This window comes from Lepisma saccharinum, chromosome 15 (genome assembly GCF_977018435.1).
Source record: "Lepisma saccharinum chromosome 15, izLepSacc3.1, whole genome shotgun sequence".
NCBI classification, from domain to species: domain Eukaryota; kingdom Metazoa; phylum Arthropoda; class Insecta; order Zygentoma; family Lepismatidae; genus Lepisma; species Lepisma saccharinum.
In genome coordinates, this window is record NC_139243.1 from 16,722,341 (window position 1) to 16,866,136 (window position 143,796).

The 143,796-nt window shown below is 38.9% G+C and overlaps 4 protein-coding genes and 1 long non-coding RNA gene across 5 annotated transcripts in view; 4 read left to right on the forward strand and 1 right to left on the reverse strand.

Annotated features, from left to right (window-relative positions):
• Nucleotides 1-3,632, forward strand: part of LOC145999616 (uncharacterized) — a 120,717-nt gene extending 117,085 nt beyond the window's left edge. The window contains exon 4 of the mRNA XM_083136698.1: nucleotides 2,492-3,632. Coding sequence (XP_082992824.1) covers nucleotides 2,492-3,212 — 721 coding nt within the window. The 3' untranslated portion in view covers nucleotides 3,213-3,632. The remainder of the gene's footprint in view (nucleotides 1-2,491) is intronic.
• A 16,238-nt stretch (nucleotides 3,633-19,870) lies between these two features.
• Nucleotides 19,871-40,016, reverse strand: LOC145999617 (uncharacterized). The gene is made up of 4 exons (XM_083136702.1): nucleotides 39,988-40,016; nucleotides 28,778-28,939; nucleotides 25,736-26,277; nucleotides 19,871-22,377 (listed from the first exon to the last, which is right to left on the reverse strand). Exons 2-4 carry the CDS (start codon nucleotides 28,856-28,858, stop codon nucleotides 20,967-20,969), a joined length of 2,034 nt encoding a protein of 677 aa, XP_082992828.1. The 5' UTR covers nucleotides 28,859-28,939; nucleotides 39,988-40,016; the 3' UTR covers nucleotides 19,871-20,966.
• A 528-nt stretch (nucleotides 40,017-40,544) lies between these two features.
• Nucleotides 40,545-64,696, forward strand: LOC145999615 (uncharacterized). Its single transcript, XM_083136693.1, has 4 exons — nucleotides 40,545-40,769; nucleotides 49,541-49,702; nucleotides 54,378-54,901; nucleotides 61,835-64,696. Exons 1-4 carry the CDS (start codon nucleotides 40,614-40,616, stop codon nucleotides 62,400-62,402), a joined length of 1,410 nt encoding a protein of 469 aa, XP_082992819.1. The 5' UTR covers nucleotides 40,545-40,613; the 3' UTR covers nucleotides 62,403-64,696.
• Nucleotides 64,697-122,139: 57,443 nt separating this feature from the next.
• Nucleotides 122,140-135,169, forward strand: LOC145999618 (uncharacterized). The gene is made up of 3 exons (XR_014443420.1): nucleotides 122,140-122,540; nucleotides 127,801-127,899; nucleotides 135,016-135,169. It is a non-coding gene; the product is annotated as an uncharacterized LOC145999618 (long non-coding RNA).
• A 4,791-nt stretch (nucleotides 135,170-139,960) lies between these two features.
• LOC145999139 (uncharacterized) lies at nucleotides 139,961-140,293 on the forward strand. The gene has a single exon (XM_083136072.1). The coding sequence runs from the start codon at nucleotides 139,961-139,963 to the stop codon at nucleotides 140,291-140,293; it is 333 nt and encodes a 110-aa protein (XP_082992198.1).
• The last annotated feature ends 3,503 nt before the right edge of the window (nucleotides 140,294-143,796 follow it).

The following is a 143,796-nucleotide window of genomic DNA, read 5'->3' on the forward strand; positions in this document are numbered from 1 at the left end:
ATAATAAAGCACTATATGTTAATTTATTATAGTTTTTTGTGGATACATTAAAGGATTATTATGGAAATGCACATTTAAGTATTCACATGTCTCTCTATTGATCTATGATCAATGTAATTTTCATGTTTAACATTCAGGATTAAAGTGATTTTTCTTCACAACATAGAAAATTTAATGACAGATATCAAGAAACTAAAGAGCAGCAACTAAATTTTCATAAATATTCTCAATGCTTTTTGTACATTTTCAGTGTTGCATTTGTCATTTTTAACATATTTGAACTTGTAAGCACAGCTGTCTTTCACATTCAAAAGATGTTACACTTCCTGTGTACATATTTAGGGAATTAGTATTTACTTGTGATTATATATACAGGGTAAGTCAAAATGATGGACCCGATTTTAGACATTTCTTTTGTGAAATATAATAAACAAATGTTATTGTGAGACATGTGCTAAGAAAGGTAAACTGTCAAAGTTTTTTTTCAAACAAATCACATGTGTTCTATGTGAGCACCTCGCGTAACACGGCACACATCAAGCCGATAGTCTATCTCCTGCCAAACCTTGTGTAGCAAGTTGCGGTCAATATCAGCAATGGCTGCTGTGATGCGGGCACGCAGGTCATCCAATGTTGTTGGAAGTGGTGGTACATAAACATGATCCTTGACAAAACCCCACATGAAGAAATCACATGGGGTCAAGTCGGGGGAACGAGGTGGCCAATGAAGGAGAGGTCGATCCTTGGGAGATGCACAGCGTATCCAACGTTGTTCCAATGCCCCATTGAGATGGTCCCGAACGCTGCCATGGTAATGTGCAGGGCACCATCCCAATTGGAGAATTAAATCTGCGCTATCCTCTGCAAGCTGTGGAAGGAGCCATAGTTGCAGCATATCAAGGAAAACAAGTCCTGTCACAGTACGTTCATGGAATAAAAAGGGCCCATAAATCTTTTCATGGGAAATGGCACAAAAGGCATTCACTTTGGGAGAATCGCGTTCTTGTTTCACAAATTCATTGGGGTTAGCAGTCCCAAAATCCTTACGTTGTGTCTATTCACTTTCCCTGAAAGGTGAAAAGTTGCTTCATCACTGTAAATTAACCTCTCAGAGAACCCACCCGTTTCCATTAATGCGAGGAAATCAGCACAGAAGGATGCACACAAAGCATAATCAGTGTCTTTTAAGGCTTCAACTAGTTGCAAGCGGTAGGGTTTCATTTGTAAACGTTTCCGCAGAACCTGCCAGACAGTTTTCTGTGGAAGTTAAAGTTCTCTCGCTGCCCAGTAGGTGGACTTCTGTGGACACCACACGAAACATGTGTGCACTCGTTCCACTGTCTCTTCCCCAGTTGACGGACGGCCAGTCGATTTTCGTTTACAGATGCAGCCCGAATCTCTGAAATGTTCATACCACTTACTAATGCCCTTCCCCGCAGGTGGTTCTCTCCGATATTTGGTACGGAAATGCCATTGCACACTAATGACAGACTTGTTCACATGATAATCAAGCACACAAGAAGATCTCTGTTCTCCAGTCAACGCCATTTTCCTGCTCGCTGCTGACTCCTAGCGGTAGAAAGTGAAAACACTGCATGGAAACTAAACTTTGAAAGTTAACCTTGCGAAGCGCATGTCTCACAATAACATATGTTTATTAGATTTCACAAAATAAATTTCTGTAATCGGGTCCATCATTTTGACTTACCCTGTATATGTCTACATCTTCAGGGAATAAGTATTTACTTGTGGTTATATATATGGGCAGACACACCGATTCTACAATCTTAGTAATGTTGATTTCTAATTTTCCATTAAGTCTGAAGTGAACTATTGACGATCAGTACAGCAAATGCATTGAGAGATTACATTCAAGGTATGATAGTTGCTGGTATGTCATATTGTTGAAGAGACCTCTTAATTAAGAGGTTTCTTTTTTCAGTTGACTATTTCTCAGTTGTTGGTGTACACATTCTTGGACATATTTCAGCCTGTGTAACTAACAGATTTAGTTGACTGCATACAAGAAACAACTTTTTAAATTTTGAAGCACCAACGGTTTGTGCACATGTCACAGTCAAAAAGCTTCATTGTGCCGATTATGAGGAGAACACAAGAGCACACATATTAAGAAACAGGTAATTTCTTGTTAGCACAGAAAAAGAATGAATGCTTCTCATGTAGGCCTAACATGTCATGCAAACAAGGGAATATCAAATATCTTGGATCATTCAAAAAAAAGAAAAGTGTTTGCTCAAATTGCACATTTGGTCAAAGTGGTACAAGAAGTATTAATATTTATTGTTGAATCAGTAATATATTTTTATTTTATGAGTAGGTTCACACCCGACGCCTAAGTGGGCATAAGGGAAAAGAAGAAGAAGAGTAGGTTCACATTAACAGTCTACTATATTTTTCAATGATTTGCACATACCAGTCACTACCTATTTAGAAAGTGAAGCTACATGTGTATCTTTATTATTTTTTCCAGATACCTGAACATGAACTGTATGGAAGGACAGATGCAAGATCTCTCAAGGTCAGTTACACATTTCCTAGTATGTGGAGGAAAGTTAGGTGAACAACAGCAGCCAAAAGATCATCCAGAACATACAGGTGGAGAAGGAAAATTTGAGGATGAAGCTTCATCAGAATCGCTTAAAACCAGAGCATATACTGACTATTTCAAGGGTGGAAAGATGAGAAAGCATTACATCTGTTCCATCTGCAACAAAGTTTTCTCTTACAGAGGAAATTTTGTAACCCACACAAGGATTCATACCAAAGAGAAACCTTTTAATTGTTCAATTTGCAACAAAGTTTTTGGTGCTAGAAGCTGTCTTATTGGTCATATGAGAGTTCACACCAAGGAGAAACCTTTTAAATGTTCAATTTGCAACAAAGGCTTTAGCAAGAAAAGCAACCTTGCTGTGCATATGAGAGTTCACACTAAGGAGAAACCTTTCAATTGTTCAATTTGCAACAAAGATTTTGCCTATAAATGTGGACTCAATTTACATACAATGCTTCACTCTAAAGAGAAGCCTTTCAATTGTTCAATTTGCATCAAAGGGTTTACCGAAAAATGCTATCTTACTGTGCATATGAGAGTTCACACCAAGGTCATGCCTTTTAATTGTTCAATTTGCCACAAAGGTTTTAAGCATAAAGCAAGTCTGAATTTACATATGAGGAGGCTTCACACCAAATAATAGCCTTTCAACTGTTCAATTTGCAACAAAGATAAACTTACTCTACTTGTGAGGAGAACACATCTCAAAGAGAAACCATGTAGGTTTTGTTAACAGAGGAGATAGTGATTTGGCCGTTTAGAATCTGTTGAAGAGTAATGAAAAATCATAATGAAAGGGATAGAAAACCTATATCCTGTAAACCAGTAAGTGACAATAAAATATAATTTTCTTTACACTAATTCTTAGGTTTAAGCACATGAATTTAGGCAAGCTCATCTTTAGTTTTTCTTTAATAATTCTTTAAAAAGAGGTGAATGTATCTGCTTTCATATGTATATAAATTTGTTTTTTGTACACAGTTAAAGGGCTAATGTTGTGACCATATAGATTTAGTTGAGGTGGGAGGGGGCAGGTAGGAACTAGATGCTCTCTTCACCTTTGGCTTCCAAAAGCTAGCATTCTACTTATGTTTGTTCACTACTAGCCTATTATTCCCAGCATCACTCTTGTACATACGGAAGCATGTCTCTCCTGGGGGGGGGGGGGGGGGGGCATGTCAACTCTTCTCTCAAGATTTCTGCCCGTGCATGGGACTGGTGGCCACTCACTATTCTGAGGAAGTTGGTGAAGTACAAATGAGTAGAGTAACCATGAAACCTAAAAATAGCTGCGGGGTTCGTAGTGCTATCATGTCAGCCCATGTCTGGTTGGTGGAATTGAGGCCGGCATGTGGTATTAGCTAGCTAAAAAAGGTAAAGTGCTCCCCTGTGCTATGCACCATGCCATGAAGGCGTATAGGTGTATAGAAGGTGTGGGGTTATGGCCCCACACTTTCTTGATCACGGTTGAAAGTGGGGGTGATGTGATCAGCACCATGCCCCTGACTGCCTTTACCCCCCAGAGTTTCCTCCAAGCACCCACTTTATATGATGCTGGGTGGGTGCCAGAGCTGCTTGAACAGGTGGAAAAAATCCCGGTTCTCCCCCACCGGGTCTCTCGCATGGTAGTCAGATGCCCTAACAACTGAGCTACCATGGCACATTAGCTAGCTAATCTAACTAATTAAAATATGTAAATTTAAAGTTGTGACTTAATAGGATAGGAACAAAAGGCATCAACCATCAAAGACAGCTTGAAAAATATAGGCTCCATGAAATATTCTTGTGGGCTAACTTAATATTCAGTGATGAAAAACTGTCATGTTAAAGGCCAAACTGCCCCCTAAAATATTATTTTTAAGCATTTTTAGCCTCATTACAATGTCATGTGCAAGGTCATACCTGGAACAATTAACACAAAACTCCATATTTCTTCTTAATTTTTAATGAGCAATAATGCTCTCTTCAAATTATTCATGTCCTGTTCGTTTTCATAGGAGTTTGATTTGAGTTGGTATGTTAAGTCCACTTTATGCACAGTAAGGCTAATCGGGACTGGACCTATGGTTTAAAGTGGGATCCCAACCACTGTGCCATGTGCCTCTACCGTGTATTGAACCCGGGACCCCTTGATTACAAGGCGACAACGCAACCACTGTGCCAAATGGGAGGCCCTGTTTTCATAGGAGAGAAGATAATACATATGATTGAGACATCATGGCAGTGCCTTTTCAGTAAATACAGGTGAAATAAAGTGTAAATCACCAACCCTGAGACCTTCTGTAAACAAACCGTCTCACCGATTCGATGTACCACTCCACGTCAGCTGATTCATGACCGCAATCATCTGTTGTTACACTCATAGTTCGCCTCACCTATTCATTTTATATAAGAGCCTCTGAATGTGAGAACCTGCTCTCAAAACATCAGACAAATATGCAGCCACATACATTGTTACTTTTCCGGTCATTCTCTCTTTCATAACCCTTAAAACTGCAGACGCTGACACACCGCTGCACTGGGATACCAACTTAACCACTTCTTTTACTGGTTTCTCAGGATACCACTGACAGAACGTTACATAAATATTGAGTAGAATCTGTTTCTCGTCCCTTTGGTGCTTTGAAAAAAAGCTCGGAGAACACGGAGACCTTACCGCACGCATAGAACTCGCCATGTTATTTTTCTAAGGACAAGTCAGGCAATATTACTAAGTGGCACTACTTCCTTGCTGTTCACATGATTATTTTTAGAAAATAACCAATGTTATACAGAAGGTTGTTTCACGTTGATGGTAACGATTTCGATCACCAGGGAGCAGCACGTAGGCATAGCACAGAGCAGCCAGAGCCAGTAGGGCGAAAATACTGTGTGTTGACTTGCAAAGACGATGGTTGGTGTGTGAGTGAGTGTTTATATGGCACCAAAAATTCCAGTCTTTTGGGAGGGGTACATCTGTGCCCTTTCCGACGTTGGTTATAGTTATAGCCAGATAATTAAACAGTGCCACATGAAAGCATTCCATGTGTCAAAGAAGGGCATCAATGCAGTGTTGAATCTCCATAAAGCTTCCACTGTACCTATTGCTGGAACCAGTAAAGTGGGCCACGGACATATCGGAAGCCCAAGCGTTCCTTCGATGTTGTGCGGAAAGTGAGATCCTTGGTGAGATGTGAAAACCCTGCAACGCAAAGAGTGATTGCACAGGCAGTGCAATATTTCCCTGCAACTGTAAATCGCATCATAGCCCAAGATTTACAACTTGTGCGGAAGCACAAGGCTCAAGTTCATAAGTTGCATGCCTCACATGTCCAGGGGAGGAAGACCAACAGTCGGAAGCTCTACGAACGCCATCTGGCAGGGGACCGCTGGAAGTATGTGGTGTCCCTGGATGAAGCATGGGTGTATCTGTCGGGATGTGGTAAAAAAAAAAAAAAGGGCCATCTACTATCGTCCACTTGATGCAAGAGGTCGATCTGAGTGGGTATGTGATTGTGCTGAAAGTTTTCCACGTGGGTTCATGGTTGTTGGTGGTTAATGCCATAACGGCAAACTTCCACTGCGCAGAGTGGAAATAAATGCAGCCTATTACCAGACGAATATTTTGGAGCCACTTTACAGACATGATATTCCTTCTCTCTATGGCAGCGACACATCTCGTGTTGTCATCTACCTGGACAAGGCTTCCAGTCATACGGCAAAGTCCACGCAGGCATACATGGATCAGATGGCACGTGAAACGGGCATTCATGCAATCCCCTTTACAGACATCCCTGTGAAATCCCCCGATGCCTCTTCCATGGATTTTTGTGGGTTTCCGTTGTTGAAACGAGCCTTGGGAAGCAAATGGCCCCGCACAATTGAGGGTCTTTGGAAAGCTTGTCAGGAGAAATATGATCGTTTGGACCAATGTGTTCTTCAACGCAGTCTCCTCCAATGGAAAATCCGCTGCAGGGCCATTGTTGCAAGACAGGGATATCACGTGGAGCACCACCGCTCGTGGCGTCACAGTTTTTCTTAAGGTGAGGTGGGTTCTAACTTTGTTACCAGGGACGTGAAAAGACCTTCTGTAGAATATCATTATGTACACAAAACTCTAAGCTCATTGAAATTTACAATGCATATTCCTACAAAATGTTCACACTTATCTTGCCTTGACATGTCACCAAGTTATTTTACGAAGTGCACTATATTTGGACTATATTTGGTGGAACAAAAATCGTTATTAGGATGCTTGTCAAAGTTTCCAACCACAATAAATTTACGAACTTTCTTTGTCTTGTTTTGATCATCATCAATATACACTGGTCGACAATTGCTAAGGAACAAACATGTTTTGACCAATAAATTTTGACTACATGATCAGGGTGCAACAAGTGAACAATATATAAGTACAGATATCAGTTAAGGTTTATTGAGAAAAGATGATGGGGATTCCCCATCAACTAAAGAAACAGTACGTCATAAAGCAAAACCAGCATAAACAAAACAAAGTGAGGAAAGCACATGAATCACAATTTGGCATGTGTAGAGTGAGTCCAGAGGAAATCAGTATGACGTGTGGCCACCGTGGACTGCACAGCAAGCTGTCGATGAGAGCGTTCGTGAGCGCGAGAGGTATATTGTCCCATTCTTCCTGAAGTGCAGTTTTCAGCTCATGGAGGGTCCAGGGTGGGGGATTCATTTGTGCAACCTGCCTTCCGCGAGCATCCCACGCATGTTCGATGGGATTGAGATCCGGTGAATATGCAGGCCAGTCCACGTGGGTGATGGTTTCTCTTTCCAGTGTCTCTGTCACTTGGACAGTTGTGTGTGGACACACATTATCATCCATGTAAAGAAACTCAAAGCCCACTGCACCCCAAAAAAAAAAGACCATAACCTTCCAGGATCTCGGTAGAATTCTGTGATCCTGCAGCGAAGATGTGCAGTGGTGTTTTCCCATTTTTCATTATGCCCCCCATACCATGACTCTGGGTCCCCCATACTTGTCACATTCACAGATGTGCTGTGCATGATATCGTGTTCCACGTTCTCTCCATACCATTTGATGTCCAGAATCACTTGTCACACAGTACCGTGATTCATCGGAGAACATCACATTTGCCCATCTGTCTTGGTCCCAAACAATGGCGCACACACCAGTGTAATCTGGCACGACGGTGAGCTGGTTTTAATGGCACACACTTAACTGGCTTCTGGTTATACAACCCACCACTATTCAGTCGTCGTGTAATGGTTTTTGGGGACACACGGACACCTGAAGCACCAACAAGGTCTTGAGGAATTTGGGCTGGAGTGACAGATCGATTCCTTTTTGCCACCTGGACGATGTACCGATCCTAGCGAGCAGTTGTACACCTTCCACGACCTCCACCATGCATACGCAAAACTGTTCCTCTTGTACGACTAGCTTTCTGAAGTTGGGAAATGACACTTTTCGAAACCCCCATAACACGTGCCACTTCAGTGACACATCACCCTGACTCCAGCTGACCAACCACTCTGACCCGTTCGTAATCACTTAAATGTACTCTTCTCGCCATCTTCCTACATGCTTCTTCTGTTGCACACCAGTATTGCACTGCCAACGGCCTCTATCGTGTTTGACTGTCTCCCGTGGGTACCACCTCCTGCCACAGCACTGCAGTCTTTTCCTGATAACGATGCTCCAAGTGCACACGTTCCTTTCTGAATGGGCGCAACGATTCCTTGCTGCCCTCTACTGGTCTCTTTCTGGCAACAAACTGACACGGAGTTGTGTATGAAAAAGATATGGGTCAATATGTGTTTGTTCCGTAGCAGTTGTCGACCAGTGTATTTATTGGACTTACAGCATTACATATGGCTGTTTATGCCCATTATATATTTTATTTACATAAGGTACAATTTACATAGAATCTACAAATAAATTTCAAATACACTCCTATCTATATCAAACCTTAGAAATATACATTACCATGTTATATCATTTTGTCTAAAACAATGCAAGCAGGCACGTATCCAGAGGGGGGGCTTAGGGGGCTCGAGCCCCCCCCCCCCGAAAGTTTTAGGTTTACACTAGATAAAATGAGGTTTTTGGTTTCTTGTGGTGTGAAATAAAATAATGTGACAATAATTTAAGGAGAGAAATAATTATCGAGGAAAGACGGAGAATGTTCCGTAACCCTGTTATTGATAATAGCACGTATCCAAGGTGGGGTTGAGGTGGCTCTAGCCACCCCCAGAATTTTTATTTATTTTTTACTAGATAAAATTAGGTTTTTTGCTTTTTGAATAATGTGACGATGATTTAAGGAGATAGACAATTATCAAGGCAAGACGGAGAATGTGGCCACGGTGGCTCAGTCGGTAACGCGTCTGACTACCATGTTAAAGGTCCCGGGTTCGATCCCCAGCCAGTTCAAATCCGGGAACTTTTCTAATGATGGAAGCGGCCCCGGCACCCACCCAGCGTCGAATAACATGGGTACCTGGGGGAATCCTGGGGGGTAAAGGTGGTCAGGGGCGTGATGCTGATCACATCACCCCACTCACGACCGGATCAAGAAAGTGTGGGGCGTTACCCCCACACCCCCTATATGCCTTCATGGCGTGGTGCTATGCACAGGGGAGCACTTTACCTTTACCTTTTTTTAGACGGAGAATGTTCTATAACCATGTTGTTGATAATATTGCACGTAAACTTTTCTTGCGCTTTCGGTGTTGTCGCAGCGCACTTGAGCACTATGTAGAGACTTGTCAGCATTAGGAAGCTGCACAACAAAGGTAGCGCCGCATGTAGGCGATTCGTTGTAATTTTTAATCTCTGGAAGACGGGAGAGAGTACGTTCTTGAATGAGAGAAGGAGTCAACTACTGGCAATATTAACGAATCGTTTTATCTGAGGAACGTTCTAGAATATAATGAGGATATAAATACGCGGATTCAATTTTTCGATTAGTGATCAGTCAGCGTCCTCTGGTTGCTTTATAAGATATAGTGATTCGGAAAATGAAGACATTGACGACTGCAGAACTTCCAGGACCTCAGTGTAATGCTAGTTCGGGTCGAGGGCTGAAGAGATCAAGCCCCCCCCTCTCTCTCTCTCTCTCTGTGTCTCTCTCTCTCTCTAAAGTGAATATTTCAGCAGTACCGGAAATTGGAGTGGTTTATTAAAACAGAAATAAGCTGCATAGATCAACTGAAAATCAAAGTTTCGAGAGATGATTTAGTTTTGCCAGAACTAAATTTCGTATATGCAGTCCAAGAATTTCATGGTATAAAAAATAATTTTGTTTAAGCCTACTGGGTTCGAAACACATTCAAACACTTAACTACCATAAAGAGACAGCCGAAAATTTTATGAATGTCAAGAAGAGAAAGCAAGAAGATGTTGCATATGTAGACATTTTAGGCAGAAATTGCAGGTTCTACCAGTGCTCTACCAACTGAGCCACCTAGCCATCCTTGACTTCAACCGATTTTTCGTTAAAATGTCTACATACTACATGTCCTGTGTATATCAAATCGTAAGGTGTTGCCTGTATAGTGAACAACCACAGAAAATATAGGAGAGAGAAGAAAACTGAGGAGCATTCCGACCGGTTGAGGAGAATTTTTTTTCTTCTTTGGTCAACAAGAGCTACTATTTCGAGGTGACAATGACAGTGGCTTAATACGGGAGATTTCACACCGTGTCGCCTGAGGATTTCACAATTCGAAATTAGGTTTGTGAGGCCTTTTGTGTCACTATGGTGTGAAACGTTGCTGTTGATTGGCCCATTCCAATGGACATGTATCGCCTTTTCCTTCGGTCTGAAACCTTCCTAAGTCTTCAAAATCGAAGTCACAAGGATGGAAAATTAGGGCCTTGTTAAGGTTAGGTGTGAAGGCAGGCAGACAGCACCGCAAAGAATCATATCCAAAACTGCAGGAAGAACGCATCTTACTTCAATCTCCAATACGGAATGATAAAAACTTCTGGTGAGTTGATTTTTAAAAATTTGTCCGAGATAAAGAATGGCGTGCCCAGGATTTTCGGAAGGGAGAGGGGTTACGCATACTATTTTTGGTGGTCAGTCCTGATTTTGCCAATTTTTTCCTGTCTTTGACATTCTTCTTTTTTTAAAGAAAAGGAATACTGGATCAAATGGGGTTATGACCTCACCAACCCTCCCTTGGGCACGTCACTGGAGATAAATGAATAAGCATTTGATCATACTGGGGGACGAAACATTAGATGTGTTGGGAACGAAAGGTTTCATTGTGCATTGATTGTTTCGTGATCCAGCTGTATTCGAGAAGACTTCCTTTGTTTCGTGCCCATATATGACAAGACAGCGGAAGCTGTGACAGGCATTTTTGAACACTTGTGAATGCTAAGGCCTGAATCTGAACAATTTGGTAGGTTTCGGCTTTTATAAGAGCTGCAAACATTGGAGGACAAGACACATTAGTGGTGTTCAGGCTCGAATCAGAGAGAAATATTCGAGAGCTGTCTGCGTCAGTTGGCAGCCCACAATTTGAATCTCGAGTTGTCGAGTGGATTGCCCCTCCCATGCATGTGTAACAGCTTCGTAAAAAACACTCAAAGACACCATAGATGTTTTTATGGCTGATGAAAAGAAATGGACAAACACACATACTGAGATGGTTCCGGCACACAATGTTAATGCATGGAAACAGAGGAGTCGAGTGGTAAAAAATTGTTCCGATTTCACGTTCTGATTAAAATGACAGCCTTACAGTGGCGGCGATTTAAGGGATAGTTGCTCCCCATTTTTTTGCCTCAATATTATGCCCTGTTAATGTTAAGCCTTGTCTACCAAGAGAAAATAAACTTTCCTTGCACCACCCTCCCCCCCCCCCCGTTTTTGAACCCAATTGCCACCACTGGTCTTAAACATACAATTGTGAGGTTCTTACTATACCCCTTAAAAAAATTGGTGTTGAGCCCCCCCCCCCCCCCCGAAAGGAATTTCTGGATACATGCCTGAATGCAAGTAAAATATATTCAATTTGCATGCAAGAAAGAAGCCAAATTTATGGGAAATGATTACTGGTGCAAAGAGTTAACCATAAAGGTGAAGCAATAAGTATAAAAGAAAGAGCATTGGGTTTAAAGTAAGATGTCATTTGCAGCAGCGAATCCTATACTACAAATTGGCCGTTGTTTTACCTTACGTAATGAATCCTGTAACAGTGCTGGATTTTCGTGTGGATTATTTTACTTCTATGAGTTTCCAATGCTTCACTTCAGAGATCTAGGTTTACATGCATTGTACAGAGAAAAATGGCCAATGCATGTAATGATTTACACCGATGGTTCAAAGAATAACAAAGGTGTAGGATGTGCCTATTACATCCCAGAGAAAAACATTTATCAACAATTACAATTTAGATTACCTATAGATTCATCTATTTTTACTGCAGAAAGTTACGCTCTCTACACAAAGCCTTACAATGTGGAATAGCCGAAGATTTTTAAAAAATTCTTCTCCTTATGGATTCTCTGAGTGTTTTTCAAGCATTATCTACATCTTATCCCAAATTATATCATAAATCATATCTTATTATTTTAATTATTCAACAAGTTCAATTTGCTTGCAAAAGGAACATTGACATACAATTCAGTTATGTTAAAGCACATAATATTAAGTAGGGAATGATTGAGTGGACTTATATGCTAAACAGGCCAGAGAATTTCAACTCATAAGTTTCAATATATTAATGTACACGGATTTATTAACACGAGTGAAAATCAAAATTATGGAACGAATGGTGCAAGGATCAATTTTAGTTTGTGGGCAATACATATAGATGGATTTCAGAATTTAAATCCAAGGTCCCTTGGTTCAATTCATACACACTCCCACGGCAAGTCATAGTTTTTATTAATAGATTAAGAACAGGACATGTATGTACTCCAGCACATTTAGCTAAAATAAATATTAAAACTCAAGAAAATTGTAAATGTGGCAATAATAATCCTGATGCTCAACATTTATTTCTAGAATGTCCAATTTTTTCAGATCAACTAATCACACTGTACAAAGGTTTACAACGTTTAAAAATTCCATTTCCGATATCACTCTTATCCATTCTAACAGATTTATCCCCTTCATTAATATGGATGCTGTATGCATATGCTCGGAAATGTAGACTCGAAATATAGTGATTATTTGCATGCAAGAAAGAAGCCAAATTTATGGGAAATGATTTATATATATATATATATATATATATATATATATATATATATAAAAGGAAAGTTAAAAATTGTACTTACGTATGTGAGTATAGTGCTCTTATTGTAGAACGACGTTTCAGAGATTGACTATCTCTTTCCTCAGGTTCGTATAAAAACTAAGTACTTGGCATAGTACTGCGTCAAAAATGTAATATGAGGATTGTGGTTAAGGGTTGGTTAGGGTACATTTAAAATATTAAGTTTTTGCTATTAGAAGTACGTAAAAACCAAGCCGTTCCCTAATAAAACTTGTATAGTAGACCTATTCACAGGTAAAAAAGTTAAAATTCTAAAAAACCTGCATAAATCACAATGCAACCTGCAGGTTTGGCCTTTCCTACCCAACTGTGCTTATCTATCCACATGAAGGTCAATTCTCAACGAATATTTCCCCTCCCCTTAATTTTCTCGTTTCCCCTTATTACGTCACAAATCCAACGTGAATTCACGTTCCTCTCTTGCAGCTTGCATAACTTCCGGAGTGACGTGGAAACCGATATTGGGTTCAATCTTCCAGGCTTTATCCCATTTTTTGAGGAAATTGATCCACCCTTCTTCCAAATTTCCTTCGTCCCTATTAAGATTACTCTTCCCCCCTCTACAAATACTCGCTGTTTCATACACGTTTCTTCCTAATTTCCTCCCCTCTTTTCTGATTACCTCTTTTTTTGCGATTCTATGCCCACTTTCCAAAATATGTTCTGAGAGACCCGTTTTGGGAACTTTTTCCCTTATGTCCTTTTCATGCTCGCTCCATCTTTTACCCATATTTCGGCCCGTCTGTCCTATGTACTCCTTCCCGCATTGGCATTCTATTCGATAAACCCCCTTCTGTTTTTCCGGTATTTCCCTAGTTGTCTTTCCTTTCTTATAATCGGTGAAGTATTTTTCTACATTCTTTGGTGCTTTCATCCCGCAAACGATTCCAAAATCTCTCGTTATTTTTCCGATTTTTTCCGATACGGATTGATGGTAAGGGATGCCAACGTACTTTACCCTCCTATTTTCAATTTTTTCCCCCTCTTTTTGATCCCCTTCTTTCCTAATAATTTTCCGTGCTCTCTCCGCTATCTTATCCATTTCTCTATTTGTGTATCCATTTTTTAATCCTGTTTTTCTTATCCACCGAATTTCGTTGTCTTTTTCTTTTTCATTATTGCATAGTCTACCGGCCCTAATAAAAAAGTTAAGGAATACGTTTTTCTTTGTTATTTCGGGGTGCGCCGATTCCTTGTTAATATATAAGTTCCCCGATAGGGGTTTATGATGTACTCCTGTTCTAATCCTATTCCCTTCTTTCAAGATACTAAGATCCAGGAAATTGATTTTTCCATCGCTTAAGTTTTCCCTAGTGAAGTTTATTCTTTCGTCTTGTTTTTCTAATTCTTCAAAAACCTTGTTCAGTGCTACCCCCTTTCTTATAATCAAGATATCATCAACGTATCTCCCATAATATTTAATACCCATTCCTGTTTTTTCCAAAGCTGCCTTCTCAATGAAGTGCATAAAAATGCATTCATCAAGGTGGAAAGACTGTTAATTTTTTTATTGTGAACCAAGATTTTTACCCATGAGGAAACTTTTTGTTCATACAACTCATAACAAATATGTAATCTCAGGAAATACAGTATTAAAAAGAAATTCTAAGTATGTAGCAAACGGTAGAAGATGCCTGATCAACTGATGCTAATAATGTATGTACATCTATGCATGTAAATAAGGAAGCAAGGATAGTATGTACAGGGATTATCTATTACAGGATGAGACAGCATATTCTCCATTGGCTTCTGTGAACACTTTTTTAAACCAGAGGAAACTATACCCAGTACAAGCAGAACCATCTGGCGAGGGAAGACAGTGTACTAACAGCGAGGAACTATTGATAAGTATGCATATCAATATTTCAACTTGATTCTAGAGAAGAGAACCGACTTTTTCATTGGAATGTAACAAATAAAAAACAAATATAATTTTAAAATGTTGTGTCTTGTCTTGTGCAAAGGAGATAAGAGGAAAATGTCCCAATTTCGTATGCAATTATGTAATATACTGTATTTACGCATGTATAATGCGCACCCTAGTTTTCGATGGGGAAGAGTGACAAACAATTATATCTAGAATATAATGTGCAGTACAATCCAGGATTTAAAAAAAAATGCTTGGTTGTAGGTCATAAAGCTGTTGCTATTAATGCATTTACACACTCAATATATACCATATTATGTGGCTAGTAATACATTTTAATTATCATTTTCTTTTTCCTTATGTTTTCTTTCATCCAAAGTACCATTAAAATCAGAATGTTCCTTCATTTTCTGTGGAGCTTATTTCAACCACACTGCACATTAGTGTCGCCATCTTCAATGGAATACTGTTGCCAAATTCAGAAACTGCAAAATTTAAACTTTACAATGGTATACAACAAGATAGGGTTCCATAAACGTGAAAAGTCAATGCAAGTGTCACAAAATCTCATGGAATGACCCTGTACAGTTTCATGTTGGCAGTCCAAATTATTCCATGAATAATACGCACCACATTTTTGGGGACAACAATTTTGGGAAAAAGTGTGCATTATATGTGAGTAAATATGGTATACAGGGTGTCCCATGTAACTTGACAAATCGAAATATCGTGAGAAATATGCATCGAACGAAAAAATGTTCCATATGAAAGTATAATAGTATTGTGGGGGCAAGTCACCTACGCTACAATGAACCCACCCAGCCACCCCCATAGGGGTGGGGCAGGAGGGGCAACTTGAAATGTTAAAGGGGAACTCTATTTTTTTTTATTCGATGTCTGAAAATACGTAGGTTTTGTCCGACACATTTTGCTCCATTCGTGATAGATAGATAGTGCTGTAAGCCCAACATGTTGGTCATGTCTCGCAAATGCAATGGCTGGCGAGTGTGTGAGGAGGGATACTGTGGCCTAGAAGCATTGTGCTCGTGCTCCCAGTAGTTAGTGATTGTATGGTCAGTGCAGTGTGACCGCAAAGAGTTCAATGACACATTTAAGTGGGGTTAGTCAACATCATGGATTATCTATCTGTAGAAGAAAAAAATGAAATGATCCTTGCTTATGGTGAATGCAGATGGAACATCGACAATGCTGTGACCCTTTATGCGGAAAGTTTTCCTGACAGGCTACGATTACATTCTTCACTTGTTTGAGTTGTCAAACAGTTTCGTGCTGAAGGAAGTGCACAACCTAAAAAAAGGGGTTCGTAGAGCAACTGCCACTAGAGAGTATAATCAAATTGCAGTCCTAGCCACAGTACACTTCTGCATTGTGTTCAATCATTTGAACAACGGATCAACAAATGTATTGAAGTTTGAGGACATCATTTCGAGCATTGCCAGGAATAATTTCATCTAGCACCCCGATGGTGAGAGGCGAGGGGACTCACCTAAAAGAAGCACCCCAATGGTGAGAGGAAAACAGATGGCGTCATCCTATCACGAATGGTGACTAGGGTGGAAGAATATTCACTGACAAGCCCAGATTTGTTTTTTAATGCCCCCGAACCTTCAAAACATCCTGGTCCACCACAACCTACAAACAACTCCCCCCTGCCCACTAATGCAACTGCCCAAGGTGCAAAACCTGCCCCATATTTGTCACTTGCCGCACCCTTCAGATCCTCACTGCCACTGGCAAATTCACCCTCTGTCCCAAAGGAATCTGCTACAGTTCTAACCTAATTTATATCTTTGCCTGCAATATCTGTGGGAGCTTCTACCTGGGGGAAACATCCACAGCCTTCAACCTTCGCATGAACAACCACTGCTCCACCCAAAACCCAGACTTTGCTGTTGATGTTCACACCAACCACCACAATATTTCCTTCAATGACTGCTTCCGGGTAGCGATCATCCACTTCTTGCCCCAGTCCACCAGCGCCTCAGTATGTAAAAGATGGGAGAGGGCCTACATATCAGCCATGAATGCAACCACATCCCCTGGCCTGAACAAGGCCACCCAGTAATGTCCCCCACCACAATCTAACCCCAGCTGCCTAGTACCAAGCTCTCCAACCTCGACATCAATAGCCTCCCTGCCGACAAAGGGTCCACCACAGTAGTCATAAATTATTCAGACTATGTGGTGGAAGCCTTCGGCCAACACTCTGATCCATCCACCTACAAGCTCACCATGGATGATTCATCCACCACACACCTAAATAAAATCCGTTAATTTGTCCTCTCCCGAAGCCCCCCTGAAGGCCTATCCAACTCCACCATCTCCTGACTCATATCTGACAACCCCCATACCCCCCTTTCTACCTCCCCAAAATTCCCAAACCAAACAACCCTGGGAGACCCATAGTGTCCAGCTTCAATTCACACATAGAATGCATATCAGCCTTCCTAGACTCCAACTCCTCATCCAAGCCCTGCCCTCCTACCTCCATGACACTAACCACTTCCTCTTAACATTCCTTTTGCTTAGAGTGATCAAACTAAACCTGATTCTAGACTCCCTAGAGGATGGCAACTAATTAATAGAAGGGCAACCTAGTGTAATCTTACACGATGCTCTGTCAACGACACATGTAAGAAGTTTTGTAATTAGATGTCTACATAAAACAGAAATACCTAATTTCTAGACCCTTCCGCTTGATATAAGTCATAATACATATTACACAGCACATGCCTTAATTACAAAACTACAACCTTCTGAAATATGCCAGGACTAGCATAAGAGGAATCGCAAATGCTTTAAAATGTTCCACAATAAACGGAAATTTTATTTCAGAAAGTAAACTACAAACACTCAAAAATTAAATGAACTTTTAACAAGAACTCGTTGCTTGGTCCACTGTGTGTTACCACAGGTTAGTCAATATCCAATTTTGAGAGTAGAGAGATACATCACAATCTCCCATGAAAATCGAAAAACTTTACAACAACTTTTTAAAAATCTTTAATTGCTCAAATATGCACAACGTAACACAGTGTCACACAAAATGTAATACAAATATAATACTTCACTTCAGTTTGTATGATCATTTAATGAGTTAAACTTTGGCCATGGACTTATCGCACACCTTGTCAGGACAAATCCTATTAATTGTCCATCATTTTGGAGCTGTTAGTTTCTGTCCAAAGGGTTTGATAGCCCTAGCCACTTCCGTCTCCAACAGATGTGTCATGTAGCAATTTCTGTATCCTGCTAGTGATTTCAGCATTCGTCATGGCTTATGGAAATTTTTATCCTCTTATAGATTATCCTTGGTATGTATACAGGAATTCAATGATGAAATTTTTAAGGAGTATATTGGGGAAGACTAGAAGGGAATAAGGAATGAGGAAATACGACAGACTGTAGGGGTAGTAAAGCTTCAGAACAGAATAGATCAGGCACAGATGAGATGGTTCAGACACATTAAGAGGATGGGTGTAGAAAGACTGCCAGTAAGAGCTTACAATGCACAAGGAGTGGGAGTAAGGCCAAAGGGGAGACCAAGATGTGGGTGGAAAGCTGATACTGGTGAGTGTTAGGAGAAGAGGACAAGATTGTAACACCGTGGAAAAGAGAGGAATGGTGGAAGACCATGAGAAAATGGAGAGGTTTGACTTCTATGCCAATCCAGCTAGAGGCAGGAAATGGTAAAGGATGATGATGATGACACATTGTTTTACATGTATATGAATATGTTTCTGCAAGCATACATATGGTAAGGTTGACTTCTCTCAATCGCTTTTCAGATTATAATTACATATTGGGGCCTCCCTGATGGTGCAGTGGTATTGTCGTCATCTTGTAATCAAGAGGCCCCAAGTTCGATACCTGGTGGAGGCACATAGTGGTACGGATCCCACTTTAAACGGTAGGTCCAGTCACAATTAGCCTTACTATGCATAAAAGTGGACTTAAAAACAAACGCAATCAATAAATATAACTACATACTGTATTTTAATCACATGTCTTCTAAATGTGGGCAAGGGTTAGGTGTTGGAGCAGCGTGTGGCTGAACCTCGCCCCTTGGATAAAGAAATAATATTATTGTAAAATTTTAACAGTCTTTATTAAACAATGAAGTTTGCTATCTTGGCTCCTGTCTGTGCTGTGGAGGACACATGCATTCCTGTTCTGTGTGCATGTGGAGCACAATGGCTTTGGCGTCATGGCAAAACAGCATGGAGATCATGCAAGGTTTGCAGGTATTCCAAGTTTAGTTCCACAAAATAACTTTTCACCATCATCAGGTAGATTTTGAACATCCATGCAACTTACCATTACACGGTAAGTCTTCTGACAGATTAACCAAATAGGTTATCATGGTGTTGGCCTGGATAAAATGTAAGGGATATTGCACAATACCACTACATATACGCCTCTTCACAAAAATCAAAGTCAACATCTGGCATAAGCTCTAGCTCCACATTGGTTTTCTTCAACATTGCTTGCCAAGCCAACCCAGTAGTGGTGTATATGTGGGCCAGGTTGATCCTATAAATCAAGATGCTGTTATTTCTGAAGATCTCGAAGACATGTTAAACTGTCGATATTATTTGAATTGTTCAAATATTTGAAATAATGAAAAGACATTGCAGAACCCTAGTTAGAAATTCTGAAATTCAGGATGAGAATATAATAACGTGCCTCCTTCAAAGAACTTGCCTCTTCTGCTTCAGGTAAATATACTTATTTTAGTAATCCATAGGAATAATTACTTGCACTTTATTTTTTAAGTGCAAATGTCTGTTGCTAAAGTAAAATTGACCTGTAACAAGAAGTTAGAAATGCAAATTTGTTATAATTTATTTTTCGGGTTTATTGGGTAATGTGCTAGGTGTTACTGTGTGAAGTACACTTAGTGCAACTATTACAGCATACAGGTAATCAATACAATAATATTACTCATAGAACTACATCATCAAAATGTAGCACCTGCTTGAAATTCAGCACTAACAGCAAAGAATATGTTGTAATACAAATGGAAAATTTATCTTAATGTTCAGTAAGTCTTCGTCTTAATTCAATATTGTACTACAACAACTAATACAAAAGTACAAAATGATTTATTGATTGATTTTCTTTATTTTACTTTGCTTTTTGTGCCACTTTTGGCTATTTTCGAAGATGGGGATGAGTGATGATATGATGAAATTGATGAATGGACACTCACAAAAATCCATGCCCAGGCCAAGATTCAAACCCAGGACCCCTGGCGTTATAGCACGATGTGCTAACTACTCCACCATGGGGGCCGGCCTCTTCATAGATGAAAATTTATCAACATAATTAAGTATAAAATTTTACTTGCAAGTGTACATGTTGTTGAAATGTGAAGAACATAAAATATTTAACATGATTTGTGCGTATTAATGAAGGAATTGGGGACAAGAAAAAATCAAAATCTCCATTTGTTAATATTGCTCTGAAGCTCGCTGGTTGAACGCTCATTCACCCCCAACTTCTACTGGATGCAAAGCCGAGTAATAAGAAATTTTCACTCAGTTCTGCACAGATAGCAAGGCAACGGCCCTTACCAGCAGTGAGTTCACCTCCACTGTAACTTTTCACCAGCACCAGAGGAATCCTGGTTGAACAGCTGGAGGTTCAAAGTCCACCACGTCATGATAAAATTCTGACGGATAAAAACTCCTGGAGATGGTAAATCGACACCACTTCATCAACGCTGATTAACGAGACCACTCCGAGAGATTGCAACATCAAGATTTTTGTAACACTAGTTTGGGTTTTGACATCTATGGCCTCAGTCATGCTCCAACCAAACATTTTGTGCCCAACTAGCCTATTACATACTGTTGTTTACATCATCTCATGAAAATGTGTTCAGGTTACTAGTGATTCTCTCTAAAAGAAAATTGAAAAGCACTCATGAACGATCGTGTATTAAAATGCCTGCAACACATAACATACGGCTTACAACTATTACTGACTGGTTCACACACTGCCATTCGAAAGCATGGGCAAGACCCTAGTTCGTTAATGAAAAAAATCACACCAGAGTCAAAGACATCCGCAACTGATTTTCACAATCCATAGATCGTGATTTTATTGCAAGTGAGATGTGCACACATTGAAAATTTCCAAATGATGTCCATTTAGAAGCATTTACTGTGGAATGGAATTTCTAAATCCTTAATGAGATCGCTCTCTGCCAAATCATGATTTCTCATGTGAACATTACATGGTTTCTCTGAGGTGTACTTTCCTCACATGTAGAGTAAGTTTATCTTTACGGGCAAAATTTTTGTTGCAAATTGAACAACTGAAAGGCTTCTCTTTTGTATGAACTCTCACATGTAATCTAAGGTCTCCTTTACGAGCAAAATTGTTATTGCAAATTAGACACTTAAAAGGTTTCTCTTTGGTGTGAATCCTCACATGCAAACTGAGACTATTTTTGTGGGCAAAATCTTTGTTGCAAATTGAACAACTGAAAGGCTTCTCTTTGGTGTGGACTCTCATATGTGTATTGACACTGCCTTTGTAGGCAAAATATTTGTTGCAAATTGAACAATTAAAAGGTTTCTCTTTTGTGTGAACTCTCAAATGCAGATTAAGCTGTACTTTATGGGAAAAATCTTTGTTGCAAATTGAACAATTAAAAGGCTTCTCTTTTGTGTGAACTCTCATGTGCACAATGAGGTCTGCTTTACCGGCAAAATCTTTGTTGCAAATTCGACACTTAAAAGGCTTCTCTTTGGTGTGAAGCCTCATGTGAAAAGTGAGATTACTTTTATGGGCAAAATTTTTGTTGCAAATTGAACAATTAAAAGGCTTCTCTTTTGTGTGAACTCTCATGTGCACAATGAGGTCTGCTTTACGGGCAAAATCTTTGTTGCATATTCGACACTTAAAAGGCTTCTCTTTGGTGTGAAGCCTCATGTGAAAAGTGAGATTGCTTTTATGGGCAAAATCTTTGTTGCAAATTGAACAATTAAAAGGCTTCTCTTTTGTGTGAATTCTCTCGTGGATTATAAGGTCTACTTTACGGGCAAAATCTTTGTTGCATAATTGACACTTTAAAAGCTTCTCTTTGGTGTGAAGCCTCATGTGAAAAGTGAAACTACTTTTATGGGCAAAATCTTTGTTGCAAATTGAACAAGTGAAAGGCTTCTCCTTGCTGTGAATCCTCATATGTACCTTGAGACTCCCTTTTTGGCTATAGCCTTTGTTGCAAATTGAACATCTGAAAGGCTTCTCCTTGCTGTGAATTCTCATATGTACACTAAGATTGTCTTTACGGGCATAATCTTTGTTGCAAAACCCACAATGAAAAGGTTTCTCTTTGGTGTGAACCCTTGTATGAATAATCAATTTTGCTTTGCGTGGGAAAACTTTGTTGCAGATATCACATATATATTGCTTTCTCCTCTTTTCACCTTTGGCTTGGTCAATATCAGCGCTGATTTTAAAGGATTTTGGTAAAGTTTCAGCCTCAATTTGTTCTTCCCCACTGATATGTTCTGTATTATCTTTTGGCTGCTCTTGTTCACCTAACTTTGCTGCCTTTCCTGCAGATATTAGCAAATACGTAACTGAACTTGGGACATCTTGGATCTGCCCTTCCACATAATTCTTGTTTAGGTATCTAAAAATAGAATAACAAACAAATGTAGCTCATGTCCTAAGTAAGTAATAACTGATATGTGCTCATAATTGAAAAGATAAGATAACATAATAGACTGTTAATGGGGACATACTCATAAAAATGACAATATGTTATTGATTCAATAATAAATATGAATATTTTTTTTACCAATTAGACAAAATGTATAATTTCAGTGAACATCATAATTTGTTTGAAAAAGTGATCCAAATTTGTTATATTTCTTTGCTTGCAATGACATGTTAGATCTTCAGTACCACAAGACATAACATGAATAGTATTCATCCATTTTCTGTGCTAAGAAAAGAATAACCTGTCCTTTAATATGCGTTCCATAGTTCTCACATCATAAATCAGTAGAACGAAATTTCCAGGGTGTGACATGTGCACAAAATATTGGTGCTTCAAAATTTGAGGACATTTTAATAATGTCTTGTTTCTTGCATGTAGTTAATGAAATTTGATAGTTACCCAGGCTGCACTGTATCCAAAAATGCACAGGAACAAATGAAAGAAGGTCAGTTGAGAAAACTGGTGGCAGCCAAGGTAGCTCTTTTCTCGCTGGGCTGCCTGGTGAAAGCAGAATAAAAGACGGATGGGAACCAACCCTTTCAGAGTTCATTGCCCAGCTGTACCTGCACGGTACATTTAAACCAATGACAGTTACAATAATAGTAAGAAAAGCAGTATTGGATGTGAAATTATGTAGATAAAGGAACTGTAATTCATGAACTGTAATTTTATGATGTGAGCAGCTGCACACAATATGTGGATCTCAAGTACATCAAGTCCATCACTCATTTTTGATCTCGCTGAAAGCTTAGCTGGAGCTTTGGCTAACCCCAGGGTGGGTTTATTTTTTTTCGAATTTTCCTCTCCTTTTGAAAAACCGTTATGGGGTCTTTCCATGCCAAATCAACTGGGGTCAGAACCTTGACATCTCAGAATTTGATAATTTTTGGTGCAGTGGTAGTACCAGTAAAGTTGACGAAAACTGCAAATTTCAGATTTTTTGGGCTCATAGTTTTTGAGTTATTGACTTTCAAAAAAGCAAAAATCTCAAAATTTGACAATATTTTGAAACATTTAAACAACTGTAGATAAAAAAACTATTTAACCTAAAGAGCTCAAATTGGTGTCATTGTCTTCTGCTTTTCCTGGGCTTTAATTTGAAATGCAACTTGACTGTGGTATTTGAATCTTGAATTTTAAGAAACTTAAAAAAATGTTTTGAAGACATGAATTGACTATTTGTGTGCAAAATTTCATAATGGGACGGTAATGGGTTCCTATGAAAATTAAATTTTTGTATTGTAATGTGTGTGATCTAAATTTGTTGACTTCCATGTTATTACCTCAACTATATGCTGAGTGGTTGATGTTGAAGTCTTCATATTAGTCTATTTGATAATTTTTGTAGTACAAATAACATGAAAATACATATTTATTACTTTTAATATCATGTAAACAAATTGAAAAATGTACGAGGGGAAGTCATTAAATAACATGAATTCTAAACTTCATACAGATTTATGCACAACAAAAATTTGTATTTCGGCACTCAAAGAGCTTCCTTAGCAACATGCCATAAAGGTGTCGTGACAATCAAGCAGTATGCACCTGCGCAGGAGTTCGTACAGCATGGCCGCTCCACTGTTAACTTGCACCGTAGAAGAGCAACGAAGTGTTATTCGTTTTTTGTAGTCAGAGGGAGTGAAACCTTCTGAAATCCATAGGCATGCGCACGGGAGGGCAAGAGGGAGCAATTGTCCCCTCCAATACTCTTGCTTAGGAATTTAGTGCAAAGGAATCTTATCACTGTTATTAAACGATATTATGCTCTTTACATAATTAAGTATTTTCCAGTCAACGAAAGTTCCAAGCAACTATGGAAGGGGCATTATTTCCTGCGTAATTGAACTATCCAACTTCGTTTTCTAGCAAATTTCTTGTTATTAACACTCGCATACAGTTTATTCGTTACCTATAAGTTTGCAAGATAAATTACATATACATTAGAAATCGGTAGCAGAGATTGTGTGACAAAAGTGGGGAGGGGGCAAGGACAGTTTACTTTTCTTTGTAAATAAGGCTTAGCATTAAAAGGCTATAGTTTAGGGACAAAAAGTGAGGGAACAACCGCCCCCCTTAATGGCCATCACTGTTGGAAATGAACAATATTATGTGCAGTTGTTTTGAATCTGCTGTATGAAACCATGTTTTTATGTAAATTAGGGGGGAATAATGGGGGGGGGGGCAAAGAACATTGGTGCCACGGAAGTTTGTATTCTTCTAATACAGTTATTTTCAGTGGTTGTGAGATGAAATGAGAAGGGGGGATATTTTTGAAAATCAGAAACATTACAAAATTTCAATTTTTCCAATTTCTCTCCACTTTTGCTCCTAAATAAAATGTATTTTTTGCTAATTCCCATGAAATGGTATTGTGCTTCTTTTGAATAAAAAAATCTTGATTTCTTTTAATTTCTTTGTGGCATAACTTTAGAGGATTCCAACAGCGTACAGGTTAGCCCAATGCAAGTGGTAGATAAACCTGATGGCGGTGTAAGACCCGTATTAGATCTAAGGGAATTGAACAAACATGTCTTACTTCCGAGAAATCAAGTGGAAAGAATAAATGAGCTGCTCCATACATTAGCTGGAAGTAGATACTTCATGTCGTTCGATCTGACTTTAGGATATTTCCAGGTTGAAATAGAAAGAGAATCAAGGAAATACACTGCTTTTAGATACAGGTCTCGGCTATTCCAATTCAAAACTCCCATACGGATTGAATTTGTCAGTGTCGGCCTTTATGACTGCTCTAAACAGAATATTCAGCCTAGAGACGAGGGATTGGCTTGCTATATATGTAGATGATATGTGTGTCCACACAAAGGACTGGGAAACACATATAGCGACGATAGACTGGATACTGAGCAAACTGGCAGAAGCCAGATTAACAGTTAAATTGGGAAAGTGCTCTTTTGCGTTAGGAGAAATGAAAATTTTAGGTTATATAGTGTCTGGTGGTGAGATAAAGATGAGTCAAGGCAAGAATGATGCCATAAAGAATTTCCGAAGACCTATCACTAGAAAGCAGCTTCAAAGATTCCTTGGAGTATGTAACTGGTGGGCCAAATTCATCCATAATTTCTCAAGTAAAGCAAAACCATTGTACGACCTACTGCGAAAACATGTGAAGTGGAAATGGGAAGAAGAATGAAGAGGGAACTAGGTGGAATTTGAATCACTTCAAAAGGAAAAGAACCTGGGGCAATTGTCACAAGGTACTGCCATGCTCATTTGTAATCCTTGTTCTAAAATTTTCTTCACCTACCTTTCTGCAGGATCTGCCACTTCTCCTTCCACCTCATCAGGATTCTCTACACTATACTTCATGTCATCATCATCACTTAAAATTAAGGCGTCACTGTCCTCAGCTGGCATTTTTTCAACAAATTGTTCATAATCATAAGGATAAAATCCTTCACTTTTAGGAACATATTGTCCCCTAGAATCCTCCTGAGTTGTGCCTTCAAATTGCATCGAGTTATCATGATTCACACTTTCAACTTTACAAAATGTAGTTTCTTCCACATACTGACTGGATATATTGCTGTCAACAGAAGTGTCTTGTATGCACTGATGAGGTGGTTTGATGTCAACACAATTGTCAACAACAGGAGGCACAAGGGATGATGCAGTTTCAGTCTTAACATAATGTTGATTCGGAGACAACATATTTTCCGGAGAAGTTTGTTCACAAACTAATGGATCATCACTTTCCACTTCAGCCATTGTGAGCACTTCCAGAGGAGAGAAACCTGCACCAGACGCTGGAGCAGCCACAGTTTCTTGAGACCAGGATGCAGATGATTTCTGAAATACAATCATAAGGTAAATAAATTCGTAAGGTAAATAAATTTTATGGTACACTCTTTGCCTTTTTTAAAACCACCCTTCCCTCTTCATACAGAAACTAATGTCCTAATTGTGTAGAGTAACATGCAAGTTTTCATATGTTCATAATTTCACTGCTAACGTGGTTTTCGTTTGCGGTTCACAACAGGAAGCATTCGAGTCGCTATGGAGTGCAATGAAATGACTTAATGTAATTTTATATAATATAATATAATTTTATGTGTATGGTTGAGTGGAAGAAAAGGCCTTAATGCCGCCATTTAAATCAAGGTGTTAATAAATAAATAAATTGGTCACCACTGCCCACGTGCCCTCTATACCCTTCTCAGGAGTAAGGTCAATAAGGACAGGAAACTGTGGTTACTGTGTTGGTTACTTGATCATGGCCATAAGGAACACCACCCAATATGAGACTTCCTGGGATTAACGCAAGGCAACAAAAATGAACCTTGCATGTAGCATCTAAGGCCACCCCCAAAGTATATAGACCCTAATCGCAAGACTAGAGGGGTGGAAGTCAACTAATAGACTTGATGAGTGGCAGGAGGTGCTGTGCGTGCAGTCTCTGACCCAAGATGACTACCCACCCAGCCATGTCTAGGCTATCTGCAAGCACCTAGAAGATGGACATGGTCTATCTTTAACAACTGCGTAAGCATACTCAGTAACTTGATCCTTCTTTACAAGTTGCTCCCTTACCTTTCATTATCTTTAGAGTAAAAGTAAAGTGCTCCCCTGTGCTTTGAACCATGCTATGAAGGCATATAGGGGGTGTGGAGTTAGGGCCCCACACTTTCTTGATTACAACCAAAAGTGTGGGTGATGTGATGAGCACCACATCCCTGGCTGCCTTTACCCCCCATAGTTTCCTCCAGGTACCCACTTTATACGATGCTGGGTGGGTGCTGGAGCCGCTTGAATAGGTGGAAAAAATCCTGGTTTTCCCCCACCGGGGATCAAACCTGGGTCTCTCACATCGTAGTCAGATGCTCTAATGATTGAACTCCCATGGCTTTTACTTTGACTTGACAATCGAGAATAGTGACAAGATGTAGCAACACTTCAAATATTAATTGCAACATGCACTCTGTTTTCTACAAAAAGATGGATTGGGCATAGGCCTGAAAAGGTAGTCAGAACAATTGAAATAATTATATAGTAAACAGCAAGCATTTTGCAAGTACAATACAATACTGTTATATCAAGTGATATAACAGTATTGCTGTCTCCACGAAAACAGTCCAGTCAAGATCGGAGCTTCCCCTTGCCTCCATTACACTCCTAGCCTCCAGGGTTGCCACACTTCTTCTAAGATGCTCAGTCGACACTTTGCACTTTGTACATATACGATTGATTGCATCAGTTGAAATTGTTGCTTATTGGCAACAATGTAGGTGAGCAGCGTGATCTTCACTGGACTGTTTTCATGACTTTAGCTTTAGTTGCCAACTTCTTTGGTTCATTCTGTACCTGGTTTACATGAATTCTTCATTGTGTTGCAAGTCAGATAATGCATAACAATTGCATTTAGTGTGTCACCTAGATTATATATTTCTGAGTGTATTTTTGTAGGTCAGAGGGTGTGGTTGCAGGAATCGTTGATATGTGCAACTTCTCCCAGTGTTTTCATACTGAAGTGTTGGTGAATTCAGGTAAAAGGTAGATGATTACTACCTGGAAGTAGCAGTTGAAAGGAGGTATTATTACTGTTGATGCAGATGGCACCAGTGAAATTCAGGTTTCAATAGAGGAGTGGTGGTTGTTGATCCTAATGTTGAGGATGTGGATGTTTTCATCAGGTAAAGGCTAGTATTGGGTGATATATCATCACGATATTTGGGCGATATATCGTCACAATATTTTGGTGATATATATCGTGGTGGCAATATTTTTGTAATGATATTTTAGCGATATATATATCGTGTCAGTGATACATCAAGATATTTTAGCGATATATATATTGTGTCAGCAATATCGTATCGTCGGTGACGATATATCACGATATCAAATTTCCAATATCGTCCATCCCTAGCAGAGGTCACTACAGATGTTGCACGTGAGGAGGATGTATACAATGTTCAAAAGTGTGGCAAAGTACTTTCGAGTGGATGATAAAATTGCCTGTTGGGATATGAATCTGGAGAGTAGGAGAGATGATGAAAATTGGCATGTACTGCAAATAGTGTTGGTTGTGACAGTACTGTGGACCAAGGAATACCAAGCATAGGGTAATAAGAAATACAATTTTGTACACATGAGACTTGATACATACATATCCTTTACTCTCTGGACCTTCATGAGAAGAGAAAGAATATGTGATTCCATTCTTATTAATAGCAGGAGCAAAAATAAAAGTTTCAATTTTTTTTAATGCATCCATTACCATGCCATGTGAAAATAAAGCTTGACTTTCTTTTCTCATATGTTATCATTTATCCAAGTGAAAAATTAACTTTACCTCAAAACTTGACTTCCTTCTGTGCTTCTCTCCTGTAGATGACAGGTATTCATTGAAAAGTTTCTCTGATTCACGACACATGCTGCGGAAATCCTGGAAACACTCTAACTTGTCTATGCACGGATAGTGCACAGATTTTGGCAAACTGTCATCCTTTGTAACCTGGAATGCAGAAAATTAAGTCATAAGAAGGGTTGGAAGATGGGTACTTCCATCATATCAAATTCTTTTTATGCACATAAATTGTCTTTGATAGTTTTGTAACTGTTAGAAACATCATCTTTCAATTACAGTAAAGTCAAGGGGTCCCAGGTTCAATACCTGGTGGAGGCACATTGAACAGTGGTTTGGATCTCCTTTTAAACTGTAGGTAAGGTTCTGATTAGCCGAAATGTGTATAAAGTGGACTTAAAACAACAATTCAAAATAAACAGTGAAAGTAAAGAGCTGAAATTGGTAATTTTGAAATTTTACCACTTGGAATATAAGGTGGACTTGTCCTAATTTATGGTTGTAACTTGCAGATATGTAGGTACTATGGAGTAAACCTGACGGGGGGGTTGCAGGGTGGTACTGATCACATCACCTCTGCCAATGGCCAAGATCATGTATGTGTGCACCCTGGACTGCATTTTGCAGAGTAACGATGCTCTGACGTCTGGACCCATGGCCAATATAATCTTCCATGCGACTTTGCGTGTGTTGTCCATATATGTTTGTGATTGTCTCTTCATCTCTCATCTTATGGCCATTCATCCTCATCTTCACGATCAGCTAAAATTGACAGAAAAGCGAAGTCAAATAAACTAAATCACTCAATCAATCATTCAACTCTACTACTCTTTGTCTGAGACAAAGGCCCTGGTTCATCATTTACCGAACATAGCAACCCTATAAAAGTCAAACAACAAGTGTTAAGCCTATCATTTTTAATAGTCATTACTGGATGACTGCTTATGATGTCAATGGCTATGACTATCATATGTTGTGATGTTATGACTTATCCTCTTGTGCAATTTTCTTATTGAATACACATTATTTAGTAATATAATTAAGCTTTGTTTCCATATTAAAAACACTAAGTTGCTGACCATGGCAGTTTATTAAGATAAAAACACTTAACAGGTAACGTTTCAACCCTGTATCAGGGTCTTCCTCAGTTCTTCGTCTGAGGAAGACTCTGATACAGGGTTGAAACGTTACCTGTTAAGTGTTTTTATCTTAATAAACTGCCTTGGTCAGCAACTTAGTGTTTTTACATTATTTAGGTTACACAATACAGTCAATTTGTATCTCCAAAGCAATAAATATTATTCTTTTCAAGGGCCCCTGCTGGTGATTTTGCTTATGAATCGGGAACAATGCATGAATTAACATAATTGCAAAATATATCTACATTTAACACGATGTAATGAGAAAAAGTATGGTTACAGGATACATTCTATATAAATTCACATTATTGCATTTAAACACTTCGATGGTTCCGAATGTTTACTGACTCTTTGCAAGTATTAGGAAGTGTTGTAGAATACTGGAAATAATTGTGTAAGTTCAAAGCTTGGAAAACTACTTATCACAGTTCAAAGTTTCACTAATTTTTTTCATCAGAAATTTACAATGAGCAGTCATTGTTGGGTTACGGTCATCTCGGGAACGGAGTTGTTCCAAATTTGTATGCAAGGGTTGAAGGGAGTTTCATGCTTCAGACCAGATGCTACCAGGAACTGAAATCATTTAGATACATTATTAAGTTTAGTTTAGTTTAGTTTATTTGCATCCAAGGAATAAAGGTGTGTACAAATAACAGTACATGGTAATATAGGACATGTCAATACTTACATTACAATACAATACTACATAAATAGATTTTACACATACAAATACAAAATACAAAGCCAAAAATTGGGTCATATTCTGGTATTTTATCAAAATCACAAAAAAAAAACATAACATGACAAGACATAGAACACTACAGCCTACTCGTAGGTGATACTAATTATCCACCTTCATTTGACATTAAAATTTACAAGGAGAATATGTGATTAAATTATACTACATTATATACATTTTGTCTTATGTAAAAGTCACTTCCATGTATTCAACTACAGAATAAAAAACATGCTTCAGAAGCATAGATTTTATCTTGTGCTTGAATATCATCAATTTTGGTTCTTTCCTCACATCTTGTGGTAGTTTATTGTAGAGATCTATGGAAGAGTTTAAGGGATCTTTCTTACATAAGTTAAGGTGGCAGTGTTTTATGTGAAATTTGTCTTATTTCTTGTGTTTAGGCCATGTATTTCCTTATTTGTGGCAAAGTTGGAAATATTTTGCTTAACATAAATTAAGCATTCATAAATGTATATGCAGGGGAGAGTTAAAACATTATGTTTACGGAAAAGAGTTCTACATGAATAAGTTTTCTTTACTCCAGCTATGATTCTTATAGCTCTTTTTTGAAGCATAAAAAGGAGATTGGAGTGGCCCTCGTTACCCCAAACCATAATCCCGTATCTTAGTAAAGCATCAAAGTTTGCCATATAAGGCCTCTCCGATGGCGCAGTGGTAGCGTCCTCACCATGTAATCAAGGGGTCCCGGGTTCAATACCTGGTGGAAGGACATAGTGGTTCGGATCCCACTTTAAACTGTAGGTCCAGTCCCGATTAGCCTTACTGTGCATAAAGTGGACTTAAAACACCAAATCAATCCAATCAATCCAATTTGCCATATAAAAGAATTTTACAGTTTGGGTGCTTCGGATGTCTACCATTTCTCGAAGGGCATAGCACACACTACTTAATTTTGATTGTAGCGTGTTTATGTGTTCTGTATAGCTAAGGTGTTCATCCAGAAGGATACCCAGAAATTTTGAATTTTTTGGAGGCTCTAGTTGTGTATTCCCATATATTAGATTGGACTTATTTAGTTTCTGGTTTGGATTGTAGAAAATGTAATGTAATATTATTTTTTTGCTGTTGAGGAGTAGATTATTATTGAAAAACCAGTCATCTAATTTGTTTAATACGTTATTAGCCTTAGATTGTAGAGCATCTTTGGAAGTGTCTGTTACTATAATATTTGTATCAGCAAATAATATTGCATTTGTCACAGGTATAACATTTGGTAAATCATTTATGTACATAAGAAACAAAAGAGGACCAAGAATACTTCTGAGGCACCCCAAATGTTACGCTTTCCATGGTGGAGTGTTGATGTGTTATGCAGGGGTGGTCCGTGACTTTTACAGCAAGGGAAGCACATAAAATGTCGTAAGACATTTTAAAAAGCATTATTATTATTATTATTATTATTAATGCCTTCTTTATGAATTCATCTATCACTAGATTGTAGAATTCATCTTCTGTATTTTCATTTCAGTTTTAGCAGCTTGTCAATTACTGTCCTTGGGTATTTCTTAGAGGTGTGCGGGATCCCGAAAAGTCGGGACCGGGAAAAAAATTTCCCGGCCCGATCCCAACTTTGGGAAATGATTTCCCGACTTTTCGGAATCCCGAGCATTTGGGAAATATTGAATGGTCAATTTAAAAACTAGTTAATTCTCGACGTTTTCTTCATTGTACGTTTCTGGAACTTATCTGAAATTGTTAGTTTTTAATTCAGAAATGCAAAAACAACAATCAAGTAAAATGAAAATGACATTTAGAATTCGAGATTTCCAGAGCTTCGGAAAATTTGGAACATTTCCCATCCCAAAGATTTCCCAAGTTTGCAGTGAAATTGCGAATTTTTCCCGTCCCAAATGTCGGGATTTAAAAAATTTCCCATCCTGACCCGAAAAATTCTGTCCCACACACCCCTAGTATTTCTACATTAACTGTGAAATGATGAAAAGATCGTGTAGCACTAGCACTACACACGAGAATTGTTTAAACCAACTTAACTTGAACAATTCAAAAAACTTTCCTTCAAGTAAAACAAAGGTTTTTGTTCTCCCATCGAGATATATTAATCTGAGGAATAAGCGACACTTAGTTCACTTCTGTGACGAGCCATGTCAAATGTTGATCACAACTTAATTTCAAAGAATAGAAAATGTCTTCAGGAAAACTTTTTTGCATTCTTTTTATCAACTAATTGTAGAAACTTAATTTATTTTTTTGATTCATTATTTCCAGTTAGGGATGTTGATCTTTTTGCAAGTTTATTCTCTGCAAATGTTGTCAGGAGAATTTCAGCATGAATTTGAATTTGACGATGACGCTGTGATGTTTAAGTAAATTGTTCATATAATCGACACGAACTGCTCCACACACCCTTTTCACTTGAAAATAGGTCCTCCCAGATGGTAGAGTTGTAACGTTGTCACCTTGAAATGAAGAGATACAGAGTTTGATACCCGGTGGAGGCACATAGAGGTTCAGATCCAAATTTAAACTGTAGGTCCAGCCCCGATTAGCCTGTCTACGCATGAAGTGGGCTTAGGAGCAGAACTCATTTGAAAATTGGACCCAAAACCAACAGTAGAGTTTTAAATGCTCTTCTGCAACCACATATTATTCCACATTACTCTGGATTAAAATGTCGAACACTTTTCTCCTCTATTACACCAGGTAGAGTTTAAATCGGACATTGATCTACCACTAGAAATAACCCCTCTCTTCTCTTCAAAAGTTCTTGACTCAAGCCCTGGACGAAAAGTGTTTCCGGCACCCACCTACTCTCTCCCCCGCACCATTAGCTAGCTGCCGCACGACCCGGAATGAGTTCTGTGGTGGATTCATTCCCTTTGAGTCAATTGAATTGCACTGATTTGGTCAACTATTAAGTATGATTTTTAAACCTATGTTTTTCATACAAATTCCAGAAATAACGCACATGGAATTTACTGGGATAACTGACAACACAAAATTTGCTGTAAATGAAGAGAAAATATTGCAAGATAATTTATTTTAGGCAGATTTAGTTCGAAAAAAACTGTGAGTCTGGAATGAGTGGCTGTCATGCGTTCCCTATGCCGAAGATCTACAAAGAATGCTGAATGCTCCCTTCCCTTTGCCGAGGGTGAGCGACACGGACACTGATGGTCATCTGCTACGACGAGGAGTCACGTCTCGCGGTTTTTACAATAGCCCTTAGAAATAGATATAACTACATAAGAATAGTTTGAATGAAACTAAAAATAAATTGACGACATGAACGCAGTGAAGACTTCTACTTTGTGAGGGAATGACTCATTCCCTTCATTCTATGGAATAACTGCCCATGGTGTTACGTATCCTTTTGCTGTGGTATGGGGGATTTCTGCAATTTGCTTTCTGTTGGTAAAGTAAGATTGAAACCACTTTTGTGTTAGTCCACGGATACAAAGTCTTTGAAGATTCCACAGCAGTATCTCGTGATTTACGGAATTGAAAGCTTTTGATAGGTTACAAAAGACTCCTACCGTGTGATTACAATTATTCAGCAACTGTGTGACACATTCTACTACGACTGCTAATGCTGTTTTCGTGCTTCGTTCAGACCTAAAACCAAGCTGCGACAAGCTTAAGATTGAGTGTTTACTACAGAAATTTTCTACTCTCATCATTAATGCATGGTCAATAAATTTTGAGAAGACTGAGAGTTGTGAAATGGGCCTGTAATTTAATAAATCTTTTGGGTCATTTTTCTTCAGTAACGGTTTAACAACAGCTACTTTTAGCCTGTCTGGGAAAATAATTTGTTCAATGGAATTGTTTATTATATGCAGAAATGGTTGTAATGCTAAGAGCACTACATCTGACACACCTGTAATATTGTAAGCATTTAGTGACATAATACCTCATCGTACCCATGTAGGCTACATGAAGTAGACGGCGCAGCAGTCTAAAATGAAGATGACAATAAACAAATGGCTGTTCGTGAACAAAGACACATGTAGGATAGGGTGACCAGACATCCTAATTTTCACAGGACAGTCCGTTCGTTGAGGGCCACTTCAATGCTGCGATGCTAGTCCAAAAAAAAAAGTATGTGCCATTTTTTGATACTTTCCTGTGAAATGTCCTGCAAAACATCTAGACGAATTGTTTACCTCTGAGAAACTGTTAGTGTCTTTTAAATTAATAGTATTGTTAGTTTGCAATGAAAAACTTTTAGATCTAAAAATTTTAACGCTCGCTTCACTCGCGACCTTATTCTTACTCTAAAGCTTATATTTATTGCTTAGAAGCAGATATTGCATGCAATCTGTTCATGATGTGATATGCAAGGTACAAAGTGATGACTAAAAGTATACTAATGTCCAAAATTAAAGCAACAAACGGAAATTCTTTCCCGTGTGTCCATTTGACCACATAATACAATCAAGTGATAGTAATATATATGATGTCATAGACAACTGGTTTAACATAGAAAATAAACTAACCTTAATGTGCCAGGATTCAAAGGTACCCATCCCCCCAAAATCATGTCATGCGTTTCCCCCATATCATTCGCGCCCTTAAACCATATCGTAATCCCAACAAAATATTTAATTACGACACCGTGTCTACCGAAAGTAACATTTTTCTTATCTTTACTGAACATTATAATTGATCTGCCCCTCCTCCCTAAACAGGGGTGCCATCACTCAAGACCACTCCTAAAATAGTTCATCATAATCGAGAATATTGCATGGATCCCACTTTAAACTGTAGGTTCATTCCCAATTAGCCTCAGAGTGCATAAAGTGGACTTAAAAAACCAAATCAATCAATCGAGAATATTGCTTGTCTTATAATGAAGCTTTAGTACAAAAACTTCATATCCATCTCATTAAAATGCCAAACACACATCGTTGCTAGAAAATATTGCGAGCAAGAAATTTTTTACATCCATTTCTTTGCAGGCTTTGAAGAATATTAATTTAATGGTGTGTCAATACTTTCTTAAGATCCAGAGATATTTAGTACTTTCCTTTTCCAGCTTTTCCTTTGGCACATTCGGGGTCGAAAACGTGTAGATGCCTTATCGCTAAATACAGTCTCCAGAATGTAATGTTCAAACTCTCTCTCCACTACAGAAATCCCTTGACAATCTAAGATTTAACACTTTATCAAGAGCTTTCTATCTCCCCCATTAAATTTCATACTCAATCCTACCACTTACTGTTGATATTGAAGAGTAGATATTGCCCCCTCCAAAAAATTAATTCTCAGTCTCTACACCAGAATTTCCGCAACAGTAAGACAATAGTAATACACAAGAATTGGATATACCCTTCAATTTAATGCTCAATCTCCCTCTACCTAAAGTGCTTGCCTTAATCTAAGACCTAGAGTTGGATACTGTCCCCCCCCCCCCCAAAGTTTAATTCAGAATCCCCCTCAGAACCCACGTGTCAATTAAGGCCTAATATATAGGAGTTCGATACCCCCCCTTCGATAATGCCCTAAACACTTTCATTTCTTCATCTAATGGATTCAATATGGTGCATTTAAGATGTAAAATTTTTACATATATTTTGGAAAAGATATAAATGTTGAATTTTATATTATTTGAAGGGAAAAAATCACCCCCAAAAATCTCGATGGCGCAACCTGCGCTATAAAATCCCCCTGTGGGCACCCCTGCCAGGATTTATGAACAAAAAAAAACACGATAGCAACAGGTTAAACTTGGCAAATTTATCAACAAAAAAAATCACACGAGGAAAGGATTTCTCTTTGTTGCTTTAATTTTGGACACTAGTGTATATTCAGAGAAATTTTAAAAATTGAAAATAGCCCAATTCTGGGGATTGTATGTTTGATGCATTGATGAAATGATTACTACAGCTGCGGCAAGAGACAAATTTATTCTCAGTATTGATTAATATTTTAATATTATTTCACAATATATTTATGTTGAATGATAAGAAAGTAAGCTGAAACAAACAAACACAAAAACACACACACACACACACACACAAAACGTAGCAATAAAAGAGATAGGAAGGTTAATCTGTAAAATTAAAAAGACAAGCAAGAGGAGGAACGAAAAAGAGAGAAATGGAAAGGGAAATACCTAGTCTTACCATAAATACTGTCCCAAAGTTTCAGGGTGGCTGTACTTCCACCCGTACAAGCGAGAGACGGCAAGAGCGGTATCGTGAAGCGTGAGTCATTGCTTGTTGAGCTGCTCAAGTGGAAAGGTGTCTGTTGTAAGTGTTGAAGATGGAATGGGGTGAGTACGAAAATCGTGTGGCCATGGTAGCGTTTCACAAGGTAGGCAAATCACCAGGGGAGATTTTCAAAACCCTCCAGAAGCTGAAAATCTCCAAGAAATTTGTGTACCGCACTATCCAGCGCTTTGTTGAGACTGGTACTGTTAAAGATCGCCCACGGCAAGGAAGACCACGCACAGTACGAACACCAGAGCTTGTGAAAGCAGTGGCAGCACGAGTGCAACGAAATACTGTACAGAAACAGTCAGTGATGGCTCGTGAGCTAAAGATTTAAAAAATGTTGATGTCTCGTACGTTACGCAGTGACTCCATGCCTGCAAACGACGCAAAGGACATGTCTTGACAAGTGAACTGAAGCTCCAAAGGCTCCGGAAATCAAAACGTTTACTTCAGCTTTTCACTGATGAAAAAATGTTGTGTTGAGGAGACTTTCAATGCCCAAAATGACAGGGTGTATGCCACATCCTGTCGGGAAGCTGCTGACAAGGCCCCCAGGATACAGAGGGGTCACCATCCTGCATCAGTCATGGTGTGGTGGGAGCTACGAGGGCACAACAGATCTCCATTTTTGTGAAAAGGGAGTCAAAACTCCAGCCAAAGTGTACCAGCAGACAGTGCTTGAGAAACTATGCAAGAATCTTACCGACACCATCTTCCATGGAGAGAACTGGAGCTTCCAGCAGGACTCAGCCCCAGCACACAAAGCATGCACCACCCAGCACTGGTTGGAGGCAAATGTTCCTGACTTCATTTCCACGTCAGATTGGCCCTCTGCCCGTCCAGACTTAAACCCTTTGGACTACAAATTGTGGTCCAAGCTTCAGGAGATGGCTTGCAAGAAGAGACATCCCAATATTGACAGTTTAAAGCGGTCTCTTCAGAAGGCAGCTGCGGAGTTTCCATTTGATGTGTTGCGTAATTCCATTGATGAGTGGCCACGAAGACTTCAGAAGTGTGTCAATGCTAAAGGTGGCCATATCGAATAATTATTTGTGATTTTGGTTCATAATGCATCCATGCACCTCATTTTATTCTGATATTAAAATATCTCTCACCATTTTGTGTCTATTTACTTACAACTTTGGGACAGTATTTATGGTAAGACTAGGTATATGAGAAAAGAAGACCTCCGTGGTGGAGTGGTTGAAAGCTAGAACACCAGGGGTCCTGGGATCGAATCACAGCCGTGCGAGTGTCCAATCATCAATTTATTAATATCATTACTCATATTCATTGATGCAGTTAGCCTAAAATGATGGGAAGGCGACATTATATAATATAAATCAAATCAAGAAGAAAACAGAGTAAAGAGACTTGCGTAATATTTCAGGAAACATGGAAGCAGCATGACTTTTCCTTTTTGTGAAGTAATTTGGGTTCCAGTATTTCACAAAATTCCACACAAGCAAAGAATTTTCACACTGAAATATATACCACGTTTTGTTGTAGTAAATCCCATCCCCTTTTCCACTGGTTTACTCATTTTGAAATGCTTGTGGACATTTTAGTGCTTTGGTACTAGTGCAGCAAACATTGTACAGGGTAAACGAAATTTGTAATATGTTGTGTTTTATACAGCGTATATAGATACAAAAGGTAGATTGAATGTTACTTCTGCAAATATCCTGTATAAAGAAAAAAATGCTGAATTACCAATTGAGGTGAATGTACAATAACGCACAATGTCATAGGCAATAGGGTATGAAAAATAAAAATTAGAATTGCTAGCACAGAGCAATAATTTTATATTACGCGCTACCGAAAAGCTTGAATACTTTTTCTTTTTAGTTGCAAGTCGACAATTTATTTATTTATTTACATTTTACTTGGGATTACCGCTAAGCAGTTTTTCCCATATCTATATATGTACTGTACATAAACTTACATTTTTTAGTACATTATTATTAAAATACACTATCAATAAAAGTTTTTTCGGTAACGGTTCCGATTGTTTTATGATTTTTCGTAGCACAAAGACTAATTATCGTAGAATTTTGGAAATCATAGTCACACGAAATTTGAATCCTCCTTAAAGTAATGAGCGCTGTTTGGACTCGGAAAAAAGGCTATTTATGTTGAAAGAAAAACTAGAAAATTACCTTACGCACTTCCCATGGACAAGATATTCTCCGTCGGCAACGGACAGTAAATATCGTAGAAGTGTGGGAAGTAAAGTAAAAGTAGAAGTAAATCAGAACCTTAGTAGAATGCATTTAGGGACTTTATTTTAATGCTAAGGGAACCAAACCTAACCTGCCTTATCTAACCACGATAGCATATATTGAATAAAATATGAAGTGATCGCTAAAACTCCGCAGTATGTGTTAACAGACATAAATCGAAATCGAACCATGTAAAAATTGCATTCGTATCTTGATGAAATCGCAATAAAACAAAAGGAACTTGGGCCTCCAATATCATATGGTGTATATCTTCCTTGTTGCCACATGCACAGTTTGGGTTTTGTAGAATCCGAATCTTTCGTAAATGACTTTTAGTAGTTGTATGGGTAAAACTTCGATAGCGTCCCAACGGATTTCTTCATTTTTACACAAGAAACTACTTACCGAAATGAGTTTCTGTAGCATTTAGAAGTTCGTTGGTATTTTCTTTCATCGAGAAAAACCGATGTTGTAAGTATATGTTAATTGAACGAAAGGAGTGCTAATGGAACCTAACCTAACAGGCCTAACCTAACCTCGTAGGCATACCTCGTCCCTGTGATGGTTCGTGGGGTTATCGTGAATTTTTGGGGCTAACGTCAATGGTTTGTGGGGCTACCCGTGGATGGTTTTTGGGGCTAACGTCAATGGTTTAATAATTACTCTTTGTCAAAAATTGAACTTTGTTCATGAAAAAAGCAAAATGACACCTTGAAGAATCTTTCACAATGCAGAATAAGAGAATAAGAGAGGTTTTGGGACGCTATCGAAGTTTTACCGTTTTGTCCTGACCTAATACGATTTAGTAATACTATCACATTTCTCGTACCTAAACTTTTGTAAACCAAGGCCTGATTCTATTGAAATTAGCTATCCTAGCTGCCTGCATTTTGAAATTCACCTTTGCTACTCCTTGAATTTTGTAAAGTTTTTACAGTTTATAATTTATTTATTTACATTTTTCTTCGGACTACCGCTAAGCAGTTTTCCAAAATCTAACACAGTTTATATACATCTTTTCTTTGTGCCCTTCTTCTTCCTAGTTTCTTCAGCTGGCCAGAAACAGAACATTTAGGTCGCTCGTTTTCATGCGAAAGCCTACTGATCGGCAGAAAATTCGCGGCTTAACCTTGAGCTCAGATCGAAAGGACAAGTTTAGCTCAACAACAAGACAAGATCAGAGTTTAGCGTGACTGCAGGTCAATTATACTGGCTTTTAGGATCAACTGTTCTGTGCATTGCCCTACTCCTCACAACGATGACCCTTGGCTGGAAATCGCTTGTAGATACTGGTTTGCGTTTGAGCCGTACCACAGATAAGCGTAAGCGTACTATAATACGTTTATCTGTGACCATACAAAGAAGACGAAGACGACGGTTGTCAGCTGTATAATCTGTGGCTGCTTAGCGGAAATCCACGGAAATCCCAAGGAAAATGTAAATAAATAAAATAATCTGTGGCTGTCAACTGTTACAAACCATAACAACAACCTAACCTTGGTATGTTGGTTGCTGTAATTTTGTAAAATGATGGAATTGCATCGGCACACACAAATCGGAGAAGATTATCATAATCTGTGCAGACTTTGTTTGACGAAGTCTAGTTTGAAACTTAACATGTGCCTAGAGGAAGGACAAATAAGAGATATTCAAGGAAAGATGTTACATTGTTTATCCCTAATCGTGAGTATACATACTTTTTATTTGTTACAATAATCATAGTGCACAGGCATTTTTTACGTGGTTCGATTTCTAATCATGTTTGTTAACTTATACTTCAGAGTGTAAGTGCTAACTTACTGCATGTTTTCTGGAGAACGAATTTTCCTTTCCGCATTCTCCAATACGATTCTTTGTTCGCGAGCAGCCATTTGTTGGTAACTCTTCTGATTGTTTTATGGGCCCAAGTTCCTTTTGTTTTATTGCGTTTTCATCATGCTACGAATGCAATTTTAACATGGTTTGATTTTTATTTACTTCTGTTAACACATACTGCGGAGTTTTAGCGGGTAAATGTCTGTTATATCGGAGACACATTTCCATCGGATATTTTCAGTTTTAAATTATTCGTACTTAACAATTGTGTATTGCGGAACATAGTTGAAGGTGCCATTATGCTTTTTACACGAAAGTAACTTCGATTTTTCACATTACGAGTAATTCTTTTGGTTCCTTTCTTCCTTTGCGGAACATACAATATGGCGCGCACAGCTGTGGATCATCGCGTGTCATGCTTGTGTTTTGGGTAACAGTTTCATGCATCGGAGACACATTTCTTCAATTTTACACAAGAAACTACTTACGGAAATGAGTTTCTCCAAGGTTTACAACCTTCGTCGATATATATTCTTCCTGAAACTTCATCCTACAATGCAGCAGAACAATAAATAATCACTTTTCATGTAATAATATTGCGCATTTTGTGAAAATCGACAACATCATGCCGTTGTTTCCAAGGTGCACCTGCAGATGGCTCTAGCGTCGGAAGTCACGCGATCTCGCTAGTGGAATAAGGGTTTCCAAACGCGCGTTTTTTTTTCTTCGAGAAATGCGCGGTTTTTTTGTCGAGAAAGAAAAATGGTTTTTCGATTAATTTAGGGGTGAAATGGGTGCTAATGAAACCTAACCTAACAGGCCTAACCTAACCTCATGTGAATGGTTTGTGGGGCTACCCGTGGATGGTTTTTGGGGCTAACATCAATGGTTTGTGGGGATACCCGTGGATGGTTTTTGGGGCTAACGTCAATGGTTTGTGGGGCTACCCATGGATGGTTTTTGGGGCTAACGTCAATGGTTTGTGGGGCTACCCGTGGATGGTTTTTGGGGCTAACGTCAATAGTTTGTGGGGCTAACGAACAATGTTTTTGATCGAAATGTACAATTTCCAGACGTGATCCCCGGTTTTTTACAACTTTCATGCACAATAGAGTTGGAAACATTGATATTCGAAAACAAAAGAAGTGTTACAATTCGCAAAGCAAGCGATATCGCACCGTGACGTGCTTTCCGTAGCATTAAGGAAAATGGTTTATTTTAGCAGAGAAAGTGTTTGTTTTCGTGCAAAAAGCATATTTGCACCTTCCACTATGTTCCGCAATACATAATTGGTAAGTACAAAGCACGAGAAAGACAAAATATCCGATTTAAATGTGTCTCCAATGCATGAGACTGTTAATGTGTTTTGTTGATTTGGAGTGGATATGCAGTATTGCAACCTTCTTGACCGAAAAATACCTACTTTCGTGTTCATTATGTCATCACAAATCATTGACGGATAGCCCCAAAAACCATTCCCGATAGCCCCCAAAACCATTGACAGATAGCCCCAAAAACCATTCACGATAGCCCCACGAACCATTTACGGCAAGGTTAGGTTAGGTAAGCATAGTTAAAAAAATAAAATTCTGGTTAAAAAAAGGCACGTTTGGAAACACTAGCGAGACCGTGTGTCTTTCGACGCTCGCGCCACCTGCAGGTACATAATGGAAACAACGGCATAATGTTGTCAATTTGCACAAAATGCAAGTTTATTGTGTCAAAAGTGCTTATTTCTTGTGCAGCATTCTACGGTGAGAAAATACCTCCACAAACTTTCAAAGTACTACAGAAACTCATTTCCGTAAGTAGTTTCTTCTGTAAAAATGAAGAAATGTGTCTCCGATATAACAGGCATTTAACCTAATTATTGTTCCTTGGTTTTTAGGTTGCGTTACACACAATATGGTGGGCAAATCTTGACTAGCGTTGTCTATGATCAGTGGGTGTGCAGTGTTTCCAACCTTCTTCACCGAAAAATACCTACTTTCATGTTACTGATTTTGTACTTTTTTCCGGGTTCGAAAAACCTACGAACCATGCACGTATAGCCACACAAACCGTTCTATTTATTTTATTTACTCAGAGTTTCAGATACAGTCTTATTTGAAACTCTGAGTAAATAAAATAAATAGAATGGTTTGTGTGGCTATACGTGCATGGTTCGTGGGTTTTTCGAACCCGGAAAAAAGTAAATAGCCTCCTGAACCCTTCATGGCCTAAGTTCCTTTTGTTTTATTGCAATTTCATCATGCTACGAATACAATTTTTACATGGTTCGATTTATATCTGTTAACACATACTGCGGAGTTTAAGCGATCACTTCATATTTTATTCAATATATGCTATCGTGGTTAGATAAGGCAGGTTAGGTTTGGTTCCCTTAGCATTAAAATAAAGTCCCTAAATGCATTCTACTAAGGTTCCGATTTATTTCTACATTCATCCCACACTTCTACGATATTTACTGTCGCTTGTTGACAGAGAATATCTTGTGCACAAGAATTGCGTAAGGTAATTTTCAAGTTTTTTTTTTTTTTTCAACATAAATAACTTTTTTTCGAGTCCAAACAGCTCTCATTACTTTAAGGAAGGTTCAAATTTCGTGTGACAATGATTTCCAAAATTCTACAATAATTAGTCTTTGTGCTGCTAGAAATCATAAAACAATCGGAACCGTTCCCGGAGAGACATACATGATTTACCGGCGAAATAAATGAAGCGATGGGAAAAAAACACTTCCACAACCGTTCAAAAGTGAGTTCGTTAAGTACTTTATCCTGTAAATTGAAAAAATACGTTTTGCGGATATCAAAATTTTACCTATGCTTTTGTAGTTAGGTTAGGCAGGCCAGGTTTGGTTCTCTTAGCATTAAAATAAAGGGTAACAGTTTCCGATCGGAATAACAGATTTCTTCACTTTTACGCAAGAAAGTTCTTACTGGAATGAGATTTTTTTGGCATTTGGATACTTCGTGGATGTATTTTCTGTCATCGTAGAATCTGCTGGAGCGGAAAATCATGTGTTTTTCACAAAAAATATCTCTCTGACGCACAAATGCCGTTGCTGTTCCTTGCTTGCTCAACGTGAACCGGATGTTCATGACATAACCTCCTGTCAGTGTTTCCAACGATGCAGTGTATTGCAAGAAGATGAAAAAATGAAATATACATTCCCGATATTACAACTACCCCAAATTTTAAATATGTTTGCCTAACCTTACCGTGAATGGTTTTTGGGGCTATCCGTGAATGGTTCGTGGGGCATTTTTTGGTTCAGAATGTTGGAAACACTGTATACCCACTGATCATCAACGCTACTGAAGCTGTACCTGCCATATTGGGTCTTAAGGAAGCGAAAAAAGGACGAACAATAATTACTGTTATTGACATTATTTTCGAGAGAAAAGCAAAATTACACCTTGAAGAAAGTTTTGCAATGCACAATAGGTAAGTGTGAATGTAAAAAGTGACGAAATAAACGAGTGAGAGGTTTTCGGCCGATCGGAAACAGTTAATAAATGAAGTTCCTGATAGCATTCTACTAAGGTTTTGATTTACTTCTAAATTAATTCCCACTAGTCTATGATACTTACACTCACTTGTCAACGGAAAATACATTATCTATAGGAAGCACTCATGCTTGCGTAAGGTAATTTTTAAGTTTTTTTGTTTTCAACATAAGTAATTTTTTTCAAAATCCAAACAGTGCTCATTACTTTAAGGAAGGTTCAAATTTCGTGTGACAATGATTGCCAAAATTCTATGATAATTAGTCTTCCTGCTAGGAAAATTTGAAGAAAAAATCATAAAACAATTGGAACCATTACCGTTTTATCATTTTTTTTAAAAAATTCTTAATACGAAAACTTATTATCGTAGAATTTTGCCAATCATTGTTACACGAAATGTGAACCTTCCTTAAATTAATGAGCACTGTTCAGAGTTCGAAATTTTTGTTGATAAGCGACTGTAATTATCGTAGAGTAGTGGAAATGAATGTAGAAGTAAATCGGATCCTTAGTAGGATGCATTTAGGGACTTTTTTTTTAATGCTAAGAGAACCAAACCGGGTCTGCCTAACCTAACTATGAATGCATTGAACAAAATCTTAAGTAATCGCTAAAACTCGACAGTATGTGTTAACAGAAGTAAATCAAAATAGATCTGTGTCAAAATTGTATTCATTGCATGATGAAATCGCAATAAAACAGAAGGAACTTGGGCTCATTTGTTTACTGACATTTCCTATACTTTACATGCATGAGTGCAAGCAGGTAGGGTAGAGTGGGGTAATAAGAAACTATTTTTTCTTTTCTTTATTTTTGAAAGTAAAAATTTGAAGGAAAAAATTCAAAAATTGTCTATCACTAAAAAAAATAATCAAGAAGATTGTGGTTATGTTAAAGATTATTGCATCATTTGTTTATGCTTGTGTGAAATTTTTCCATGGGAAAGTAGTGTTTTCACACAAATATTATTTTCTATAGTAAATACAGAGTATACATTCTTGATATTTTTTACGTGATTATGTGGACAAATGATATGACTTTCTGGTGTATTTTGTTAATTTTCTGTCACAAAAATAAAGAGTGGTTATTGTCATGTATCTTATTACCCCAAATATGAAAAGCAAATGTTGCACTTTGCAATAAGCTACTTTTCAAATCAAAATTTCTCCAGTTAGTGAAACTTTTAAACGTGCTCCATGTTTCTTCCTGCTTTGAACTTAATTCAAAAATCATTTCCAGCATTCTAACACTTCCTAATATTCCTACAAAACTTGCAAGAAGTTGTTAAACATTTGCCACTGTACCCCCTCGAGAATCATGATTTTTTTTTTGTAAATCGACAAGAGATTGATGTTTTACGTAATATAAAATTGGTTCCACTACACAGAAAACAAATAATGGTGATGTTTGATCCAAACCTTTGGCTCACATAAGTAAAAACCTGCCGTCTCGGAATACTTTTGTCACTTTTTATTTGTACAAATCTTTTGTATGCAGACTAAAATAGTGAAAGAAAACGTATGAATTTGCAAGCAGCTCCAAACCTAATACTCTTAACGAGAGCTGAGCCAATATTAAGCGATAATGTTTTGCCATTTTGGTCTTCCACAAGCTCCACAAAAATGCCTCTCGAGTCTCTTGCGGAGTCTAATTATCCTGGAAATTATGCAAAATTAGAAGTTTCTCTTTGCAGCAATTTTGTGTGAAAAACTTAATTTTTTGATGACATAACAAGTAAAATCAATATTCTAATGTAATTTTTGTGCTTTTTAAGGGGGAGAGGGACAATTTACCCTAGGTCCTTCTCTCTTCACCAGCTGCTGATCACTGTTGCCAGCTTCACTCTTTTAGAGCCAGATGTGTCTGTCTCTTTCGTGCACTAGTTGGCTGTGAACTATGGCACCCACACCCTGCCTCACTATGATGCAATCACTTGCTCCAGCTTACATAGACAACTTCTGTTATAAGTATACATTTTGCACGTGACGTGATATTGTTAAATTGGCTGCGACACCCCACCCCTCTTACATGCCCAGCTAGTTTTCTTTATAGTTCCTTGTCTGGCGTGAAGAGGGCGAAATATTGTTATCCGGGAAGACTTTATTTTGGATTTTGTACCACCAAACATTTCATCAAACGTTTAATATAATTATAAAAGCAGAGCCTGGTGAAGACACCAATTGCATTGCCAATTAGAAAGATTTAGAGAGCAAGCAAGAGGTGCCCTTTTTGATATAGTCAAACCCGTTAATTAACATGTTACTTGGAAATTTTTAAATTTGATTGTTTCCACTGGCACACAATGTATCGGCTGCTATCGGTAGATGAATTCCAATCGATACTTTCTGATACCGATACATCAAAATCGGTATCAGCTCAGTTATATTTTTTGCCAAATGGCCCTAAAACATTCACAAATTACCATTAATATGAATAGAAATAAAGTTGGTAGAAATGTTGAATACATTGGAGAAGCCTTAATATGATGGTTATCCTCTTTTAGCTCACAGAAATTGTATGAAGGAAAGTATCGGTTAATAAATTCCAACTAAATACTTTCTGATACCGATACCACTGGTATCAGCCGATACCGTTACATCGGTATCGGCTCACCCCTAGTTTTCTGTTTATTAATTTGCTCTTTAATAACCACATGTCAGCTCTATTGTCCATGTACAGTGAAACCCTGATCTTCCTGGATTTTACATTTTCCCGTGTTATATATTCAGTCTTGATGGTCGCAACATAACAAAATGTTATAAAATTTTTCTCGGTTTTACATTTTCCCGCATTTTAAGTTTTTTCAGTTTGGTACCCTGAAAAATGTCATATCGAGGTTGCAGTGTATATCCTTTCCTTTTTCATGCTGCCTTTTTGTTGTCGTTCAATTATAATCAAACCTTGGCATTGAGCTGACTCTTTCACATTCCTCCCCATTCATTTTTATCTTATCTCTTCTGTACACTGGAATTTTGATTTTACGTTTTTCAGGGGACAAAACTGAAAAACTTAAAATGCAGGAAAATGTAAAATCGAAGAAAATTTCATAGTATTTTGTTATGTTTGGACCTTCAAGGTTGCATGTAAAATCTAGGAACATAAACTTGGGGTTTCACTGTACTTACCTGGTTTTTGTGCAATAGTAATGTATTTTGTTTTGTTGGCATTCGTTTCTAATCCTAACTTGTTTGCAACCTCTTCCAGCCTTTGATACATTTTCTTCAAACCAGGGTTACCCTATGGTAAAGTGGGATGCAAGTATATCCAAACAAATTTTCCAGTACCATGTTTATACTATGTGTTTTCACAGTCAGAGCTTCAAAAATTTCAACAAAATGCCAATCAAGCTGCTGACAACCTATGCACCAGCATATGTTAAAATCCAGTACACAGAGGAGTGTAATGAAAATGATCATGGACAATTTGCCAGCACTGAAAGATGACATTTCTAACAGTTGCAAGGCTCAAAGACAATTTACATGTAAAAAAAAAAGTAGTGCTGAGCCGATACCACTTTGAACCGATGCCGATACTCTTACCGATTCATACCGATACTTGAAATATAATAAACAAATATTATTGTGAGACATGTGCTAAGAAAGGTAAACTCTCAAAGTTTTTTTCAAACAATTCACAAGTGTTCTATGTGAGCACCTCATGTAACACTGCACACATCAAGTCGATAGTCTGTCTCCTGCCAAACCTTGTGTAGCGTGTTGTGGTCAATATCAGTAAGGGTACTGTGATGTGGGCATGCAGGTCATCCAATGTTGTTGGAAGTGGTGGTACATAAACATGATCCTTGACAAAACTCCACATGAAGAAATGACATGGGGTCAAGTCGGGGGAACGAGGTGGCCAATGAAGGAGAGGTCGATCCTTGGGAGATGCACAGCGTATCCAACGTTGTTCCAATGCCCCATTGAGATGGTCCCGAACGCTGCGATGGTAATGCGTAGGGGCACCATCTAATTGGAGAATGAAATCTGCGCCATCCTCTGCAAGCTGTGGAAGGAGCCATAGTTGCAGCATATCAAGGAAAACAATTCCTGTCACAGTACGTTCATGGAAGAAAAAGGGCTCATAAATCTTTTCATGGGAAATGGCACAAAAGGCATTCACTTTGGGAGAATCGCGTTCGTGTTCCACAAATTCATGGAGGTAAACAGTTCCTCAAATACTTACGTTATGTCTATTCACTTTCCCTGAAAGGTGAAAAGTTGCTTCATGACTGTAAATTAACCTCTCAGAGAACAACCATTTCCATTAATATGAGGAAATCAGCACAGAAGGACGCACGCAAAGCATAATCAGTGTATTTTAAGGCTTGAACTATTTGCATGCGGTAGGGTTTCATTTGTAAACTTTTCCGCAGAACCCGCCAGACAGTTTTCTGTGGAAGTTGAAGTTCTCTCGCTACCCGGTAGGTGTACTTGTGCGGACTCCGCATGAAACATGTGCGCACTCGTTCTACTGTCTCTTCCCCAGTCGATTTTTGTTTACAGATGCAGCCCGAATCTTTGAAATGTTCATACCCCTTACGAATGGCCTTCCCCGTATGTGGTTCCCTCGGATATTTGGTACGGAAATGCCGTTGCAGACTAATTACAGACTTGTTCACATAGTAATCAAACACACAGAAAGATCTCTGTACTTCAGTGAACACCATTTTCCTGCTCGCTGCTGACTCCTAGCGGTAGAAAGTTTGAAACACTACGTGGAAACTAAACTTTGAAAGTTAACCTTTCGAAGTGCATGACTCACAATAACATATGTTTATTAGATTTCACAGAATAAATTTCTGTAATCGGGTCCTTCCTTTTGACTTACCCTGTAGATGTTATGTAATATAAAGTTAGTTTTTATGCAAAATAAAAAAGTTTTGAATTTTGCATAATTTCCAGGATAATTAGGCTCCGTGATAATGTCACATGGCATTTTCGTGGCCCTGTGGAAGGTCATTATGCCGGAAATGTATCGGCTGCTATCGGTAGATGAATTCCAATCGGTACTTTCTGATACCGATACATCAACATCGGTATCAGCTCAGCCCTAAAAAAAAGTATTTGACATGCTCAAATACCCACATTTGAACCCTGCTTAGGACCTAAATTTTCTGCATTTCAGGTTACAGAGGATGACAGTTTGCCGAAGTTTGTGTGCTATTCGTGTGTACACAAGCTAGAGGATTTCCAGAACTTCCACGACATGTGTCATAAATCGGAAAAACTTCTCCAGGAGTACCTATCATCTGCAGGCGAGAATCGCAGAAGGAAGTCAAGTTTTGAGGTAAAGTTAATGTTTTACTTGAATATATGATGGCAGTCAAGGTTGTTTACGTATGGCATGGTAATAAGCTTTGAATAATTTAATAAGAATATATTCTTGTGAAGGCCCACGGTGAAAGGGATATGCATTCATCAGCTGTCTCATGTGCATAAGATTGTATTTATCACCCTATTCATGGCAATTTTTATTCTGGTGCACAATACTTCCACAACCAACACCCTATGCAACACCTGCCCAATTCTCGTCACCTCTAGTACTCTCCAGATTCACTTCACCACAGGCAGCTTTATCAGCCACTCAAAAGGAACCTGCCACACTCCACTACTTGTGTACATCCCTCTCATGTGAAACATCTGTAGTGAATTCTACCTGGAAAGAATCATCCAGTCAACAACCACCACTCCTCCACTGCAACCTGAATTTCACCCTCACCCTCCCCACCCCCACCCTACAGTAATAGTATAACAGTACCTCCCTCGGTGACTTCTTCCAGGTAGCAGTCATCTACCCCTTACTTCAATCCACCAACACCTCAGTATGAAATGTCGGGAGAGGGCTTACGTATCAACCATGAGTGCAACCACATCATCTGATGTTAACAAGACCACTCAGGCTTGTATAATCTAGGTTACACTGTAAATGCTGTTATAATGAGAAGATATAAAGGGGGGAGTTTGCAACATGTCAAGTCAAAGAATGGAGTTTTTTCTTGAACATTTTGCCTATAATACTGTTTCTTGCATAATTTTTAATTTCACCGCAAATAGCTTAAGGCGAAGGAATCTTGGTAACATTTTTTTTTATGGAATGTAGAGAAATTTCAAAGCCATATGTCAATTTAACTCTAATTCTATATATATATGTTTATCTGTCGAGCACAACAGGCTACTACCAAGGCCACGGAAATGTCCAATCTATTCAAAATTCTTAAACTTTAGTCTCCTGTTTTGCAGCAATTTTGAGGTCTTCAGAAAAAAAATGCAGATGTTCTTAGTGTTAACAAATACACCAAGTGGCTATAAAATGAGTATCAGCATGTGTCATTGTGAAATTTTGCTCTGTGATTTGATGTGGAATAAGTCGTGCCTTACTGAATATCTGAACAGCTAGAGACAGATTTCTGTTAACATATCCAGTACCATGAAAACAGTCTCACAACTTGATGGCTGGCTACCAGGAAGCAGTTAATCAGATTCCTTGCAGAATGGATACACATCCAAGGAGATAATTTGGTGTTCCAATTGACTATTCAATATTTGTCTACTATAAATGTGGAAGTAGGGTGAATCATATTAGGAATAAAAGTTAACCCATTCTCCACCACTGCTTGAAGGATACTGATTTTTAGGTTGGTAGTATATAAATACGGAGCAACTAGTACTCACTTTATCCACGAAACTGTTTTTTCTTTTCGTTCGATTAATTTCAGTGGCCACTGCCACCATCCTCATTGGAACTTGCTTTACTGTTGCTTGGCGTGCGTCTTTTGTTTGTAGTTCTCTAGGTGCGCTGTTGTTAACTGTATGTCTGGGCGATAACTGGTGTATAGTGAAACCACAAGCAAAACAACCTGCACAGACCCACGACTCCTGTGCACCATACTCCTGTGAGGAGACGAGGAGGAGAGTGGACCATGCTTCCTTATGGCCCGAGCTGATCGGAAGAAGGGAAAGCTGCGCGGGGACTTTTCGTCCAAGGTTTTTTTCTTTGTGGTTGCTCTATAGTAGGGGAATCCAAGTGTGGTGCATCTGTCCGCTATCAATGTTTAGCTCATGCGGGAAGTGCATTATGGCAGGCGTTTCCTTGATTTTGGTGTCTACGAGGGTGTGGGCAGTGTGTTTGACTTGTACCTTTTGAATTTTATGGCTATTGTATTTGATGTGTTTAGCAAGACCAGTAGTGTGTTGGGCTTTTTTCACATCTGTTAGGTGCTGTTGGATTCTTTCATTGACAGATCTGATAGACCTGTGGTGTAATGTGCCTTGCATTCGCACTCTGCATCGTATACACCTGGGTTATCAAGGGAGTACCGTTTATGTTTGTTTAGTTTATCAGCTATTTTGGAATTGGGTTTGTGCACTAGTTTGATGCCATATGGGAGAAGGGGTTTGGATATGCGGTTGGATGTGGTGGGATGGAAGGGGAGGGCAAACCATTTATATTGGCCGCTGGAGTTCCATTGTGGGTGGGTTGCTTGCGGATGGGTTGATTGTAGTTGGTTATGGTGTCTGACCTGTATTTCCGCTTTACTGCACCAAGTGGAAAGTTGTGCTTCTGTGTAACCATGTTTTAGGGCTATTTCAGTGATGGTGGCTATCTCTTCTCGTAGATCCTCTTCTCTGCAACAGTAGGAGAAGGCTCTTCGATAAACGTTCGGCCACACATTAGCTTTTTGTTTGGGGGGGATGGCTAGAGAGAGCGTGTATGTACTGGTTGCCTGCATCCGATTTTCTGTAGACAGTGGTTGTGAATTTGTTAAGTGCACGGTTGATGGTGATGTCCAGAAAGTTGATCTTACCATGTTTCTCTTCTTCTGCTGTGAAGTTGAGCCTGGAGTTGATGCTACTTAGCTTGTTCACTAGAAGGTTGAGTTCTTCTGCCTCTTTGTATACAACTATTGTGTCATACACGTACCTTCCATGTCGGATTTATTGTAGTTCTGGAGTGTGGAGTATCTCTTTTTCAGCCAGGTGCATGTTGATATTGGTTTATTTAACTCAATTTTGAATTAAAGAAGAAATATTTATTAGAAACCTTAAAATTTTTATTATTACAGCTTTATAGTTGTGCTTGTTCTCCCATTGCCATGATATAGTGCTCATGGTAGATTTGAAAGTTTGCAAAGTATTTACAGAGATTTGATTAAAAGAAAAATACTACATGTAAAGTTTACAATGCAGTTTAGTTGACAAATAAATAAATAAAAACATGTTCCATAATGGGAATATTGGCAACTATGGTGGAACCCACAAGCAAAAAAACCTGTGCAGACCCACGACTTATATGCACCGAACTGCCACATAAAAAGGAGTGGCAGAGTGGAGCATGCTTTCTTATGGCCCGAGCTGAATGGAAGAAGGAAAGGTGTGCGGAGACTTTTCGTCAAAGGTTATTTTCCTTGTGGTCGGTCTATAGTGGGTTAAATTTCTTGTCCATCGTAACTAACAGGACTACGAGGGTGTACCAGCAACCAGATTTTTTTTAACAGCCATGTATATATATATATATATTTTTTACAAAACAACCGTATCACCTTCAAAGTACTCTCCATGACACTTAATACATTTGTCCAATCTGTGATTCCATTCTTGGAAACATTTTTTAAACTCGTCTGTTTTGATGGCTGACAGCTTCTTCCTCGTTTTTCCTTCACCTCTTCTGCGTCGTCAAATCGCTGTCTCTTTATGTCCCTCTTCATTCGGGGAAACAAAAAAAAGTCGCATGGAGCAAGGTCAGGTGAGTAAGGAGCGTGGGGCAAGAGAGTCATGCTGTTTTTTGCCAAAAACTTGCACAGTGAGGCATTCTTTTTGCTGGTCACTCAGATTCCGAGGCACAAATTTCGCAGCGACCCTTCTCATACCCAGATCTTCCATTAGAATTCGCTGAACCGAGCTCCAAGATAGTCTAGATAACTTCCCCAGCTCTTCAATGGTCCGTCGTCGGTCTTCTAGCACAAGTTCACGGATTTTATCAACATTTTCGTCCATTCTGGAAGTTGACGAACATCCAGAACGGGGTTTGTCATCAATTAACATGTCACCTTTCTTGAAGCGAGAAAACCACTCCTACACTTGAGTTTTCTCCATAGCGCTGTCCTTGTAAGCTATGTTGAACATCACAACCATTTCTGCGACATTTTTCCCAAGCAGGAAACAAAATTTCACAGCCACACGCTTTTCTCTTACATCGGCCATCACAAAAAACAAGCTCGCGAAACTGCTTTTATGAAAAAAATCGCTGTGACCAGAGACAACCTTCCCCGGTGAAGCCACTGGGTGCACTGAACTCACAACGAGTTGCTCGATGCTTGCCTGCTGGGAAAAATTCGTACTACGGAAGCTCCGCCCAGCGCAGCGTTATTCCAGTTTTTTTGGGTACCCCCTCATATTTTACTTGCATCCACCTGTCTGGCTATTATCAATATGTATGTAATATTCTCAAAAATTAATTTGCCACCTATTTGACTTGTGTAGTGACTTGTGTAGTTCACACAAAAACTGCTCTAGGCCATAGACTCAAAGCCTTCATTCCCAGTAAATAGTACCCAATAAACAATGTTGATGTGATTGATAATATGTGATGCCAATTGCAGCATACTGGATGGTAAAGGTTGGTTGGTTGATTTGTTGTTTTAAGTCCACTTTATGCACCTACAGTTTAAAGTGGGATCCGAACCACTTGTGCCTCCACTGGGTATCGAACCCGCGACCCCTTGATTACAAGGCGACGATGCTACCACTGTGCCATCGGGGAGGCCCAGGATGGTAAAGGTGTTTATGCTCATACTCAGTTATAAGATTAAAGATATGGTGCTTGGAAACTCAGAGGCAGCCCTGATTTGTTGGTGCATCTAAACTGCACAATTAGAATATTTGTTTTTATAGGAAGAGGAAAGGGTTGTTTTAAAAAGGCATAAAGTACTGTAAAGTTTATGTACCGTACGATTATATTTCAGAAGCCTTCTGCATCCCAGTCTTATGGTAGTGAAGAAACTGTGGCTGCTGGAGTGTCTGATACGGGTTACTATCCTCTGGAAGTGCTCATAAAGTCTGAAGCAGAAAGTCCTGATCCATTAGTTTGTGAACATACACCTCTAGAAAATATGTGGCCTCAGGATAAACATTTTGTCAAGGCTGAAACCAAATCATCCCTTGTGCCTCCTTATGTTGACACCTTTGTTGACAAACCATCTAATGAGTGCATACAGGATGATTCTATTGACAGCAAACTATCTAATGAGTGCATACAGGACGCTTCTAGTGAGTACATGGAGGAAACTTCAGTTTGTAAAGTGGAAAGTGTGAGTGTTGATAGTTGGATGCACTTTGAAGGCACAACTCAGGAAGTTCCTGTTGGACAAAATGTTCCTGCTGAGGATAGTGACAATGATGCTTTAATTTTAAATGGTAATGAAGAGGAGAGAAATAGTGTAACAAATCCTGATGAGGTGGAAGGCGAAGTGACAGATCGTGTAGAAAGGTAGGTGAAGAAAAGTTTGGTCTGTGGATTGAAAATGAACATGGCAGTATCTTTCTACAAAGATGTATATGGATCAAACACAGATAAAGTTACCACTCAATTTTCCATGAAGCTGCTTTTTTCGTTGTTCTATGAAGTAAGTTCCTTTGTGTATATTTACTACTGTTTGTCTCATTTCCAAAAATTTCTTGTTCAAATTCTGTAAAATCTCCAAGTACTAGCTCAGCGGGAATTACTAAATAGTTTTTTATATTATCCTTTCAACAGAGACAACCCAGGAAGACAATTTTTTTAAAAAATTCTACACTAACAGTCATTTACCATTTCTAAGTTAGCAGAGCTTTCTGGAATATAAAGCAAAACTAAATTCTTGCCATGGTCATTTTTATTCTGACATTTGAGGATTCTTATGTTGATTTTTGTATTTGTTTGATGTGTCGGACTTGAGAGGGAGAAAATAGGATTTCCTACACCTGAGGTGTGGCTTCAGTGCAGGTTTTTCTCTATTTGGCTATTTTTGACCTACCTATTTCACCTTTGTGTGCATGTGTTGTCTATGTTCATCCATCGGGCCTCCCCGATGGCGCAGTGGTAGCATCATCGTCTTGTAATCAAGGGGTCCGAGGTTCGATTACCGGTGGAGGCACATAGTGGTTCGGATCCCACTTTAAACTGTAGGTCCAGTCCCGATTAGCCTTACTGTGCATAAAGTGGACTTAAAACACCAAATCAATCAATCAATCAATGTGTTCATCCATCCTCTTCTCTTGAAGGCATTCCGAATGCAAGCAGCACATGCAAAGTTGAAAAAGATACATCGAAAATAGCCAAATATGCATGGAATGAATCACATAGAATTCAGTAGAACTACTAACATTACTACACCTAGAACCAAATCTAAGGACACTCAAAGAAGCAGCCTTCATAGCAGTTGCCTGAAACCCTATAAATCATCCCAATGGAGAATTCAAGCAAGTATGGTCTCCTTTCTTTAAAAATTAGAAATAGTGGCATATGTGGGGCAAAAGTTAGTACAGAATTCCCAGGGTACATTGGATTTGTAGTCAAATCCCAAGTGTGTCATAGATTTGATTCCCACCACCTGTAATAGACATTTGTTTACCTGAAGACGAGAGAAGAGATGCTCTATCGAAATGTAGCGTAAGAATAATTATAGTAAGAGCTGTGGTAGCTCAGTCATTAGGGCATCTGACTACCATGCGAGAGATCCCTGTGATGGGGGAGAACCAGGATTTTTTCCACCTGCTCATGCGGCTCCGGCACTTGCCCAGTGTCCTATATAAACTTGGGGGGTAAAGGCAGCCCCCTGGTGTTGATCACATCACCCCGCTATACGCCTTCATGGTGTGATGCAAAGCACAGATGAGCACTATACTTTAAAAATGAGTATAGTTAAGGTAAAAAGTGTTCCCCTGTGCTTAGCACCACACCATGAAGGCGTATAGGGGGTGTGGGGATAACGCCCCACACTTTCTTGATCCAGTCATGAATGGGGGTGATGTGATCAGCACCATGACCCTGACTGCCTTTACCCCCCCCCCTCCAGGGTTTCCCACAGGTACCCATGTTATTCGACGCTGGGTGGGCGCCGGGGCCGCTTCCAACCATAGAAAATTTCCCGGATTTGAACCGGCCGGGGATCGAACCTGGGACCTTTAGCATGGTAGTCAGACGCATAACCGACTGAGCCACTGCGGCCACAAGGCATGGCATGTTTTGAGATATTCAAGGGCAGTAGAGTCATTCCATGCCAAATCAACATAGATATGTGCAATTTCCAACCTGACCATCTCCGATTTTCATGAAATTTGGGAAGTTGAAACTATGCATGGAACTTAGTAACTATGAAAATTTTTAGTCTCGTGCATCTTGTAATTGTTAAATTATTCAAGGTCAAAGTTAGCAGAAATTGCCCTTTTTGAGCCCGCTTAGCTATACTAAATGTGCTGTAACTCTGCCACTATTTCGCCTAGAAAGCTCAAATCAAGCTTATTGTACGGGGAATTGAGCAAGCTTTCCAGTGATATATAACAAGCCCACCTTTCGATAAAAATATAATTTTGTCACGTGACCTTGACTTTTGACCTTGAATGTCTCAAAACATGTCATCACCAAAACTCGTGAAAAAAATATATTTGGTCCCTCATGCCATACTCTAAAACATATCAAAAAATCATTCTGGGACTGCAATGGGATCAGAAGATACAAAATAATATGTTTAACTATGTGACTGATAAAAGCCTCATTACATGAACTATGACGAGTCAAAAGTCCTTTAACACCCCCTACAAAATGTAAAGAAGTTATCCTGGTTGTGAAAGAAATATGTTAGGCACAGGGAGATCTCTAGCTGTGTGTGTCAAGCGCAGGTCCGACATATTGTTGACCGCCATATTGAATTCAACGCAAACATTTCAAAGGAAAGTGGGTGATGTGATATATCAAATCAGGCTAGAATTTCACGAGAAATGAAGCAGCGAAGGTTTTTCCAATTTATTTTTAGGCAGCAAAACGTTATAGGCTACGCATATCTTTCACTTAAGATACATGCACATTATAGTGTTGTCAATATTTCTGTGGTCTCTCACACTCACATAGAACATTTGGAAATGTAGGAGGTGCAACATCATCGCAAGCAGCAACTATGCCTTCTCTCAGATAGTCAATATCAGGGACTTTTAGTGCATGCACCATTCTCTTCAAATGTTTCTGAAGGTAAAAATCTTCCTAAGATGTTAGATCTGGGGAATGTGCAGGCCTTTTAATAGATCCCCATCTGCCCATCAATCTACCTAGAAATTTGCCATGAAGAATGTTCACATAGTGTGGTCACACACTGTCCTGTTTCAAAACTCTGGAAAAGTGCCATATCCCGTAAGGAAGGATGAAAAACCTGTTCACTTAACACATCCAAGAAGCCCTCACAATTTAAGGTTCCATTGTTGAATATGGACCAACCATTCCTGTTCTCCATATACTATACCACACACATCATTAGCTTACCAGCAACAACCATTCGGCTGGGATCTGTCTACTGTAGATTATCAAATCACAGGTATTGCGTATAAGTTTTATTAACTCTACCGGGAACATACAAATTAGCATCTTCACTGAAGAATTTTTCATTCCAAAGGAAGTGTCACGTAATTGTTTGAGATACTTTTCCCAATATTCTCCACTATTCAAGTATTTGGTGAATGTTGCTGATTAAAATCATATGCAATGGTGCGTATACTTCTTTCTGTCCCAAGATGTCATCGTGATCTCGATGAGTTCCTAACACGTTAGGAGCATTCTTAATACTTTGTTTTTAACACCTCGAAAAGCATAAAATGATTACAAGCATGCAGTAATAATTTTTTGCTGGTTAAATATACTTTGGAAAAACCTTCGCCGCTTCATTTCTCGTGGAATTCTAACCTGATTTGATATTTCACATCACCCACTTTCCTTTGAAATGTTTGCGTTGAATTCAATATGGCGGTCAACAATATGTCGGACCTGCGCTTGACACACACATCTAGAGATCTCCCTGTGCCTAACATATTTCTTTCGTGACCAGGATAAATATATTTTTTTCACAAGTTTTGGTGATGACATGTTTTGAGATATTCAAGGTCAAAAGTCAAGGTCACGTGACAAAATTATATTTTTATCGAAAGGTGGGCTTGTTATATATCACTGGAAAGCTTGCTCAATTCCCTGTACAATAAGCTTGATTTGAGCTTTCTAGGCGAAATAGTGGCAGAGTTACAGCACATTTAGTATAGCTAAGCAGGCTCAAAAAGGGCAATTTCTGCTAACTTTGACCTTGAATAATTTAACAATTACAAGACGCACGAGACTAAAAATTTTCATAGTTACTAAGTTCCATGCATAGTTTCAACTCCCCAAATTTCATGAAAATCGGAGATGGTCAGGTTGGAGGCTGTGTTGATTTCGCATGGAATGACTCAGTAGTAAATTAATAATGTCCAATTATTGCATGTTAATGCATTAAAATAGTTGTATTTGACATTGCTTTTTTGTTTGTTTTTGCACTTTGTTATGAAGATGTATCAGTAATGCTGTGTCAAATGTAGTAATGAGATAGGAGAAATATGTACATGGTTAATGTACATATGTTTAAAAGTATTCAATCATAACTTTTTTCTGGTTCAAGATACGTTGGAAAATCTTTCCCCTCTGCATTTCACGTGAAATTCTAGCCTGATTTGATATATTTACATCACCACCTTTCCATTGAAAATGTTTGAGTTGATTTTATTATGGCGGTACTCTGTTTGACACACACAACTATGGTTCTCCCTGGGCCTAACATCTTTCTATCGTGAATGAATATAGCCTACATAACATTTTATAGGGGGTGTTAAGGGACCTTTGACTCACTCTAGTACATTGTAATGAGGCCTTTATCAGTTACATAGCTATTCATATAATTTTGTATCTTCTGATCCCATTGCAGTCCCAGTGTAATTTTTTCATATGTTTTAGAGTATAGCATGGCAGTGGCGTACGCAAGGGGGGGGTTACCGGGTTTAAACCCCCCCCCTTGAGCTCTTGAAATATTATGGAAAATGCTGTAGAAAAAATTAAAAATGGCTAATTTATCACAGTCAAAGATCTGCGACAGTAATAATAATAATAATAATAATAATAATAATAATTTGGATTATTATTCCCATGCAGCATGAAGAAAAACACAACATTCCAAACACAATCTAAGCGGCCGCAAAGTTCAATTTTGCAATTTTCTTTTGCAAAAAGTCGCGCAGTGACTCTTGCGAGAATTGTGAAAATTCCTTGCTTCGTCCTTATTGCAAACGTTCTTCCCGGTACTGATTTCACATCCCCTTGTGAACTCTCAAGTGATGCTGAGTCTACATCCACATCATTAAATAATGTCGAAGAAGTCTTTTGTGAATCACCTAGAAGGGATAAATGTGTTGGAATGTCTATAAACTTACTTTACAACGAAAACATAGACTCAGTGGAATTTAGCAACATGTATTCTCGCGCTTCATCATCACCCTGGGTGAGTTCCATAGGTAAAGGTAATGTAAATTCCCCCGTGTATATAGCACCGTGCCATGAAGTCACACATAGTGGTGTGGTGGGCCCCAAAGATTCTTGATCTCGAACTATTTTGCAGGTGATGTGATCAGCACCATGCTCCGGCAGCCTTCTTCCCCCAAGGTTGCTCTCAGATACCCATAGGCTGGGTGCGGAGACAAGGCTGGATAAATTCCAACCAATTCCGGGAATCGAACCCGGATATCCCACGAAGTTGTCAGACTAGACCAGCGCGGCTCCTTGAATGAGTTTCATATTTCGATTATTTCAATAAATTTAATATATTTGCTTGTTTTTATGGATTTTCTTCACACTTAAAATGTCTCACTTATCATATACAAATAACCGTTGACTAGACAATTATTTTGAAACAAAAGAATTGTAATTTTGTTCTATTTCTTTCATAAATAGCAGCTGCATTAGTAGTAAACTAATTAATTAATTATAAGAATTATTAATTAATTTATTATTATTATTAATTAATTAAAGTATAATAAAACAATGGTAATGTGAATTTGTAGAAAGTTTTCGAGATAACACCCCCCTTGATGAAATCCTGCGTACGCTACTGTAGCATGGTGTACCAGATATTTTTTTTTCACGTTTTTTTGTGGATGGCATGTTTTGAGATATTCAAGGTCAGGATCACGTGCAAAAATGTTATTCTTACCCAAATGTTGGCTTGTTACATACCATTGGAAAGCTTGTTCAATTTTCTGTACAATAAACTTTATTTGAGCTTCCTAGGCCAAGTAGGGACAGAGGTGCAGTACGTTTAGTATAGCTAAATGGGCTCAGAAAGGATAATTTCTGTGAAATTTGACCTTGAATAATTTGATAATTACAAGATTCATGGGACTCAAAATTTTCAGTTACTAGGTTCCATGGACAGTATCAACCCCCCATATTTCATGAAAATCGGAGATGGTCAGGTTGTGGGCTGTGTTGATTTCGCATGGAATGACTCGATATTATTCATTCATAGGTTTGCAGTGTTGAATTTGAAGCATGTTGAAGAGATCTTTTGCACATGATTTGAAATTAATTATATATATTTTCTGTAAAATAACATGAACAATTCATGTATCTGTATAGAGGAGATGCCTTGTTGAATTAAGGAAAAACTAATAAATAATAACACACTTAGAAACATATTTTTCTATGATTTTCTGAAAAGAAAACTGTTTCCTGGGAAGAACACAGTATTCTCAAGTCCATCCAGAAAGGGTTAAGCAGTTTGCAGTGTTCAAATGTTTACTGTGGCTAAGAAAGAGTCCCATCAGCACACTATGCTTGCAGTCTTCCACCTTCATTGACAATAAATTTCATCACAACATGGTGTTAGGTTTCCATGTGGCAATAGTAGACACTCATCTCCCATAGGTAATGTACTTTATACATGCTGAAGCATGCCCCATTATCATGAAAAATCAAAAGTTCAGTGTAACTTGAATGACCCTTATATATTATTAATACTATATCGCATGACTATTATTTTTGACTTGCAGTTTTCCAATAATACTTATTCATAGAGTGGTTTTATGCACATTTCTGCATCCTTCATTCCCACTTCAGCTGTTCAAATCCTTCTTGGGTTGAACATTTCCAAGATGTACTTAACTTTGTATACTAGAGAAATGAGTGTAGGCTATGGAAAAAACTAAACAAGGTAATCATTAACTAATAAATATTTATTCCTATGTGAAAATGATACTTATCATCATCTGAGGTGAAAACTGATACTCATTCTTGAATTAATTTTCTTTTTACTCAATAAAATGACAAATCTGAAGTACTTGCTTATTAAATAATTCATACTTGTTATTATATTTTTCACAGGTACAAGAACAAATACAATATGGAAAACCTTTTAAAGATGAAAGGCATCTCGGATAATCATCTACCGTCAGAGTTCGAAGAGTTACAACAAACAGGTGAACAAGAACAGCCAAACAATAATTCAGAAAGGATCATTGAACAGAAATTACTAGAAACTGTACCTATAACCAAACCCTTTGAAAGTAAAACACAGACTATTCACAGTGTTACTGTTAATAAAAAGAAGAAGCTTAATATATGTTCCATCTGCAACAAATCTTTGGAATGCAGAGCAAATCATAGCAAGGAAAGAATTTTTAACTGCCCAGTTTGTGAGAAAGGTTTCACCCTCCAAGGAAGTGTTAATGTTCATATGAGGATTCACACCAAAGAGAGGCCTTTTAATTGTTCAATTTGCAAGAAAGACTTCAACCAAAAAAATCATCTTGTTAAGCATATGAGAGTGCATACCAAAGAGAGACCATTTAATTGTTTTATTTGCCACAGAAGTTTTATCCAAAAGTTCAATTTTACTCGACATTTGAGGGTTCACACCAAAAAGATGCCTAGTTGCAAATTGGACAATTAAATATTGATCAATTTGCAATTTGTTTTTAAATTCATACCTGATACACTTACATATGTGCCTACTCCAGTAAAACCATTTAGATACTCATTATATGAAACTCATTCACTTGGAGTGTAGCATTGCACAAAAATGGTATAATTCATCTTGATGAGCCAACCATGTGTAACTTTGCAAAATATGTTTACCACAACAGAAGAAATGTTACATTCCAACATTAGAAACACTTAATTAAAACAATGTACACAGGCAGTATTGATTTGGTGGAATATCTGTAGACAGTATGCAGACTTTAAAATTGTCATTGTATACAGGTGAGAGCAACTTGTGTGGCTGCTGTTTTTCCTTTGGTTCCTTGGATAAGGAAAAGACAAACAATGTTGTGCTTTGTTAAAAAGTGTGGATTGCATGAATTATCTATCACTGACAGTCAACCGGACTGCTTTGTACACTTGTGTTCATAAAAAGTGGCACACTTGTTTGAGTTGAAGTCCAGCTTCGTGGCTGGAAGTACAGCCGAAGTAAGTGTTCGGAAAGCAGCAGTGTTGCGTACTATCAATCAATTTAACTATATGCAGGGAATTTTTTGTCTCTCAGACTCAAAGAAAGCACAGGGGAACACTTTACTTTAGTTTACTTTTACTATTTCTGTCTCGCTTATTCTTATTGAGTTTTTTTTTTCCTTTTCGTTATTTAGTGTTGCTTTTCTTCCATTTTCGGCTACTCGCGACGATGAAGAGAGACTCAAAAGAACACCCATGTTCAGGCCAAATTCGAACCCAGGGCACTGGCATTCTAATGAATTCCAGTTAATTAATATTTACGCTGCAATCTTTCCGTTAGTCATTTTCTTTGAGTCTGAGAGAGACAAAATTCCCTGCATCTCTGAGAGACACAAAATTCCCTGCATATGGTTAAATTGATTGATAGTAAGCACTTCGGCTGTACTTCCGGCCACGAAGCTGGACTTCAACTCAAATGAGTGTGCCACTTTTTGTGAACAGAAGTGTACAGTGCTATTTAAAACAATGATGGAAACTCTATTCGATATTAAAACTATCATTGCAGAGTCGTAGCCTTCCAAAACTTTCTATAACCCACTGATGAAGATTCTCAAGATTCTACTGCAAGTAAGATGCAGATGATCTTCTTTTGAACCAGGGAATTTCCCATCCCTGCAAGAGGGTGTTGTCTTCCAATTTGCTGTCTAATTTGTACATGGCCTATTGAGAAACAGGCAGTGCATTTCATTATAAAACATTTCGTACTGTCTGAAACAGTTATTGTATGTTAATCTCAACAGATGCTTTACACTTTTAAAAAAAAAAGGTTATTTAACTTTGCCCTACAACATCAAGTTATTTAGCTATGTGGAAAAACTTTATTTTGCCACAAGTTGATTAATTACTAACAGTGTGTTAGTTGAAATTACATTGTTGGTTTACTACAAAAGCCTATGAAGTCCAAATCTGGATAAGAATGAGATATTTTGTGCAAAGAATGCTAACGATATTTCCAGGTAAAAGCTGATACAGTAAAACCTGTCTATCCCGGAACATGATGGTTCTGAGCAAAATTTTCCATTAACAGTTTCCCTTCTTATACAGGGTTGACTTTAAATACAGTATAGAGCACTGCAGGAAATAATGGAAAGACAGATTTACATTTTGCATTACTTATAATGGAGAGTACTAGTGCATGTACGTATATGAATAAAACTGCGATACAGTCGCATAGCACAGATTACAATTATGTAACTACACTTTTTACAGTATTGTAAGTACGTACTTATGTATCTTTTCGAACCCGGGACCCCTGGCATCATGGCACGATGTGCATAGTTGGAAAGAGAAAGATTGAAAGATGAAATAAGAGAGGTGAAGAAAGATTGAGATAAAAGTGAAGAAAAAAAGAGAGATAACAAGAAAAATAGAAAGATGACAAAAGAACAGAGGAGAAATAGACAAAGAAAGGGGGTAAGATATGAAAGAAAGAAACTGAATCATAACAGCTATGAGTATTGTAGCGCGTTCTTTCATATCGACAATGTTACCGATAAGCGAGTGGCAACAGAGGCATGTTCCACTTACAGTATTGCATTGTTTTCTTGCGAGCGAAAAAAAATAAAGGAAGAAGTTTCCATCTTACTGAGAATAAAATCATCTCGTTGGTCTTTAAATGGTGTTCCGTTTCCACGTTAAGGAGGTTTCCGCCTTAAGCAGGTCATTTTCAGGTATAAAATAGATCCGTTCTGGGGACTTTTTTTCCGTATTTAAAGGTTTCCTTCTTATAGAGGTTCCGGGATATGCAGTTTTTGCTGTATCTCCTATCTGATTTTTGTTGAAAGTTTTTAACATTTGAATAAAAGATCTGAATTCATTTTACGCTTTACTTTCTTGCTATAAGCCACCCCTTAGAGCCTTTATGTTGTCCTGATTGACTTTGGAAGCTGCCCAATTGTTGTCTTTGCTTTTATCTTGGAGCTAGCTATACTTTGTGTACACTGAAGTGTACCTTCAGCATGACTTCACAGACATGAATTCTGGCAACTTCAAGCAATCTGTAACAAACACACTGCCTTATTGCATCTTATTACATCCAAAGATTGCCATTGCCCTTTTAACAGAACTTCAAAGCTCCCAGTTTATTTTTATATATATATATATATATATATATATATATATATATATATATATATATATATATATATATATATAATATATATATATATTATATATATATATATTATATATATATTATATATATAATGGATAAAAGCAAGGAGGGCCAAAAGGGCTAAGTAAAAATCAAATAAGGTAAAAGGAAACACTCACCGGAAAAGGAAAACACTGGGGGAAACATCAACGGCCCTCAACCTCCGCATCAATAACCACCGCTCCTCCACCCACAACCTGGACTTCACTGTCGCCGTCCACACCAACCACCACAACATCAGTTTCAACGACTGCTTCCGGGTAGCGATCATCCACCTCCTATCCCAACCAGCCAACACCTCTGTTCGCAAAAGATGGGAGAGGGCCTATATATCGGCCATGAGTGCAACCACTCCACCTGGCCTGAACAAGGCCACCCAGTAATACCCAACCCTCACCCACCCTCCCGACTCATCCTACACACTCACAGTTTACGACGAGCCTGGTGACGAAACAGTGTTTTTTTCGTTCTACGCACCGCTTCTTCTTCAATGGGGACCTGGCAACTCTGCAGGACCCCAACTTCCGGTTCCGTCTTCTGTTTCTTCTCACACCGATGATGCTATAAATTAGCGAAAATTTTGAATTTTCCTACTGTCCGGTGAGTGTTTCCTTTTACCTTATTTGATTTTTATATATATATATATATATATATATAGATAGATAGATAGATAGATAGATACAGCGTGTTCAAAAAGTGACGCAACCTGATGGGAAATCTCATGAATTGTTTCGTTGCTGAATTACTGTACGTTGCAACAGCGTATATTCATTGTGACAGAGTACATCCGCACCAGCAGTTATGCTTTGACCCAGAGGGCCTACGCAGAGAAGTACGGAACAGATGCCCCAAACAAATCATCCATCAAGCGGCTGTACGACAAGTTCCAGGTGAAGGGAAGTGTACTGGATGCACCGAGAAGCATGTGATATATCACGTAGTCGCATGTTCATTACATTCTTTGAACAGACAGTGACCTCTGAACGGTATGTGACAATGGTGAGAGAATTTGTTAACACATTGTCAGCTGAGAAGTTGGAATGCACGTGGTTTCAACAGGACAATGCCACAGCCCACACAGCTTGGAACACAATGCGTTCCAGGACGACTGATCTCAGTAGGGTTGTGGCCACCGCAATCTCCAGATTTATCACCTCCAGACTTCTTGTGGGGTTATCTTAAGGACTCCATCTACATTACTCATCCGCACAGTATTCCGGAATTGAAAGACAATATTCGTAGCTGTGTTGGTAACATCTCACAGATAACATTGAAAAGGGTTTTCAACAACATGGTTCGTCATGTCCACTTGTGTGAAGAACAAAACGTGAGTCACTTCCAGCACTTAATGTAAAAAATATAATAAGAAATGTTTTGCCATAAGGTTGCGTAACTTTTTGAACGCCCTGTATAAAAACAACACAAGAGAACTGTGAGCACTGGAATGAATTGTTGATGTTCTCTTACTTACAATGTACAGCAGGGATGGCCAAACTATTTTGCTTACAGGACCAATAACTACTTGAGTAGTCTGTTCAGCATATTGACACTGAAGTTAGTGCCTTAAATGAAATAAAATTATTAGTTTTATAAACACTAAGACAGGCCAAATAAAATGCAATGTCCAGTATGATGTGGCCAACAGGCCATAGTTTGAGATCAAAAGGGGGGAACAGTATATGTCCTAATCCTGTCTTTTCATTCGTGCTGACATATCTCTTGAGTGTGAACTGAGAGCATCCGGTTTTGACATAATTAAAACCGAAACAGCTGAGATAAAGAATCTGAACACTTTACTTTCAATGCACCCTGCACCTGAAACATTCTTTAGACAAAAATGCTCTATCTTATTTTAAAAGTCAGCTTATAGTGCATTCTCTCATAAAGAATAAATTGGCTACATTAGTATTATACAATTTCTACATAATTTTTGTTTTTCAAGTGTGTAACAGTATTATCGATTTTTAATGAAAAATGAAATGTCACAGAACCGGCTTTGGTTACCTAGACCTGCAAGAGTAAGAAGATAAAGATGATAATAAAAGTAATAAAGCCTTATTTAGAGGACTTATTTGGACTTTTAGAAAGAAGAGTTTTAATTCTCAATGTAATCGCCCTCAACACTAACACACTTATCCCAGTGTTTCACCAGTGCTTGGATACCAGGAGCATAGAAATATTTCTCCGTTCACTGGGCCCATGATTGAACTGCTTGTTCCACCTCTTTATCACTGCTGACATGCTGGCCTCTGATGAACTGCTTGAAGGTTCCAAGCAAGTGAAATCGCATGGAGCAAGGACAAGATTGTAAGGGGGTGTGTAGCAGTAACTTCCAGCTGACTTCCTGTAGTACAATTTGTGTGTGGATGTGCATGGTCTTGCAACAACAGGTTGTGCCATCCTCCGTGCCAGAGTGGTTAGCACATCGTGCTAATCCTGGCCAGGGCATGGATGTTTGTAAGTGTCCATTCATCAATTTGATCATATCATCACTCATCCTCATCTTCACATATTAGCCAAAAGTGGCACAAAAAGTGAAGTAAAATAAAGCAGATCAATCAACAACAGGTTGCCTACAGTGATCAAAGCAAGCCATTTTTGATTGTTGTGAATTTCGTACAGAAATAGATATCTGTTCCCAATGTTGGCAACATGTTATCCATTGATTTTCAAGGATGAGGCATTCCATTTAATGAAATTTCAAGGAAATGACTGCAGTGGGATCTTATGTAAACTTGACTGGGGTCTTCTTGGTCTGACATATGGCTGTTTTTACACTGTACCATTCAAATATTTTACTGTGGCTAAGAGTCCCATCACCACACTGTGCTTGAGAAGTGTTCTGCCAATTTTGCTAGGTTTTCCACATTCATTGACAAGAAATTTCATCACAAAATCCTGTTCCATGTTTGCACTCATAGGCTTGTGTGTTGCATTTCCCATGATGTTAGTATTGCATGCATAATGTAGACACCCATCTCTTATAGATAATGTACTTTATATATGTCTGTCTGCCCCGTTATTCAGAAAATATTGAAAGTCCTGGTTTGACTTAAATGACCCTCTATATTTTTAATACCGGTATCAGGTGACTACTATTACTCATATGCAATTTTCACAGTGACACATATTCATAGAGTGGTTTTATGCGCATTTTCTCTTCCTTCCTTCCTTCCTTCGCACTTCAGCTATGCACATCTTCTTAGGTTGAACATTACCAAACTGTACCTATCTTTATACTAGAGAAATGAGTGTAGGCTATGAGGAAACTAAAGAAGGTAATAATTACAATTAATGAATTAATATATTTAACTAATAATTTTTTTTTGCTACGTGAAAATTAGACTTATCACCATCAGAGGTGAAAACTGATACTCATTCTTGTCTGTCGTTTTTTCTGTACAGTTTGCTCAATAAAATGACAAGTACTTGCTTATGAAATAGTTCATACTTATAGTATTTTGTTATTATATTTTAAGAGGCACAAGAACAAAGACAATATGGAACCTGTACCTACAACCAAACTCTTTGAAAGTAAAACAGAATATTCACAATGGTATGGTTAATAACATGAAAAAGCAATACATATGTTCCATCTGCAACAAATCTTGTGCATGGAGAGCACATCTAATAGTTCATACAGGAGTTCATAGTTAGTAAAGTCCTTTTAAATGTACAATTTCCAAGAAAGGTTTCACCTTCAAAGGAAGTGATCATGTTCATATGAGGATTCACACCAAAGGAAATCCTTTTAATTGTTCAATTTGCAATGAAAGTTTCATTTATAAGGGAAGCCTTAGTGAGCTTATGAGAGTTCACATGCAAGAAAATCCTATTAATTGTTCAATCTGCAACAAAAAGTTTAGCCAAAGTAGGTCTCTTATTGTGCATAGATAAACCATATACAGGAAAACCTCGTTAATACGATATTGGTTAATACAAAGTATCCTTTAATCCGAAGTTCTTCCCATTCCCCAGCCGATAAGATAGGATTTATAATGTATTTCAGTACGGATAAATCGAAATACGGATAATTTTTAATACGAAGTTGTTTACAAGACCCTTCCGCAAAACTGGTTTCGCTTAATTCGAAGTAGACACCTGCGTAAGTCGACAAGAGAAGATCGAATGTGGAGAGAGCTTGGACGTTATTTTAACTTGACCTTGACATGTTTCCTTGTAATAAGAGGTGCTGACAACTCGAGGGAAGCAGCCCGGAATGCCCGTTGGACATTGACATTCTTTGTCATTGTGCATGGCAGGTCAAGCTCTTTCCCCGTTGAATGCGTCACCTTGGAAATATTCACCAGTGCTAGAAGAGAAATGCGAGATAAGATCGCACGAATGCTCCAAAATACAAGACGCGTGGCGCCTGAAAGTCTCACCTATCTGTCTAGCTCTGAGCTCGAGATGCAGCAACTTCCCGTGAGCGAGCAACGTTTGGCCTGGTAGCCGACAACTTTAAGTGAAAGCGTGTTCTTTGTGCCCTGTAGAACTTCATAAAAAAAAGGGAAAATGTTAAAGATAATCAAAGCCGCATAGGCCAACTAAAGATCGTCAACCCGCTTAATGCGTTGTCATCTAGGTTTCCCGCAAAAGTTGACGTCGATCTTACGTATGTTGCAAATCCAGTTTCCCGCTTCATACGTTTCCCAACTGTGCCGGTCATAAAATTTGCCAAAACCGTGTTTTGTTGTCTGAGTGACTTCTCCCCTTTATCTATCAGCAAACGGGGGGGGGGGGGGGGTCCGTTGCTATATTCTTGCTCCTGTGCGCACACGGGCTCCTTTCCTTTGGCGTCTAAAAAAAAATCGAACAGTTCTGAATACCATCTTGAAAACGAACAAAACTCGCATGATAAGTAAAAGAAAAGTGACCCCCTTCCTTCTCCTACAACAGCTCATTATCCGCCACTGGTGTGCATGGTAATGTGATAATTGCAGAATTCAGGTCCCTCTTTCTTGTTTGAATGCAGCTGTCTGGATAGGAAATATTGCCCGTATTATTGTCTGTTGCATGGTAAAAGGTAATGCAAGGATCTTTTTTTTTCACACTGCTGATAAAAAGTTCGGTCTTCGACAACTGCGTTATCTTTAAAATGCCGATGATTTCCCTTCTGCCACCTGCTGCTCTAACTTCCAGCCTGTCTCATTGTGTTTACGCTGCAGCTGGCGCCAGTGTTTAGTCTAGCGTCTGGAAAGCTCTCGCTTGCCGATAACTGCAATGACTCATCCAGTAGGAAGGAATAAGCTTCATTGTTTTGAACCTCGCAAAGCCATATAATCCCCCTTTGCTTGAGAACCATTAGCGTGCTGCTGTTAAAAAAAAAAAACAAAAAAAAAACGCAATGTTCAATGTAGGAATACGAGTGTTTGACCTCCAGAATACTCCTGAAACCTACAATAACATCAAATTGTCGATTAATCTGAAAATAGGCAAGTTTCGTAAAGCTTGTTTTTAGTTCATTTTATGCTGATGAGCTAAGCGGGACTAAATATAGTTTAAAGTGGGATCCAAACCAGAGTCATTATCGAGTGCGGCACTGTTTGTGTCCTAGGATACACATTCTGTGCAAACAGATCGCAAGTTGTGTGTTTACTTTTTTAGAGTGGATTACAATGCAAGTTGAGGAAGAGTTTGAACTGATCCCTGCAGAGGGGGGGGGGGTGAATATGAAGTTAACTGAAGCAAAGAATACGTGACTTTTTTTTACGATGTGTTTTAGACAGCCGGACCAGAACGAAATTTGCAGCTCCGATTTTTTTGTTTTGTGCCAGGGAAAGGTTGTGTTCTCTCCCAAAAGAATCTTCTCTTACCAGTTAATCCCTGTCCGATTATCTCCCGTCTCTTGCTCGCGCCAGTGTGACTACTCTCAAGATTCTTCCGAGTTTCACTTCTTGCAATAAACGAGATTGTTTTCCTTTCCGTAGGTCTCCGTGCAACGGGTTTCTTATGAACTAAAATTGTAAGAATTTCGTGGAAGAGCAACGACTTTGCACAATTAAAAGAAAATACCGTTTCTTATAAGACTTTTTGCCACGACATGCATTCTGTGCATAACCGGTTGTATAACTAGGCAGGATAAATGGTGTTAACCGTCTCCTTGGAATCTTTGTGTCCGCGTTAAGGTCCATGTTCTCATTTTCTGTAACATTTTTTACACTTTCTTTAAAACGTACAATATTATTATATAGTACATATAAAGCTTATTTTCTGAGCTACCACCAAGTATAAAACATCCTTTATGGGGGTAATTTATACTCTACTTTATTTACACTTGAAAACAGGCGCCATCTTGAAAAGTTTGGATAACTCGAAGTCGTTTAATACGAAGTTGACATTTTTTGGTCCCTTGAACTTCGTATTAACGAGGTTTTCCTGTAATTGCTCGATTTGCCACAAAGGTTTCACCCTAAAATCAATTCTTAATCGACATATGAGTGTTCATACCAAAGAGAGGCCTTTTAATTGTTCAATTTGCAAGAAATATTTTGCCCATAAATATCCTCTTTTTCTGCATATGGCATATGAGGGTTCACACCAAAGAGAAGCCTTTCAATTGTTCAATTTGCAAGAAAGATTTTGCCCTAAAACATCATCTTACTCTGCATATGAGGGTTCACACCAAAGAGATTCCTATTTGAAAATTGGATGATTAAATAGTGATCAATTTGTAATCAAGGTTTTACTAAAAAATTCACACTTTATACACGTACAAGGTTTCATACTCCAGTAAGACCATTTAGATACTCATTATGTGAAAACACTAAGTTGCTGACCAAGGCAGTTTCTTAAGATTTAAAAAAAAACACCTTACATGTAACGTTTTCAACCCTGTATAAGGGTCTTCCTCAGATTAAGAACTAAACTAAAAAAAAAAACATTTTTTACACTAGTGTGTAGTGTTTTTAATATAGAAACAAGGCTTAATTATATTATCATTTTGTGACAAATGGTTCACTTTGAGGGCTGCATTGCACAAACATGGTAAAATTCATCTTGGGAAACCAACCATAAATGTGTAACTTTTGCAAAAGGTGTTCACCACAACAATAAATATTAGGCACATTCCGGTATCTACAAACAGGTGATATTGATTTGATGGGATATCTGCCAGATGTATCTATGTATTTATGACGTGATGACGATTACTATTTGAATGATGCCGATGAAAGATCTTCCAAGCATTTGAATGCATGACCTGTGTTTTTGCAATCGTTTCTATGTACAGTAACAACATACATGTAATGTACAGCAACTTCACATAAAGGAAAACTGGAAAGGAAAAAGTACATGCCAGTGATATCAATACATAAAAATTGACGAAAAATGAACATGATGTAAATATTTATCATCAAAATTGGTATGGGGGTGTGTAGTAAGGAATTAGCTCAGTAGTAGTAAATTAGCACTTTGAGAGATTCATGACAGATGTGGTAAATGTGGTTTAAGTATTAAATGAGTGAAGTTTTGTTTGTTGTGATTTGGATAGTAATTTTCCAATTCATTTCGAGAGAGAGATGCCTGTGTTTAAGAAAATATTGGAAAAAGAGGCAGCATTTGCATGAAAGTTCTCAATTTTCTTTGTGCTGTATTAACTTACTGCCCTCCCCCAACACACACAATATGTACAATTTGTCTTCATTTGATACTGTTCAACCTTTTTTTTTTAAAAAAAGTGGACTTGGTTTATAAAGCCCTCCTCTCTCCCCCAAGAGATCAATTCTAACTGCAGGTCTCCATCAAATTACAATGGCTGCATGGCTTACACCCACATTCACTTATAAATAATTGTGGATCAATAATAAATCAAATGTATTTTTGGTCTGCCTACTAATTTAACAATTTAATACAAAACACCTAAGAATATTTAGAACCAAAAAACTTGATATCATGTAGAATGTTTTTGGGTTGAAACTTTATGCTTCATATCTGGAACAGTTGATGAAATGTGAGAAAACACCTATAATTGTTTACATCTTAGTTGTACAGTGTCCCAAATGGTACTTTACAACTTTGTAGTCATACAGCACAACTTCTTATTGTCATCGAGGAATATACTTTGTTGTAGCTGATTCGCCAACATGTAAAGTTTTGTTGTTGTTGTTGTTGTCAGGTATTGAATTAGATGATGCACCTTCACACTGGGCCTTAGATGTGAGAGATGTCCTGGACAGGACATTTCCAGCACGTTGGATTGGAAGAGATGGTCCAATTGCCTGACCTCCTAGATCCTCTGATATTACACCCCTGGACTTTTTTTGTGGGGCAATGTCAAACACAGTATACAGCACTTCTGTCATTGATCTTGATGATTTTAAGGCCAGAATATGAGCTGCCATTGTCACAGTTGATAGGGATATGCTATGAAGCATATAGACAGAGTTGGAATTTCAATTGTATGTTGTACTCACCATCAGAGGTGTGCATGTTGAAGTGAACTAATACGCAATAAAACTTCATACATTGGTAAATCAAATGGGGCATGGCATGTTTCTTTATATCATTTGCAAGTTGTGCTCTCGGACATCAAAGTTGTGAAGTACCTTTAGAGACACCCTGTATATCCATGTCAGGAAGGAAATGTCATTGTATAATTTACATTGAAAACTAATGTGTCAGTTGAAGATACAGAAAATCAGAAGAAAATTATTGTTTATTATCCTACTGCCTGGCAACATTGATTAAGGCTCATCTGGATCTTTGGCCAACACTAGGGCAGTTGTTTTAGAATTTTGCTATTCTTTCGCAAAACCGCTCTGATATTCCAAAATCTGAAAAATTATAAGTGCTTGAAATTTCTACTAGAGGATTCATGTGAATCCCTGTATGGCTTGCTTTCACCATTGTCTAAATATTATCAATAGTTTAGTAGACTTATGTAGCCACGAAGCTATTCAGAATATCTAGACAACAGCAAAAGCAAACCACATGAAGATTCATGTGAATCCTCTGGAAGGAATTTCAAGCGGATGTAATTGTTCTGGCGTTGGCTAAAGATCCTGCTGAGTCAGCAAAGTGGACTGTTAATAGAAATAATTTTCACTTAAATTTCATGAAAGAATTGGTATTGATTCTGCATAACATGTAACGTTTAGATGTGTTCATAGTTTCAGAATTATATTTTGAAAAAAAACAACTTAAATTTTGAGAAAATGCTTACAAACACATTGAGTGGTATCATTGCTTGGGAATTCTGCACTTGAACTTAAAATGTGTTAATTTCACATTATTTGGAAGCACATATCCTAGTAAAGTATATTATTTAGTTAGTGTGTATGATTGTGTCCAATTTTTTATTACATTGCTCTGGTAGTGGCCTTTTAGTATGTTCAATAAAAATGTAAGTACACAATTTCTGCCAAATTCCTTACTTGTCTGAATTTCTGTATATTCATTAAAATTTGAGCTAATTTTACTGCACTAATGATTGCCTGTGTGTAATAACTGAGATTAGTTCCTTTTCTTTCAAAATTATATTTTGAGTTCAATTTGGATTGCTTGTAGAGTTACTATATTGGTTTGTGCACGTTGAAGAATTCTGTAAGCAAATAACATATTTCAAACATTACCATTTTTGAGAAAGAAGCATTGAATTTCACTGGTTAATGTGAACTGGCAGAACCTTAAAAATATGCTTGTTTTATGTTGTCATCTATACCAAATATCATGCATTTATAAAATAAAGCACTATATACAACATTATCATGTGTTTTATTATTGATTATTTATGTGTCTTCAATTAAGATGTCAGATTTATAGGTTCTGGTTATTTTATTTGAATTATTTTCTGTATCTAGTTTGTTGAGACATGCTGGGTAAAAATATCCTGATGATTTTCAAATTGATGCATAGATTTTTTTTTTTTTTACATAAGTGAGTTTTGTTTTGAGTCCACTGTGTGCCTCCACCTGGTATCTCATTTGGGAACTCTTGATTGTAAGGCAACCTTACCACTATGTCATCAGGAGGTACTTTTTCCTATAAATATGGGTGAAAATGTATAATATATTTATAAATATGTATAATTGAAGTTCTCTTGTAGTGACTGAATCTTGTTCTTTATTTTTGCAATTAATGTTTAAATCTTGAGCATGAAAATTTATATTTTTTTCACTTGGTGGACCACAGTGAACCAAAAAGTAAACCAGGTATGAAGCGTTCGTAAGGCGTGTGTGTGTGGTTCTAATTGCCTGTCTTCATTGTCATAATTAATGTGGCAAGTTAATGTGTTAGTGTAAGATGACATACTCACACACTCATACAAACTTGTAGATGCAGCACTTTTTCTGCACCTGCTTTGGTTGTAAGCCACTGCTAATATACAAATGTATCAAATTATCACAGATGTCTACAAATCATGCAAATATTTTTCCAGTTCTGTAATTTCCCAACAGAAAACAGGCCAATCCCTTCACAACCAAGTCATGTGGCTGTGCATTCAGTGACAGGTATGAGATGTCTGCATTACAACATTTATAACACCATTAAGCCTTGTTTCCATGATTATGAAAAACTAAATATGCTGACCAAGGCAGTAATTTATTTTATTAAAAACATAAACTAAACGTAACGTTTCAACCTTCTAGCAAGGTCTTCTTCAGACTCTGTATCAAGTCTGAAGAAGACCTTGCTAGAAGGTTTAGTTTTTCATTACAACATTGTTTACTAAAGAAGCGAGGAAATTGATGAGTGAAATAAAGACTTAATTTCATAATTTACCACCATTGAGTTTTATGTTACGGAGTTCATGTTACTTGTGAAGCATGAGTGTACAGATACCATGCAAGGTATCCATGATGAAATGTGCTCATACATGTATTCAAGTTCAAGGCTGACATTTTGGCACTTGTTTAGGTGCAGAGATAAGTTACATTTAGTTTAAGTTGAGTTGTTTCATCAAATAAGTATCTCCAGATATATGTATTGAGTATTTTCCATAGAATCGATTGAAGTACATCTTAATTGTATCACAACTAGAGGCATCGATTGAAGTACATCTTAATATCACAGCTAGAGGCATGCATATTTCGTTTTTGACGAAAACACGAAATTTGAAATAACACATTGTAACGTTAATTTTTCATGTTTCTGAAAGGTGTGAGGTGCATTTTTCTACCCTGCTTATTCACGAAATGAACTGCAAAATGCGAAATAGATTCCTAAACACAAAATTTAGTGTTTTATTTACCGATGCGACACTTTCTGAAGTGTGAATTATCCTTTGAGTTATACAGTTCACCGAAAATTTATTATTAATTCTGCTGTAAATATTTGAGAAGCAAAAATGGATCCCTTTATACAGGAATAAACTTAATACTCTGGTAACTATATAAATGTGATGTTAGAAGGGATATGTTTATCCTGTGTAATAAGTGAGTTTTTTAAATCAAGTATAGGATTATAGTCACAATTTTAAAACCAAAATGTCATTTTATATACTGCTTTTGATACGATTTTTCACCGCTATAACGCCGAAATTTTATTTTACTTACCGCTTTTGAACTTGAAATTGACTCTGTTCTCGTACCGAATTTTTGATTTTTATTTACCACAAATATGTGGCTCGAATCACAACATATTTGAGTTCCCACATATCCTAATAGTTAACACACTCACTTTTGATGCAAGCACTCCTAGGTTTGTAGCCATTGTGGAAACTCTGGTGTTGTTGCAGTAATGTGAAGTCACTTGGGCAGCTACTTGAAAGCAGTAATACTGGACTCCAGTCTGGGAGGTCAGAAAATAGCAGCAAAGGGATATGGTGCAATAACCACACATCAGCCAACAAAGGTCTGCTTAGCAGGACTTTCAATGAGCTGCTTGAACTGTGGAAGTAATCTTTTATTATATATTTTTTTATATATTTGTGAAACTGCGTATTTTCTGTTCACACAAAACCTATTTTGATATCTGTAAACCGTTTAACAGAGCAATTAAGTAGTATTGGAAGTTTAACAAATTCTAGATGTATGATAGGCAGAGCCCATTGAATGACTACTATCCAAGAAGATGGTCAATTGGCATAGCCTGCCCTTCACTATACAGTTCAATTCTGAATTAATGAGGGTCTATATTCAAACCACATCTCTTGTGCATTTCTACTGTAACCACTTCTTTCAAATTTCAACAACTAGGTAACGTGATTGTATTGTTTTCATCACTGCTGAGTGTGATTTACACTTGTGTAGTATTATGTTCAGGGTGGCTACTCACCAGGAATTCCTGGAATTATTCATGAATTGATGGCTTTGGGAATTCTATGTTCATTTTTCTCCATAGACATGAAAACTGAAACTTTTAATAATCCAAATTTCATTGAAAGTATACATATTTATAAATGCGCTGAACTAAGTTTTTCACAGTTCAGCTTTTATTTTTATCAAGGAAGGAAAAGGAAGCTGTGTGGAAAATAAAACAGAATTCTCTCAATCCATTACTTTAATAGTGTACTTTGCAGAACAATCTATCTGACAGGCGGGTGATTTTTGCAAGATATCTTGAAGTTGATTAGGTAAATTGGAGTTTGAAATTCTTATGCAATTAGGAATTTTTCATAGATTAGTATATCCCGTAACATTTGTGACTCATGTTTGTGGATGTATTTTGAGTTTTGAGTGTGTGAAATGGTAAATGTAAACTCTGCACCTTAAATTAAATAAATATACCCTTGAATGGAATTGAATGAGAATTTTTGGAAATGGAACCAAACAGGCTGTTTTTATTGTTAATGTGTTTGTGTGTGAGTGGTGAGAGGCAGTATATGTAAGGTTGAATTTTTAGAAAATTCACCTTGAAAACTGGAAGTTATACTTGAATGCAGCTCCAGAGTGGCCACCATGTATGCTGCACTTTCGCTTAAGCTCTTTAGAACTGTATTGAACAATGTATATGTGCATTTTATAAAATCTGCACAAGGATTCCACTTTGGATTTTGAATTTACTAATGATTTTTAATATTTCTAATTTATTATTTCCATATTACATATTGAAGATATGTTTTCAGTAACTCTTTTTACTTGGGCTGTTAAGAATTGATCGAGACTGTGCCCCATTTGCCTCTATGCTGCAAAGGAAGTGCAGGTGGTGTAAGAGCGGTGGCCTTGGACTGTGCACCGCCAGAGTTTCATTTTCCTAGCTGCACACGCTGCCACATGACACACATGTTATAGTTGGAGTCGTGGACAAGTAAGCTGCTCCGAAGTGGAGGTATATTATATCAGCATGGAAGGCGACTACCATCATCAAAGGTTGGTCACGTGGTTCTTGTGGAAAGAAGGTGTGCCTACAGGTATGGTTCATAATCAGCTACAAGCAGTTGTGGTGCGTCTGCTCCAAGTCGTGCAACTATGTTTCGCTGGGTTGCAAGTTTCACAGCCGGAAATGTGAGTGTCAAGAAGGAAACAAGCCCTCGAGGTTGTCGCTCATCTTGAACCACTGGCATGATTCAGTAGGTGTCTCACATAGCAATGAACGACGGGCTTCTGACTGTAGAGGTTCCTTTCTTGGCACTCGCACTTCCAGCTGTGAAACTTTCAAACCAGCGGAATGCAGTTGCATGACTTGGAGCAGATTAACCACACACTGCTTGTAGCCAATTATGAGTCATAGCTGTAGGCACGCACACCTCATTTCCACAGGAACCACGTGGCCAACCTTTGACCATGGTAGTCGCATTTCGATGCTGATATCATACACCTCCACTTGGCAGCATCTTACTTGTCCACAACTCCAACTACACTGTGAGAAACAAATGCCTATCATGTGGCGCCATCTGCAACTAAGAAAATGAAACTTTAGCAGCACAGTCCAGGAGCACCGCTCTTACACCACCGTCACTTCTGTTCTCGGTTGTGGCATATAGGCATATGGGGCTCAGTCTAGATCAATTCTGAATTGCCAAAAAATACAGAAAAATATTTATAAGTGGGAGAAGATGCATATGAAATGTAACATATTATATGTCTGTGGAAAGAAGGTTATTTTGCAGATTTCAGAATAGTTTCATAAATAATAACGTAGAAATATATTTTCTGTGATGAAAAAAGAACCATCTATGTACATGGAAAAAAAACACAATATTTTCAGGCCAGTCCATAAAGTATTAATTGAATTAACAAAAAGTGATAGGCAATGTAACTCTCACATTGGATGCATGGTCAATGTAATTTTAGTTTTCATATTTAACATTCAGGATCAATTATTTTTTTATCGGAAAAGAGTTTCCTGAGACAGATACCTAGAATCTAAAAAACAGCAGTAACTAAAATTTTGTAAATAATTTTGTTCTTTCTTGTATGTTTGCAGTGTTGCGAGTCATTTTCAGAAAGTTTGACTTTTCGAACAAAACTGTCTTTCACTTCCAAAGGTTGCTGCACTCCCTATTTCTTCATCTTTAAGAGTTTAGTATTTACTTGTGGTTACATAGCCAAAAGTCACTGGACGCCCCTGTCCTCCATGTGAACTTGCCCCATATGATGGGAACACACTAATGCTGTACTTATGAATACTCTAGTACGTCTTTGCTCTCCCAATGTGTAAATGGAGAGAGTTGTGTGCATTAGAGTGTGGCATAATAGTCAGTGCCCATAAATTTGGGCATTGCATCGGAGACCTTAAATGTGCCTCAGTCCACTGTTAGCTATGTTTTTGTCAAGTGGAAATGTTATGGAAGCACTGAACCCAATCATTTCTCTGGTGGGACCAACTGATCAGGACTGGTTAACTCCAAAGCATGTTGTATGAGCCACTCATCTGACAGCCTTATCAATGATTGCAGAGGATTTCCATCACAGCTGAAGTACAAAGGTAAGTGATAGGACTCTACACCAGGATGTGATTGCACTATCATTCATTTGCTGTTGCTTGAGAGAAATGATCACATGCACCAATGCCATTTGGAGTTGTGCAAAGTACACCATCATTGGACTGTAAAACAGTGGAAGAAGGTCTCATGGAGACATGAGCCATGGTACATGCTGGCAGTTGGGACATGTGTGAACTGGATGGGTAACTGGCAATGGCTTTCGCCAAAGTGTGTTGGGTGGAGAGTGAAATTTAGTAGTGGCGAAGAAATGGTCTGAGGCTGTTTTTCTGGATTGGACTTCAACCTTTATTTTTAATCGGAGCATTGATAATCTCTGGTGTGTACAGAGACATTTTAGACAGTAGCATGCTTTCCACACTGTGACAAGAGTTCTGTATCAACACGATAATGATCCTGCCCACTCAGCAAGGTAAATTTTCTCGTGGTTTGAAGAAAATCAAATGGAAGTGCTTAACTGGCCTGCACAAAGCCTTGATTTTAATCCAATCAAATATCTGTGAGGTGAGTTAGAGTATGCATGCCTGATCCACTCAACCAACAAAGACATGTCAACTATTCACCATGCTACAGGAAAAATAAGAACAAATTACACCAGCAGTTCACCAGAAATTAGTGGGGAGCTTACGCATAAGGTTAAATGCTGTTTTAACAGCAAAGGTGTCGCAACATCCTATTAATAACATGGCTGATATCTTGACAAACTTCAGCAAGAGGTATCCAGTGACTTTTGAAAATGTAGCATAGATGGATCATGATGATCAGACATACCCATCCTACTTGTTTTATGATGTTGATGTCAAATCTTCCTTTATCTCTGAAGCAAATGCATTATGTGATTGTGTTGACCATCTCTCATAGATTGCCCTGCACATGCTTGGGCACAGTGAAACCTGGGTAACTATCAAATTACATTGATGGTGTGCAAGAAACAAGATTTTTTTTTAAAAATTCTCAAAATTTGAAGCCCCAATGGGTTAAGCACAAAAAGTAGCAACAGAATTCACATTAAAGAGCAAAAGAGCAAGCCATTTCTTGTTAGCACAGAAAATGGATGAGTGTTAACTTATGTAATATCCTGTGGTACTGAAGATCTAGCATGTCATGCAAGCAAAGAAACAGAACTTATTTTGGATCATTCTTGCAAACAAATTGTTGATTGATTGATTTTCTTTATTTTACTTCACTTTAGTGCCACTTTTGGCTAATTTGCGAAGATGGGGATGAGTGATGATATGATGAAATTAATGAATGGACACTCACAAACATCCTTGCCCAGGCTGGGATTTGAACCTGGGACCCCTGGCATCATAGTGTGATGTGCTAACCACTCTGCCAAGGGGGTTGGCACTAACAAATGGTGTACATTGAAAGTATATATTAGGATTATGTGGTAAAATATTATTTACATTTGTTTTTAAATCGACAATATATTAAGATTTTTATAAATACAACCTTAGTGACAATGAAGTTCGACCAGTTACAAATATAGGAGTGCGTTATGGAAGAAGGAGAACACATGCATATGCTGAACATATTTTATTCAGCAGGCTACATGGAACAAAGGAAAACATAAATTTCCGCTGCAACGCAGCAATTTATGGTGTCCACACAAAATAAAACATTTTTGTCCATCTACACGTGACATTGAAGTTCGACCACTGTTAGAGGGTATCCTGTTTACCATGGTGTGACGCCGCCCCGTCGGCGAATAACTGTGGCAATGCGTCGGGATATGCTGCGGACGAGTCGTTCAAGGTATTCCACATCGATGTGGTGCCATTCCTCCTGCAGGCAGGCGATAAGAGCATCCACTGTCGTGGGTCCCCTCTGTTGCACATGTCGCTTAAGAACACACCACACATTCTCAATAGGCGAGAGGTCGGGACTCGATGGTGGCCATGGCAGAGTTCGCACGTGATGGCGAGTCAACCATTCTCTTGTCAGCCACGCTGTATGAGGCCTGGCATTGTCGTGTTAAAAGATGAGACACCGCCTGTGGAACAGGTGCCTTCGCACTGTGGGAAGATGCCGCTCCAGTATGCGTATATAGGCGTGTGCGTTCACAATGCCCTCACAGACGTGTAGTGGGGCAACTCCAGATGCCGTCATTCATCCCTTCACTGACGCAGGTTTCTGTACCCGACGTGCATAACATTTTGCTTCATTCTGTTCCTCCTTCCGACAAATGACTGTTTTGCGTATTTTCCCGTACACAACATTGAAAATGGATTTGTCCATCCACAAAACCCTGTTCCACTGCCAAAATGTCCATCCCCGGTACATTCGTGCCCACCGTAGTCGATTGCCTTTGTTCAACATGGAAAGGAAGGGTTTACGTTTCGCCTTGTACACTCGGTAACCGCATCGCTGTAGGTAACGGCGAATGGTTCTGGTTGACACTTCAATGTGAAAGCGTTCTCGAGTCCACAGTTGTAATTCGGCCACAGAAACATGATTGTTGGTCTGGATATAGCACCTAAATATCCGTAGGTCACGCACGCTCAGCAGGCGTTTTCGACCGGCGGCCTTACCTGGCTCTGTAGTACCCGTATTTTGGTGGTGTTTGATGATGCAGTGGATGGTTGACTTGGGTAAGTTCACCCTATTTCCCGTTCACTGAGTCCATCCTGTTGCAACTCCACCACTCTTCTCCTCACGGTGTTGTCAATAGGTTTGCCCCTGGCCATGGTGATGATGCACTGTGGTTCCTCGGTGCACAGCACGCGCTTATATATGGCGGACTCCCTTATCGTGTCCGTGACGTCATGCTTCCATCAAATGCGCCACTATCTGTAATTTTCCGTATGGGTCTAGTGCCTGTATAGTTCCCCGTTTTCGTTCTTTACGTGACCTTGGGTGCAACATGCTGGGATCACGATTCTTGCCTGCTCACACGCCTCCTCTTACACACATGCGTCACTTCTGCGGGTCACCCATTCCACCGCCTATGCCTCTGTGCATTTAATCATGTATTCCTTTCTGGTCGAACTTCATTGTCACCAAGGTTGTATGTTCCCATCAACAGTCTATTCTATTATCCTTTATTTTTAATAATTTGCTTGTGTCACTCATTACCTACTTAGGAAGTGAAACTATATTTACATGCTATTCTATTTTTATTTTCAGATACCTGAACAAGAACTATATAGAAGGACAGATCCAGGATGTTCCAGGGTCAGTTACACATTTATCAGTGTCTGCAGGAAAGCTAGATGAACAAGAGCAGCCAGAAGATAATATAGAATGTCCCGGTGGAGAAATAAAAATTAGTGCTGGAAATTCACCAAAAACCCTTAAATCCAGAGCATATATTGACCTTGGCAAGGATGATACCAGAAGAAATCAATATGTTTGTTCATTCTGTAACAAAGTTTTCCCATGCAATGGATATTTGATAATAAGGGAGAAGTCTTTCAATTGTTCATTTTGCAAGAAAGACTTTACCCATAAAGGTAGTCTCAATAGACATATGAGGCTTCACACTAGAGAGAAGCCTTTCAATTGTTCAGTGTGCAACAAAGATTTTGCAGATAAAAACAATCTTATAGTACATATGAGAGTTCACACCAAGCAGAAGCCTTTCAGTTGTTCAATTTGCAACAAAAAATTTGCCCATAAATGTAGTCACAATTTACATATGAGGTTTCACATCAAGGAGTATCCTTTCAATTGCTCAATTTGTAAGAAACATTTTAGTCGTAATTTGATTCTCAATATACATATGAGGATCCACACTAGAGAGAAGCCTTTCAATTGTTCAATTTGCAACATAGATTTTCCTGAAAAAGGCAAATTTGCTATGCATATAAGAGTTCACACCAAGGAGAAGCCTTTCAATTGTTCAATTTGCTACAGAAATTTTTCCCATAAATGTAGTCTCAATTTACATATGAGACTTCACACCAAGGAAACCTTTTCAATTGTTCAGTTTGCAACAAATGTTTTACCCATAAACAGCATCTCAATAGACATTTGAGGATCCACACTAGAGAGAAGTCTTTCAATTGTTCAATTTGCAACAAAGATTTTGCCAAAAAAGGCAATCTTACTGTGCACATGAGAGTTCACACTAAGGAGAAGCCTTTCAATTGTTTGATTTGCAACAAACGTTTTAACTATAAAGTGAGTCTCAATATACATATGAGGATTCACACCAAGGAGAAGCCTTTCAACTGTTCATTTTGCCGAAAAAGGCAAACTTGCTGTGCATATGAGAGTTCACACCAAGGAGAAGCCTTTCAATTGTTCAATTTGCAACAGATATTTTAGTTGTAAAGGGATTTTCAATAAACATATGAGATTCACACTTGAGAGAAGCTTTTAATTGTTCAGTTTTCAACAAAGATTTTGCCCATAAAGATATACTTACACAACATGTGAGGAGAATACACCATTAAAGCTATGTTAACATTGTAAATAGTGCTTTATCAGACAGCTATCTCATGGAGGGTTTAGAAATACCATGGTCTCTGATTCTAAATGCAAATAGCCTGGAAATCTCGTCACTGAGTGCACAATTCACTTGTGAATGGATTTCGATCTCTATTGTACATATCAGGTGTTGATATCTGCAACTCTGGTGCAATTATATTATTATCACACAAGGATCTCTCCCCTGTTTTCAAGTGGCATTGTGCAAACCAGTCGGCAATATTTGTAAGATAGAAACCATACATTTATGAGATGAAGGTTTAAAGAGAAAAGGTCATTCTATTGGTCATGCCTCTTCCTGAGCCACATTACTGTGCATGGAAGGAAGCTTTCACACCGCATCTGTCAACTGTATAGACTGTTGTTGTTATGGATTTATTGACTGAACTGTGTATACCATCCACCAACTCTCTGCCAATTCAATATATTATCCTATGCACCTGTTGCCTGAGATGTTCATTATGTGTCAAATATTCACACGGAAGATTATCTTACATTAACATTGTATAATTTATGTTTGTAAAACACTGTAATTTCTCCAAGAGATGTTTGGGCCTCCCCCATGGCGCAGTGGTAGCGTCATTGCCTTGTAATCAAGGGGTCCCGGGTTCGATACCCAGTGGAGGCACAAGTGGTTCGGATTCCACTTTAAACTGTAGGTCCAGTCCCGATTAGCCTTACTGTGCATAAAGTGGACTTAAAACAGCAACTCAAACCATCCCAAATCCAAGAGATGTTTCTGCCAGCAGATAGAATCCAAGCTGCATTCCTTCCTCCACTGACACACCAAGAGTAATGACTGAATATTATATTTAACTCAAACCCTAAAGTGATGATTATTATATTCATATGTTTTGATAATTTTCTCAGGTGTACCTTTTAATTATAACATAAAATCAGAAATGCTGCCTGCAGAACTTTGTAAACAATTTATGTTATAAGAGAAACAAAGCCTGAAATATGGCTGGTTTCCTTTGTATTACATTATAAATATATGAAAAACTCAATATGCTGACCAAGGCAGAAATTTATTTTATTATAAAATATAAACTAAACGTAACGTTTCAACCTTCTAACAAGGTACAAAAAAGGACGATATATATACACAAAAATAACTCTCCTCCAGACTATTAGAAAGTTGTTTTTCTGGAACATTCCAGCAGGTGGCCTTCGCTTGTCAACTGTACTTTCACCTGACAGGCTATGTATCTAAACATTTTCTTGCATCTGGAAGGTGGTTTTACTCTTTATCTCACGCTCTTTTTCTTTTCTTCTCTCATCTTTCTCTCTTGTCCTTTCACTGGAATGGAGGACTGAAGAAAAACAAAGAATGGAAGAAGGAAGAGGAATTAAGAAAAAGAAAAAGAGCGTGAGATAAAGAGTCCAACCACCTTCCAGATGAAAGAAAATGTTTAGATACATAGCCTGTCAGGTGAAAGTACAGTTGACAAGGGAAGGCCACCTGCTGGAATGTTCCAGAAAAACAACTTTCTAATAGTCTGGAGGAGAGTTATTTTTGTGTATATATATCCTCCTTTTTTGTACCTTGTTTCAGTTGTACTTGGTACAGAGTCTGATGAAGACCTTGCTAGAAGGTTGAAACGTTACGTTTAGTTTATGTTTTATAATAAAATAAATTTCTGCCTTGGTCAGCATATTGAGTGTTTCATATGGAAACAAGGCTTAATGGTGTTATAATAAACTTTGAAAATTTTCCAGACAATTTGTGTTCTAGGAGAAGTGAATCATGAAATTGCTGTTTTTTCTTGGAGTCACCTATTGAGAAATTTGCATATGACGTTATAAATATTCATACGCCCAATTTTTATGGTAGGTGATTGATAAAAATTTTTAATGCTGAGAGTTCCATAAATTTGTGTAAATATTCTTGATCTTTGTTTTCATATAATGTCCATTTTTATGGTTTACTATTTGGTCTAGGAATTAATTCGTGCGGTTGTTACGCACACATTGAAGCTGTAGTTCAAACACAAAATACATAAATACCTTAAGAAAAATATTGTCCATCGCGAGCCACCACTTTCACCCATCTGTCAGGCAAGTTACGGATTCCGTGGCGAAAGAAGTCCTCATCCTTTGAAGCGATCCAGTCAGAGACCCATTTTTCGATATCTTCTGAAGAAGTGAACCGCTGTCCAATCAAATCTTTATTCATGCAATCGAACAAGTAGTCCGAAGGAGCAACATCTTGTGAATACGGCGGGTGGGGTAAAACTTCCCATCCAACATTTTCTAAATAGGTTTTGACCGGTTTTGCGACATGTGGGCGAGCGTTATCATGTTGAAAAATAAGTTTATCATGTCTGTTCTCCCATTCTGGTAGTTTCCTGGCCAGAGCTTGCTTCAAATGCACTGGTTCCCGAAAATTAATTTGTACTTTCTACTCTCTATGGATGCAAATACATTGAAATTTTTAGATAATACTGGTCTACAGCCAAAGTCCTTTGCAAATCAAAGTACCCAAATGTTAAAAATTTCAGTGTGCTAAATATGAATCTGACTGAAAATTATTAATTAGCCCTGGTTTCCAAGATTTTGAAGGGGTGAAAATCTTACTATTTTAATTGCCCATACAAAGTGATGCAATGCCTCAAAAAATATAAATACAGCGTGTCCGTAAAGTCAAGTCATGGTGCACTTTTGACCGGTCACAGGAAAGCAACAAAACAAGATAGAAATGTGAAATCTTCACCAAATAAAGGGAAAACTCTCCAAGTTTTCGTACTATGATGCGCAAGCGTGTGCGCACACAGGTGATGACACAACACCACGAATTGTGCAGCAGCGAATCAGCCCTCCCCCATGCCAGTCGAGATGTGGATGGTACAGAGGAAAGTCCAGTGTGTTCTGTGGCTTGCGAAGTTCAAATCCGTGAGCAAAGTGCAACATGAATATCGTCGCGTGTACAACAAACCGCCACCACATAGGAATAACATTAATCGGTGGGATAAGCAGTTGAAGGATACCAGCAGTTTGTTGGACAAACCCCGTTCTGGTAGACCATCGGTAAGTGACGAGTCTGTAGAGGCTATATGGGAGAGCTACCTAAGGAGCCCTAAAAAATCTGTGTGTGCGTGTGCTCGACAATTGCACCTAAGCAAGACTACAGTTCATAAGGTGTTAAAGAAATGTTTGCGTTTTTCGGGTTACTAATTGCAGCTGTTGCACGCTATCAAACCGCCGGATAGACCCACACGATTCACGTTTGCTACACATATGCTTCATAAGATCGACAATGATGATCGATTTCTGCAGAAGATTGTGTTTAGCGATGAGGTGACATTCCATGTCTTGTGACGCGTGGCTAGTGTTCCATATGTTGAACGCTCCGACGAATAATTGGAAACGTGCAGTTCGGAGAAAGATGTCAAAATTCAACAAGGTATTTACTAAAGACCTAGACAAGCATGCACAACCTACAAATTTTGCCTCATTCTTGCCGAAACACAATAGCTAGGAGGGTGCTAGTCTTATTTGCGCCAACAAGAATGAAGCATGCCCTACAAATGGGACTGAACGGACATGCACAAAGCGCCCGTTATATTTAAATTGTAATCTTGTTAGTATTTTTCCCAACAAATTACATATATATACAGGGCGATTCTAAAGGTATAGTACAAACGAAAACCACAGATACCTCCCATGAAATAGAGATGAAAGTTCCCCTTCCACTTTGCCGAGAGATGCCTCCGTGAGGAGCTAGACAACGCCGAAAACGTGTGAAAATGAACTTCACACCTCTGTACAGCCAGTACCAGTGAAGATAGAAAGGTGGAACAAACGAAGTCAAAAGGAACACCAAAGTCGCCCATCCGAAAAACACTAGGCGGCAGCTGCGCAACGCATGCGCATGGAGTTCCACAAAGGAAATAGGAGTGTCCCACAAGACAAGTGAAGGGAAAGGGTAGCGATCGACAACGGTAGGGAGAAAAGAAGCAATGAAGCATGAAGTAACAATTGCACAGCAGGAAACAAACACCATGACTGAAGCAGTGCAGTCGAGAAAAGTAGTGCGGGGTTGCAGAACCACGGGAGGACAACGCAGGATGTAAAAACACACCGAGAATGCAAGCAAAGTGGTCCGTGACACTCGACAGGCAACAGACGCGTACATGGTTCGGGGGAGAAATGGCGGCGCTGGCGGTGCAGTGCAAGGGGAGTCCCCAAAACACAGTGGGGGCAGCAAGAACAAAGCAGGGTGCAACAAAAGAGAAAGAGGACCGGATGGGGAATGGTATCTGCCAAGGAGACAACAAATGCGGGACGAGGGATTCCCTGTAGCAGCACCGAGGGGATGTCACACAGAGGTTGTGCGCCAGCAGGACAAACACAGCAACTATGGGCACAGGAGGTTATTGCTAATGAAAGGTGCACGTACAGATAGGACCACATACCCCGTACTGACGTTGTAACAAACGTCGTGATGGGGCTCAATCAGCCTCTTAGAAATGAAGCCGGAGGCACATCGCTGGGTGGGAGCGGGCGAAAGGCTGCTGGAGTGTCGTACGGACCCCACCACTCCGTACGGTGGACGACACTAATGGACGAGGTCGGAATGTTTCCATCCCGATCACCAGGTCCACCGTTCCCAGACCTGACGCGGATGCTTGCTTCCGAGCGCAACCCCAGCCGAACAACTCGAGTCCCTCCTCGGCCGCAGCCTTCCGCTCCGAAATCAAGCGTGCCCTCACACCACCGCAGCCGCACACTGCCGCGTGGGTGTGAGACCGTGCTGAGCAAGGCTGGACAGATAAACTGCGTGGGACAATCGTGTAATGAAGCTACGTGGGGGTATGCACGTCTGTTCAACTGCTGGGTTACCCCACATTGGTGTACACAAACACCACATGATCGTACGTAGTGCTCCCCGTCGGCTCGAGCAAGACGGACGAAGTACGTGTTGTGGGTGAATGGGGCAAGAATGAAGGACGCCCCACCTGACGGCAGTGGTCAGGTAGTGAAGAGCACAGGCACGGGTGGCTCAGGAACGTCAGCTGATTGTACCACAGTGCCGTGCGGACGTGTGGGCTGATTGGAAGTGCAGCATCAGGGAGCGTGTCAGTGAAAGAGCCGGTGCGGTGGTGGTGTGCTTGACGTTCGACAATTGAGTATGTTGTTTCGAAGCCGTTGTGACCAGTGTGTGTGTGTGTGCCACCTGTGCCCTGCAGTACAGTATTCCATAATTGGCACTATCCTCACCGTACCATGGAACGCTACACATTTGTAGAACTGAGGGACATGCATTTTGTCTACGGCCTTGCAGATGGCAATGGCCGAGCAGCTGCATGCCTTTATCGCAGACGGTATCCGGAGAGGCGACAACCCGACAGCAGTTTGTCTTCGAACGTGCACCGTACCCTTGGTGAATCGGGTGTGTTAGGTGCAGGCCATCATGTGGGTCACCCAAGACATGTGCGCACCGCGGCGATCGAGGAGGACGTACTTGCTCGCGTGGACGACACACCGTCCACTAGCACCCGTAACATTGCACGTGCAGTGGGAGTATCACAGTCGACAGTGTAGCGTGTCCTTCATGATGATCTGCTGTATCCCTATCATCCACAGCGAGTCCACGCGTTGCAGGCTGGGGATTACCCACGAGGTGTGGAATTCTGTCAACGACTGTTGCAGTTTTGTACCGACGATCCCCGTTTTTTGCGCCATGTGCTTTTCACGGACGAGGCAACATTCACCCGTGAGGGCATCTTCAATTGCCGAAACAGCCATGTGTGGGATTATGAAAATCCACATGCAGCAGTCGAGGTGCACAATCAGACCCAGTTTGCAGTGAATATCTGGGCAGGTATCATCGGTGAACAGATTATCGGTCCATACCTACTGCCACCACGTTTAAATGGCCGCCTCTATCGCACCTTTCTTGCATCAGTCCTTCCAGAGCTGCTAGAAGATGTACCCCTCAACGTGCGACATCGTATGTGGTTTCAATTGGATGGAGCGCCTGCACATTTTGATGGCACAGTGCGAACCCTTTTGCACCATACCTACCCACAGCGCTGGATCGGCAGAGAGGGGTCCCCTGGCCCGCCCGTTCGCCTGACCTCACACCAATGGATTTCTTCTTGTGGGGCCATGTGAAAACACTCGTCTACGAGACCCCGGTGCCTGACAAGGAAACATTGGTAGTGCGGATACTTGCAGCATCGGCCGAGGTGTGTACCATGCCAGGGATTTTTGATAGGGTTCGCCACAATTTCCTGCGACGCTGCAATGCCTGCATTGAATGTGGTGGTCGTCAATTTGAGCAACTTTTGTAACAACGTCAGTCCGGGGTACGACTACGTACTACGTACTATTCCTATCTGTAAGTGTACCTTTGCGTGGCAATAAACCTCCTGTGCCCATAGTTGCTGTGTTTGTCCTGCTGGCGCACGACCTCTGTGTGACATCCCCTCGGTGCTGCTACGGGGAATCCCTCGTCCCGCATTTGTTGTCTCCTTGACAGGTACCATTCCCCGTCCGGTCCTCTTTCTCTTTTGTTGAACTGTGCTTTGTTCTTGCTGCAGTGTCTCCCCACTGTGTTTTGGGACTCCCCACGCGCTGCATGTGTTTGTTTCCCGCTGTGCAATTGTTACTTCATGCTTCATTGCTTCTTTTGTCCCTACCGTTGTCGATCGCTACCCTTTCCCTTCACTTGTCTTGCGGGACACTCCTATTTCCTTTGTGGAACCCCATGCGCATGCGTTGCGCAGCTGCCGCCTAGTGTTTTTCGGATGGGCGACTTTGGTGTTCCTTTTGACTTCGTTTGTTCCGCCTTTCTATCTTCACTGGTACTGGCTGTACAGAGGTGTGAAGTTCATTTTCACACATTTTCGGCGTTGTCTAGCTCCTCACGGAGGCATCTCTCGGCAAAGTGGAAGGGGAACTTTCGTCCCTATTTCATGGGAGGTATCTGTGGTTTTCGTTTGTACTATACCTTTAGAATCACCCTGTATATGCACCCCACACCTTAATGTTTATTTGTCTTTTATCTACGTCTTGTCAATTACTGAGAAATAATTGCACATGCTTGTGACAAACACATATTTCTGAAATGCACTCTGAGAATAATTAATCCTATTTACTATCATGCACTAGATTACTAATTTGCAAATGTGTAGGCTCCGTAATGCCAACACTCAACGTACCTCTCAAAATGTATAAAAACAGAATGGTAGTTCATTCAATAAGTTAGTCGTAAATATTAACAGCGTGACATTTATTAATTAGATTTTTATTGAGCAATAACCATGAACAACTCAATCGTTTGTTTCTATAAATTACAAACGGTTTTTAAATAATTAACAGTATGCATGACTTTTATATCTCTAACAACGATAAAAATCTCACATTCAGGTACGTACGCTCAAATGCATACAAAACATTATTACACTCGTCCTGCGACTTCATTTATACACGACAAGACAAATAAACATTTGATGCAATACACCATACAATTACTTCTTGGAAAAAGGAAAAAAAAAACTCTCAGTTTCGAATACTTTAAAACAAGCGCATCAAATCGCTTTCATCTTAATAGTTCTCACATTCTTTCTGTACATTGAAACTATTGCTTATCTACTACTATTTAATTCCAATAATTATATATATATGATGCTACTGCTGGGAATTGTTCGATATATTACTATTAGGGTTAAACAAAGGGAAAATTTGATTTACGTAACCAAACGTCTATCCACAATTTTCATTGTCTCTGTTCATGCTTCATTATTGCGTGGAACGTTTTACTATTTTTAGATTTTTCGTAGTTCACGCAAAAATGAGTTCACAATTCTTTTGTACCTAGTCAAAACACAACATAACGTTTTGGTCAAATAGAGATTCGTACGTGCACATTAGTTATCAAAGTTCTTTATTATCGCCTCTATTAAATCATGAATAATCAGGGTCAATAATAGCGTTCATAAACCAATGCAAAAAGGTACAATTCATTTCATGCACAAGCACAATTAATGTTAAGTCGGAGAGTAATGAACAGTCCTCGTCATAGGCGTAGCTACGGGGTGTGCCGGGTGTGCCTAGGCACACCCTAATGGGCTGCTTTATCAAGGAGAATTAAAGACAGATATTTCAATAAGAGAGAAAATAAGCGGCAGTTTGTAAGAAGTTAAAAATGTCATTACTTGGTACAAACGTGTGCATTATCGCTGATGAAACGAGTGTCTATAGTTTTTCGATTTTTTGATGTTGGAGAAAGAAGATATTTACTGCATTTTACTCTGTACTGCAGCGCCTTTCTTCTATACCTGTCACGAGCTGCACGTGTGAGAGAGCTTTCTCCAGGCTTACCCAAGTTAAAACTAAATTAAGAGCAACTCAGAAGCAGGATAGATTGGAAGCCCTACTCTTGCTATTTGTGGAACAGGAGAAAGCTTATTCTATTGATGGTAAATGAAGTTATTGATGAGTTTAAGAACATTGTACCCTTTGACAGGTGTCTCTTGTTATAGATGATGTGTATTTTGATGTATTTGTTTGTAACATTTATGAACATTTTGTGTGTGTGTAATTTCTATGCAATTTGATTTTTTTCTACTACATATATTCAGAAATTTCCAACACTGTCATTTAGTGAATTTATATTCCTTTACAAACATCAGTGCAAAGAGCCAAGTGATTGTGTTGCAAAATATGCTATTAAAAGGTGCAAGACCTAATTTTTTTTCTTTGTGCACACCCAAATATAAAGTTCTAGCTATGCCTATGGTCCTCGTGGCATTTATATAACATATGTTACGTCAGAAAGAAAAGTACTATTTAACAGGGATACGTGATTGTTCTTATCCTCACGCTCGTGTCTACGCACTTGCAAGACAAAAATGTTCATTGGAAAACAATGGTTATATATATTACCTAAAGTTCCGTGATGTAAAGTTCTCAAAGCACATGGTATATTGTGGCTGACACACAATGGCTGACAAAAATCCTGAAGTACCATGCAAGACATCACGTAGGCATGGCCATTCAAGGCTACCCAGCTGTTAATGCTTTTATGGCGTTTTCCCCCTCGCTTCTGTGCAGGAACTGCAGCAGGAAATCGAAGAGAATGGTTCCTCTAAATGCCGCTAGATGGCAGGCACGCTTGGAGCTGTCAGGTGCAGAGACACCTGACAGCGGGAATGAGAACTTGGTTTATTACGTTAAACCAGTTCATATGTTAGTATGTGAGATAGCGTAAATATTCGCTATGTCACAGTCTGTGGACATGTTCATCACCATAACATCCGAATATGGTTTGCTGAAAATCCTCGTGCCTACGTTGAATATGAACATAACACCCCTAAAGTGAACGTGTGGTGTGGCCTGATGCATGATAAAGTGATAAACCCATTTTTCTTTGCGGAGCAGACTGTAACGGCAAACAACTACCTTGACATGTTTACCTTTAGCCTTGTCCAGTGGGATCCATGAGTATTACCGTGCAAATTGTCCATCACCATGTTCGTGCACTTTATTTGACCCAATAAGAGCTTCAAGAATTAAAAGAAAACTCAAAACAAGCTGTTGACAACTTCTGCACCAGCATACATAAAAATCCATTGCTTAAAAACACGTAGGATGTAAGAGAAAAATTAATCAAAATAGTCATGGACAATTTGCAGGGCAATAGTCATGGATCCCACTGTCCAATCATGAAGTAGTTTTCATAAGTGTCCATATACCAGAGAATATGAAAGAAAAAACTGCAAAACATATCACTACTGTAGAAAAAAGAAAATTCACTAAGGAAAATATAGGAAACTTTGTATATTCCTTAAAGAAAGAAAACTGGACTGATGTGCTCATGGAGGAAAATTTAAATACAAAAGTAAGCTTATTCACAAAGACAGTAAAATATCATTTTGAAGTAGCATTTCCATACAAAACATACAGACAACACCTAAATCAAATAAAATCAATTTCCTGGATAACTAAAGGGGTAAAAAAATCCTGTGAAACAAAAAGAAAATTTTATAAAGAAGTCCAGAAAAACAAGAATCCCATACTTAAAGACCACTACAAAAAATATTTAATTATTCTCAGGAAGGTAATAAACAATGCTAAGAAATCGGCCATTGCAGATAAAATACGCAAATCTGCAAATAAATCAAAGAAACTATGGGAAATTGTTAATGATGAAACTGGTAAGAAAAGAAAGAACGTGAATGAAAAAATAGAAAGAATGGCTGATGGAGAGAAAATAAGCAATCCCCTTGATGTGGCACAAATTTTTAATACATACTTTGTGAACATTCCCAATACCATAAATAAAAATGCAGTAATCTCTACACCTAGATTAAGAACATATTTCAACAGTCCCTGAAACACAAACACTATGTTTCTCAAACCAGTAATTGAGGGAGAATTGGAGAAGGTAATTATAAATTTAAAAAATAAGTATTCATCAGGGCCAGATGAATTTTTCAAGTTCTCTACTAAAAAAATGTGCGAATAGTATTTTACAACCACTAGTAAGTATTTGCAACACATCTTTAGAAACAGGTATTTTTCCTAGTGAGTACAAAATAGCAAAAGTGAGACCATTATTCAAGAAAGGGAGCAAAGAAGAATGCTCAAACTATAGGCCAATTTCTCTTTTATCGGTCTTCTCTAAAGTAATAGAGAAAATTATGCTAAATAGATTAGTAACTTTCTTAGAAAAATACGACATATTATCCAAACATCAATTTGGATACCAAAAAAGTAAGTCAATATCAGAAGCTATTTTTGAATTTACAAATAACATACTAAAATCGAGAGACAAAAAAATACATGTTCATGGATTATTTTTAGGTTTTACCAAAGCATTTGATTTGGTTCATCATGACATTTTACTAGATAAAATGGACCATTATGGAATCAGAGGTTTAGCAAAAAAATGGTTCACGTCTTATTTAAAAGACAGATGTCAGTATGTAGATATTCACAAAATCAAATCAGACCAATTGTTCCTCAATACAGGTGTACTGCAAGGCTCAATTCTAGGACCAGTTTAATTTTTACTCTACATAAATGATCTTCCAGAAACCTTATCAGAGTCTCAAACAATACTTTTTGCAGATGATACAAATATCATAGTAAAAAGCCTGGAACTTTTAATGATTTAAGGGCAGTATATTTTGGACAGATTCAATCTGTAATTACATATGGTATCTCTTTCTGGGGCATCTCACCGAAAATGCAGAAAATGTTTATTTGGCAAAAACGCATATTAAAAATTATGAAGAATGTATCCCTCCCAAACCCAAGAAAACAAATTTTGGTACTATTATAGTATAAGGGAAACACCTATAAATCATATATTTCGCATTTTTTTACATTGCTAACGTACTATTTTGGAATGCGGAACATTTCCCAAGGTGAAATACTGCATTTCTAACTAAGATAATGTTGTAATATAATTAAGCCTTGTTTCCATATTGAAACCAATAAGTTGCTGACCAAGGCAGTTTATTAAGGTAAAAACACTTAACACGTAACGTTTCGACCCTGTATCAGGGTCTTCCTCAGACGAAGAACTAAACTAAAATGATGAAATAAACTACACACAGAAAGATTACATACACATAGCAGGGTCACAAGCCACACATTTCTTGCTCCTGCTTGTGTATGTCCTTCCTCTTCAAGTCCTTCCAGTCATTGATTTTCCTCATCAGCCTCGGAAAATGTCCAATTGTAATATAATTAAGCCTTGTTTCCATATTGAAACCAATAAGTTGCTGACCAAGGCAGTTTATTAAGGTAAAAACACTTAACACGTAACGTTTCGACCCTGTATCAGGGTCTTCCTCAGACGAAGAACTAAACTAAAATGATGAAATAAACTACACACAGAAAGATTACATACACATAGCAGGGTCACAAGCCACACATTTCTTGCTCCTGCTTGTGTATGTCCTTCCTCTTCAAGTCCTTCCAGTCATTGATTTTCCTCATCAGCCTCGGAAAATGTCCAATTGTAATATAATTAAGCCTTGTTTCCATATTGAAACCAATAAGTTGCTGACCAAGGCAGTTTATTAAGGTAAAAACACTTAACACGTAACGTTTCGACCCTGTATCAGAGTCTTCCTCAGACGAAGAACTAAACTAAAATGATGAAATAAACTACACACAGAAAGATTACATACACATAGCAGGGTCACAAGCCACACATTTCTTGCTCCTGCTTGTGTATGTCCTTCCTCTTCAAGTCCTTCCAGTCATTGATTTTCCTCATCAGCCTCGGAAAATGTCCAATTGTAATATATGGCTTGTGACCCTGCTATGTGTATGTAATCTTTCTGTGTGTAGTTTATTTCATCATTTTAGTTTAGTTCTTCGTCTGAGGAAGACCCTGATACAGGGTCGAAACGTTACGTGTTAAGTGTTTTTACCTTAATAAACTGCCTTGGTCAGCAACTTATTGGTTTCAATATGGAAACAAGGCTTAATTATATTACAATTGGACATTTTCCGAGGCTGATGAGGAAAATCAATGACTGGAAGGACTTGAAGAGGAAGGACATACACAAGCAGGAGCAAGAAATGTGTGGCTTGTGACCCTGCTATGTGTATGTAATCTTTCTGTGTGTAGTTTATTTCATCATTTTAGTTTAGTTCTTCGTCTGAGGAAGACCCTGATACAGGGTCGAAACGTTACGTGTTAAGTGTTTTTACCTTAATAAACTGCCTTGGTCAGCAACTTATTGGTTTCTAAGATAATGTCTATTTCTTACATTTCCGAGTACTTACTGTTATTTATTATTTTGATTCTGTAACACATTATGGCGTGTTGTGAGAGTGTTCTGTCGATTTATGCAGTGTTGCAACCTCGTTCACCGGAAAATACCTTCTTTCATAACCGGATTTAAAATTATGCTAATACGTTGCAAACCATTGACGTTAGCCTCACAAACCATTGACGTTAGCCCCACAAACCATTGACGTTAGCCCCACAAACCATTGACGTTAGCCCAAAAAACCATTCACGTTAGTCCCAAAAACCATTCACGTTAGCCCCAAAAACCATTTTCTGTAAGATTTTCACAGAAAACGACATGTTTTCGCATTAAAATGGATCAAAACTACATTCACGAACTTCCACAACGCTACAGAAAATGATTTCCGTAAGTACTTTCTCCTGTAAATTTGAAGAAATCCGTTTTCCTTATACTATAATGTTACCCAAATTTTCAATGAATTTCAAATATTACCTCTTCCATGTTTGTACATATTAGAAACGTTGTACTTTATTCATACAAGTTCTAAAATCTTCTCAAAAAATCTGAACATACACTAGTACAGCACTCGTATGCATAACTCCCTCCACCTTTCTACTGTCCGCACATCCAAAACACATAGTGGTCTAGGATTTCAAGGTGTAAAACTCTATAACAAGCTGCCAGAGGAATTCAAGAATCATAATCCAACCAAATTTAAAAAACAGTAAAAAGCTTGCTTATGAAGTATTTGTTTTATAGCACAGAGGAGTACTTAGATCATATTTTTCATTAATAGAGATAACCTTTGATTTTTCTTCTATTTTTATGTTCACTAATAGCCATAACCTTTGATTTTTCAAGGGGTCCCGGGTTCGATACCCGGTGGAGGCACAAGTGGTTCGGATTCCACTTTAAACTGTAGGTCCAGTCCCGATTAGCCTTACTGTGCATAAAGTGGACTTAAAACACCAAATCAATCAATCAAACCTTTGATTTTTCTTCTATTTTTTAAGTTATTCTATACTCTTTTATACTTTTTAATATGCATAAGTATGTTAATTCCTTTGTACTCAAAATCATACATGTAATTAACCTATCCATATCATAGTGCTATTTGTACTTATAAGATCAAGTGGATGGAAATAAATCATATCATACAGACTGTCTCGTGACTGTTAAACTAATGTAGTAGTAGTGTCATATTGTTTAATTGATTGAAATGAAAATTTTGTAGATTTTGGGGGAGGGGACCCACATACATTCGAGGGTATGTGTTAATTCCTTTGTACTCAAAATTATACATGTAATTTTATTTTATACTCTTCATACTTTTTAATATGCTTAAGTATGTGTTAATTCCTTTGTACTCAAAATTACACATGTAATTGACTTATCTCATATCATAGTGCTATTTGTACTCATATGATCAAGTGGATGGAAATAAATCTAATCTTATCTTATCTTATCTTATCAGATGCAGTGTAATTATGTGAACAGAATCAGTACTTGCATTTTACCTTTCTTATGCGGCACAAACGCACACAAAAAAGTACTGAGGAAAATTACATGCCAAGGTTTGCAATATTATTTCTAATCACGATTAATTGATAATTCAAAGTACATAGGTTTGAAAACACTACTGTTCGTTTGTAACCGGAACTAACAACAAGTTCAATATCATACCTTGTAATGCGAAGTTAGTAGAATTCTGGTGACAGTAACACACCGTTACTTCCTCGTCCAAAAATGAAAATACTGCCTTCGTGCTGAATCGTGGTAGAATCGTCACACAATCTGTCCTTGGCAATCTGGCATTGTCCTTGAAGAATACGTATTCCTGTGAGCTGGTAATTGTAACTTTGGTTGATGAAATGATTAACTTGTCCCTTTAAATCGTTGCTCAATTGTACAGTCAAAAACACTGGTCAAAACTTCGTGTTCCTTTTAACTTACAAGGCAACAAACAGGTTATGCATGTTCAAAAATGGTATTGTGAGTGCCGAAAAAGGCAACTCCTTCGCAATCACAACATGCATGCAAGCAACAGAGTATTACGGGTAACCCGCGTTACTGCTCGCTAATGCTAGGGTCGTACTGTTGCGTGTTGAAGAGCTAAGTCGAGACTGTCTGTCTGTTTCTGTTGGCATTTCGAGGAAACGTCTAGCACCGCGTCACAGGCCAGGTGGCGTGATTAAGCCACGAAAAGGGCAGTGAAGTATGAACTGCCCTCTATTGCGAATCCACATAACTAATCAGTAAATACTTTGCGATATTAGAGCAGACATCCCATATCAACACGTAGGTTTTCTGATTGTAGCATTTTATGTTATAATTTAGAATAATAAACACAAAGTTAATAGAAAATGCTACAATGGCAAGGGATATGCAGCTCAACAATACCTCTACATCCCATTCCAAAAACCACCAACTGATCCTGAAAGGAAGTACAACTATCCCCATGCTCAGGAGAGGACATTCAGGTCCAGTTTGTCCAGAATACTTGGAAGCAGTTCAAGACATTATTATGGCATATGCAGTTTTTCATAATATTGGTATTATATACAGTGACAATATTGAAATATCCTATTAACCACAGATAGATGAATGTGCATGGTAAGAATGCTGAGCTAGCAAGGGAGCTTCTTGTAAATAGCCTGTTCATGTGAACATTACCGATGAAGACAACATATACTTTGATCAAAGACTATTCACTGGTTTTTCAATATTTTCCTTTTCCTCTCTCACACACAATTTTCTGTGTAAGTGTGTGGGTGTATGTGTGTGTGAGAGAAAAAATGGGTTATAGTGGTTGGAATCCTAGTTTTATGAGATGTCGACTGGGTATCTCTTCTATTGTGATTTTAAATGTGAACGTTGTTTTAGCACTTTCTACAACCTTAAGTTCCTATTCATCCAAGTGCTGTGTGCATAGATACTAAGTATCATATATTCATAGAATACCAAAACGTTATCCTGCAATACTATGTATTTCCTGTAAATCATACATTCTATTACATGGTTTTAGTGTCACCGAAAACATGTGTATCTTGTGTGGACGACATAATGTCATTTAACTTGGTTAAGTACTGTATTTTTTTTTAGTATCAAATAAAATAATGAAATGTGACCTTTTATATGTGATCAGTCAATGAGATTATTCTCAAGTTATATTAGTGCTTTTACCTGTCAATTATTTTCCTTTTTACACACACAGTTTAGTGTTTCTTAAAGTGATGTAACGTTGTCGCCTTGTAATCAAGGAATCCCTGTGGAGGCACACAGAGGTTCGGATCCCACTTTAAACTGTAGGTCCAGTCCTGATCAGCCTTACTGTGCATAAAGTGGACTTAAAACACCAAATCAATCAATAGTCTGAAAGTCATGTTCATGCCTCTAGGAAAATTGTACATCTTAATTCCTTTGGTTCTTTTATGAATTTATAACATGTGATAATTCTTGGAAGCCATGTGCATAAATGTGCACACACATGCATAGACAATCAATAAAGAAATGTCAATAAATTATATAAAAGTCTATTTCTTACACCAAAAATTATTCACAACAGGAATGGCATGCTTTCAACTATTCAGTATAACTTGGTATATTTGAGATTTGCTGATATCATTCATTAATTGGGAAAAAGCCTGATGTGAGTGTACCATCAAGCTGATGTTAGTCTAAATGGTTGGGTACAAAAAGAAAAAAGTTATACTGTTAATCTGATTTGAAAAATAATGTGTAATTTGTGCATGAGAAATATTGATAGGAAGCAATTGATCATAACTCTCCGGAACATTTTATTGTGACCATGAATTGGACTCTTTAATTTGTATAGACTATGGTACAGTGTAAGTGAGCAAAGGTAGAGAGGCTGTGATTATGCAGTGGGGCAAACTGAGTGAGTTTGGTAACCTTTGTGCATTTCACAAATGAGATTTATTTGAGAACCCCATGATCTTGTACCTTCTGTTTTTTGATGGAACACAAAACACACCCAGTGTATTGTTACACACTGTTGCCTTAAACTTTGATCCATCCATTTCACATATTCATTAAATGACAATGACAGTAGATTTTTTTCTTTCTCCTGTCAAAAAGTTAAGACCTTAACATAATCTGGATATGTGATGGACATACCTGCCCTTGTTCACTCATATTGTGCATGAATGTCAGGCTATAATCACACCACATATCTCTTTCACGTGCATTGTAACTACCCGTTTCAAATTCCAACTGCTAGTTATGCTTTCTTCGTTGATGAATTTTAATTGTATTTGTGTTGGAATTACATCATTGCATTTTGCTTATACTCTTGAGAATAGGAATGAACAATTTATGTGCACATTGTAAAAATTCATTATGAGCATTCACCTTTCGATTTTGCAGCTATAGTCACAATTTCGAATCCGAAGAAGTTTTAGGTTACTGGTGTACCAGTAAAGACGTAGGTCAAGAAATTATGCTTGTCAAGATTTTTCCTAATTTTTGCAGTATAGTATATACTGTTGTTATATACCTGTATTGGGATTTGAAAAAATTGAATAACTGGAAATCTAAAATTGTATTGGGTTGTGGTTAAGATTTTTTTGCTTTGTTTCTTAAGAATTATATTTTTATATGCGTAAAGTTTTGTAAAAATATTAAAGTTATGTGGCCATTCCCCATCCAGGATAATGTCTTAATGAAGCATTATTTTTTACATGCATTAATAATTAAAAGAAGTCTAAATCTCTTGTTACAGCTAGAACAGCCTTATGGTAGGGGTTTATCATTTTCAAAAATATATATATTTACTTCATTTCCAACTATACGTAAGTAGGGGGCGATTAAATACATGTTAAGGTAAAGTCAAGAATTTTGGGTTTGTTATTTTGGTATTTCTATTTATTACTTTATTTTCTCTCAAAAATGGTTACAGAAAAACCTTCATAAATTTGAGAAAATGTTTATAAAATGCAGCATATTTTATACATGTGGATAGAGGACATGTAGATTTCAGAAGAAAATTGTAAATATTAACAAATTGAACAACATATTTTCATGGTTTTCTGAGAAGCATGACAATGTGCAGATAAGTTTGGACTAGATAGCCCTTTCTCGTTTGTTGCACTTTGATACATGGGTAACAAGTGGAGGAGCATTCCAGTATTAGCCTGATGCAAGGAAGTTGAGTTCAACCAGATTGATGCTTCAGTGAAAGAATGGATAAGGTTATTAAGCTTCAAGTTCATCAGATTCACCAAATGCCTGCTTGAAGCTGTAAATAGCCATTTCGCTCAACTAAAGCTCTTTAATTATTTTTTATTTAATCTTATGCTTATGGATAACCCAAATGATTTGCATTTCCCAAATATATAATGGATTTGAACATTGCTTTAGTTGACTGAACCAAAAAATATTAAAAACATATCTCATTACTACCTGCATATAATGTCACACATCTATGTCCATTGAATAACAATATGGATAAAAATCTGTTTCACAATGTGAAATTCACAATGATAATGAATTTGAAAAACGAATGAAAAGAGCTTCAAAACAAGACCAAAATTGTATTTGTAAGACTGCTCAATACTGAGATACCGTTTTTTCGCAAAGTTGATAAGAGCGGTTTTTGTTTTTTGACGAATTTTAAAAATTAAAAATTGTTAAAAACCTTCCTGTCTGCACTGTACTAAAATTTTATTACGATCGGACCACATGTTTCTTATTTTTACAATTTCAGAGAGCGATCGTTTCGTTTTGTTCTCACGACGATTACAAATTGAAGGCAAACTCGAAAAAAAATTGCTAGCATCGAATAACGCAGAATTCAATAAGCTGAATTTTGATGTAATTAGTTTCTATGTAGGACTATCTACTGGTAAATTTTTATTTGGAGTCCAAACTAGACTATCTACAATTTTTATTCCGACTAGATAATTCCCTTTTTTTCTCTCTCATATTTTCATTCCTCCATCTCGTCTTTCTTAATCTAATGACATAAAGAGCAATATATTTAAGTTTATTACACTTATATTCACCTCACCGTTAGATCAACTTTGATGGGAAAAAGTTTCAAGATAAGGAAAATTGAAAGAAAGCATACGAGGTCTTTATGGAAAACATAGTCCTATAATTCACATAAACTGACTGTATTTTTATTATTTTCGATGCTTTTATAACTCTTAGTTTAATCGCGACGATGAGGATGATGAAGTGTATACAATACAATTTTTCACTCCCTGTAAACAATAATTATAATTATTAACACATGGCGCAAAGGTCCATGCAGGTCAAGATACTGCCGGCATCACTCCCACATGCCTAGTAGAGGGAGATCATGCAACAGTGACGCAACTACAGGGGGTCATTGCACCCCACCCCAACCTTGGACGGAAATGAGTCCCCATCCCAATCTTCGCAAATAAGTCAAAAGTGGCACAAGAAGCAAAATAAAATAAAGAGAATCAACAATAATAATGTTATAATAATAATATTATTTTCTGTACGTTTATTATGGTAAATTTTAAAAATTCGTGGTTCCGCCTCTGTCATGATGTCACGGTATCAGTGAAACGTGAAACGCAGTTGGATATAAATTATTTTTGTTTATTGATTCATTTTATGTTCAAATATAAAAGTGTGAGGTTTGATTTATTTTGTGGATAAATTTGTATCCGAGCCAGATGTCGGGAGTTGGGAGACGGGTTTTTCCTGAGTGACAGCCGAACTGTCATTGCGGCCTAGTACATGACATATTTGCATCAACACAGGACGTCACGGAAAAAAGGAACACTTATTTTCATTGGGACGGGCCGAGGAGTCGCTGCGGGTGGGCGAACCTATTTTTCACGGATGACAAGGATAATCAGCTGGAGCCCAAGCTTGCAAGAATCGAGGACGCACCTTGTGACCGCGTTTCAAGACAATGGACAGAGGTCATTTCCATATCTTCGGAAACCCAAGCCAAGCCACTTTAGCGTGCTTTTCAACGGACAAATTTGAAAGTGGTATCAATCGAGAGTACTACGAGTCCAACAAACAGTTTTTACCCGGATTTCGTAGAGAGAGCATCTCCGCGCTACACTCTCGCGTGACTATTGTTTTGTGTCCGTGGACTTTGTTTTCTTACACACCGTGAGCGAATTGCCGATAGAGAGTTTACAAGTGTGTGCTTTATTTGGTGAAGTATTACGCTATAATTTGTTTCTACCAAGCGTGGACTACATAAAAATGGGCGGCTAAAAAAAGATAGAGAAGGAAGGTCGGCGCCTTCCGCGACGCCTGCAACGATGCACCTCAACAATCCGGTGAAGCCAGCCAGTCAGCGCCGAAGCCAACGTCAAAGTCAACCACTGCCCGAAGCCCGAAGGACGTTTGCAGTTCGACGTTCCGACCATTGCCCGACCCTCAGAAGGTCGTTTCCAGTTCGACGTTCCAATCGAAGCCCGTTACCAGAGAGAGAGAGAGAGAAGGACGACTCCAGATCGACGTCCAATCGAAGTCCGTTCCCAGAGAGAGATGATTCCAGGACGACGCTTGATTGATGCCAGACACTAGAGAGATTCCGGACCGGCGCATGACCACGTACAGCCGACGCTAGTGAGGAGAGGAACACCCGACGTTCTAAGGAAGTGAAAGTGCCCAACATCGCCGCAATCATCCTTCGCCACGATCGACCTCGGATAACAATTTCGCCGCAAAGGAACCGTGTGCAAGTCCCGCCTCCAGGAGAGATGAACGACCACACGATGTAGCAGAGTCCGGTAGAGTATTCTTCAGATGGTCTATGTCCACGTAAACGTGCATTGTTTGTATCAACGGCGTAACGTTAACTCCGAAGTCTCACTTATTTGCAAAGTGACTGAGGAACCCCGAACCTAACTTCCGTGTCTGATAATTTTTAGTATTGTTATGAAAAAGGGTCATTTCATGTTCTGATGTTCTAATTGAATTGTCTGCATTCAGAGTTAGAATCTCCATTTCAATACTTTAATTTCTAGTGTAAATTGTCAAAGTGTGCTCCATTTTTGTGTAACCGACCGCCCCCTCGCGTCATTTAGTTTGTCAATAGCTGACTGATGAGTCCTTTTTAATTGTGGAAAGCGTATTTTATATTGCAAGATCGTACGTGTGAAGTAGTATTATTTATTGTATAGTGGTTTTTGATGTAATTTTTGCTCGCGCCGATGATTGATTTGTGTATTCCGGCAGCTGGAGCCGATTAAGTTTTGCATCACTATGTAATGGTGTATTTGTTCTCATTGGACGAGAGAGGCTTATGTGTATTACCCCCGTCCGAGAAACTTGGTAAATGTCGTGCTTACGACTTGATGCGTACGTTCATTCGAACGAAAGATTTAACCACGCCGACCCAATTGTTTTAGATAACTGCTTTCCGAGGGCTGGCGCTTATTAATTTAAAAGAGCACAAGAGTAGGCAGACAAATGACCTAAATTCACATAAAGGTTCAAAACTTAAAAGGAAGGGTATGTTGATCAGATTCATGATTTGTATGTATAACCACATGTAAAAAAACCTCAGATGTGCGAATGAAAGAGAGTGAATGAGTGAGCGATTAAGGAGGCGATGTAAACAGTCGTTGATTGCAATATTTTTTGTTGTTGTTACAATATATTCACATTTTTACCGTTCGTCAGTGTTATTATATGATGTTTTTCAGGTATCTGATATTATGCTATTAGTGTGTTATGATTGTTCGAATCTACATATCTAAGGTAAACAAAACAGTGTAATATTTCAAGGTATTTATCTCCGCCTCGCATTAGTACGACAATAAACGACCGTCTCAGTACCGAAGTTAAAAACCTGGACCGTAAGAGTCACGACCGGTTTCCCGTACTCATAATGACGTCTGGCCCCGTGCCGGGGTATAAATGACACGTCATTTTGGGGACCGTGAGTGCACTCGTTACAATGCTACCAGTTGCGGGATGACGTGTGATTAGCACGACGAACCCTCGGTTGTTGTTATAGGTTTCCACGAGCGGGTTACGCTAATCGTTCGTAGCTCCCCAATTTGCTCACAATGGTGAGTGGCCTCCAGCCTCATACTCTGGCCAAAATTTTCGGGAGAAAGGTTGTTACTAAGTAGAAATATTTTCCAAGTATAATAAGTAAGAATTTGATATGGTTCTACTAGAAAGTTTGTATTACTAGGAAGCTAGCAAAAAGTCTATCACTGTTTTGCAATTGCAAGCCGAACGATACTGATTTTATATGACCAGGGATCAACCTAGAATTTTACAGGAGTGTAAGGGTAAATTTAGAGCCGAAATAATCATAAATTTGACTTCAGTGAAAAATTTTATGTGAGAGTTAAGAAATTTTGTAGTCGTTAGGGGTGCGTGGATAAATGTCTGTATAGGACGTCATTACTTTCACAGGTAAGGTAAAGCAAAGTTCCCCGTCCATATAGCACCGTGCCATAACGCACATTTAGGGGATGTGAGGTAGGGCACCACACATTCTCGGTCTCGGTCATGTAATCAGCACCACGATCCGGCCGCCTTTATCCCAAGGGTTGCCCCCCGATTCACATTGTTTAGAGGCTAGGTGAGCCTCAGAGCCGCTTTATGTGGGGACAAGGCCGGAAAAATTCCGACCACCTCGAGAATCGAAACCGGGTCTCCCGCGTTGCAGTCAGACGCCCTACCGAGTAGACTACCGAAGCCGTATTCTTTATTTTTATTTCAATTTGTCTTTATTTTTTATTTTTGCTGATCTGGTGTCCCTTGCTATCACTTCGCTTAAGAATGATTTAATACACAAGGATTCTCTGTTTATTTTTAATACACCAAATAGCCGACCTACATGATGCTGTGGTTAGCACTGTGCGCAACAATGCCAGGGATGCAAGGTTCGAATTCAGGGTTTTGCATGGTTGTTCTTTGTGAGTGTTGGTTCATCAGTTTCATCAGAACATCACTCATCCTCATCTTCACGATTAGCTAAAAGTGGCAAAAAAACAAATAAAATAAACCAATTCAATCAAACCACAATATCAAAATTAAATATTTGTTTTTACCCGGACATGCAAACAATTTTCATTGTGAACTCAGCAGGCTCCCGTGGCAGAGTGGTTAGCACATTGCGCTCCAACGCCAGGGGTCCCGGGTTCCCGGCCTTGGCATGGATGTTTGTGAGTGTGCATTCATCAATTTCATCGTATAATCACTCATCCCCAAATTAGCAAATTAACCAAAATTGCACAAAAGGTGAAGTAAATATAAAGCAAATAAAAAATATTGTAAAATTTTATGTAAATAAAAATACTTTTCGTAAAATTTTCTTCCTCGCTTCGCTAGGAGTACCTGCTTTTCTTAGTATTATCCGAATGATCTAAATGAAAAGAGATGAATGGTGGTTTTCCCATTAATTCCGAAGAAGAGCACCCTGCCGAGATTTCTTCTTTGGAACCTTTGAAGATGGTATTCTGCGCCTTTTCTCTCTTCGATCTTCCATTTCTTGAAGGTTTACTCTTCCAACGAAGAGTTTGGCACTTGTTACAAATAACACAAACTCCCGTTGCTTCGTAAAAAAAAAACTGAAAGGAGGTTCACCGTTCAAGCATTCCGTGGTCAAAAGCAGGCAGGCCATTAGTAGCACCCCTCCCTTTCCTTCGAGGTCCTGCCGAAATGAAGGGAGAAAAAACTCCAACCGCCGGGAAAGACCCCGTCCCGTGTAAAGGGTCGAGGTTGACTTCGCCTGTTTATGGCATTTGGAATTAACATTGCCAAATTTAATGTAAATAAAACCAAATATCAAACCATTTGTGATAATGAAAATTTGAATGAATAGATTATGAAATAAACCTTTGAAAAGTGTCCCATAAATATTTGAAGGTCGTAAGTCCAATAGTTACGGAGAAGTAGAATTGATTACCTCTTTCAAAAGTAAACGGGGAAAACTCGGGAGACGGTCGCGCTCGAGCGAGAGGCATCATTTCCTCTTAAGTATTCAGTTAATCTAAAATTTAAATTAAAACTTCTAACAAACATTGCTCAATATTACAATATATATAATACTATCGTTTGATTCGGGAATATTTTTAAGACTGCTAACTAGTAGTGCTGATCGGCACAAGAAGAGAAGTAAAATAAAGTAAATCAATAATAATAATAATAATAATAATGTTACAATAACATTATTAGTAACATTATTTTATTAACATAAGACGGACGAACAGCATTATTGGCGAGAATGATGAGCCTATCCAATGTGGTATCAAGCTCGTCCTCCAACTCAATAAATGACATAAGGCATTAATTATATTAACGAATTTCAATTTTCATTTATTTCAGAGTGAAATAAATGAAAAATTCCGCAACAGCGATGCCTACCCTTTCAATTTTCATGTCTGTTTAACAAAACAAGGCATGACGCTTTTCATTTCCAAAAGAAAATGAAAAGGACCGCATCAATCCACCACGTAGCGTTCCAACATGAACGCGGGGATCTTAAATAGGGATGTAACTTGCCCCTCCCGATTAATACTATTGATGGTAGAGACAGCCCTGAACGGGCAGGTACAAACATCTAACTTATCATTAAAATAAACTCATGATTCGGTTTAGACTGAAGTGAGCAATGCGAATGGCAGATAAGGGTGTAGACTAGCTTACCCTGTTCGGTTTAGAAATAAGACCAGTAGCTCCTGCTTCTCCGATGATTCCAGATTAAAAGACCTCGTGTCGCTCTCATGCGCACCTATTTAAACCCACGCTTGGTCTCTCGTCACCTCTAGCCAAAGCAGGGACGTCGTTAGGGGGGGACACGCGGGGGCACTGGCCACGGCAAACGTCCGCGTGGCCCCGGGAAACTGTTCTGCATTTGCTGAAAATTTTACTTTGATGACAAATATTGCAAAATAATTCTTCAGTAAATTTTGCTTGCAGTTTGAAACACTTCTTCAATTTTCAGTAGCACGAACCCAAGCAAGGCATTTCTTTCTTATTTCCCTGTTTCTTGCTTGTTGAAGACAAACAGATGTATTGAGAGGGGATGCAGTTAATGGTTTTGTGGTCCGCCCCGGTCAGGGAAGTCTGAGACCTATTGAAAATGCACTTTTCCTCCCTGCTGCACAACAGATCCAGGAACCACTCCCCCCTCCAAACCCGCACTTTTCTTCATCTGGCCCTGCACCAGCTCCATGGGTGCCGAAAGGACGACACAAACAGGAAGATTTAGCTACGGGTGGCTAGAACTTTCTACGTTAATTATTTTATGGTTCAGAAAATATATCCCCATGGGTTTCAAATTCCAAGAACAGAATTCTATTGCTTGTCCCTTTTTCGGCGCGGGAATGAATGACGTAGCGGTTCTTCTCACATGCACTCAACCCTCCTGCTAATGACCTGCCCTGCAAGGGGGAAAGGCCACTTTCTGAAAATTCGGAGAAAAATCGAAGCAGTCGGTTCATCTGTTGATTTGGTGGACAGTTGATATCTGTCAGAGAGTTTGAAGTAGGATTTGTTGTCCGAGCGGTGGTAAACTTCTATAAACTCGATAAGATATCATCATGAAGTATTTGTGATCTCGTTTTCCTACATCGCGAGTAAAATGTCGAATGAGAAGCTGCCAGATTGTCTTCCTCTGGAAACAATGGTTCAGGATCGACTGATCGACCAAATATCCAACATATTGGCATTCTAAAAGAGATTCTGACTACCACACAAGATCCTGGGTTCAACTCCCAGGGTGGTTGATCTCATGTATAATGAAGAATAAACCACGTTTCAATTAAGGAAGGAAACTAGGTATGTAGCAATTGTTTTTACAGCCGTCTGCATGCTCTATAAGTATTATGTTACAAAATTTGTATACTTTTCTGACTTTCTGTGATTTTGCTTCATTTAGCCTCCATCTGCAAATGCGGAAGCTGCTACTGTTTAGGTGGCTAGGTTGGCTAGACATACAAATATAATGAATCCCTAGTCATACAGCGAATAATACTTATAATATAATTATGAGTTATGGAGAAGCAAATAACTTATCAAGCATTTTCTGTTTCTATTTGTTGTGCAGTTTTTAACAAGGTGCATTACGATGCTAGGGGTCCTGGGTTCGAATCCCGGACTGGGCGTGTGTGTTCTTTATGATGGTCCTCTCATCTATTTCACATCACTCATTGTCATCTTCATCTTCACGATTAGCCAAAAAGTGTCAGAAAAGCGAAGTAAAATAAACCAAATCAATCATTTCTAAATGTCTATATTAGGCCGCTTTTCTACCTCTTGGGTTAAATGCAACGATGAGGATGAATGATGAGCCGAAAGAATGGCGATGGGACAGACATGATACAACCATACCTGTCCAATGTCCGAACCTTGGACCTCTGGTTTCGTAGCGTGTTATACTCAGTGGAATTCTTAGGAAGAAAAACTGTAAAAGTAGGGTGAAAAGAAGCAAAGTTGTACTGCATAAAATGTCATTTTTTAGTTCTTCCAAAACCTTCAAATTATCGAGTTTGTGTTTTAAGTCCACTGTATGCACATTAAGGCTAATCGGGGATCCGAACCACTATGTGCCTCCACCGGGTATCTAACCCAGGACCTATTGATTGCAAGGCGGGGACGCTACCACTGTGTCATCGAGGCTGAGAAAAACTTACAATTAGTCAGTAAAATTAATATTGAGGGATAAGGCCTGCGAAGAGTTCTTTCATTCGGTTGCGCGTGGTCATCACATCGAGTCCCATACTTTCGAGAGCAGAATTTGCTTCCATATCGCTTTCAAGTACTTCCCAAATTGTCCTCACGATGTTGGAACAGTACAGAAATTTTGGAAGTAATACAAGCAGGCACATGCCCAGGGAAGGGGCTCGGGGGCTGCAGTCCTTTCTTGAAATCCTACAAATATCTGATTTTAATAATGTGTAGTAGTAATTAAATTGACTTCATTAACAGGATTGAACATCTTGTATATGGTAAGTTGCAATATACCAAGAAATTCATCTTCAGCGCATATACTCCTCCCCCAAACTTTTCGTCTTTGGATGACGGCTCCCGATAAGGGATAAGTCCCTTCCGAAATCTAATTCTGGCTACCGGCCTGACCACCAGGGATCGAACCTTGAACCTTTCGATTGATTGATTAATTGAACTGGTGTTTTAAGTCCACTTTATGCACAGTAAGGCTAATCACGACTGTACCTACAGTTTAAAGTGAGATCCGAACAAGTATGTGTCTCCATCGGGAATCAAACCCGGGTAGAGTGCATCGCACATAAATTTGCCGTTGCGTAGAAACGAATTTTCGTTTCGTCTCCCTCTCTCTTAGCATCACGTGTTCTACCCTGCTCGAAAACCTTCGCTATTGTTGCCATATTGTCATTCCATTCCTGGACACACTCGCGCAAACATCATTGAAAACAATTGAATAGCGCTCCAGCTCGCGGTTCCCACCGTTCGGCAGGGACGGTAATGTGGCAATATAGCACGGCGTAGTGGTTGCTTCTTTTATGCAGTGCATGTTCATTGGCTAGCTAGTAACTAGTGTTGCCAACTGTAATAATGAAGCACTATTTCTGTCACGGAAGGGGAAAGGCAGGTAAAGTGGCGGTGAGTTTTGTTGGATTGGAAGCACGATATTTTTATTTTATACTAAGTATTTGACCGATTTGACGTTGTGTGCGTGTATTGCGTGTGTGTATGTAAAAGTGTGTGTTTGCTAATGAACGTTAAATTCCATAATGCCTCCAGTTCTGTCGAAGTTGAAATCAAAAACCTTGCATAGCCAAGCTCGGGAAATTCTAAGCAACGTGCACGAGTTCATGAAGGAGGAAGCCAGTCATGGTGTTAGCATCCCAATAAAGCATTTTGGCAAGAGAGCAGCGAACAGCAGCAACAAATTGTTCATATTTCATAATTTTGGAATTATTCAAAATAAATAAATTATGTGGCTCCAACATCATTTCAACTCTGGCTCCGGCACGTGTTCTTGTAGAAATTGCATAGAGGAGGCTGTCATTTTTGCTGCTTAATGCGATACATATTGTTTTCTGTGTTAAAATTACCATGCTTTGATGGGTGACCAAGTTCATAGCAGGACCGGCGGAAGGGGAGGGCGAACCGTGCCATCGCCCAGAGCGGCAAAATTTGAAGAGAAGAAAAAAATAAGCCTATTGAAAACTGTGATCGAGCGAGATATTCTTTTGCGCTGAATAGTATTGAAATAGCATAAGAAGTCTCATTATTTATTTTATATTTTGATGTTTTAGTTAGGAATATATTGATTTTCAATTTTCCGTTGCTGCGTAATGACCGGGGGGGGGGGGGGGTCGAAATAGAGTGGCATCTGCCGCCACCTCCCAGGGAGGCAAAATGACTAGCACCAACCCTGGTTCATAACAAAAGAAAAAGCCGCGCAGCGTATCGTCTAGTGGCAGTATATGTACTTGTTATTGTTGTGGAAGCCGGCCGGCATCCTTTGTAAATGTACAACAAAGGCAACCGACTGTCACCGGTCTCAGAGAGGAAATAATAATACTGCTTGAGGAGGAGTGTTATGGTGCAATTGTAGCGGTTTAACACGTTGGCATGTTATTATCTGCCGTTGCAGTTCCATACCAGTGTATACGGGTTTGGGAGTGAAAAGTTAGGACGCCACCAGTGCATTAATGCAATGAAAAATAATATATATATATATATTTTTATTTTGTTTGAAATCACTCAAATAAGGAATCCTATGAAGAAGTCTTCTTTGCAGCATTTTTGGTAATTTTACTTATGTGTTAGTTCATATTTTGCGAATTTTTAGTCCATATGTATGTTGCTACATACAAAGCCACTTGTTAGTACATATTAATCCTAGTCCTGGTATAATGCACGACGTTTAAAACTCAACGTTAGATAGACCTGAATTCTCTAATTTTATTGTTGTACGTAACAGCTGTGCATTGGCGCACTGCAGCGATTTTTCTATCTGCTCCATTAGCAACACTGCTTCTTTAGTTGTTTCGCGCATCGCACGGCAGAAATATCTGCGCTGGACTCTAGGTTGTTGAACCTGCTGAACCAAAGACGAGAGCGTAATCATTTGGGCATGTGGGAACTTTGTTTTATCCAGTGCCATCATATATTCAGTTTTCCACACACAAATAAGATTAATTTTAAGAAATTAGACGTGTGCATAAAATTTCTTATCGTCATCATTTCCCAAGTGAACAATCGGATGCCATAGAAGACTCAGGCCCGTCCTATAGAATAGTGCTTAACACAGTCGCCTTGAACTAAGAGATACCGGATTCGATTCCGGTATGAACTGTATACATGAGATGCCTAGCTTGAACTCATTACGCACACATTTCATATTTGCACTGTTACCAATACTTGTAAACCTGATTCCAGCACTGTATATCTAAAACCACTGAAAAGGGTTTTATCTACTTCTCTTTTTTTTTTTCCAGCAAATTTGCAAATCTAAAGACTAATAACATTGTTCTTTGTGTATCAGCCATTAAGCTAATGAGTTCATTCTGCATTTATTTTCCCGAATAATGGGTGTGGATTTCGCGAGAGTATATCCGTAGACTGTTGGGGGCTACAGAAGAAAATGATGTTCCTTTCCAATTTATTGCTTTATTGAGTTGGTGTTTTAAGTCCACTTTATACACAGTAAGGCTAATCGGGACTGGTTCTACAGTGTAAAGTGGGATCCGAACCACTATGAGCATCCACCGGGTATCGGAACCACTTGATTACAAGGGGAGGATGCTACCATGCGCCACCGAGGAGGCCCTGGATCCTTTTCTTTCCAAGACTATATATATATATATATATATATATATATATATATATATATATATATAATGTATGTATACAGCATAGGCCTATATGGTGTATAAATAGTTTGTTAATTTATAATAGTTTTATAGAAAAAATCTTACGTTTGGGCCCCCCCCCCAAACTGATCAACCTAGCTACGTCCCTGAGCCAAAGGCCAGTGTTCTTACCATTTCCTGTGAAAGGCTTACCCTACACATTTCTGAGCAGGAGCTGACAATATCTGCCAGGGTCAATATTTCTTAATCGAACGGATATGCTACGGTACCATATGTTACTGGAAACCAGATTTCTGTCTCGTAAATTAAATTATTAAGTATTTCATAAGCGACACTTCCTGTTGAATTTCAAAGCTATATAACATTTCAGAAGCAGAGAGAGAGAAAGAATATTGCGGGGCTGGTTCTACACCTCGCCACACCCTGCATTGCCGGGCGGCCACTGTCTCTAATTATCATGATCAATTGAGCTTTCATGGCTTACTTCAGTAGCTGTTATGTCAATCTTCGCAGGTTTCAGTTTCAAATCTTCTGTGGAAAAATAGCGACGCATTGGCTTCGAGGAGGAAAGGGGGGGGGGGGTAACCTTGAGTTTGGACTCACTCACTGTCATAATGTTCCCAAGTTTACGACCGCAACTATTACCCCGATGCCCAAACTACTCGCGGATCTGATTCAGGTTTGGTCCGCTTTTGAAGGTCCTACAGGCTTTTTTTTTTCTTTCTTTCCAGCTCTCGTGTTTACAACCCGCCAGAGCCAGTTTCTCTGTGACGCAGGCCCGTAGCCAGGAATTTTTAGTAGGGGGGCGAAGTCAATCCTAGAGGGGGCAAATTTTTAATATATTGTGTTGCATTGGAAGATTCTCCCTACCCCTCCTCCAAAAGTGATAAGTAACAGGAAAGGGACGATATCTTGAAACTCCAAGGAACAAAAAAAGTTCAAGCAACATCAAATAACAATATTTCGACCTTTCCGGACTACCAAAGAATACAAAGATAAAGTGTAACATAAATAAGCTAATCGGGACTGTATCTACATTATATTTACAGGTCAATAATGTTAATAGACGATTAATATGTATCAACCGCTTTGGGCTTCTCTGCAGAACTGATTAAAGGAAGACGTTTATAAATCGTGCTTCATAATGTTTCCCTCTAGTTTCCAGTATGCAAGATTTTTACTTACAAAGGAATCTAACGAGAATCCAAGAACACCATTGTGTTGTGTTAGGCAAGAAAAATATAATTAATTAAATAATAATGGTTACATATTATCTACATTTTGATGAATTGTGTAAACATTTATAATATATTTTAGGCCTACTTGCTAAAACATTAAAACATGGGTCCCTTACTCCACCATGGATTCTATTTACTTCAAATGAAAGACTCTTGCATCACTTCAGACAATCTTTGCCTACTTTAACCATTTTGCAAAATATTGTGTTGTTGAAATACATGTGTTTGACACCTGACAAACTAAAAGGAATCCATTGATTGATCAGCGACTTCTTCTTGGATTACAGTGTCATCATTAATATTTCAAGTTTTATCAAGTTTTATAGAGGGAAATGCTGTATCCTCTTTACATTATGAAAAATACCTTCCTTAATGACTATGGTACGAAACCGAACGATATAAGGGGCCTCCTTCGCCTTACCCCATTTCCGAGGCACGAGATCTCTGGGCCGCTTATCGTCACCACTTTTTGAGCAGAAGAGTACAAACCCCAAATATCAGGGATTTTTATTCTGATACTAATTTCTGCCAGTCACACAATGGCTTAAGATATATGAATAAAATTTAAAGAATCCACTCCATACGTAGCAGAAGAGTTGACATAATTATTTGTCGAAAAATTAGGTCGTGCCTGAGGTACTTTAACAGACAACGTCTGCTACAGACAAAATGTAATATTATAAATATAAGAAAATAAATAGAACATAATTTGAGAGATTTTTAATAGTATTTATTTCACTGCAGTCTTTTTTCACTTGTCATTTTCTTGAACCTATATTCATAAGTTCCGCCTGATAACATCGACAACTTTCACAGTGTGTACAGGACATCAAGGCAAGCAACTTTTCTCAGTCACTATTTGCGCCTTTAATTCATCTTTCCATGTTACAAGCAATCAAAATATGGCATCTTCTGTCCTTAATGTATGCAATCCCATTGTAAGCTTCGTAGTTGCAAATGTCATTTATTTTTACTGCCGTTTAAAATTCTGAGAGCAATATATAACATGATATGGAAACGATATCATGCAAACAGTCAGGGTTAAAACTTAACTTTTCCTTTATAAAATGGAAATCATAACACACACCTACGTTGCTTACCATATTTGATGCCTTTGCATAGAGAAATGATTCATAAGATTTGAAATTGATATTTACACTCCATAAGATGCTTAGTGTAACCCTATCGAATTACAAATTTTATCGCTTTCTAACCGAAATAATAATTGTGAAACACTATCATATTTTCATCGTGTTTGATAATAATTTGAGCCAGTAAGCTGTCCTACATCTTTCACTAGCCGACCTACATGGTGGGATGGTTACACAACACATTACGAAGCCAGGGGTTCCAGGTTCGAGCCTGGGCATGAGTCTTCTTTGTGAGCAGAGGCGAAACCACAAATTTTTATCTGGAGAGGGGGTCAAGTACCAGAACAAACGTGCCAATAATAATAATAGTAATATAATGGTGCTAGTGGTAGTAATAATAGTAGCATTACAAGACGTTATTATCGTCATATATCATGCAAAAGGGGGTAGAAGTCGGTGCTAAAGCATTGTGTTTGAACAAATTATTTGAAATATTTTTCCAACACGTTCAGGGTTGGCATTTTTAAAACAAAAGTGTTTAAAACACTGAGTTCACAATGAAAATTGTTTGCATGTCCGGGTAAAAACAAATATTTAATTTTGATTTTGTGGTTTGATTGAATTGGTTTATTTTATTTGTTTTTTTGCCACTTTTAGCTAATCGTGAAGATGAGGATGAGTGATGTTCTGATGAAACTGATGAACCAACACTCACAAAGAACAACTACGAACGATTAGCGTAACCCGCTCGTGGAAACCTATAACAACAACTGAGGGTTCGTCGTGCTAATCACACGTCATCCCGCAACTGGTAGCATTGTAACGAGTGCACTCACGGTCCCCGAAATGACGTGTCATTTATACCCCGGCACGGGGCCAGACGTCATTATGAGTACGGGAAACCGGTCGTGACTCTTACGGTCCACGTTTTTAACTTCGGTACTGAGACGGTCGTTTATTGTCGTACTAATGCGAGGCGGAGATAAATACCTTGAAATATTACACTGTTTTGTTTACCTTAGATATGTAGATTCGCACAATCATAACACACTAATAGCATAATATCAGATACCTGAAAAACATCAAATAATAACACTGACGAACGGTAAAAACGTGAATATATTGTAACAACAAAAAAAAATATTGCAATCAACGACTGTTTACATCGCCTCCTCAATCGCTCACTCATTCACTCTCTTTCATTCGCACATCTGAGGTATTTTTACATGTGGATATACATACAAATCATGAATCTGATCAACATACCCTTCCTTTTTAGTTTTGAACCTTTATGTGAATTTAGGTCATTTGTCTGTCAGCTCCTGTGCTCTTTTAAATGAATTATGCGCCAGCCCTCGGAAAGCAGTTATCTAAAACAATTGGGTCGGCGTGGTTAAATCTTTCGTTCGAATGAACGTACGCATCAAGTCGTAAGCACGACATTTACCAAGTTTCTCGGACGGGGGTAATACACATAAGCCTCTCTCGCCAATGAGAACAAATACACCATTACATAGTGATGCAAAACTTAATCGGCTCCAGCTGCCGGAATACACAAATCAATCGTCGGCGCGAGCAAAAATTACATCAAAAACCACTATGCAATAAATAATACTACTTCACACGTACGACCTTGCAATATAAAATACGCTTTCCACAATTAAAAAGGACTCATCAGTCAGCTATTGACAAACTAAATGACGCGAGGGGGCGGTCGGTTACACAAAAATGGAGCACACTTTGACAATTTACACTAGAAATTAAAGTAATGAAATGGAGATTCTAACTCTGAATGCAGACAATTCAATTAGAACATCAGAACATGAAATGACCCTTTTTCATAACAATACTAAAAATTATCAGACACGGAAGTTAGGTTCGGGGTTCCTCAGTCACTTTGCAAATAAGTGAGACTTCGGCGTTAACGTTACGCCGTTGATACAAACAATGCACGTTTACGTGGACATAGACCATCTGAAGAATACTCTACCGGACTCTGCTACATCGTGTGGTCGTTCATCTCTCCTGGAGGCGGGACTTGCACACGGTTCCTTTGCGGCGAAATTGTTTTCCGAGGTCGATCGTGGCGAAGGATGATTGCGGCAATGTCGGGCACTTTCACTTCCTTAGAACGTCGGGTGTTCCTCTCCTCACTAGCGTCGGCTGTACGTGGTCATGCGCCGGTCCGGAATCTCTCTAGTGTCTGGCATCAATCAAGCGTCGTCCTGGAATCATCTCTCTCTGGGAACGGGCTTCGATTGGACGTCGATCTGGAGCCGTCCTTCTCTCTCTCTCTCTGGTAACGGGCTTCGATTGGAACGTCGAACTGGAAACGACCTTCTGAGGGTCGGGCAATGGTCGGAACGTCGAACTGCAAACGTCTTTCGGGCTTCGGGCAGTGGTTGGCTTTGACGTTGGCTTCGGTGCTGTCTGGCTGGCTTCACCGGATGGTGGCGGTGCATCGTTGCAGGCGTCGGGGAAGGCGCCGGCCTTCCTTCTCTATCTTTTTTTAGCCGCCCATTTTTATGTAGTCCACGCTTGGTAGAAACAAATTATCGCGTAATACTTCACCAAATAAAGCGCACACTGGTAAACTCTCTATCGGCAATTCGCTCACGGTGTGTAAGAAAACAAAGTCCACGGACACAAAACAATAGTCACGCGAGAGAGTAGCGCGGAGATGCTCTCTCTACGAAATCCGGGTAAAAACTGTTTGTTGGACTCGTAGTACTCTCGATTGATACCACTTTCAAATTTGTCCGTTGAAAAGCACGCTAAAGTGGCTTGGCTTGGGTTTCCGAAGATATGGAAATGACCTCTGTCCATTGTCTTGAAACGCAGTCACAAGGCGCGTCCTCGATTCTTCCAAGCTTGGGCTCCAGCTGATTATCCTGGTCATCCGTGAAAAATAGGTTCGCCCACCCGCAGCGACTCCTCGGCCCGTCCCGACGAAAATAAGTGTTCCTTTTTTCCGTGACGTCCCGTGTTGATGCAAATATGTCATGTACTAGGCCGCAATGACAGTTCGGCTGTCACTCAGGAAAAACCCGTCTCCCAACTCCCGACATCTGGCTCGGATACAAATTTATCCACAAAATAAATCAAACCTCACACTTTTATATTTGAACATAAAATGAATCAATAAACAAAAATAATTTATATCCAACTGCGTTTCACGTGTCACTGGATACCGTGAGATCATGACATAGGCGGAACCACGAATTTTTAATTTTTTGTCTGGGGGGGGGGGGCAAGTACCAAAATAAACGTACCAAAAATAATAATGTTATTATTATTGTTGATTTTCTTTATTTTATTTTGCTTCTTGTGCCACTTTTGACTTATTTGCGAAGATGGGGATGGGGACTCATTTCCGTCCAAGGTTGGGGTGGGGTGCAGTGCCCTCCTGTAGTTGCGTCACTGTTGCATGATCTCCCTCTACTAGGCATGTGGGAGTGATGCCGGCAGTATCTTGACCTGCATGGACCTTTGCGCCATGTGTTAATAATTATAATTATTGTTTACAGGGAGTGAAAAATTGTATTGTATACACTTCATCATCCTCATCGTCGCGATTAAACTAAGAATTATAAAAGCAACGAAAATAATAAAAATACAGTCAGTTTATGTGAATTATAGGACTATGTTTTCCATAAAGACCTCGTATGCTTTCTTTCGATTTTCTTTATCCTGAAACTTTTTCCCACCAAAGTTGATCTAACTATTTTGTTTGAAATCACTCAAATAAGGAATCGTATGAAGAAGTCTTCTTTGCAGTATTTTTGGTAATTTTACGTATGTGTTAGTTCATATTTTGCGAATTTTTAGTCCATATGTATGTAGCTACATACAAAGCCACTTGTTAGTACATATTAATCCTAGTCCTGGTATAATGCATGACGTTTAAAACTCAACGTTAGATAGACCTGAATTCTCTAATTTTATTGTTGTACGTAACAGCTGTGCATCGGCGCACTGCAGCGATTTTTCTATCTGCTCCATTAGCAACACTGCTTCTTTAGTTGTTTCGCGCATCGCACGGCAGAATTATCTGCGCTGGACTCTACGCTAGCGATTCCTCCAGGTAAGTGATATACGATAGACGATTTGACGTACACCGAGGGGGTTCATACCTGCAGTTGGGAACATTCAAATGGAAAGTAATTGCTTCCAGTTTCCGAAAGCGACATGGCTTTCATTGTTCGGTATAAGCCAACTTCGAGGCACTGATTTCTCCCAGATGTCAGAAAAATCTGCAGGTCCAGTTGTAGCGATCAGGTATTCGTTTACAGAAGTGCTTGTGCTGTTTGTCTTGAATATTAAAGCGAGTAATTTTAGGTCGTATTACGTGTATTCGGTGTCTGTACCATGAATAAGCGTGCCAAAGGTAAACATTCTTGTGCTGTTGCAGAGTGTACCAATTGGGGCTTTAAGGAATCTGGCACCACATCTATTTCTATTTTGAGGGCCTCCCCGATGGCGTAGTGGTGGCGTCATCGCCTTATAATCAAGGGATTTCGGGTTCGGTACCCGGTGGAGGCACGTTGTGGTTCGGATATGGAAAAAGTTATTCAATTTGAGATTGTGTTTGCATCCTTTCATGGGTCAACTGTTTCCAAGCAACATAAAGTTATGGACACTCTAAAGACAGTATTTCAGTCAAAATTTCCTGAAGTTAACGAAAAGATTATTTCCCTGTATGTCAGAACAAGAAATTTTATTAGAATTCGACATTTGAATAAACTAATGAAACTGAAGTCCATGGAAGCAAGTGCAGCGGGAAAAGACGACAGTGGGTAGCATCGTCTTCAAAATCATGTCTCCAGGAAGGGTAAGTTGTAATGAATTTTTATTCTTACTGATATTTATTTCCGCCTCGGCCTCCACCGTATAGTGATTAACAAATCACATTGCTAAACCAAGACAGAGGCCAGGCCTATGTTCATGTATTTGTTATTTGACGTCGCTTTTTTACCACTTTTTTTACCACGCGGGTTCAGTGCCATGAATCTAACCTTTACTGAACAGAATGAGATTGGTTCATAGAATGTATCGCCAAAAATCAATTTCGCTGATATCCCGTTGTCGCTGTTCTATTTTTATTAGATACGAGCTCCAATTACCATTTTAATCCTTCGTTTTAAAAGTTATTCAAACACAAAAATAGTTATTGGGGGTCATTTTAAAGATTTTTTTTACTTCATTACTGTCTTCATTTGATTTTTTTATTTTCTAAGAATTTCGGCGGGCTGCAGCCCCTTAAGCCCCCCCTGCGTACACCAGTGCTTGTCACACTCATCTAGCCCATCAAATTTATCATTCATTTTTATTGTTGCGGTTACCCTAAATACGTAGAAAAGCGACGTCATATAACAACAGCGACAGCGACATCCTATGTATACTAGATATATAAATTATAATGAACAAATTATTAATAACAAACATCTGTGAAAATTTGAAGGTATGAAGGATAATAAGTATTGGTGTGGTAGCGAAATATTTAATACGTAAAATTGTATTTATTTACCCATACGCAACTTCAGATTTCAATGTAGGGGCGATATAAGAGGATAGTCGTGATTACTTTTTGTTTGATTTGTATAATGCCATTTATTGTAATTGCGTGCTGTAAACTTCTTCATATTATTGCCTAGGTCTTATTCCTTGCGTTTTGCTTATTATTCTGCTGCAAATGGTTAATAGAACCAAGATATGGACGATTAAATATGAAAATATTTCCCGTAAGCTTCCATTGCTACGCGAGCCTCGCCCCTTGACAGATCCCTTTGGTTACGTCAGAGCTCGTTGCGGCTTCTGACCAATGGGAGAGCTCCGTGTCTCGAAATGCTCTTCCTAAAATACTTCTATATTCCTTGCTATTAATCTGTGGCCAGGTGTTGTCCTTGAGGTCTTCCGTTGCTATGGCTACAGCGCTGAAGTGACGTTTACTTTACCAGCGTATGTAAATTTATTGTTCTTTCCTAGCAGTTCTAATTTCGTTTTAATTTTCCACATATTCTGAAGGACTGTTATTGTGTAGGCAATGCTGCTGTACTAAAACAAAATCACTAAAATATCAAGAACTTTTAGTGTGGTCGAATACCAATGTGATGAAGTTTTTCATAACAAAACTTGCTGTATTCAGTGTGAAGATAATATTTTGCGATATTTTGCTGGTGTGAAATTTTGAGAAATGATGTAACACAAATTACTTAATGAAAGATTTGTCGGCACACAGAGATCGGAGAGGATTATCATAACCTGTGTAAACTGCTTGACGAAGACTAGTTTGAAGCTTATGTGCCTAGAAGAAAGACAAAGAAGAACGAGGTAACAGTTTGATATAGCGAAAACGCATTTCTTCAATTTTACAGGAGAAACTACTTACAGAAATGGGTAAATATGCGATATCGCCCGGACACCTTTCACTCATTTATTTCCTAAATTTTACCACTGGTACTTACCTATTTTGCCTTGCGGAACATTCTTTAAGGTGAAGTTATGCCTTTTTCCATAAAATACTGTCAACTTTTCATATTACGATTGATTATTTGTCTTACTTGTTCCGCTTCTGTAATTGACAATATGGTGTGCACTCTTAATGGATCATCGCGCATCATGATGCGCCAGCTTGTGTTTTGTCGATTTTCAGTGCACAAGCGGTGTTTCAAACCATCATCATGGGAAATTACGTACTATTTCGATTTTTTTTTCATGTTTACCACCACAAACCATGCACGTGAGCCACAAAAACCATCCACGGGTAGCCCCACAAACCATTGACGTTAGCCCCAAAATCCATCCATGGGTAGCCCCACAAACCATTGACATTATCCCCAAAAACCATCCACAGATAGCCCCACAAACCATTCACACAAGATTAGGTTAGGCCTGTTAGGTTAGGTTCCATTAGCACTCATTTCACCCCTAAATTCATCGAAAAAAGAAAGCGTGGCGAACATAGTTAAAAATAGAAATTTTCGTAAAAAGAAGACACTTTTGGAACACTGCAGAGATCGTGTGACTTTAAACGCTCTCGCCATCTGCATGCACACAATGGAAACAACGGCATAATGTGGCAGGCAGTGTCAATTTCTTACTTAAAAAATCATTAATTCTTGTTCGGCAGCATTCAAATACGAAGTTTTTACTTTCCATGAAAGAAAATACCTCCAAGAACGTCCAGCATGCTAAAGAAACTCATTTCAGTAAGTACTTTCTTCCGTAAATTTGAAGAAATCCATCCGGGCGATATCGCATATTGACCAAGAAATGAGTGTTCCCAACTATCCCAACCACGCCGTTGTTTTGCAAGAAGCTGTATCACATTGTTTTACACACAAAATTTTAACTATGCTTGCCTAACCTAACTGAACCTAACCTTACCTTCTGTGAATGGTTTGTGGGACATTTTTCGGTTAAGAAGGTTGGAAACACTGCATACCCACTGATGATCCATGACGCGCCAAGCTGTGCGTGCCTGCCATATTGTGCCTTACGAAAGTGAGAAAAGGATGAACAATAAATACTCATAATGTGAAAAATTGAAGTTATTTTCGTGAGAAATGCAAAATCCCACCTTAAAGAATGTTTGGCATGCATAATAGTTAAGTACCAATGTCAAACAAGACAAAATGAAGGAGTGGAAGGTGTTTTCCCCATACCAAACTGGAACTAAGAAGGATTCAAGGGAAGATATTAGATTGTTTATCCCTTATTGTTGTGAGTATATTGTAGTTTTCTTCACACTTTTCATTTGTTACTTCATCTTCGGGTTTGATATGCAAGAGTCCAACACCCCAGTGCTCCTTGCTTTGAATCTTTGGATATCTTGATTTTCCTTAGGCGTAAACCAATGAGAATGGGGGCGTAAACACGAGCGGCTAGGGACAGCATTAGCACCTTTGGAAATACATGCTAACAGCACCAAACCTGGCCTGCCTAACCTATCCACATAGGTATATAATAGCATAAATAAGCATGTAAATAGGTTGGCATGAGTATACAATACTGGACCACTCTCCAATTTCTATAAAATTTCGCCTACTTACTAATTTCGGTGTTCTGCTGACGTATCTGTAGTTCATATTTGGCGGTCACTTGTTAAAATTGTACATTTACGTGTAGAACTTGTAAAATAACCTTGCGATTTACCACGGTGATTATCCATAATACACAGCAATTCGGAACCATCTTTCTTTCGCACAACAATCTGGCTACCTTGAATATTGACGTCAGAAGAGGAATGCCTATGAGGTTAGGTTAGGTTAGGTTCCATTAGCATAAATAAACAGAACAAGTAATATTTTCGCTAAGAGACGTGTTACCTTGTCTTGCCTAACATGAAAAAGCTCTGATGACGTGACGTTATAACACAATGTTGCTAAAGTGTTGTGTGATAAGTGACACCCATTCGGGGAAAATGGCGTGTTCCATTGACCTGCTGTTCGTATGGTAGGGTTATGTTATGTTAAGAAAACATAGTTTATTTCATTTTTTTTTTTCTTGATTTCCATACTCTACCGCCAATTATTACATGCAGATTCGTGATTAGGAGCTCACAATTAGTGAGTAGGCAAAATTTCAAAGAAATTGGAGAGTGGTCCGGTATTGTAAACTCATTCCAATAGGTTTGGCAAGTTGTATTTTGTTTATTTATATGTGGATAGGTTAGGTTGGTCAGGTTTGTTGCTGTTAGCATATATTTGCCAAGGGTCGGTATTGCTGCTACAACCATTTTTGTCTTCTGAGAGAACCAAACCCAACTAGCCTAACCTAACCACCACATTATTTACCAGCCAATGGGAATGCTTGAAAAGCTTGTAGCAGCAATCACTACCTTTCCCAAGCTGCTAATGCTGTCCCTAGCCGGTCATGAGTAAACGGCCGACATTCCGATTTAACCCATAACTAGCATGGTGCCAGATTGCAATGCAAATGGCGTCACATGGACCACAAATTTGAATTCACTATTTCCATAAGTTATCGAAACAGTAGCGAACTTTTTCACAAATTAACAACTATTTTGGATCTTCTTTATGGATTTAAGTTTTGTCCACAATTTCTGTTATTGCAGTTTTTATTACTCAATTTATCTATCGCTACAAGAATATGTCCGTTTTTCGTAAACAGCTCTGTAAATACATTTTCGTGGGACTGTAAGATACAAATATAATTTAATTGTTCAATTATCACAGAACATATATGTGGTTATCCAAAGGAAACAAAATCACATGAAAAAATTCACACAAAAAAATTCTGCACAATGTCCAAATGAGGAGGAAAAGGTAATTGATCGTAGCGAAAGTCAGTGAAGATAAATACTTCATTATCAGTTTTATCAGACTCCAGATCTGATAATTCACTTCCGCTTGCGACTTATTCGAATATTTTTTATTTAAAGAATATTTTCACTAAAAAACATATCGTCAACTCTGATTCTTACACAGGTTCCTTGCCGAAAGACTTACGCAAATGGCATTGTGTGGTCCGTGGGACCCATAGGTGTCTATTGCTCTGAAACTAAAATGCAGCTAACGAAGTGGCGCTGGCAGGTTACATGATATTCCAAAATATGAAGTTACCGAAAAGGAGAGGGAAGTACATGTTATTGCTTCAGAAAATGAGAGCATTGTTCTAGGCCACAAATCCCTGAGACCATGCCATGCCAGTTATGCATTAATTATGACACACATTCATTTTTACATGGTTCGATTTATTTTTATGTCTATCAACATATACTTAACAGTCTTGGTGATTACTTACAGTGTGTTTTCTGGAGAACGATTTTTCCCTTTTGTATGCTCCCATATGATTCTTTGTTTGCGAGCAGCCATTAGTTTACTTTTGTATTGTTTACAGACTGCTGCTGTGAACTACTACACCACAGCTAAAGGACCTTAGTCGTTTACAGGCAAATACAAGCATAATACACCTTAAAGCGACCAAGGTCGTTAATGGGTGGGAATGTGTTAAGAAACTACATAAGCAAACTTTGGTGCAATATCCAATAAACATATGCTGCTAATGGCTAAAAGGAATGGATGAGTTTTTATCATTCATTTGGTGACCTTCATTGCATTTGCTGGTTCATTTTTGGAGTAGGTATTTTGTTCATTTAATTTGGAATGAATGAAATACTCTCTTTGGCCCAAGTTCCTTTTGTTTTATTGCAATTTCATCATGCTACGAATGCAATTTTTACATGGTTCGATTTTGATGTACGTCTGTTAACACATACTGCGGAGTTTTAGCGATTACTTAAGTTTTTGTTCAATATATGCTTTCGTGGTTAGGTTTGGTTCCCTTAGCATTAAAATAAAGTCCCTAAATGCATTCTACTAAGGTTCCGATTTACTTCTACATTCATTCCCACGCTTCTACGATATTTACTGTCGCTTGTCGACGGAGAATATCTTGTCCTTGAGAAGTGCGTAAGGTAATTTTCAATTTTTTTTTTCAACATAAATAATATTTTTTTCGAGTCCAAACAGTGCTCATTACTTTAAGGAAGGTTCAAATTTCGTGTGACAATGATTTCCAAAATTCGACGATAATTAGTCTTTGTGGTAGGAGAAATCATAAAACAATTGGAACCGTTACCGTGTAGGCTCAGTACCAGTTAGCATACCTTAACAAATACTTGAATTAAAACACATCTAACTATTTGTAAAATCCGGTGGTATTCACACTCAAAACGCAAGAAAGGAACATGTGTGAATGGTAAGAGCATAAAACCGAATTCTCCTAACCAAATGAAACTGGTCTTATATCATAGAAAAGGATTTTCATGAAATATACATGCACACCTTGAGAATATGCATTTTCCACAACATGCTTGCAGGGAGAAAATGAGTGTGGGTTGGGTTGTGTGCAGGTAGGCCCTCAAACGTGCATGATCTTGACCATTGGTTGAGTCTGTGATGAACACCATGCTCTGAACTCCCCCCCTTCTTGGGGCTACCCTTTGGTACCTATATAGAAGTTACGACCATATGTGCAAGCAAGCCCAACTTATAATCAGGGTTGCTATGCATCTGGAAAACTGGGAAATGGCAGTGAATTTTGCAGATTGTCTGGAATTTACATGCATTTTGGAGTCTGCGCGAGAAAAAGTTGCAAAATGAACAAGCTCTTCATTTCCACTTCTGGATTAGTTTCTTGTGATTCCACTCCCAAAGAAGATTCAGTTCAGAAACTTGTTTCTTTTGTTCTTATGATTCTCAATCTTGTCCAAAATTATGGTTCCTTCAAATTTTGGTAATAAATTTTCACTTTTGTAATACTAGATATTAGAAAGAATATCAAAGTAAAACTTTTAGTTCAGATATCTGATTGATAACCAAAGTACATTGACAATGTGATTATAAATATCAGAAAGTTTGGTGAAGAAGAGGTTATCATCTATATCGTCTAGTTGGCATTTCCTATATAATTCTTATATGCAACAAAAATGTCTCTAGATGCTGTGTTTTCATAAATGTAAACAAGATCAGCCTTTTTTACGACACTATAAATCTGCTAGAAAGTGAAAACTTTTGTATGGTTTATGAAGATTATGTTGTTTATAAACTTTTTCTGTTGTTTTTAGATCCTGGAGATGTGTTATGGCGAATTAATAGACATCTGTTATCTTAGCCTGAAGCCTAGACGAAAGTGGTTATAGCTCATGACATATTTGATGCTGATGGTAATTTTACATTATTTTTTAGAATTTTCAGGTGTTTTTGTGCATGTAGAATGAAATTTGCTTTAAAAAATTTGTGAAAATGAATATTCGTAATAATTAACAGATTTATATATTTAATTGAAGAAAACAAGGTTCAGCAGCAAATATCATGATTAGGGTTGCCAGATCACTTTAAGATAAATGTAGGACATGCTGTCCCAAAATGTAGGACACAAAACATTCTCAATAAATAATACATATTTCTATAGAACACGTTAGAAAGTAATTGAAAAATGACACTTTTAGTCTTAAAAAATAAGTTCTTAATTAATTTCTAAATACAAAATTTCAAGACTTGCAATCATACTAAACGATGCACCTCTTACTACATGATTTAAGTGGTACCTCTCAGAGGACCTAATTTTTCTCAAAATTTCAGGTTTTTCAAAATATATTTATGTTAAAGTGGACAGTCAAACTCTTTGAAATTATAGGGACCAGTACCAAACATTTTACATAATTTCTCTCCGGAGTCTGTTGTGCTGATGGTAATGAATGTACTCTCTCAACATTTGCATTATGACGTGTAATGGCAAACAAATATTCAGCAATTATCGTAATTTGAAATGGTCCCAGAAATTTCATCTTGGGTAGTTTTTAGTTCAATAACAGGGTGTCTACCAAAATAACACATCCAGAATTTTTGACCGTTTTTTCCGTTTTTCTTAACGTTTATTTATTCGGCCCCTACTTAGGCAAAGTTGGAAATTAGTAATTAAGAAAATAAATGTTTATTTAATGAAAACCCCTACCAAAGAGCTGGTTAAGATGAAATTTGAATCTGTATTTATAAAGAGAATTAGACCTTCTTTATGCATTAATGCATCTGGACTTTTTTTGACAGACTAGCGAGGCTCTGGCATCTGGACTCAGCCAGTATAATCTTATGTGGGGCTCATGTTGTGTTGTCCCTTCATCCAATTTACCACCATTCACCCCATATTCGCAATTAGCCAAAGGGACAGAAAAAGTGAAGTAAAATAAACTAAATCAACAGCAAAAATTCTTGACCACAAGAATAATTTATTGCCTTTTTATCGACTTCTTGACCTACTTGTTGATTTTTTTTTTTTACTTTTTTCTTGACTTTCGTGACTGGCAGACACCTACAATAACTTTGTTCTCTATACCCCTGCTTTACAATCAAAATATTGAATAAGAATGGGAAACACCTTGTTATATCAGTATAAACCCCAAGGCAAGAAATTCCGCTCAGGCATTGAACAGTGACATCATCTGAAAGTGGTCCCAAAACTTTGTTCATTAATTGCTTCAGTTTTCCTGTTTGTTTTCTAGCAGGACAAGCTCTTCTTTTCTTTTTGGGCAATGGCTGAATCAAAATATATTTCACTATTGAGTTTGGGCTTGTACTGTTTGACCAGCGATCCCAGAGCTCCAGTTGGCAAAGTGCCAAGAAAAAGGGGAAGTTGGCGGTAGGAAGGCAGGTGGGAGAATGCCGCTCGCGGTTGCACGTTGAACAGTGTTACCAATCTGCGAGGATGCTTATCCACCAGAACATAAGTAACGAAAACCAAGGGACATGCACAACCATGCCGTTCGTCCTTTTTCCAATTTAAAATACAAGGATAGTAGGGTAAAGAATTGCAGTTTCACTTATAGGGGCATCGTTAGAATGTTGGTGGGGGGTCGCGCCCGCTCCAAGATTTTGGCAAAAAATAAAACAAAAAGAAGAAAATGTCATTTCAACAAAATAAACACATGACGCAAGTGAAATGTTCGTAAAGATGATGTGCAACACATAAGCATACAGAAAAACAGAAACATTTGAATGACGTTGTGCAGAAAATTATGTGAAAAAATATGAAATAGCATACCTTTTGTGAAAGTAGTTCAATCGTCCAAGTCATCCGAATCGGAAGCTGACTCATCACTGTCATTTAAATTGACCACCAGAGGCTCGCAGACTTCTTCGATTATTCCGTCTCTGTCCCAATAGATATTTTCCAATGAAGACACATGAGAGCAGTGTTTCTTCCACTTTTCGACTGTGACACTGTTAATCGCCTGTTCAGAGTATATCAACAGATTTGACATATTTGTGTCACCAGTTACGTTGCGATCGCGAATAAATCTTTTCACATCTGCCCACACATATTCAATGGCATTAATATCGCAATGATAAGGAGGTAACCTTAAAGCAACGTATCCATGTTCTTGGAGTATCGTGTCGAATTTGAATATTTTCCTTGCAGGCGCGTTTCTTCTCACCAGATCTAATAGTTCAACTTTGCGCATTTGGGGACAATGCACGATCTTATTTGCAACGAGCCAATCTAAAATTGCTTGCTTAGTATTGGAAGCTGTTGGAACCTTGTTCACTACGATAGAGTGGTAAGGGGCATTGTCTATAACAACAACAGCATTACGGGGAAGGTTTGGAATTAGTTTTTCCTTTGCCCACTTTTCGAAGATCGTCGAGTTCATCTGACCGTGATAATCCCCACTTGTTGTATTGGCTTTGTACAATAAATTTGAATTCGGTATGAAACCCATTTCTCCCCCCGCACACAAAACAATTATGCGCCGTGAGGCATTACCGGTTTGAACCACTCCACATTCGTCTTTACTTTGCCAGCATTTTCCAAATGTAAGGTTGCTGTCTATCCACGTTTCGTCCACAAACACAAGAGGCCTATTTTCTTCCCTGTAACGTCGTACTGTTCTCAAATACAGGGTTCTAGCTAAAACTATATCGTTTCGTTCCATGATGAACTTTCTTTTGTTCTGTGACCTTTTGAAACAAAAACCGATCTCGTGGAGAATTTTCCTTAATGTTTCACGTTTCCTACGAAACCCAATGCGTTCGTTCAACACAGGAAGCAATTTACGAATGGTTGGCACAGTTTTCTCGACCACGTAAAATTCATGTATAACTCTTCTTATTACATCAGTATCAAAATCGTCTAAAGCGACATTCTCAATAACGCTTTTTCTCTGGCGTTTTCGGGGTGATCGAAATTGCGGGTTATCTTCGCCCTTTGCTTCACTGCGGATTCTCTTCACAGTCGCCTCTGATACGCCCGCGATTGCACTCGCACGTTTTGTAGCCTGCGAAATTGGAATTAGAGGGTGGCATTCTAATGCTTCTTTGTCGCAGAATGCAAGCACATTGTGCACCATCTGTTTGCACACGCTGCGTAGAGGTTTAACATTAGAACGTTGTGACGGTCCTGCCTCCATCATTACAAAAGCAGATACAGAACTTCGCACGAACACACTACAAACACACATACGAACAAACTTCGTCTTTCCGCGTTTTGTTTATACTCCTCGTCCGGATTCCAACCTCACTTTACACCAAAGAAAGTTCCGAAAGATCAGTTTTCCCCCTAACAACCAAGAAGGAAAGGCTAGGGCCAGACACGCCTCTTTTCGCAACTGCAGCGGGTGTGACTTCATCAGCGGACAAAACCCAGCTGAGACTTTACCCCATACGGAAAGAAACGTGGAAAGGCTGATCTGTTTTGTTCTTTTCGCTCCTTTTTTCTTGTATTTCTGGATTGTTGGGTTCAGGGTGCGAAATCCTGGGGGGGACGAGGGGATTTCCCCCCACCAAAAAATTTTCTGGGGGGGTAGAGTTTTTGTTATAACAAAGCAATTACTTTCAATTTCAAATATACTTTACTAAGAATAATATCGAAAACACACACAAATTATACCTGCCGCAAAATTAGTTTGGTATTGAGAGCTGAAGGAACACGCGTCACGGTGTTGCCATATCATGCGGTACGGTACGGTACGCAGGGCAGCCGTCTGACGCTGTGTCGAGGAAAACGTGTTATGAAAAGGAACAATGATGAAATGTGTTATTGTTTTTCGAGGAAAACGAAATAACAATGATGACAACAATGATGAATGTGTTATTGTTTTCTCTCTTCATTTCCATCTCCCTTACAACATGAACGAATTAACGAAACGAGCATTGTTTACAGGTTACCTTTTCAATCCATTCTGTATATACACTTTCAATAATCATTTCTTTCCGAAGTCCCCGTTAAAGTCTGCCCGTCTTTCAATTATACCGCTACTGAGTTGGTGGGGCGTCTGACTTTCACGTGTGAGACCCGCGGTGGTTTGTGGAACTTTTTCAAATATCCCGACCGGCTCCGGGGTCGACTCAGCCCAAGTGAGTACCTGGGGCAAACTTGCGGTAAAGGCGGTTGGTGAACCACATCACCTCCATAATATGGCCTAGGTCGAGGTCGAGAATGTGTGGAGCTTTACCTCCACATCCCCATATGCCTACATACTTTACTTTATTTTGCGTCCATTATTTTTTTTTTTTTTTGTATGAGAATCCCAGATATTTTATGACTGTCCTTAAAGATGTTTCCCCACCTTGAAAAAATGCCGAATCTTTCAACGAAACTCGCAGTTTCCCAACAGTGGGATAATCTTTCCTCCTATAATAAGAGTTGCTGAAAGGTATCTAAATTTGTCACGCGTTTATTGATATTCCTCTTCTTTCCTGGGGTTTCCAATTTTGAAGCCTCGCATTTATTTATTTATTTATTTATTTATTTCTACCACATTATATTTTTCTTTCCCTATGGTAACAATAGTGTTCTTAGACAGGCCGAAAGCAGCAGCAGTCCTGTCCAGAACTTTATTTACAGAAATGATTGGACCCCCATTGTTTTTCTCTTGCTCAAATTATTTGCGCTCAGAACAAACCATCTCCCGCGTTTGTCCTTTGAGAAGAATTCCTTTAGTGCATGGCCTCTTTGGTACATTGTCATCTCGAGTATTGCCTCCTGTGCTTGACATTCTTCACACAAGCTCACGACACACTCAAGAACAGAAAATTATGTACAAAAAATAACAACTAAAACAACACTCTATATACAACAATGAATGCTCTAAATTCAATAAACACAAAACAACGGACCGGTTAAAATATCACAGCAACGCAACAAACAAACAACACGTCCTCTCCCAACAACATGAAATCTGATCGCAGGAAGAATCGCCCGACAAGCGGCAACACCGAGATAAACGTTTTCTGTTGCTAGGTAACCAGGGCTTGGGTGAAGCACTGGGAAGATTTTGATTGGCTCGCATGCCAGCAACCCACCCTCCAGCAGTGCCGTAGACCCGATTTCAACACGTGCTTCCCAAGCGTCAATACCAAACTAATTTTGCGGCAGGTTTAGTGTGGTTGTGAGTGTTGAATGCTTTCTCTCTCAAGAGATCATTAACAAATCTGCATCGATACACACAATAAAAGAAAAACAAGAATGCAAAACAATAATAACTATGAAATCTAATTGATTTATATTAACATAGTGCATAAACTAAACAAAAACTTACACATAATAAAACCACTTCAAATATGTTATAATTTATAAACGTCTTTAACCGGTTAGTAAAGGAATTAGTTAGCTGCTTTACACTATCTGATATGTATGAAAGTAACAAATTAATTTCTAATTAATAATCATCATAATTATTTTAATTTAGTAATTTATTTTTACGTTTAATAACATTAGAAATATGTACATCGCATAATTCACATATGTTTGTGGGGAGGGGGCTTTAGGTTAAGAACTTTCTCCCCCTCACCAGTTTTCAATGATTTCGCACCCTGGTGGGTTGTGAGGTGTTGCAGTTTACAATGCCTTTAGTGAGGTGTTGCGACGTGTCGTGATCTCCGATGAAAAAATAAAAACAGCGGGTGACAATATATACCTGAACACATCGCATCTAACGAGACTTGTTAGTGGCTTGTGATACCAGTAGTCTAATTACACATCAGGCTATCATACACTTCAATTGGGTTACAATTATTAGAATAAAAAATAATAATATTGTAATTTATAATAAAGGCTCTCACGAGTATAGTAAGATAAAAACTGCAAGCATACCCCTCAATTTAATATCCAGTCCCCCACTAAAATTCCTATGTTAATTTTAGGTTCACTGTTGGTATTGAAGAGTTGAATCTCGATTAGTGTTATTGTGTTTTGCTATTTTTTTATGCAATATAAAGACCTTTGGAGTAAAACGTCACAGTGAATGAATGGATGTCTGAACACTGCAGGCAAAAGTGACAACAGCGCTTTACGGAAAAACAGGTGGTGGCCATGGACGTCCGCATGATTTTTTCCAGGGAAGGGCAAGGAAGGTATTTTTTTTTTCCAGGGGGGCAAACAAGGCACATTTTCTCCAAAAATAGTGCTGTTCCCTAAAAACACATTGCTTAAATTTGAATTTATGGTGATCATGCAATAATTAACACATATTATTGTGGCTAAAATGAAACTATATGTGCGAAATAAATAATTTTTGGTTGACTTTCATGTTTCAGGGGGGCATCCCCCCCTTGCCCCCCCCCTCGGGCGCCCATAGTGGTGGCTCGAAACCAGATACGGGTCCAGTCGCCTTCCTCTGGGGTTGGGTCAAAGATGCCGAACTGGCGCTACGTTCAAGATTTCAGCTTTTGCAAAGACTCCTCTCCACGGCCAGAGCACTTCCAATATCTTGTGTCAATATTCTCCGGTTGGCAACATTGCTCTCTTTCCCCACGTGACACTCGCGCTGCTCGCGTTTCAGAGAAGCGGTTCCGCAAACTCCCCCAATTTATGACTGGACTCTTCTACTTCGCGCATGCGCAGAAAACTCGAGATCTCTCGGATCGCTGGTCAGACAGTAACTTGCATGATTTTTTATGGTACGTATTTTCCTAATTAATATTATGTGTTGCTCGAAATGTAGGACATTTATGATATTTTTCAAATTCCTCCCGGACACCGGACATAAGGCTAAAATGTAGGACATGTCTGGGAAAAACCGGACGTCTCGTAACCCTAATCATAATGATCAACATGTCTGGAAAAAATTCATTATTTTACTGGAAATGTCAGGGAATTTCATAATAAAAAAATCGTAGTATCCCTGATGTACCTAGTGGGAATTCAACTCTTTACTCTCATTGAAAGATAGCATTTCTAAGAGTTGCAAAACTATCAGAGATAATGTATGTGTAATAAAGTATTTGTCATACTTGAAATACCCATGTTCCAACCCTACTTATCACTTAAATTTTCTACATTCCAGGTTTCAGAGAATGATGGTTTACCAAAGCTTGTGTGCTATCCATGAATAGAGAATCTAGAGAATTTCCAGGACTTGCGACATGTCTCATGAATCAGAAAACTTTTTAAATGAATATCTGTCATCTGCAGGAGAGAAGCACAGAAACAAGTCAAGTTTTGAGGTAAAATTAATGATTTACTTGAATAAATGATGACATACAAAACAATGAAGCTTCAGTTACACATGGCTTGGTAATAAGATCCAATTTTTAAAAATAGAAAATAATATTTTTACACCTGCTATTCATAAGAATGGAATCGTATATTATTTCTTGTGAAGACCCACAGTGAAAGAGAGATGTATGTATCAGGTCTCATGTGCAAAAAATTGTATTTCTTAATACTCTGTTCATAACATAACCCATGTCACAGCCCTTTTGGCCAACCCGTGGCAGAATGGTTAGCACATTGTGCTACGACGCCAGGGGTCCCAAGTTCAAATCCTGGCCTGGGCATGGATGTTTGTGAGTGTCCATTCATCGATTTCATCATATCATCACTCATTCCCATCTGTGCAAATTAGTCAAAAGTGGCACAAAAGGCGAAGTAAAATAAAGCAAATCAATCAATCAAACCTTTTGGCCAAGGCCTATCTACAGACTGCCATTCTCACTCCCACATATCTCAGCTATCATCAAACCAGTTATAGTATGATGTGTGTTCAGCAGGACATATATATCTTATATCATCTCGGGACAACACCTCTCACTTGTTTATTTTGTCATTTTTGACATTCATACTTACCTATTGTGCATTGCGAAACATTCTTTAGGGTGTGATTTTGCTTTTCTCATGAAAATAATGTCAATAACAGTAATTATTGTTCGTCCTTTTTTCCCTTCCGTAGCACACAATATGGCAGGCACAGCTTGAGTAGCGTTGTGGATCAGTGGGTATACAGTGTTTCCAACCTTCTTAACTGAAAAATGCCCCACAAACCATTCACGTATAGCCCCAAAAACAATTCACACATAGCCTCACAAACCATTAACGGTAAGGTTAGGTTCGGTTAGGTTAGACAAACATAGTTAAAATTTGGGGTCGTAGTAATATCAGGAATGTATATTTTGTTTTTTTCATCTTCTTGCAAAACAACGGCGTGGTTGGAAACAATGACAGAAGGTTACGTCATCAAACGTGCACAACATCTGGTTCACGTAGATGAAGCAAAGAACAGCATTGGCAATTGTGCATCGGAGAGATATTTTTCGTGAAAAACACATGAATTCCCGGTCAAACAGATTCAACAATGAAAGAAAATACCTCCACGAACTTTCAAAATGCTAGAGAAACTCATTTCAGAAAGTACTTTCTTCTGTAAAAATGAAGAAATTCGTTGTCCCGAGATGATACTGTTACCCACCATCTAAATTGGGTTCTACCTGGGAGAGGCATCCACAGTTCTCAACGTGAGGATCAACAATCACCACTCCTCTTCCCAAAACATGAATTTCACTGTGCCATCTGCACCAACAGCTTCTGGGTAGCGACATACTGACACCAGTGTATGAAAACACTGGGTGAGATCTTACATATCGACCACGAGTGCAACCACACCCTTTGACCTGAATAAGGCCACTCAGAAATGTATAGCCTAGGCTGCACTGCAAATGCAGTAGCTCAGTCGTTAGGGCATCTAACTACCAGTGAGAGACCCAGATTCGATCCCCGATAGGGGAGAGCCGGTATTATTTCCACCTGCTCACCCAGCGTTGCATAAAGAGGGTACCTGGAGGAAACTCTGGGGGGTAAAGGCATGGTGCTGGTCACATCACCCCCAACTTCTGAGGTGATCAAGAGAGTGTGGGGCCGTAACTCCACACCCCTATATGCCTTAATGGTGCAAAGCACAGGTGAGCACTTTACTTTTTAGGCTACACTGTAAATGCAATTATTATGTGTTATTTGACTTGGAGCTTCTTTAAGAATTTAGAAACACAGTGAACCAAAAAAGCCAGTAATAGCAGTTGTATCAGTTGAGACATTGGAACATACTTGCTGCTTACTATGTCAGTATTTCATGTGTTCTGACTACCTTTTAAGGCATCTGCCGCATTCATCTTTTTACAGAAATCATTGCGTGTCGCAATTAACATTCAAAATTATTTCTGTATCAGGTTCCTATTCTTGATTGTTTAGACAAAGTAGTCAATTTTCTTTGTTCGTTTTTCTGTTCTGTTAATTAACTTGTTAACTGGCTGTTTTTGACCTTTCAAATGTAACTGACTGCCATGGGGATTTTTCTTCATTGGCAGTGAAAGTTGGATATGCAAGGTGTGAACAAATTATGTTGCTCAATTTTGCAAGCCCGTATTTTCCCCAATACTGAACAGAAATTCATGATATTACCACCATATGCAAGAGGAGTATTTGCAGTTTCACACAGACCTTAAATGCATTCGATATGCACCCCTTGTATGGCATGTGTAATGGACAAGACTCTACCCAAATAATAATGCATTCTCTTTCATATCGAAGCCCAGACGTCACGAGTTAGATAACCCCTAACGGTAGTGTTTGAGCTCATGCCCTACTTACCGTTACACAAGACAGATGTCCATACATTTCATCCATTCTCACCAAACCTTTCGAGAGATAACGTCACTCTCATCTTCAGGGAATGAAGTGCAGAGATAAGTCAGGGTGATGTTATATGTATTTGGTGTGGGAGGGGTCTGGTGTAGGTGGTGTTTCTCCGACGTCCATGCTTCCAGTCGACTATCGCTAACCAGACTGGGTCTAGTTCCGAGTTGCATGTCCCTGTTGAGGTTTTCTTTTTCTCTGTGTATGGCTATTGCTTCTTTGATGAGACGATCCCAGTAATTTGATGATCTCGGTGGTTGTGAAATCAATTCTATGGCCCTCCTGGATTGAATGTTCTGCTAACCCTGATTTTTCAGGATGAAAATTCCTTATGTAGCTGGCGTGTCTTTGCAGCGCTGTTCGATTGTCCTCCCCGTTTGTCCAATGTAGGCTTTACCGCAGGCACAGGCGATATTGTAAATCCTGGGTGTCTTCTGTCCTAGGTCATCTTTGGGGTTTTGAAGTCAGCTTCTTACTTTTGATGGTGGTTTGGGGATCATCTTGATGTTGGGTTTTGAAAGAATGTGGCTGATGACTGTAAAGAGGTTACCGGTGTATGGGATGATGGCTATTTTCATCCCGAAAAATCAGGGTTAGCAGAACATTCAATCCAGGAGGGCCATAGAATTGATTTCACAACCACCGAGATCATCAAATTACTTTCACCATCTCATCAAAGAAGCAATAGCCATACACAGGTAAAAGGACAACCTAACAGGGACACGGGACTCGAACTGGACCCAGCCTGGTTAGCGATAGTTGATTGGGAGCACGGACGTTGGAGAAACGCCACCTACACTGGACCCCTCCCACACCAAATACATATAGCGTCACCCTGACTTATCTCTGCACTTCATTCCCTGAAGATGAGAGTGACATTAGCTCTCAAAAGCTTGGAAGCCTTTCCGGAAATCACCTGGCTGATTGCCCAAGAAAACCTCTTCAATATTCGCCACCAGGAAAGCTTCAAGAATTATTACAGTCAACTCTATTGAGATGAAATTTTACAATGGATCCTCAGATTTGAAGATCTATGCACCAAGGAAACCAAGCTGTTGTCAACATTGGCGTTCTTACAGCGATGCAGAGACAAGAATGTTGTACCCATCTTTGCCAAATTGAAATATCCGATCAAAAACACAACAATATACCGGATACTAAGACACATCAGCATCGCAGTAAGAGAAAGAATTCATTTCACAAGACACAAACTTGCATCGATAGACAGAAGCCTTCCCCATAGTCACCTGGAAATTTCCTCTTCTTTGTCTCCGATGGACTGGGAATGGATAGACACCACCACCAAAGCCCGCATGGAACTACAAACCAGCAAGACCACTGCCAAGCAGAGCAGTAAATACTCTTGCCTAGCTTCATCCGACAGTCAACAGATAGCCGGCAGTCAACCGACAGCCGACCAGCAAAATCGAGAGAACACTATCCATCGCACCGTTGCCAACCTAATGGACAAATGTTTCGACGAAGCTACGTTCTCCATCCTGTCGAAGGGGTTGAACTTCGTTCCCGCTCCTAAAAACCATTCCTACCACAGACATAATCAGCAGCATCCAGCAAGCTGTAAAAGACCTTCCGGTGACAGCCACCCAGGACATTCGTTGAGAAGTATATGTGGCCCTTAAAAGGGCCGCTCCGCCAAAACCGAACATCACAGCAGCAGAGAAAGCCACGTTCAAGCAACTGATAGAAGACCAGGACATCGTTATTCTACCAGCAGACAAAGGAAACACCACTGTTATACTTGAATCCACAGAGTATGACAGCAAAATCACCGACTTTCTCACCGATGGCACATACCGACCTTTACTCCGAGACCCCACAGCTGCAATAGAAAGGAAAATCAGAGCTCTACTGAAGAAATCCACACTGCCGAAAGAAACTGGGGACCGGATAACACCAAATGGAACAGTACCTCAACGACTTTACGGTGTTCCGAAAATACACAAAACTGATGTTCCATTAAGACCCATGGTCAGCGCAATTGGATGCCCTACCTACAGACTCTCCAAATTCCTAACGGAACAACTCAAACCTCTGACGGGAAAGTGCCAACTCCATGTTAAAAACTCATCGGACCCTTCAGGACATCATAACCCAAGACCCTTCAGGACATCATAACTTCTCCCGGAGACCTTCTAGTCAGCTTCGACGTACTATCACTCTTCACCAAAGTTCCGCTTCAAGATTCTTTAAGTCTGTTGGAGCAACATTTCGCACCAGATATCATTAGCCTTTTCAAACATACCCTGACTTCAACATACTTCAGCTACAAAGACAAGTGCTATGAACAGACCGACGGAGTGCCAATGGGATCCCTGCTCTCACCAGCAATAGCATATTTCTTCATGGAGAAGAAACCTTCCGCTCCACAGAAACCTTCCGCATTTTACAGATATATAGACGACACCTTTGTCATCTGGCCGCACGGTGAAGCAGCGCTACAAACATTCCTGAATCACCTCAACAACCAGCACCAAAACATCAAATTCACCATGGAGACAGAGATCAACGGCAGCCTTCCATTCCTGGACATCCTCATCACACGCAAACCGGTCAGGACCTTAGGATACAGCGTATACAGGAAACCTACTAACACCGACCTATACCTCAACACCAAGAGTTTTCACCATCCAGCGTAGCGAACAACAGTACTCTCGAGATTGTTTCACCGAGACATCGCCATCAGCAACGCAGAGCACCTTCAAGAGGAAATAAGACACCTATGCATAGCCTTCAGACAGAATGGATTCAGTGAAGGCATTATCAACAAGACGGTAAAGAAAGTAACACACAAGAACAACCAATGAACATATCCAGATCCACCTGATGACCAAGAAGACAAGAAGATAGCCATTGTCCCATACACTGGTAACCTCTCTGCAGTCATCAGCCGCATTCTTTCAAAACCCAACATCAAGATGATCCACAAACCACCATTGAAAGTCAGAAGCTGACTTCAAAACCCCAAAGATGACCTAGGACAGAAGACACCCAGGGTTTACCATATCGCCAGTGCCTGCGGAAAAGCCTACATTGGACAAATGGGGAGGACAATCGAACAGCGCTGCAAAGAACATGCCAGCTACATAAGGAATTTTCATCCTGAAAAATCAGGGTTAGCAGAACAATCAATCCAGGAGGGCCATAGAATTGATTTCACAACCACCGAGATCATCAATAAATCTTAAAATTACTGGGACCGTCTCATTAAAGAAGCAATAGCCATACACGGGGAAAAGGACAACCTCAACAGGGACACGGGACTCGAACTAGACCCAGCCTGGTTAGCGATAGTCGACTGGAAGCGTGGACGTCAGAGAAACGCCACCTACACTGGACCCCTCCCACACCAAATACATATAGCATCACCCTGACTTATCTCTGCACTTCATTCCCTGAAGATGAGAGTGACGTTAGCTCTCGAAAACTCGGAAGCCTTTCCGGAATTCGCCTGGCTGATTGTCTGAGAAAACCTCTTCAATATTCGCCGCCAGGAAAGCTTCAAGATTTATTTTAATTTTTTTTGTTTAGCGTCGCCTTTCTTCATCTTTTGGCTAATTGCGACGATGAAGATAAATGGTGAAATTAATGAATGGACACTCAGAAAGAACATCCATGCCCAGGCCGAAATAGGAACCCGGGACCCCTGTCATCATAACATGCTGTGCTAACCACTTGGCCATGGAGGTCAACTTATACATCAATGAAACAATACTCTGTGGAGTCAGTGGCTGAACACTTCGAACAGCATTGTTTATTATCGGCATGTAAAATCTGACCGGCAAGAAATTGTTACAAGAACAATAGTTCGACATGCACTTTCTGTAATTACACTCAAGTTTACACAACAATTTTCTCAATATATTTATGATACTGTAAAGAGTACATACGAGTTATTGAATGTCGTTTTGCTAATTTCCCTACTTTTATGTCAATTTTCTGCTACTTACGCTAGCCGCGACAAAGAAGATGAATTGTTCATTTAGCATTTCTCTTATCTTGGGTCGTTTTTCTGCCAGTCTTGGCTAAACTGAGGAAGGATGAACTCTGATCAGCAGTTTGCAGAGCATAGTATCCAATAGTATCCGACTCAACTACATAGGCTATTTCGAAATCAACCACTATTTTGCTGGTACGAGCACATGGGTTACTACAACGTCTTGATGAATGCATAGAAGTAAGCGGTCATGTATTGGTTACTGCATTCAGTGCTTGGTGTGCAGTGAGCGGAAAACTATAGCTGGTGTAACCGCTGCTCCCGCCAAATGTGAGTTTTGCGGTGTGATCTGATTTCTTCAGGCTGAAGGACACAGCGCACATGAAATCCATCGCAGTATGAGTACCATGTATGGAGAGAAGTCCATGACTGAAGGTTGTATGAGAGAATGGTGCCGGAAGATTCGAGAGGGACTAACTGATGTGCACAATTAAGGTGGCCAGGGATGACATTGTGAAACGTGTGGACAGAGTGATTCGCGAGTGCTGCCGCTTCACAATATCGGAGTTGTCTTCTGAATTTCCAGAAGTTGGGTGAACAACACTTAATGAGATATTGACTCTAAAGCTGGGTTGTCACAAGTTTTGTGCAAGGTGGGTAACCAAGGGCCTCACCAAGGACCACAAAAAGTGGCACATGGTGTCGACATTGCAGTTTCTGGAATGCTATCAAACAAATGGTGATGCTTTTCTGTCCAAGATCGTGACAGGTGACGAAACGTGGGTCCACTTTGAAAACGTTGAAACCAAAGAACAATCAAAACAATCAAACTTGCCAAACACACTCAAAAAGTTTGACCAATGTTGTCCAAGAAGAAGCTTATGGCAACATTATTTTGGGAATAAAGGGGGTCTTGCTGATAGACTTTATGGAACCTGGTATGACATCACTGCGGCAGTGTACAGTGAAACTGTAAAACATTTTCGAAGGCTGATTCAGAAGAGGAGAAAAAACTTTGACGGGCGATTCAGAACAAGAGGCAAGGCATGTTGTCCTCGGGGATTCTTTTGGTTCATGATAATGCACGCCCACGCACAGCCACAGTCACAGAAGCCTTGGTTCAGAAATTTCGATGGGAAGTGTTTGACCACCCTCCCTACAGCCCATATCTCACACCCAGCAACTTTAATTTGTTTGCAAAGATGAATGTGTGGTTTGGGGGTCACAGAGATTTGAGAGCAATGAGGAGCTGATGGATGGGGTTCGGGAGTGGCTGAGTTCCCTGGCGGCAGGCAACTCTTCTTCGACGAGGGCGTACAAAAGATGGTGCCACCCTATGACAAGTGCCTAAATTCAGGTGGCAATTATGTTGAAAAATAGCACATGTATGTGTGCATTTTTGTGCATAATAAATTTTAGTTGCTTTTTATATCTGTTTTATTTCATGCCTCCAGGAAAATGATTTCTGAATAGCCTTCTTATTTTTTTTTTTTTTTTTTTTTTTTTTTTTAGTTTTTGTTGAAATCCACGTAATATAGAGGTAGAGTAATTGGAACTGGAGCTACAGTGCCTCTGTGGGTATCGAATCCTGGGCCCCTTGATTACATGGTGGCAATGTTTCCACTGTACCATCGGGGCGGTATTCACAACTAAGAAACATTACGTAAACCAAAGTTCCAACCAAGGGCACCGACTTGTCAAAATTATTGGGGGGAGGGCCTCTGATCACTGAAATAAATTAATGAATAACTCACTCTTTCCCTTTTTAAAGTTTTGGCCTCAGTGTTCGGAATCTCGTAAAAGCCCATGAATTCCTTAAAAATATCAAAATTTTTATTCACAGTTCGAATGCAGAATATTAATTGTCCACGGATGGATATGTCACAAGTTTCATCAACCATAATAGCAAAATATTCCAGACTTTTAATATCTGCTACCACGGAGCACAAGACAGATCTCCCTAATATATGAATGATCTTGTTCTGAATGTCATGTGAGAGCCATTTGTAGCCCGAACATCCTATCCCAGATAGCACTGGCAGCTTACTGCAAGCATGAAGCAAGCGTACCATGGCAAGCTAAGTAGCTAGCATCAAGCTTGCCACTGCAAGCTATTAGCTGGATGAAAGCTTGCATTAAGCAATCTAGTTACCAGAAGTGGAAGTTGCAGCAAGCTTGCCAAGGCATTCTTGCATCAAGCTTGTC

Bases quoted from the DNA above. Each gene is read 5' to 3' on its own strand.
- LOC145999617 (XM_083136702.1), bottom strand. From the start codon at position 28,858: ATGTGTCGTGAATCAGAGAAACTTTTCAATGAATACCTGTCATCTACA. The intron at 26,278-28,777 runs GTAAAGTTAATT...ATTGTATTTCAG, and splicing joins GAAGGAAGTCAAGTTTTGAG to AAATCATCTGCATCCTGGTC. The intron at 22,378-25,735 runs GTAGGTGAAGAA...TTCTATTTTTAG, and splicing joins GTGGCAGATCCTGCAGAAAG to ATACCTAAACAAGAATTATG.
- LOC145999615 (XM_083136693.1), top strand. From the start codon at position 40,614: ATGATGGAATTGCATCGGCACACACAAATCGGAGAAGATTATCATAAT. The intron at 40,770-49,540 runs GTGAGTATACAT...TCTGCATTTCAG, and splicing joins TACATTGTTTATCCCTAATC to GTTACAGAGGATGACAGTTT. The intron at 54,902-61,834 runs GTAGGTGAAGAA...TATTTTTCACAG, and splicing joins GTGACAGATCGTGTAGAAAG to GTACAAGAACAAATACAATA.
- LOC145999139 (XM_083136072.1), top strand. From the start codon at position 139,961: ATGGGATCCCTGCTCTCACCAGCAATAGCATATTTCTTCATGGAGAAG.